Source organism: Pinus tabuliformis, chromosome J (assembly GCF_031772625.1).
Source record: "Pinus tabuliformis cultivar Carrire ecotype Pingquan chromosome J, CPIR1, whole genome shotgun sequence".
Lineage (NCBI taxonomy): Eukaryota > Viridiplantae > Streptophyta > Pinopsida > Pinales > Pinaceae > Pinus > Pinus tabuliformis.
The window spans coordinates 235,779,372-235,923,550 of record NC_142295.1 but is presented as its reverse complement, the minus strand read 5'-3'; positions in this window follow the sequence as shown (position 1 = coordinate 235,923,550).

Here is a 144,179-nt window from a genome sequence, read left to right as displayed (position 1 = left end):
GATAAGTCTCGAAAAAAAGGGTTCAATAATGGAGCACATTGAGGAGTTCCAAAAATTGAACATAAGGGTAAAAAATATTCCAGAGGAGCATAGGATTAATGTGTTCATAGGGACTTTAAAGGATAATATCCAACATGATGTTCACCTTTGGGAACCTAATTCATTAGAGAAGGCATTCAGGTTAGCAAGAAAAATGGAAAGCAAAATTATGGCAAGTAGGAAGCATACCACTCACAACTATAAAGATGGAAGTGTTGTTGCCCCTAGTCTTCCACAACCTATAAGGTTGACACCACAACAATTGGAAGAAAAAAGAGAAAAAGGGCTTTGTTACAGTTGTGATAGCAAATACACTAAAGGTCATAAGTGTGTTGAGAAGAAATTATTCTACATAGATTGTGAAGAGGAAGAAGAAAATGAGCAAGAAAGGTCAAAAGAAAAGGATATACTCTAGGAACAAAGCCTAGATAAAGAAAAAATGAATCCAACCATATCTTGTAATGCATTGGCTGGAATTACCACTCCTCAAACCATCAAGATAGAAGGACAAATCAAGAAGAAAAAGGTAATAGTGTTGATTGATTCAGGAAGTACCCACAATTTTATTCATTATAAGATAGCAAAAGAATTGAATTGCTTCCTTTATCCAGTACTAGAGTGTCAAGTGATGGTTGCAAATGGAGGAATGATAAATTTCTTTGGAAAGTGCCATAATATCAAGCTATCAATGGGAGAATATGTATTTACTAGCCCAATGCTTTCCATTCCAATGGGAGGTGTTGATGTTGTACTAGGAGTCCATTGGCTACAATCCTTGGGCACAATAGCTTTTAATTTTCAAGAACTTTTCATGAAATTATCTGCGGAAGGAAAGGAAGTTGAATTAAGGGGTATTGCAGGGAAACCGGGAAAGATAATAAGCTCTAACAGTATGACAAAGCTTCTAAAAAAGGAACAAAGAGGTGTAATTGCACAATTATGTTCACTAGATGTTTCCACATCGGAATCATCTATATCTCCAGATCTCCAAAAAGTATTGGACAATCATTCCAAGGTATTTGAGACTCCCAAAGGTCTCCCACCTATTTGTGATCATGATCATGCTATTCATCTGATTCCAGGAAGTGTTCCTCCAAACATCAGGCTGTACAAATATCCCTATGCCCAAAAGAGTGAAATTGAACGTATGGTTGCAGAAATGCTAGAGGCTGGTATAATTCAACCTAGTCAAAGTTCTTTCTCTGCTCCAGTAGTATTGGTGCACAAGAAGGATGGATCATGGCGCATGTGTCCAGATTATAGGGAGCTCAACAAGCTCACTATTAAGGATAAGTTTCCCATTCCGGTCATTGATGAATTATTGGATGAATTGCATGGATCAATTTACTTCACCAAGTTGGATCTTCATTCAGGATATCATCAAATCAGAATGAAGACTGAAGACATTCCGAAAACAACATTTAGAACTCATGAGGGTCATTATGAATTTTTGGTCATACCTTTTGGCCTTACCAATGCACATTCTACATTTCAAGGTTTGATGAATTCCATTTTCAAACCCTTAGAAATTTTGTGTTAGTATTTTTTGATGATATACTAATCTACATCAAGTCTTGGAGGGATCATGTTGAACATGTTGACAGGGTGCTACAACTATTGGAGGAGAAAAAATTATATGCAAAAATATCCAAATGTTACTTTGGAGTACAGGAGGTGGAATATCTGGGTCATATTGTATCTCATGAAGGAGTTAAGGTAGACCCTAGAAAAATTAAAGCCATTAAGGAATGGAAAATCCCCACATCCATAAAGCATATGCGAGGATTTCTTGGGTTGACAAGGTATTATCACAAGTTTGTTAATAATTATGGGAGAATAGCAGCACCTCTAACAACATTATTGAAGAAAGATGCATTTTCATGGACTCCAGAAGCAACAAAGGCCTTCGAACATCTTAAAGAGGCAATGTGCCAAGCATTGTCTTAGCTACACCGGACTTCACAAAAACCTTTATTGTGGAATGTGATGCTTCAGGAAATGGAATTGGTGTTGTTTTAATGCAAGATGAAAGACCCATTGCTTTTGAAAGTCGTCCAATCAAGGGAAAGTTTTTACACAAAGCTATTTATGAGAAGGAAATGTTGGCAATACTACATGCACTTAAGAAATGGCGACCCTACCTAATGGGAAGACACTTCAAGGTAAAAACGAATCATGATAGCCTTAAGTACTTTTTAGAACAAAGATTATCCTTTGAAGAGCAACAAAAGTGGGTCACAAAGATGTTGGGTTATGACTTTGAAATCATCCACAAAAAATTGAAGCAAAATGTGGTGGCAGATGTACTCTCAAGAAAGGATGAGGATGTGGAAGCATTGTTGTGCGCCATTTCTATTATCCAACCAGATTGGATAAACAGAGCAAGGGAGGAATGTGTTAGAAAATTATATATTACGGAGCAATGGAATACATAAAATATTGCAGAAATATAAACACAGAAAATGCACAAAACAAGAGAGACACAGATATACGTGGTTCACCCAGTTTGGGCTACGTGAACAGCCAGTCCTTCCTTTCTATTATCTAGCAAAATGAAGAGACATTGTAATATCCTCTGTGTCGTTTCTCGCTCACAGAATACACATGTATCACATAGCCTTACAATACCCTCATACATAAGTTCTACCGTCAGATCATCCGCCTAATGAACGGTCCAGATTGACTAGAAATTACTATACTTTTACAAGGCAATTTGATAGCTGTTTTTAGCTTCGGTTGGATGCAGCGAAGAATGATGAAGAAGTGTGGGCACTTATTCGAAAGTTACAACAAGATTCCAGTACATCTGATACATTTAGCTGACAAAATGATTCGTTATGGTACAAAGATTTCTTATACCTTTGTAATAATTCCCAACTCAAACAAAAGATTCTTATGGAATTGCATACTTCTCCCTTAGGAGGGCACTCGGGATTTTTAAAAACTTACCACGGGGTTAAGAAGGAATTTTTTTGGGATGGTCTTAAATCAGATATTCAAAAATTTGTGGCCGAATGTTTGGTTTGCCAAAAAATAAATTTGAAACAATTAAGACCCTGGGTCTATTACAACCCTTATCCATTCCAAGCCAACGTTGGGAGGAGGTTTCAATGGATTTTATCATAGGTTTACCCAACTCTGAGGGAAAGAGTGTGATCATGGTGGTAGTTGACAGACTTACCAAGTATGCACACTTTTGTGCATTATCACATCCATTTAAATCCAGTACAGTTTCTACTGCATTTATGGAAACAATTCAAAAGCTACATGGAAACCCAAAGATTATTGTAAGTGACAGAGATCCCATTTTCACTGGAAATTTTTGGACAGAATTGTTTTCTTGTCTTGGTACTCAGTTAGCTCATAGCTCATCTTATCATCCTCAATCTGATGGGCAAACTGAGATAGTAAACAAATGTTTGGAAGGATATCTTCCTTGCTTTGTATTTGATAAATAGACAAAATGGGTCAAATGGTTGCCTCTGGCTGAATGGTGGTATAACACTTACTTCCATACAGCAACAAAAATGACCCCATTTATGGCACTTTATGGATATCAGCCACCATCCATCGCATCATATTTAAGAGAAAATTCTAAGGTTCAAGCAGTGGAACATCACATCGAACATCAACAACAAGTCCTCCAACTCTTAAAGGATAACCTCATGTTGGCACAGAATAGAATGAAACAATAGGCATATCAACACTGCAGCGAAAGAAGTTTTGATGTAGGTGATTGGGTATTCCTATCGCTAAAACCATATAAACAAATGCCCTCAAGCAAGCTAAGAAGGATAATAAATTATCACCAAAGTATTATGGTCCGTACAAGGTGTTGCAAAATATTGGTACTATGGCATACAAATTGAGCTTCCGGCAGCTTCTCGAGTGCACCCAGTTTTCCATGTTTCATGTTTAAAGAAGGTTATATGCAACAAGCTCTCAGTTCAAACCATATTGCCAGAACTTGACGAGGAAGGAAAAATTATATTGGAACCGGAAGCAGTCACAGAAACAAGAACTCGACAGCTACAAAATGATCAATTTTCGAGTATCTCATCAAGTGGAAGAACTTATCCGCTGAAGATTCCACATGGGAGGATGAGAATTATACAGAAGCATCTAGAACTACTCAAGCATTGAGGACAACACTTTTTTGAAGGTGAGGGGCATGTTAGGTCCCTATAATACTAGTGATTACCCCATTAATATTGTATTTGTATCCCTTATTAATATTGTTGTGCCCCTATTGTCCCCATATTGTTATTACTGTGCCCCATAAAATCCCTCTATTGTTATTTTTGTGGCTTTATATTATTATTGTTAGGTCTGTTGGGTTATATTGTGACTCCTTAGACTCCTATATATAGAAGGGAGGTTTTGTCATTTGAATCATCCAAGAATTGTTCATTTATGTAATGTAAAGGAGGTTGCCCCTCGAAGAGGATGAATTCTAAGGCTTTGATCTATCTTTTCTATCTTTTTGTGAGCTAGTTTCATAATAGGGGAGCACATTTTAGTTAAAGAATTAGGAATAGTTGGTGAGGAAGAAGAAGTAGAACCTCACTCCCATATCCCATTAATAGAAGAACTAGAGGAGGAGAAAGTAACCTTGCTGGTTGAACACTATACTGATCCTGAAGAAACTATAATGGCAGTAGAAGGAGAGGATGGAGAATTTACAGTGTTTGGAGGAGGCGGTAGCGGAAGAGGTGGAGGAAATAATGGAGGAGGTAGAGGAAATAGGGAAATAGATAATTCTTTTGGATTGCCTATAGTGGATGAAGAAACAAATGCCACAATGAAAAATATCTCACCTTCTGTCCTCCCAAACTTCCATGGGTTCAAAAGTGAGGATCCTAAAACATTTTTATTTGAGTTTGAAGTCTTGTGCAGAACCTATGATTATTTAGAAGACTCTCAAAAACTTAAGTTGTTCCCTTCAACACTAAAAGGAGCTACTTTGAAGTGGTTCATGGGGTTAGTCACTCAGTCCATTCGAACAGGGAATGACATGAAAAAGGTGTTTTTGGATAGGTATTTGGATTATTGCATGCCTACCAATCACAAAGATGAAGTGTTCAAAATGATGCAAAGAGAGGATGAAAATTTATAGGATTTGATTGAGAGATTCAACTATAATTTGAAAAGAGCAAAGATGGACAATTTAGATGAAGATACCTTAAAAGTTCTTTTATTAAAATCCATTAGAGATGAGTGGATAGATATCCTTAACATGATGGGGAAGGGAGATATCTCTCAACTCCCATTAAATGATATAGGAGAATTATGTGTTCATCTCTCAAGAGGGAAATCCAAAACTGGGAAAGGTCCAAGAGATCCTTCTCTTGTTAGAGTAAATAAATCTACAAATGGATCAGTGTGTAGGGCAGAAATTGGTAATATGCTTGATGAATTCAAAACATATATTCTAGGGAGTCTTAGTGAGCAAATAGACACCCTTAAGTTGCAAAACAAGTAGAAAACCAAGGCTGATGCTTTAGCTATTTTCTGTCCAAAATACAGAAAAAACATGCTCTAAGAGAATGCCCTTTAGATGCAAAAATTATATAGACTTGTATGATTTGCTCAGAGAATTATGAAACCAAGGGTTGTCCTTCGATTCCAGGTCTTAAGGATGTTTTTCAAGAAGAAATAGTTCCAAATTCAGCAGAACCTCTTTGCTTTGTCTCTAGAAAACCTTGGTAGGGGCCACAAAATCAGGGATTTAATAATCAAATGTGTCTTCATCCCCCACCAAATTGGAATTCTTGGCAGCAACCTTGGCCTCAACCTCAATCTCAATCTCAACCTTGGGCACAAGGAGTATAGAATCCTTATGGGAGATTTTCTCAATATTATCAATATCCTCCATCATATCATAATTATCCTCCCCCACACATTCCACAAGAAAATCAACAACCACAACTTCAAAATCAGAACCCTCATTTTTCATTATTATTTCCACAACAAAATCTGCAACAACATTCACAACAAAAACAAAGTCCTCAACTCTTACTGCCATTTCAGTAGAGACCAATTTAGCTACCTGCCCAACCATTACCAAACCCCAACAATAAAAATCCTCAGAATACTTACATGGTGGAAGGACAACAATTTCCAACTTATATGATCACTTTTCTAGATCCCAATGATGTTCAACTAAGATATGGTAGGATATTAGAAAAGGAAATACCTTCTGTAGTTATTCAGGAACAAGACAATTTTGAGGAAGATTCTCTACAGCCTAATAAAAGTTTTGAGGGAACATCTCTCCGAAACCAAAATACTAAAAATGAAAAACAGAAAGAACTAGTGAACTCAACTCCTATCATTGAGCAGCCAGTATCTACTTCTACACCTCCTTTTCCTGAAAGATTACAAGTTGATAGAGGAGTAGAAAAGCAGATCATGTTGCCTAATTATGATTTTCTAGATGAATTAAAAAATGTCTGTATCAAAATTCCTTTGTTACAAGCCATTAAGGAGATTCCAATCCTAGCTAAAACAATAAAGGAGTTGAGCATAAAGAAACCAGGAAGAAAAGCAAAAGAAACAAAAAGAATTCACCTGGTAGGAAAAATAGTAGATATAATGATGGGAAAAATGGCCATACAAAAATATGTAGATCTAGGAAGTCCAATTGTGAAAACACATATCAATGGAGTTGAAATTCCAAATACATTGATTGATTTAGGGGCAGCAATAAAAATCATGAGCAAACAAACCATGGAACAACTCAAGATTCCTAATCTTCTTTACACCCCTACATTACTGCAATTAGCAGACAGATCTGTAATCAAACTAGATGGAGTGTTAGAAGATATTTCAGTATCCTTAGATTCTTGGGAATATCCTATTTATTTTATGATCTTAACCCCCAAGAACAATCTAGGAGGACATCCACTCATATTAGGAAGACCTCAGTTGGCCATAGATGATGATTTCATTAGCTGTAGATCTGGTGATATGTATATTTCTGATGGGAATTCAACAAATAAATTCACTCTATATCCTCCAGCAAGAACAATCACAGAAATAGATGACAAAGAATGGATTGATGATGAAAATGACATTCAGCCTCTCTTTACTATTTCAGATATTAGTGAAGATAGTCAAATCTTAAATACAATGGAAAATTTTGAATCATCTCAAGAATATGAACATGATCAATTTCAAGAAAAATCCAATATTGAATATTTGTCATCTAGGCAGATGTCTCTTTATTCTATGGAAGAATTTGGTAGCTCTACAATTGAAATCTTTCCAGGGAGAACATTGAACATAAATAATAACTTGGAGAAATTACAACATGAAAAGCTAATCAAGACATTACAACAACATTCTGCTGCATATGCATGGGAATATATTGACATGAAAGGAATTAGTCCTAAGACTTGTATACATCACATCTACATTGAGGAAAATTGTAGACCTATCAGACAACCTCAGAGAAGAATGAATCCAAATATTAGGGAAATTGTGAAAGAAGAATTGCAAAAACTGCTGAATGTAAACTTCATTTACCCAATTTCAGACAGCCAATGGGTTTCCCCTTTAGTAATTATGCCTAAAAAGAATGGTAAATTGAGGGTGTGCATCGATTACCGAGAATTGAATAAAGCTACCCTTAAAGATCATTTTTCTTTGCCATTTATAGATCAAGTGTTAGATACATTAGCAAGTAAGAAGTATTTCTCATTCTTGGATGGTTTTAGTGGTTATAATCAGATTCAGGTGGCACCTGAAGATCAAGATAAAACCACATTTACTTGTCCATGGGGAGCTTATGCCTACCGAGTACTTCCTTTTGGGTTATGTAATGCACCTGCAACATTCCAAAGAGCAGTACTAGGAATTTTTTCTGATCTAATACATGATTGTGTAGAGGTATATATGGATGATTTTACAGTCTATGGGAGTACATTTGAAGAAGCTTTGGAAAATTTGGAAAGAGTTCTTAAAATATGTAAGGAAGCAAACCTTTCACTAAGCCATGAAAAATTTTTTATGATGTTTACAGAAGGTATTGTTTTAGGACATCACATTTCAGGAGATGGGATTAAAGTTGATAAATCTAAGGTTGAAATCATCTCTAAATTATCAATTCCAAATTGCCAAAAGGATGTTCAAAGTTTTCTAGGATTCACAGGATACTATAGATGCTTTATAGAAAATTTCACTAAAATACCATCCCCACTCTTCAAATTACTCACCAATGATTGTGAATTCAATTCGAATCTTGACTGCCAGTTAGCATTTGAGACGTTAAAAACAAAAATTTCTGAACCACCCATCTTGAGAGGTCCAAATTGGAAACTACCTTTTCACATTTCAACAGATGCTTTAGATAGAGCTCTGGGAGCTGTATTAGGACAAAAGGACTTGATTCCCTATGCCATCTACTATATAAGTAAGAATTTGACTCCACTGAGTTGAACTATACTATAACTGAAAAGGAATTTTTAGTTGTTGTTCATGCAATCAACAAGTTCAGACATTACATAACAGGCTATGAAACCTTTGTTCATACAAATCACTCTGCAATTAGATATTTAATGAATAAACCTATTACTAATGGTAGAGTTACAAGATGGCTTTTACTCTTGCAAGAATTCAATATTACTGTGCTAGATAGACCTGAAAAACAAAACACAGTTGTTGATTTCTTGTCCAGAATTCAAAATATCAAAGATGACACTCTGGTTGAAGATAAGTTTCCTGATGAATATCTTTTTGCAGTGAATACTCAAACTCCTTGGTTTGCAGATATTGTTAATTACTTAGTCACAGAGAAATTGCCTTCACATTTGTCTCCTAGATAAAAAAGAAAATTCATTCAGATAAGTGCAAGATACTCATGGATCACTAATGAATTGTATAAAACAGGCCTAGATCTTATGATCAGAAGATGTGTTAGGGAAGATGAAATGCCTGAGATTCTTAAGGCATGTCATGATGAGCCGTGTGGTGGACACTTTGCTGACAAGAGGACAACCTATAAAATCCTTTCTTTAGGATATTATTGGCTATCCATCTTCAAAGATGCCAAAGAATATGTTAGGAGGTGTGACAGCTGCCAGAGGGTAGGGAAACCTACTCCTTCAAATGAAATGCCACTACAAATTCAGGTACTCACTGAACCTTTTGAAAAATGGGCCTTAGATTTTGTTGGGCCAATTAATCCTTCATCTAAGCAAAAGAAGTATATATTGGTATGCACTGATTATGTCACTAAATGGGTAGAGGCCAAAGCATTACCTTTTGCTAATGAAAAATCTGTAGTTAATTTTCTTTTTGAGGACATCTTCACTCATTTTGGTGTTCCAAGAGAAATTGTGATAGATCAGGATCTCAATTTACATCTAAAATGGTGAAGGGTCTTGTGGAAGATTATAAGATCAAACATAGGAAATCTACTCCCTATCATCCACAAGCAAATGGTAAAGTTGAATCTACAAATAAGGTGACTGAAGGAATTCTCACTAAGACTGTGCATCTACATAGAAGAGATTGGGCAGAAAGGCTTCTTGAAGCCTTATGGGCCTATAGAACTACATGGAGGAACACAATGGGACATACACCCTATGAACTTGTTTATGGGAAAAAAGCCCTGTTCCCTATAGAGTTTCAAATCAAAACCTTCAAGATGGCAGTCCAATTGATATTGGATTTATCAGAGGCACAGAAACATAGATTGGAGCAACTGAATGAACTTGATGAAATCAGACAAGATGCAGTCCAAAGAACCAGTATAGTCCAACAGCAGAGGGCTAAATAGCATGATACATATATTAAGGAGAAGAAATTTCAAGCAGGAGATTGGGCACTGTTGTTGGATTCAAAGTTCAAAGATTTTCAAGGGAAGTTTCAAACTCATTGGCTTGGGCCATATGAGACTGAAGAAGTCTTTAATAATAGAGCAGTAAAGATGAGGACAATATATGGAAGCAAAATACCTCTTCTTGTGAACGGTCATCGGTTGAAGATATATCAAAAACCTGTTTCAAGAGAGGAGTTCATTAAGATTTTCCAAGATAACTCTGAAATGAAGCTAGTGAAGAAGAATTCTTCTTCTCCACTAACTTAGTCTTTATTTTTCCTAAGAAAAAAAGAAAAAAAAATTGTATGAGGTTGAAAACCAATCATTGATTGGCATCCTTATACAGAAAATACAGGGTGAAAATCAGAGGTTTCTGACATTCTATATTTTCCATTTCCTTTCTGTAATAAGTAGTGAAAAAAGCTACATTCATTTACAGTTTAGAGTTTGCAAATTCATCATCTCATTCCATCTCATTCTGTCTTCATTTTTTTCTACAATTCCACTTCATCTCACTATCATATTTCATTTACATTTTATCTTCTTACAGTTTTACCCCATTTCATCCTATTTTTCATTTTATCTTACATCTCATTCCATTTCACTGTCATAACTCATTTCCATTTTACTTTTACATCCATATTTCACTTTTCCTTATTTTCACATTCTACAGCTGATTCCATTCCACAGCTAATCTGATTCTGCAGCTACAACTTACTTATCATCTCTAGCACAATTGTACAACTTACAAATAAATCATGAATGCAAGGAAATTGAAGAATCAAGTTTTGGAGATCAACCATGCTCAAAGTACCTACGGATCAACACCAAAAGAATTATCAAGAAAAAGGTTAAGTTCTAAAGGTAAAATGCAAATTTATTTCAAACAGCAAGTCATAAACATAAGTCATGTATAATATGAATGATCATATGTCTCCTTAACAAGTCATCATTTGATTTGACTACCACTTCATGATACCACATCTCCACCACATCTTCCACATTTGATACCAAACGGTCTATAATGATTTCATCATACCACACCTCCGTTACTCTATACTTAAATGGTCTCTAATAACTCCATCTGTTAACGGTCAAAACTATGATGTGACCAACGTCTTCACGTCTCTCCAAACCCTCACCGTCTACTTATTCCATAAAAATCCATAGTTATTTTTCACCATACCCACAGTCAGTCCTTTTCATAGACCAGGAGAGTAATTTTGAAGGTTAGAAAATTCTACGAAACAGAGACCATGGGACTCATTGTGAGGGCAGAGCCCGTAGGGGAAAAGTTTATGGAAGGGTACCCACAACTCAAGGAGATGCTACAGAAGACTGGATGGCTCAAATTCATTGAAAATTTTGATGGATATCACAAGGAGATCACAAAATATTTTGCTAGATCATTCGATGGTACAGAAGTAGAGATTGGAGACATTAAGTTTGTAGTAACAAAATCTTACATAGCAAAGGCTACAGAACTGCCAAGACTTGGTGAGAGATGGTTCAAAAAAAAGAATTTCACAGTGAATCATGGAAGGTAATCCTCAGGAACCCAAGTATGGAAGTCACTGTGTTTATAAAAGGAATTCCTATTTCACCACTTAAAAATAAATGGAGAAGCATGCTTTTGTTATTACAAAAATTTATTACCTGTGAGGGAAGATTCAGATGCATGTATGTTTATCATATACGTTTATTGATGAACTTTCTAGAAAATGGAAACATCAACCTCCCTTTCTTCCTTCTAAACAGTCTAAGGAGGATGGCTTCAAATGTACAGAAAAAAATAGGATCCCTGGAGGCAACCATGTACCATCATGGGTTGGTCAAAATACTAATTGAGTTTCATTTGAAAAACATAGGAGATACCTGGGAAAATTTTCTGATAAGAAACCATTTCCAAGAGGCACTAGAATCTCCTGAAGAAGATAATATCAGAAAGAGTAGGAGAAAGAAGACTAAGCTAACCATTCAAAGCAACCTTGAGCCCTCAGTACAAAAAAGTGATGAAGAACCAATCTTTGAAAAATTAATAGAGATCAGGGAGCAAATCAAGTAGAAGAGGAAGATAAAAAAGGAAGGTGGTGAAATTACTGAGAACAAACCTGAATCTTCATTACAACAAGATGATGAACAACTAATCTTTGAAAATTGACAGAGATTAGGAAACAAATCAAGAGGAAGGAAAAGATAGGAAAGGAGAAAAAGGGTACAAAGGAGGAGAACATAAACCCCCTACAACTTAGAAGGAACTCTAGACTCCGAGGTATGGTAAAGAAGGTATCATCAGAGGGAACAAAGTTCATAAATCTAGAAGAAGAAACCCCAATACCATCTCTTGAAAATTTTCCATTTACATGCATTCCTCAAAACTCTCCTAAATAGTATTTTGAAGGCAGCCCTAGCAGAGGATCCCCAAGCATAGAACTAGTGCAGCAACAAATTTATGATTACATAGAATCACTGGAAAAGAAAAGTGCCTGAATGGATCTAGGACCCTCAGCCAATCTAGAACAACCTGTCAATCCACAAGAACCTTTGACTAACTCTCTCAAACAAGAAATCTATGAGTTAGAGATATTGAACAAGCATATCAAGAAAGAAAATGAAACCCTGAAGGAACAAAGCAAATTGGATAAAGCCATTCATGATAATATAATATTGCACCTAGGGCTATGGTGCAAGAAGAATAGGAAGTTGAAGAGGAAGAATAGAAACTTGAACAAAACAGTCATCAACCTTAAATACAGGCTTCTCATGAAGAAACCTAGGATGGCAATCACTTCAAAGAGGAGCAAGAGAAGAAATTTAGATGTACTAGTAGAGGTATCTAAGCAGATGCAATAGGAAAGAAGAGTTCACAGTTTTGGAAAAATTTCATGGGGACATGCAATGATTTTGTAGTGAGGGTATGTTGGACCTCAGAATTACTCTCTCTTTGACAACTTTTCTCACTTATTTTTCTTGTTTTTCCATAAAAGACAGATCCCCATCACTGATAAATGATAGATTTTGTCTCAAGGAAGACATTAAATGATTGACATGTTATACTTTTATGTTTTTTCTATTTGAAATAAGTTTTTGCAAATTAGCTACGGAACGTAGCCTATTCTACAGCTAACCGTGTGTTCCGTAGCTACTTCCATGGTTGAATAGGGTACAAGTGTCAAACGAGGAAACCAGCCACATGGGCATCTCTAGAATCAACTCGACATGGATCCTATCCTAGTCACCCAACCCAGATCGACAAAAAAAGCTAGCTCAAGACCACAGTCAAAGGTGGAGTGAAATGAAGAAACCCGAGAGCAATAGGACTCTGTGTCCACTCTTCGTGGCTAATTAATAAATCCGACAGTTTTGTTGCAGCATTAACTCGAACTAGCCACCGATGATAATAGTTTCATGCAACCATCTTGCTGACCTAAAGTCACTTGTAGTTGATCAACCATTCACATAGATCTGTTGTAATACATGGAGACCACCTGTAGCTAAATTCTCTCAAAAGATAATTAGGAATGTTTCTTTAAATATCAGTTGTATAGAACTGAGAAGAGTTCAAATTTTTGTATGTATTAAGCTCAGACTTACAACTCTGTAATTTTGGAACTTATTTTCCTGTTAATAATATGAAGCCGTGTTTGACCAAGTGACTATTTGAAAGAGTATCTTTAGCTAGTTAGCAGCTCAACTCAGTCAGTTGTAGAGGGCCCCTGCACTGAAGTAGGTTTTTTATTTGTTTTTTTTGTTTATTGTTCAGTTTAGTTTCATTATTTACTTTTAGTAGTATTTGTAGTTTAGGTTGATTCCCTGTAGTTTGTTTTCTTTTAATTCTGTTCAGTAGCATAATGTTAGAATTCAATGGTGTAGTCTTGTTTCTCCTATCTATTTCATAAATGAAACTTGTTTTGTTTTAACAGGGTAAGGTGGAAAAGTAACAAGGATGCATTGTTGATTAGTTTACTTACTGTTTGTTTCCTCTGTTATTTATTTCCTAGTTCAGATTGCCAATGCACTATGTGAATAAATGTTTTTGGTCACCATTTCAAGCTGATATCCATCCTAAACTAAATGGTTAAACATTCACTTCACACGAGGATTGAAATCAATTAGTTACTCTCTGCATATTTGATTTAGTTCTTTAGACTATAAAGTACAGTAAGTTGCTTGTATGCCATCTCAAGAAAGTTATCTTTCAAAATTGAAGGCTTGGACAACTAAAAGTGCTTTAGTCAGTTTCATTCTCTGTAATTATTTCAATTTGCCTTACAACTTCACCTTTTAATTTTTGACTTAGGATTAAATGACAAGATAGGATAGATGCTTTGTTTTTCCTTCCTTTAACTTAGATTTTGATTAGTTCACCTTTAGGAAATTTAGACTCAGTTTCTCATAATTCAGACTGTACATCATTAGGAATCAAGGAAACCCCCAAAACAAAACAATATAAAAATAAAAAACAACGAAGTAAGAAGGGTTAACTAGCACATACAGTGCAATACACTTCATCAGCTTACGAGCCTCGGTTGATAATTTATGCAAAAAAATTTAGGAAACTAAATTGACTAAACACAGTGAACTCAACCCAACTTGGGAAAGAAAAACAGTGAACTCGACCACAATTGGGGAAAAAACAGGGTGAACAATGAACTCAACCCACCTAACTTATGAACAATGACATTATTGAGTTAAATTGATCATAAATGTGAGTGAATGGAGTGTAAAGAGGGACATCATTGGGTTAAATAAATCACAATGAAGTTTGGTCGGGAAAAATTCCATGCAAAGTTTTAAACCTCCACCATATCAATAATTTTGTGAAGGTTGAAACAATTTCAGTTTTCTTTTGGGAATAAACAAATGCAATTGTTTTCACCCTTATTTATCCCTTAACCTCTAAACAATATCGGTCAGCTATTTTCTAATTCTACCTATAAGATGAAGTGTAAAGTTTTTGTTTGGACTGCTCTATACATATGATCTCTTTTATCTCCAGACTTCTCAAATTATCTTCTCCAAAATTCAAATTTAATATCATTTGAGATACATATTTTTTATTTCTGTTTTGTTCGATGCATGAGTGATCTGAAATGGATAAGATTAGTAATGATGTGCTAATTCCCCATTCAGAATAAAACCCAAGATGCTTATAATTTGCTTATCAAGTGCTTAAGGATTCACCATTTTTGCCTAATTAACTGATTCCGATGAGAGTTTATTATGTAAATGTTATAAAAAAATTAACATAAAACATATGCTGAATAGCAGAAAAATAACGGTAAAGAACATCAAAATACAACACACAACAAAGAGGTTTAATGAGGAGTTCACCCCTCCTGGGCTACGTCTCCTTGGTCTAGCTTCTAATTCTTGGGCCTCTCTATTATGCTCAAAATTACAACAAAAGTGTGTTTACAATGCTCAAATGCCTTTGAAACTTGTCTCAATGAATTCATAATATTAAAAAATGTCTATCTAACCTCTTTTTGCAACTAATTTGGTGGAAACCTAAAGGAGTTATGACTTCTCCTAGTTTCTGCACTATTTGCTCCATAATTTGCCCCATTTCCGGCATGATCCTACAAATTAGCCCAAAAATCTGCTAACTGGGAGAATATTTTGCCACACGGTAGGCCATATTCTGTCAGCTAAATTGTAAATCGCAATCGGTGAAGTCTGTCAGGCTTAAGGTCTGTAAACACAACGACGATGTACGATTACAATATCGGCGGATCCGGCAGGATTATTAACCGGAACCTAAATTCCAATCACTTCTGGGATCCCTTTCGCATTTCACAATTGGTGGATAACCTGGTGTGGGTATTTGTTTTCCCTACGAGTTACGATTGTGATCTATGATCCATCACATCGCAACCCTGATCGATCCATTGCATCACAACTACGGGCCGATTACTGAAATACCTTCCCTTCACCGATTGTGATTATGATTTGTGATTGCCTTATCGCATCACAACCCTTCCCTCCTTGGGTCCAATTTTTTAACATGATTCACCTACAACTGTGATTTGTGATATGCGAGGGCTAATGGTGGCCTACCACTTGGCGCGTCCTCATTCACTGAAGAGCTTGCCACTTTATCCAATCCTACCATGTGGACAAATCAAACTTGAAATTTGACTTGCTCTACTACATACGAGCTCGGATTTGAGGGTCATTTCCATTGTTGGACTTAGAATTATGAGCTCTTCAATCTCAAACTAAGTTTAACAAAATTTTGACACTTATTTTTTTGAGCATAATTTTGAGCACCTGATGAGGTGGAGAGGAGTGATTTAGGAAAATAACCAAGATATGCCTCAAAAGGCGAAGTTAGAGTAAAAGAGTGTTTTGCTCGGTTGTAGGCATGTTGAATATAATGCAACTGTTCATCCCACAACTTAGGATGTTTGCTGCAATATCCTCTTAGCAAATGAATATCTGTGATGTTAACCACTTCAGTTTGACCATATGTTTGTGGATGGAAGGTTGTACTTTTCTTCAACTTGGTGAACATCAAGTTCCATAAATTTGACCAAAAATTCACAACAAATCGGGAATCATGATCACTGACAATAGAAGTAGGTAATCCAAAATGAATCCATACATTTTGAAAGAAAAGTTGAGCTATTTGTTTTTTACAAGGCATTAATATGAACATCTTGCTGAACCTATCCACAACTAAGTACAAATAATCATGACCTTTTCTTGATAAAGGAATACTTCCTACAAAATCCATAGAAACACTTCCCATGGACGTCAAGGAACTGGAAGTGGTGTGTACAATCCTACTTTCCTATTACTAGGCTTACTAGTTTCTAATAAAACGTGAAACACTTTCAAGCATACGAGACCAGTAATAGTACCTCTGAAGATTTTCCATTGTTTTACTTACACCGAAATGTCCAACAATAAGAGAAGTGTGCGCTTCCCTTGTGACATTTACTCTCTCTCCCTGTGGAACACAAAGTTTTCCCAAATGATACAATAGATTATCATGTACATGGTAGTTTAATTCCTTAACTTGATGGCCTTGACTCAAGTTTGAATATACCTCTTGAAAGTCAGCGTCATGTGTGTATTTTTCAACATAATGTTTAGGCAAAATATAATGCTTCTCGAGTAAAATGGCTACATTAACAACCAGTCTAGAAAGCATATTAAAAACTCTATTATAAATACCTTTCCTGTACCTGATTACCAAGTGGAATTGCTGTAAGAATCCCATCCAACAAAAGTGCCTTGATTGCCGCAATTTTGTTTGAGATTGCATATATTGCGAAGGTTGATGATCAATGTGAATACATTTTTATTTTCCCTTTAAGTAATGCTTCCATTTCTTCACACTTTGCACCAATGCATAAATCTCTTTATCATATGTAGGATAGTTAATAACAACACCATAAAAATACCACAATGAAATGAAATGCGCTTACCATGTTGTAAAAGAACTGCACCCATGGCGTAGTCACTTTCATTTGTTTGTATTTCAAATGGTTGTTTCAAATTCGGCAATGCTAAAACTGGGGCTGAACTGATATTTTGTTTTAAAGGATTGAATTCTTTTGGTAGTTTTCCTACCCAGTGGAAGACAACCTTCACGTTGTATAAAGCATGTAGTGGAGCTACTATGGAAGAGAAATTGGAAATGAACTTCCTTCAGTATTGCGTTGCTCTTAGAAAACTCCTTACTTCTGTGATTGATTTGGGTATTGGCCAATTCACAATGACCGAAACTTTAGAGGGGTCAATCTTCAGCTCACCTCCTCCAACTATGTGGCCCAAATACACTAAGGAAGTTTTCCCGAATTCACATTTAGACATATTCAGAAATAACTTTCTTTTTTCAGGACATCCAACACTTTCCTCACATGCTTGACATGCTCTTCTCGTGATTTTATGAATATCAAAATACAATCTAAATAGAAAATTACAAACTCATCAAGAAAGGATCTTAAAACACCATTCATAACTCTCATTAATGTTGCTGGAGTGTTGCAAAGATCGAAAGGCATAACCAGCCACTCAAACAATCCATGTTTGGTTTTAAACACAGTCTTCCAAATATCCTCCTCGGTTATTTTGGCTTGATGATATCTACTTCTCAAGTCTAATTTAGTGAAATATTTGCATTCTTCAACTGATCTAGTAAATCATCTATTCTGGGTAGTGGGTATCGATTCTTTATGGTAATTTTATTTCAATTTCGATAATCTACACACATGCGTCGGGTTCCATCTTTCTTGGGTACCAAAATAATTTGTTGACCACATGGCGAAGTAGAGGGACGAAATACACCTTTATCTAACAATTCTTGGACTTGTTTCTTAATTTCTAAACATTCCAAAATTGACATTCGATACATACAGATATTTTGGAGTGGACAGTCTTACTGTAACTAAATTTCATGTTGAATTCCCCTTTTTGGTGGCAATCCCTTTGGTTCTTGAAACACATATCCATATTGATTGACCACATCGACCAATTCAGGTTTCAGCTTCATGTCATGGCCTGTAAAGGATTCACGCTCCATGTCTTTCTTCTGCTTGATCATAAAGAGCACGAGATTCTTGTTGGAATTGACCAGTCGCTTCATTTGCCTTGTGCTTGATAAAGACAGATTAAGCTTTCTACGATGGGCTCTCAAAATATACTCCACTCCATCTTTGAACACATGATATTTTTTCTCAAATCTATGGAAAACAACTTTCCGGTCATACAAATATGGGCTTCCCAACACAATTCCAGAAATATGCAGTGGCACTACATCCAATTCGACTTCATCAATGAAGTTGGTAGTAATAAAAAACTTGAAAACGCATTTCCTTGTGACTTGAAGATTTGCATCCTTGGATATCCAAATTCAACTTCTTGACCAATTTTGTAGAAATTAAATTTGCCTGGGATCCACTGTCAAACATTGTATCAATCTTGGTGTGTTTTGAAATAACTCTGATATGGAACAAATCAATTATATTTTCTTCATTTGAAGCATTGTTGGAGTTATTTTTTTCACTTGTGCTTGCCACGACTTCCTCTTTTCTTTTTTTTACCATGACTTTTCCTTTAGTGATTGTGGCTGCAATCTTTGTTTCATCACCTGAGTCGGAACCCAAGTCTTATTGTACAACAACATTTGTCTTCTATTTCCATTTATTGTTAAATTTCATCAGTCCTAATTTAGGATGAAGATTCCAGCAATGCGCTTCATCATGGCCCTCTTTGGAATAATTCTTGCACATGGGTTTCTCCCCTTATTTCTTAATCGAAGCATTTTTCTTCTACTTTCCTTTAGATTTCTTTCCCTTTTTACCACTCTAGAATGGATTCTTCTTACCTTCTTTTTGTGAATTTTTCCCTCTTGCCTCGATGTGTGTATCTTGAACACAAACCTCATCAATATTCATGGGATTAAACATAACACTGGTGTGTCGAAGATAGCTATGCAAACCCCCTATGTATTTCAAAAAAATATCTTGTGACTGCAAGTCTATTACTAGCATAAGAGCTCTTCCCCTAAACTTAGGAGTATAATCTTGCACATTTTGACCTTTTAACTGTTTGATATTTTGCCAAATTCATGATAGCTTTTTTCATATGAGCTAAAGAGTAGAATTGTCTTTTTATAGTAGCAATGAAATCAGACCAAGTAATAGAGATCTTACCATGTTTTTTGATATCGTCTTCAGTCTTTGCTTCCCACCAAATGAGTGTTGCACCACCCATTCTCAACCAAGCCAACTAAATTTTGATATCATCCTCTTGAACGTTCTGAATTCTACAATACACCTCCAACTGACGAATCCAGTTATCCAACTTCTTTGCGTTCACTTCACCATTATACATGGGCAACTCGAGTTTAACATCTAGTTTAAGTAGAGGTGATTTTCTATCTTCTTTTGAGGAATGATGATGAGTATGAGTAAGGGTTGTATTAGTGGAAGAGTGTGAAGATGCTTGTGAAGAACCTCCCTTTTCCATTACCTCCTCTTGAAAAACCTTCTCCATTAGGAGGTTTGGAACTTTCTCCTTGCAATCTATTATTCCTCTCCTCATAGAGGACCTTCACTGTCTCTGTCATATCAAAGAAAGCTTTATGAAGGTCTTCTAATCTTCTGTCACGTTTGTAGGTTCTCCTTCATGAGACATGATCTCTAGAGTCTCAACTGCAAGTTGAGGCTGAACTGGTGTTGGAGATTGTGACAACCTTACTCTTCTTCCCCTTGACCCAACTTCAGGGTTTCCAACCAGCTTTCCTTCATATTTTTTGAGTTTTAACCATGTAAGCATGACATAAAGTTGCAAACAATTAAATCCTTCTTTACACAAGAAAATCTAGTAAGAAGAAACCAGTGCTTTGATACCAACTTGATCTGAAATGGAGCATATTAGTAATGTTGTACTCATTTCCCATTCAAAATAAAACCCAATATGCTTATTATTTGCTTATCAAGTGCTTAAGGATTCACCATTTTTCCTTAATTAACTGATTCCCATGAGAGTCTCTTATGTAAATGTTATAAACAATTTAACATAAAACATATGTTGAACAACAATAAAATAACAACAAAAAACATCAAAATACAACACACGACACAGAGGTTTAATGAGGAGTTCACCCCTCTTGGGCTACGTCTCCTTGGTCTAGCTTCTAATGTTTTGGCCTCTTTATTATGCTCAAATTTAGAACAAAAGTGTATTTACAATGTTCAGATGTCTCTGAACCCGTTTCAATGAGTTCAGAAAACTCAAAAATAGCTATATAGCCTCTTTTTGCAAAAAAATTGGTGGAAAATTGAAGGAGTTATGACTTCTCCTAGTTTCCCCACAATTCACTCCAAAATTTACCCCATATCTGGCATGTTCCTACAAATTAGCCCTAAAATCTGCTAACTGAGCCAAAATTTCGCCGCGTGGCGGGCCATATTTTGTCAGCCGAATCACAATTGCAATCCACAAACTCTGGCAAGATTAAGGTCTGTGAACACGGTGGTAATGTGTGATTACAATATTGGTGGACTCGATGAGAGTGTTAACCGAAACCTAAAGTCTAATTGCATCCGGGATTCCTTTCGCATTTCACAATTGGAAGATAACTTGATGCAGGTCTTTGTTTTTCCTGTGAATTGCTACCCATCGCATCACAACCCCAACCAATCCATCGCATCTCAACTCTAGGCTGATTACTGAAATGCCTTTCCTTCACTGACTGTGATTGTGATTTGCGATTGCCTTATCGCATCATAAGCCTTTGCTGCTTGGGGCCGATTTTTTAACACAATCCACCTGCGACTGCGATTTACGATATGCGAGGGCCAATGGTGGCCTACCACTTGGCACCTCCTCATTAGATGAAGACCTTGCCACATCATCCAATCCTGCCATGTGGACAAGTCAAACTTGAACTTTGACTTGCTCTAACTTCTGTATACGAGCTTAGATTTGAGTGTCGTTCACACTGTTGGATTCAGAATGACAAGCTCTTCGACCTGAAGCTAAGTTTAACAAAATTTTGATACTTTGATTTTTTTGAACATAATTTGAGCACCTGATCAATGAGATTAAAGCTAATTAGAGTGTTGGCATTGCTTTGTCATCTATTTTTGGTGTTTTAATTTTAATTTTATTGGGTTGAATTATTCTACCTTGATTTATCTCAAAGAACAATCTTGATGCTTCTTGGTAACATACTTTCCTTGTTTCTGTTGTTATATGTTCATTTATGTTTCCTTTTTCATTATGTGTAATTCACTTCACTTCTATATTTTCTGGGAACATCGGTCTTATTAGCTTCTTAATATGAGGCAAAAGACACTTAATTGAAGGTTCTTGTACTTTCTCTTTTCAAATAGTAGTTTCTTTTTGAGATACATCTTTTTCATTTCTATTTTGTTGGGTGCGTGAGATTGAAGCTAATTAGAGTGTTGGCATTGCTTTGTCATCTATTTTTGGTGTTGTAATTTTAATGTTATTGGATCGCTAATTAGAGTGTTGGCATTGCTGTTGTCATTTATTTTTGGTGTTTTAATTTTAATGTTATGTGGTTGACTTTTCTACCTAGATTTATCTCATAGAACAACCTTGATGATCTTGGTAACATACTTGCTTTTGTTGTTGTATGTTCATTTATGTTTCCTTTCTCATTATGTGAATTCAATTTTTTTCCCTATTTTCTTGGAAAATGAGTCTTATTATCTTCCTAATATGAGGCAAAATACACTTAATTAAATGTTCTTGTACTTGCTCTTTTCAAGTAGTAGTTTCTTTTTTAGATAGATCTCTTTTAATTCTATTTTTTTGGGTGCATGAGATTGAAGCTAATTAGAGTGTTGGCATTGCTTTGTCATCTGTTTTTTGTGTTTTAATTTTAATGTTATTGGATTGACTTATTCTACCTTGATTTATCTCATATAATTATAGTCCAAATGCACCAAAACAGTCCGAAGAGAAGCCCTATGATTATCAAGAGCCCCTACTTGATAAAAATGTTCTATCCTGAGAATATGGGAATATGATGTAGTGCCAAAGAACTAGAAATGATGCACCTATAATTAATGCTAGTATCATATCCCCATCTTCTCAGCACATAACATTATAATTGACAAAATGAAAATTTTGATCAACGAAGAGGACACCAACGAAAATGATGATGATATCATGGCCATTTAAGAACCTTGATGCTTCTTGGTAACATATTTTGGTTGTTATATGTTCATTTATGTTTTTTTTCATTGTGTAATTCACTTTGCTTCCCTATTTGCTTGGAACATGGGTCTTATTAACTTCCTAAGATGAGGCAGAATACACTTAATTGAAGGTTCTTGTAATTGCTCTTTTCAAGTAGTAGTTTCTTTTTGAGATACAAATTTTTCATTTCTATTTTGTTGAGTGCATGAGGTTGAAGCTAGTTAGAGTGTTGGTATTGCTTTGTCATCTATTTTTGGTGTTTTAATTATAATATTATTTGGTTTCTAATTAGAGTGTTGGCATTGCTTTGTCATCTATTTTTGGTGTTTTAATTTTAATGTTATTGGGTTGACTTGTTCTACCTTGATTTATCTCATAGAACAACCTTGATGCTTTTTGGTAACATACTTTCCTTGCTTTTGTTGTTATATGTTCATTTATGTTTCCTTTTTCATTATGTGTAATTCACTTTGCTTCCCTATTTGCTTGGAACATGGGTCTTATTAGCTTCCTAAGATGAGGCACAATACACTTGATTGAAGTTTCTTGTACTTTCTCTTTTCAAGTAGTAGTTTCTTTTTGTGATACATCTTTTTCATTTCTATTTTGTTGGGTGCATGATATTGAAGATAATTAGAGTGTTGGCATTACTTTGTCATATATTTTTGGTGTTTTAATTTTAATGTTATTTGGTTGCTAATTAGAGTGTTGGCATTTCTTTGTCATCTATTTTAGGTGTTTTAATTTTAATGTTATTGGGTGGACTTGTTCTACCTTGATTTATCTTGTAGAACAACCTTGATGCTTATTGGTAACATAGTTTCCTTGCTTCTGTTGTTATATGTTTATTTATATTTCTTTTTCCATTATGTGTAATTCACTTGAAGCTTCCCTATTTGCTTGGAACACGGGTATTATTAGCTTCCTAAGATGAGATAGAATAAACTTAAATGAAGGTTCTTGTACTTGCTATTTTCAAGTAGTAGTTTCCTTTTGAGATACATCTTTTTCATTTCTATTTTGTTGGGTGCATGAGATTGAAACTAATTAGAGTGTTGGCATTTCTTTGTCATCTATTTTTTGTTGTTTTAATTTTAATATTATTAGGTTGCTAATTAGAGTGTTAGCATTGCTTTGTCATCTATTTTTGGTGTTTTAATTTTAATGTTATTGGGTTGACTTGTTATACCTTGATTTATCTCGTAAAACAACCTTAATGCTTGTTGGTAACATACTTTCCTTTTTTTTTTGTATTGTGGTAAAACACAACCCCCCCCCCCCATTTTTTTATTTTATGTACTCAAATAATGGGGATCCTTTCTAGAAATTTTTGGCTAAAGAATCTTTTTTTATTTTCATTTAAGATTGTCTTACAATTTTATCATTTTTTATTTTCGTCGGACTTATGTTTTGATTTTTTCATTGATTTTGACTTTTCACAAGCTTTCCATCGATATTTGTTTCGACTCATTTGGTCAATCGGGTTGTAAACGACACTCCTTTGAAGTTTGATTGTTTTCTCGCCTTGACTAAAAAGTAAATAGTTGTAAAATATTTCAATTTTTGTAACTACTTAAGTTCAATAGTCACTCATTGTAAATATTGACTTTTAGTTAACTTTTATTAATTATTCTTTTTTCACTAATGGTCCTAAAAAATGACCCAGCTAAAACATACGACAGATGAAATCATGTTTCATAATCTTTGTAATTTACTCCAATTTATTATTTTAAAACAAATTGCCAAGACCGAATTCTCAAAATTGCAAAATGGCTATAATTCAATTTGCAAGAATGATAATTCACATGGGCCCCACTCATCCTCATTAATTTAATAACCCCCATATCGCAAAAATACATATCACAAAAAACATTGAAGTGCACATTTAAAATTTCCCAATCATGGTTTCTTGCAAAATGTGATAAGCCTTTTTTGCGATGATGTATAAAGTCCTCTCCTCCCTTTTCATATAATATTCAAGTAATAAATGAATGGTGAGTTATATGATTAATAAGCATCGAGAGTTATATAATGCATGGAATTTAAGTTATAATATACTTCTTAATATATAACTTTGAAACATTAAATATTAATAATTTAATTAAAATTTATATTATTTAATATAGTTAAATTAATTAATATATAATGTTTGATTAATTTAATTTCAATTAAAATTAATTGTATATTTTAATTAATTAGATTAATACTAATTATAAATTAGTTTTTAAATAATTAATTTAATTTATAGTTAGATTATAATTAATTATTAGATAATTAAAATTTAATTTAGGATTAGAATTTAATTAAAAATTTCTTATTTTTAGCCCAGTAACAGAAATTCTAGAATTTTCGCAGTTTTGACTTATCAATTTTGGAGGTTCATAGATTGAGTTTTACTTAACCAAATGAGGCCCACGATGGCTCATTGGAGAGATAAAATCATGGAGAACATTTCTGAGGAGGTCCCATTTATAGATTCGACCATTTATTGGGTTTAAAATCTAGAAGAAGATCAAGCTCCAAATTTAAAAAAATCAATTTTCTAAGTTTTATTTTCTGCATTCTTATTTGTCCATGCCTCTTCTAAATGCAAATCCATTTGTCAATGATATCCTTGGCCAATTAAATCATCACAGGAATCAATAGAAAGCTTAGATTTCTTTTTCAATTATTTGTTTAATTGAATTTGATTAGATTTGTTTTAATTTCAAATTTGGCATTTTGATTTTATTTTTGCATTTTAATTGTGTTTTGATTTGTTTTTCAGGAAAACAGTTGAAGAGATGAGAAAAATAAGATCTCAATCAATGAGAATACTCTAGCAGTTGAAGAATGGAACTTTGAGCAAACAAAAATTGATTGAACAGATTTCTTCTTCAACAAACTTTCTTACTTTGTAAATATTATAAATAACAAATTGCATAATGTAGTAGGGGCTTCTCTCCTCTCCAGTTCTGGAATTCTTAAGCATTTCTGTAATAGAGATTTAGAGTTGTAGGTGGGAGGAGAGGAATCTCAAATCTGGAGATTATTGAGATTTTTCTTTTACATTCTGAGTTATGTATAATAAACAGAGTTTGCACTATTGTAGCTCTGGTTTTGAAAACAAAAGCTTAGGCACTGTAAAACACTGTTGGAGACCAGAGCTAGAGAGTAGATTCAATAAAATTGGTATTTCAAATACTATTATTTTAAACACTTGTTTCATTTTATGATGACAGGAATGTGTCAATTTACTTCCATGTTTGTGCACTTTTGTCGATATGGGTAATTTGTCTCAATTTTATGTTATTACGTATCTCTATTTTTATGGATTAAATTCCGATTTCTGAGTAACTATTTACTTAGAATTCTATCTTATAAAACTGATTTATTGAATAGTGATATGTTGTGAACTTCTTCCTGAATTTTGTTGATTGATTATTTCAGTTAAGAGGTCCCAATAGGATGTGTTTCAGTATTCATAACATCAGTTAATTGAACTACTTCATTAACTTGATATTCATTATAAACCAGACATATTTAAGTCCCAATTATTTAAAATTATCCTGCTCTTAATTGGGTTAGAACTATATATGCTTAAGTGAGATAGGATTAAGATAGTCCTTTTTCTTGTATCTTAGAATAAGTTTGTATTGAGATTAATTTCTACATTCTTTTAAGTCCTCTTCCCAAAGAGGAAAAATTTAGTAGTGGCTTGGCTGAGCCCCAAATCAGCTTAAGGATCAATTTCTTGCCTGATCAGAAAGAGGGTTGATCTAATGTCTCTTCTCCATTGATTAATGAAAGTCATATTTTAAATCCATTAGAGATTGAGAGAAGGTAATTAGACCTAGTTGAACCAGTTGGAACCACAATTCCAAACAAAAAAGGAGTTGCTTTAAGGTCCAGACCGGGTGGTCATCCCCCATGTTGTTGCAATGAATTTCAAGGCTTAAACATTTTGGCGCTAGAAGGAGGGCATGAAACTTCTTGTCTTAGTGGAGTTTTTGTAGTCTAACATCTTATTATTTATCACGATGACTCTTATTAAACTTCCAATTTGGGGTTGTATCCATGGATGTGCATCTTCCAATACTCCACCCGAAGTGGTAAGACTCTTATCTTAGGTAAAGTTTAATGGTAAAAGAAATTCTTCTGATTTTAATCATACCTTTCAATTTATTAAAAAATTTTAAAATTATGATTTTCAAGGAATTGATAAAGGCATTTTATGCAGAATTTTTACTCTCACATCCTCGGAAAAAGCCAGAAATTGGTGTCGAACTCTTCCAGTTGCCTCAATTCATAGCTAGGATCAATTTGTTACAATTTTGATTTATAAATTTGACTGTTATGAATATGAACAGGTATGTGATGAAATTGAATATCTATGAATGTTTGAAAATGAGTTTGTCATTGATTTTAATATTCGTTTTCGTTTGAATTGTTTAAAATTTAAAGTCAAAGATAAACATCCGAAAGAAGAATCATTAGATTGGTTTGAACATATTTGTTCTCTTCCTCCCATTCATAATCGATATGAAATTAATTCAAGTTTTGTTCCATCCCCTTCCAACATAAATGAGAATTCCAATATGGATGTGCAAATAAATTATGATGAAGTGGTCTCACAAAGCCTGGAAAATATTTCTATCCAAATGGAAGAAGACAACAACAACAATTTTGGAGAAAGAGCTGCCTTGAAATCTGAAAATTATTGTGCATTGAATTCAAAAAATCAGATCACAAATCAACAAGTACAAGCAGCAACCAAAGTAACCAATAACACACAAACTGTTGTACAAATTTTTGAATTCTTTCATGTTGAGAAAATGCCAAAATCAGAGCAGCAAAGCAACCTTCTTCAAGAAAGCATGAGTACACAAAGGAATGATTTAGAATCTGAAATTTATAATGAACAGAATGCACAAAAGTTCTCAAACAGAGAAACCTTTAAGTTCATTATTTTTTATTCTCATTTTTCCCTTTATCCTAATATTTTTACTGATGGTAATTTTTTCCCACTTAGTATTAATGATATTTCAAAAAATATAGAGGCTAATCTAAATGAAATGCTAATTATTTTTTATCAAGATAGAGAAACAATAATCGATCATTCTTTTGGCATTAATAAACATGTACTTTATATTCCTTATTGTTTTGATATATTGAATGAGATCGAAGGGAATTTTAATAAATATCATGAAGTCATTTATGATAATTACTCTGACAATGAAAATGTTGATTTGTATTCTTCTCAAGTCAATCCTCATGAGAAAATTCAAAACACATATGAGGATGAAGAACACTTTAATTCAGAAATTATTCCAACTAATCATCATTCTCAAAAAGCAAATTATCTTCATGATTTCGATATCCAAGAAATCATTCCAATTTATGATTCATATCATGATCAAGCTCTCATCCCTATTCATGGTCATAATTCTCTTTCTAATTCATAGGTTGGAATTGACAATTATTTAAATTCCATTATTCTGGCCAAATCTTGTGAAAAAGAAATTATTTCAAAACAATTCCAATTGTGGTGTAACATTAGTTGTACCAATAGTGATTTTATTTTATTTTTGTTTCTTCACTTATTTTGTTTAAAATTAGATTTAACTTCTGATTTTATTTTTCAAATTTTTGATATTTTATGCTGGCATATTGAACATTTCACTATCAAACACTCAATTGATGCATTTCCCTATTGGGAAATTGAAGTTTCATATTATAATCATGAACATCAAAACCTATCAATATTTCAATTTCAATTGATGTTATTTTTTTTATCAAAAGCTTTTATTTTCGCAAAGGCAGTATCAACAAGAGAGTGTATTTTTACAATTTGACCAACAATCTAATTCAATTAATAATCTTCCATTGTATCTAACAAATTTCCATCCATTTCTCATTAACTCATTTGAAAAATATTTGGAAATTTTTCCTTCATGGAAGATTACTAATAGTTTAACACTTACACATAACACTAACAATTTTTTCAGCTCTGTGAATCTAAAAGCTCATATCCACAATTTGGCCTGTTACCTTTCTTTTTAATCGCTTCCAATCATTAATGGAAATCCACTTAGATTTCTATGATCCAATTGAAATCCAATTGGAAAGGGCATTTCAAAAGATGAATGTGTTAAATAAGTTGCTAACAATAACTGTATATTCTACTTTCATATTTAGCTTTCTTACTTTAATTAGATTTTTTATTTCTATTACTAATGTTTTAACTGTAAATATATGCCTGAATTAAAATAAGAGAGTGGTTACAATGGAAATGTGACTATACCTAGTCATTTTCATGTATATAGTTAGGATAGGAGTAAAATTAATGTAGTTAGTTTTCTTATATAGTTAATTTATTTTTAACAATTCTGTAGATAAAAATAAAGCAAGCAATCAACCTTTCTCATATCATATACATGTTCAGAGAAATATTTTCCTCTCATCGAAAACTTTTGGATTTTCGCTTCCCATCTTTAAATAAAAAATTTACTGCAGAAATACCTCTAGCCATGACTACATCTCTACCTATTTCGAATAATGTCTTGACTAAATTTAATTGAGTATGCACTTGGCACACATCACCTCAAAGCCACTTTTCTCTATTTCGACATTTCCTTCTAAGATTTTCTTCTTAGATTGTTATGTTGAAAATTTCGATGATGCAAAAGCTTCTTGATATCATTGTCCCATAAAATATATGATTGTCTAAGCTCGCAAGCTTAATGCCAATTCGATTATTATTAATTAGTCTTACTTTTTGTTTTAAACACATGAAGTTCATGTTATCTTCCTCAGAATTTGTTAAAATGACCTTAAGGGTGTCCATTTTGCTGTGTGCACAAATTCGAATATGTGTTGATATTCTTTCATAATTAGTGACTTTATTCTATTCTGATCTTTAGTTTATTATTTGATGTTGTAATATGCACCATATTTATTTACTAAAGACATTATTGAAAAACTACCTTAACAATACAGAATTCGGTTAAGATAATTTAGAATGAGCAAAGGTAATAATTACTATTGCAATTCATAGGGGATCATATTTTCGTTTACATTTATGGTGAATTCTATGAATTTCAAATTTCTTGAACATGAATAACTGATTTTATTTAAGCTGATTGCACACTCTAATTTAGAATAAATAATGAGATGATTTTGAACAAAATCGAAATTTTGAGAAATCCATGGAATAAATTGAAGATTCATGAGATAAAATTTACAGACAATTTTCTTCCAGGGATGCATTCACCAGTTCATTTTCATCTATTATTGGTTTTTCCTTTTCCTTAGTTTATTTATTATTCTTGTTCTACTCCATTTACAAGTTTTCTTTCATTTTCGAAACTTGAAGTAAGTAGCAAACCCATTTCAAATCCGCAAAAGGTTCAGGGAAATTTTATTTGTTGTTCATTAAAATTTGAGCATTCTTTAATTTTTCTTTCATTCATTAAAAAGCCCAATATGCCTTTAAAACATTATCGCAAAATTCATATTAGAATATTTAAACTTGACTTTCATATCATTGATACTATGATAAATATACATTTGTGATATTCCCTTCCAGCTCATCTTCGTCAATTCTTTCCTTTCAATATTACATCATCCATATCACAACTATTTGTATCGCAATATTCCCTCGAAAGCGATTCTTAGCATTTACTGATAAAAAAAATTTGCTAATACAAGACCTTTGATGTTCTTTTACACTCATTCTCTCGCAAAATTCCACATTTATCATATCGTATATTGCATTTCGGATTTCGCATATCCGATAGTTGACTTTGCCAATATTGTTATGTTCACACAATTCTAGACCTAAGATAAAATTTAAATCAAGTTCATTAAAAATATCATGTCCATTCAATCACAATAATGGTAGGGCATAGGTATAAAAGTCCTGAGCCGATACAATATTAAATTCACATAATAAATTTATCGAGTCGGTTCTTCATCGCACATAGGTGTATCAACAATGTTACATCATGTACTTAAATTTTCCGATTGTCGATTTCTTTTGAGATCCAAAGCCAGTCCCACTAATTTGCTATGTCATCCATCACATCCCCGTAGTCGTAGAATAATATCGGCATTTCCAACATGAGTATTTCCCAATGTCCCAATATGCCGATATCGCAATCGCTTCATCATAATTTTTATTATATATGCTTATATCACAATTCTGAATCTTCGATGTGCAATGTGCAAAGTGTGATGTGCAATGTGACTATTCCCCAATATAATGATTCTTCGATATTGCCATCGCCCCATCGCATCGCATATTTTCACATAGAATATGTCCATATCACAAATTTGTCGTTGCAACAAATATATCGCATCGCAAAACTCAAATAAAGCCTTATCTTAAGATTTTCTGATGCGATAGACTCTGATACATGCCCCTTTTCCATTAACATTCAATCATTATATCCCATATCGGCAAAGGTAAAAAACGTGGATTTAAATTTAAGTATGGCGAAGAAACTTGTGATGCGAAACATCCACTAAGGCATTGCATTGTATAAAATATTTTAAGGCAATCTTGGGTTGTTATGAAACCAGCTCACAAAAAGATAGAAAAGATAGATCAACACCTTAGAATTCAGCCTCTTCAAGGGGGCAACCTCTTTTACATTACACAAATGAATTATTCTTTTATGATTCAAATGACAAAACCTCCTTTATATATATAGGAGTCTAAGGAGTCACAATATAACCTAGCCGACGTAACAATAATAATATATAGCCACAAAAATAACAATAGAGGGATTTTATGGGGCATAGTAATAACAATATGGGCACAAATAGGGGCACAACAATATTAATGAAGGATACAACTACAATAGTAATGGGGTAATAACTAGTATTATAGGGACCTAACATGCCCCTCTCCTTCAAAAAAGTGTTCTCCTCAATGCTTGAGTAGTTCTGGATGCTTTTGTATAAAATTCTCATCCTCCCATGTGGAATCTTCAGCGGATAAGTTCTTCCACTTGATGAGATACTCCGAAATTGATCGATTTCATAGCTGTCGAGTTCTTGTTTCTGTGACTGCTTCCGGTTCCAATATAATTTTTCCTTCCTCATCAAGTTCTGGCAATATTGTTTGAACTGGGAACTTGTCACCTATAACCTTCTTTAAACATGAAACATGGAAAACTGGGTGCACTCGAGAAGCTGCAGGAAGCTCCAATTTGTATGCCATAGTACCAATCTTTTGCAACACCTTGTACGAACCATAATACTTTAGTGATAATTTATTATCCTTCTTAGCTTGCTTGAGGGACATTTGTTTATATGGTTGTAGTTGTAGGAATACCCAATCACCTACATCAAAACTTCTTTCGCTACGATGTTGATCAACCTGTTGTTTCATTCTATTCTGTGCCAACACAAGGTTATCCTTTAAGAGTTGGAGGACTTGTTGTTGATGTTCGATGTGATGTTCCACTGCTTGAACCTTAGAATTTTCTTGTAAATATGATGTGATGGATGGTGGCTGATATCCATAAAGTGCCATAAATGGGGTCATTTTTGTTGCTGTATGGAAGGAAGTGTTATATCACCATTCGGCCAAAGGGAACCATTTGACCCATTGTGTCTTTTTATCAGATACAAAGAAACAAAGATATCCTTCCAAACATTTGTTTACTATCTCAGTTTTCCCATCAGATTGAGGATGATAAGATGAGCTATGAGCTGACTGACTACCAAGACAGGAAAATAATTATGTCCAAAAATTTCTAGTGAAAATGGGATCTCTGTCACTTACAATAATCTTTGGGTTTCCATGTAGCTTTTGAATTGTTTCCATAAATACAGTAGAAACTGTACTGGCTTTAAATGGATGTGATAATGCACAAAAGTGTGCATACTTGGTAAGTCTGTCAACTACCACCATGATGACACTCTTTCCCTTAGACTTGGGTAAACCTGTGATAAAATCCATTGAAACCTCCTCCCAACATTGGCTTGGAATGGATAAAGGTTGTAATAGATCCGGGGTATTAATTGTTTGAAATTTATTTTGTTGGAAAACCAAACATTCCACCACAAACTTTTGAATATCCGATTTAAGGCCATCCCAAAAAAATTCCTTCTTAACCTTGTGGTAAGTTTTTAAAAATCCTGAGTGCCCTCCTAAAGGAGAAGCGTGCAATTCCATAAGAATCTTTTGTTTGAGTTGGGAATTCTTACAGAGGTATAAGCGATCTTTGTACCATAACGAATCATTTTGCCAACTAAATGTATCAGATGTACTGGAATCTTGTTGTAACTTTCGAATAGGTGCCCACACTTCTTCATCATTCTTCCATTCCTCCATTGCTTCGTTTATCCAATCTCGTTGGATAATAGAAATGGCGCACAATAATGCTTCCACATCCTCATCCTTTCTTGAGAGTGCATCTGTTACCACATTTTGCTTCCCTTTTTGTAGATGATTTCAAAGTCATAACCCAACATCTTTGTGACCCACTTTTGTTGCTCTTGGTCTTGTAATTTTGATATATCATGTAGCATTTCTTCCTCTTCTTCATGAGTCATGCTAGAGTTTTCAGGTTGCTTACTAGGTGTTTGAATTTTCTTTCCTTGGGGCATCAGTTACCGATAATAGTGCTCTACCATGCCCTTTGAATTCTTTCAAAATAATTTTTCAAACCAAGCTTAAGCAAAAATTTAAAAAAATCTACACACCTTTTTTCACTTTGTAGGAGCTCGATATTGCCTCTGATGTATCTATGTAATTATCATTCAATTCTAAAATTGCACTCTATGGTAGCCCTCTGTGTCCTCTTTCCAATGCCACAAGTCTGATCCAAATTGGATTCTCCAAGGAAGAGTTATGCCAAATCTCCCACAGTGACCTAATTATAGACTAGTTTAGTAGAGCAAACTTGTACGATGTTCCACGTGCCCCTGTTTCGACCTTTGGCTTTGAAAAATATATACAAGAAACTATAGTCTGTTCTCTTTCTGTAACTTCTTACGAAATTTCAATCTGATGCCCAAAGAGAAAGTTATGATGATTTTCCCCAGGTCACCTATTTGGAATGTAATTCTAGAGTCTGCAAAAAGACCAACTTCCTCAGATCATATCTCCATAAATATAGCACGAAAAGCTCTGAAATTTGGACCCGAGGTTCAGTGCACTTTTGTCTCAAATGGTTTTTTTTTCGCTTCTGAAATGTGGCAGAAAAAATGTTATAGTGAAAATTCTACGATGACCTATTTGGAGTAGCGAAACCCTAGAATCCAAAGGTTTGATACCAAATGTTATGAAACCAGCTCACAAAAATATAGAAAAGATAGATCAATGCCTTAGAATTCAGCTTCTTTTAGGGGGAAACCTCCTTTACATTACAAAAATGAATGATTCTTTAATGATTCAAATGACAAAACCTCCTTTCTATATATAGGAGTCTAAGGAGTCACAATATAACCCAGCTGACCTAACAATAATAATTTATAGCCATAAAAATAACAATAGAGGGATTCTATGGGGCATAGTAATAACAATATGGGGAAAAATAGGGGCACAACAATATTAATAAGGGATATAACTACAATAGTAATGGGGTAATCACTAGTATTATAGGGACCTAACATGGGTAATCACTATGGTATTAAACCAATTAATAGGAAATTTGCAACAAGGTTAGATCATTTCGATTTCTCTTATATTTTAGTTTTAGATATACCACTCCATATTTAATATGAAATTTAAGACCTTCCCATCTATACATATAAATTTCATTATCTTGGATTTGGTCTTAATTCTGGACAATTTATGGAAATGGAGTTGATATGAAACTTATAATATTATGAGAACATTCATCGTTGCACTTCATTAAGAAGCATAATTTCATTCTCATTTCTGATGGATTTGTTTTACTTTTGATTCCCTGAACACAAAGCATTATCTCCTTATAGTTTACTGCTTGCTTTGGTTTAAATAAAACCAATAATTATTTTGGGTTATAAGATTACGGTTAGCTCAACTTCTTCATGCTTTTGATTTTAATTAAAAGAAGAAGTTAGCTAGCATTGGAGAAGATGATACCTCACAGGTAAGATTAAATACAATTCTCCAATGGTAAGTTTCATATACCCACTTTCATTTATTTTCATTACTTTACTTTAGTTTCATTTTTGTTTTTAAATTCTGCTAATATAAAAATCTGTTTTCCAGCTCTTCATAAAAGTTTTCAATCCTCCACCATATCAGATTTTGAAGCCCTATACTATTTTCCTGGTTTGCTTTCAACAAGCAGCAACAATCTTCGTCAAAACAACTACACTAGAAAGTTTCTAAACCTTTATTTTGTTTCTTTAAGCATTCCTTTTATTAGAAAATGATTAAGATGATGCTTTGAAACAAAAAGATTGACACCAAACATAAATTTTTTCATTGTCGCTAAATTTTATCGTCACTGCTATCTGAAACCTAAAACGCTTATAACCCTGCAAGGTAAAATTTATCTGAATCTCGACATAAGAAGGAATGGTTACATGATTATTTTCTTTTACTTCATTTTGTTGAGACATTGGTATAAACATTCTTGTTGGAGTTTATCTTTAAAAAAAAAAACCTTGGATTTTCCTTTCTGCTCTTAGCTTTTTTATTTTTATTTTTGTTTGTTGATTTCTTTTATCAATTCAAATTAGGAATTCTTTTTCTTTTATTTTTCAGTTTTGATTTTGGTGACTCTGCCATAATTTATACGAAAGGCCTTTTTGTTACATAACAATGGTCGACATACGTAGAAAAAGAATGTTAATAGTCTACTATTGGCTTTTTCTTAAATCTCTTAATAAAGTTTGTTTTTCTTATTATAAAGGTAGACATACTTAGGGAAGAGATTACAAAACAAGAGAAGTTGACAAAGTATCATAAAATCTGAGAATTTTTTTCATCAAAATTGTAAATATTTTGAAGTTTCAATATTTTATTAAGATCTTTCAAAATTCTATGATCAGTCAAGAAAAGTTATTTTTAACCAAGTAAAGACACTTTACAGCAAATCACCCTTAACTCTGAAATTGTCATTTTAACTCTTAAGGAGTCAATAATTCTCCCTGTCCAAAAAGTCGTGTTTTTCTAGTGTAATCCAAAAATATATTTAAACTTAAAAGATAAGAGGTCTCATCATGAGCCTACTTAACATGATCATAGGGGAAAAATAAGCTGACATTACCAACACTGCTAAACAAACCAGGGTGATGGATTATAATTGCAAACAATTATACGACAAGAGGTCTCATCACGAGCCAACTTGTTCAGTCCAATTATAACCAATGAATGACATTGTCAACTATCTGGCTACCAAACTAGGACAATGGCTTTTAAGAACTCAAAAAACAACAAATAGAAAGAAAATAAACATATATAAATGGATTTATATCTAGGTCAATAATTCTTAAATATTTTGGATTGTGAATCGTTGATGATTAAAAGGTAACCCTGCAAGACTATAGATGTTTGCTGACAACAGTGGCTTTATCTATGACAAATGAGTATATTTTAAAAGCTAAGATGTAAAGTAACCCCATTTTTATCTCTACAACTAATTAAAGACTGATATAGACTTATGAGATATTTTGATTTATGAGGAATTTTAAGAAAAATTACAGTTAGATGATTCTTATTTTTATTCAGACTAATGAACCTAGTCAAACATTTCAAAAATAATTTTCTCTTCTTTAATTTTTTTTACTTTAATTTTAGGAAAATCTCATTCATATAAAACATAGATAACTGGTTCTTCTCCCGTGTGTCACCATTGTTGTGGTAAAACACAACCCCCCTTTTTTTTATTTTATGTACTCAAATAATGGGGACCCTTTCTATAAATTTTTGGCTAAAGAATCCTTTTTTATTTTTATTTAAGATTTCTTAAAATTCTATCATTTTTTTTTTATTTTTTCATCGGATTTATGTTTTGATTGTTTCATTGAATCTAACTTTTCACAATCTTTCCATCGATACTTTTTTCGACTCATTTGGTCAACCAGGTTGTAAATGACACTCCTTTGAAGTTTGATCGTTTCCTCGCCTAGACTAAAAATGTAAATAGCTTTAAAATATTTCAATTTTTGTAACTAATTAAGTTCAATAGTCATTCATTGTAAATATTGGTTTTTAGTTAACTTTTATTAATTTTTCATTTTTCACGAACGGTCCTACAAAATGACCCAGCTAAAACATACAAATGATGAAATCATGTTTTAGAATCTAGGTAACTTACTCCAATTTATTATTTTAAAACAAATTGCCAAGACCGGATCCTCAAAATTGCAAAATGGCTATAATTCAATTTGCAGTATTGATAATTCACATGGGCCCCACTCATCTTCATTAATTTAATAGCCCCCGAGACCAAGATCATAAAAAACTTGTTAAAAAAAAAACATTCTCACCAAAAAAAAATATCGCAAAAAACATTAAAGTGCACATTTAAAATTTCCCTATCATTGTTTCTTGCGAAATGTGATGAGCCTTTTTTGCGATGTTGTATAAAGTCCTCTCCTCCCTTTTCATATAATATTCAAGTAATAAACGAATGGTAAGGTATATGATTAATAGGCATCGAGAGTTATATAATGGATGGATTTTAAGTTATAATATACTTTTTAATATATAACTTTGAAACATTAAATATTAATAATTTAATTAAAATTTATTTTATTTAATATAGTTAAATTAATTAATATACAATGTTTGAATAATTTAAATTAAATTAAAATGAATTGTATATTTTAGTTAATTAGATTAATACTAATTATTAATTAGTTTGTAAATAATTAATTTAATTTACAGTTAGATTATAATTAATTATTAGATAATTAAAATCTAATTTAGAATTAGAATTTAATTAAAAATTTCTTATTTTTAGCCCAGCGAGAGAAATTCCAGAATTCTCGCAATTTTGACTCATCAAATTTGGAGGTTGATAGATTGAGTTTTACTTAGCCAAATGAGGCCCAAGACAGTTCATTGGAGAGATAAAATCATGGAGAACATTTCAAATGAGGTTTCATTTATAGATTTGACCATTTATTGAGTTTAAAATCTAGATGAATATCAAGCTCCGAATTTTTAACAAAATCAATTTTCTGAGTTTTATTTTTTGCATTCTTATTTGTCCATGCCTCTTCTAAATGCAAATCCATTAGTCAATGATATCCTTGACCAATTAAATCATCACAGGCATCAATAGAAAGCTTAGATTTTCTTTTCAATTATTTATTTAATTGAATTTGATTAGATTTGTTTTAATTCCAGATTTGGCATTTTGATTTTATTTTTGCATTTTAATTGTGTTTTGATTTGTTTTTCAAGAAAACAGTTGAAGAGATGAGAAGACCAATAGCTCAATCAATGAGAATACTCCAGCAATTGAAGAATGAAATTTTGACCAAATAAAAATTCATTGAACATATTTCTTCTTCAACAAACTTTCCTACTTTGTAAATATTATAAATAACAGATTGCAGAATGTAATAGGGGCTTCTCTCCTCTCCAATTCTGGAATTCTAAAAGCACTTCTGTAATAGGGATTTAGAGTTGTAGGTGGGAGGAGAGGAATCTTAGTTCTAGAGATTATTGAGATTTTTCTTTTACATTCTGAGTTATGTATAATGAACAGAGTTTTCACTATTGTAGATCTGGTTTTGAAAGCAGAAGTTCAGGGACTGTAAAACATTGTTGGAGACCGGAGCTAGAGAATGGATTCAATCAAATTTGTATTTTGAATACTATTATTTTAAGTACTTGTTTGTTTTTATGATGATAGGAATGTGTCAATTTACTTCCATGTTTGTGCACTTTTGTCGATATGGGTAATTTGTCTCAATTTTATATTATTATGTATCTCTACTCTTATGGATTAAATTATGATTTCTGAGTAACTATTTACTCATAAATCTATCTTATAAAAATGATTTATTGAATAGTGATATGTTGTGAACTTCTTCCACATATTATTATTTAATTATTCAAGTTACTGATTAAATGATCAATATCATTTTGTGAACTTCTTCCTGAGTATTGTTGATTGATTATTTTAGTTAAGAGGTCTCAATAGGATGTGTTTCGGTATTCGTAACACCAGTTAATTGAACTACTTCATTAACTTGATATTCCTTATAAACCAAACATATTTAAGTTCCAATTATTTAAAATTATCTTGCTCTTAATTGGGTTAGATCTATATCTTCCTAATTGAGATAGGATTAAGATAGTTCCTTTTGCTTGCGTCTTAGAATAAGTTTTTATTTAGATTAATTTCTACATTCTTTTAAGTCCTCTTCCCAAAGAGGCAAACTTTAGTAGTGGCTTGGTTAAGCCCCAAATCAACTTAAGGATCAATTTCTTGCCCAATCAACAAGAGGGTTGATTTGATGTCTCTTCTCCATTGATGAATGAAAGTCATATTTTAAATCCATTAGAGATTGAGAGAAGGTAACTGGATCTAGTTGAACCAATTAGAACTACCATTCCAAATGGAAAATGAGCTGCTTTAAGGTCCAGACCGGGTGGTCATACCCCATGTTGTTGCAACAAATTTTGAGGCTTCAACATGTTGTTATATGTTCATTTATGTTTCCTTTTTAATTATGTGTAATTCAATTTGCTTCCCTATTATCTTGGAACATGGGTCTTATTAGCTTCCTAAGATGAGGCAAAATACATTTAATTGAAGGTTTTTGTACTTGTCCTTTTCAAAAAGTAGTTTCGTTTTGAGATACATCTTTTTCATTTGTATTTTGTTATGTGTGTTGTAACATGCATTTTTGTTGCTTGTAGTATTCATTTTTCATTCAAGAACTTGAAAATAATTGAAAATATAGATAAAAGAAAGAGGAAGAAGTGATAATGGTATATAGGAAATTGCTAAAGAAACAAGTAAGAATTAAAAAATCGGTCCCGGTATAGCCAAGGATCAAACCAAATCATAATATAAATGGTTATATATGTGTGTGTGTGTGTGTATGTTAGCGATGCGATTAAATCGCAATCGCAAATCATAGTGGGCAGTTATAACATAGCACCTCAGCTTTGGCCGATTGCGATTCAAGATAGTTGGACCCGAAACACATATATATTATGTTTTAAAACCCCGAAACCAAAAAATACTGAAGGAATGGTGCAAAGTCAAAGTGAGTGGACAGATAAAGAATGAATGCACATGAAATGTTGGATCTTGGAGATCAATAGATGAGGTCAAAGGGAATGAACAATCCAGACTTAATCATGTAGATTGGAATCAAGGAATGAATGGCGGAGATTAACCAAAAGCGCTGGTGGAAGAGAAATGCTGCCATCGAGGGTCGAAGATCTACGGTCATTGAGCGCGAACAAGTTTGGGCATTAACCAAGACAAAGGGCTGATTTAAAGCTATAAGCGGGATTTCGAGCGGATGCAAAGTGGTAAATGATATTTAGAGGAAAGCGCCTGATTCCATTCAATGGTTGACATGTAGCACTAGAGGAGAGAGAAAAACCGCCCATTTCGGGCAGGTAACTCTCATGCAAGTAGTCCACTCGAAATTGATATCAGCCGTCGGATCCTGGGGTTGAAATCTACGATGGAGAATGGCCGGACCCGAAAATATATGCATTATGTTTTAAACTCTCTGCGTGTCTGTTATATTCCATATTGTTAAGTTTTGTAGTGATATATCATTTGAAAAGGCCAATTGCGATTTGCAATGGGAAGTCAATGGAGCGCTGAAAAAGCGGAACCGATGGGTTTATGCAACAGATTTAATTATTTTTTAGTTCCGTGGTAAACCAAAGGTTTGTGTTAATTTCATTGTATAAAGGAAAAATCAGTGTTAAAGCCGAGTCCAAAGAAAAGGCAGTTGGGCATGTTTTCTTTGTGTCTTGGCTAATATAAGCACACCTGATATATACATAAGCCCCAGTCTATGCATAGGTCAAAGTCTAATGTAGTTAATTATGGTTTAAGTGGAGAGGAACTCAAGAGCAGATTAACAGAGCCGAAAAGCCAACAGTCATTGTCATCTTCTAAGTTCAGTTATTTCCTATTATTTCATGTTATTTGAGGTGTCTTTTACCTTTTGTGTAATTTTTTGTAATATTTTTTACTTCAGATAGTTAGGGAAACAGTTTAGTAGTTTGACAACTTCAAAAATTAGAAACTGTTTCACAAATGTATAAAAGGAGGAAGATTTATAGAGAAGGGGTTCGAATTTTAGAGAACCCGGAGACTAGGCGACTGTATTCCTGATATAACGATTGATTAATGAAAGAATCAAAAGTTTCCATGAATTGTTGGGTATAATTTTGTAACTTCTATATCATGTGTCATCTTATGTTTTCTTCTTTCAGGTATAGTAATGAAGTTGCAGGTCTTTATATGTTTATGTAGATAAAGTTGAAATTCCTTAAAAGAGTGCTCCTATACTTGAAGTTTTCACCTTCATTTCTAAGTTATAGATAATAGTTTTTGTGTAAGGCAGCATATTATCTTTAACTTCTCCAAGGGTCACAGATAGTAGTTTCTGTGTTAAGCAGCATATTATCTTTAATTTCTTGTTCAAGCTTTCTTCATTCATCATTTATATTTAGCAACAAATGGCATTCTGATATTTTCTGATCACATATGTATTAAGGGTTAAAGGCCAAGTTTTCTAGGTCCTTCATTTGAGAATACAACAAACAATAATTATTAATGTCTTAAGCATAATTTCTCTACAGCCATGAAATTGGTTTCTTAAGGTACAATAGGGTGCATGAGATTGAAGCTAATTAGAGTGTTGGAATTGATTTGTCATCTATTTTTGGTGCTTTAATTTTAACGTTATTGGGTTGCTAATTAGAGTGTTGGCATTGCTTTGTCATCTATTTTTGGTGTTTTCATTTTAATGTTATTGGGTTGACTTGTTCTACCTTTATTTATCTCGTAGAACAACCTTGATGCTTGTTGGTAACATACTTTCCTTGCTTCTGTTGTTATATGTCCATTTATGTTTCCTTTTTCATTATATTTAACTCACTTTACCTCCCTATTTGCTTGTAACATGGGTCTTATTAGCTTCCTAAGATGAGGCTGAATACACTTAATTGAAGGTTCCTGTACTTGCTCTTTTCAAGTAGTAGTTTATTTTTGAGATACATATTTTTCACTTCTATTTTGTTGGGTGCATGAGATTGAAGCTCATTAGAGTGTTGGCATTGCTTTGTCATATATTTTTGGTGTTTTACTTTTAATGTTAGTGTTTTAATTTTAAGAAGGAAAGATATATATTAAATTTACTAGAATAAAACTGGGTCTATCATTTTTCATTTTAATTTTTTCCTCTTTCTTAACTATATTTGAAAGAAGCATATATAAATTGACCCATTTAGGCCATATAAATAAACATGTATTATAGTTTTAGTAATAAAATTTTATAACAAGGTAATATAAGTGTTAGATCTACTAGAATAAAACTAGTCTATAATTCTCCATTTTTCATTTTTCTTTTCCTTTGTTAACTATAGTTTTTAAAGAAGGAAATAAATAGAACCATGTATGGCATATAAATAAACATGTATTATAGCTTTAATAAACAAATTTTATAACAAGGCAGAATAAGTGTTAAATTTCCAACAATGAAAATAAAAATAAATTAAGAAATACTTTCAAACTTGGGTGATTTGAAGCTAAGTTAAATTAGAAATATTTGTATCTGTGGAATGAATATACAAATAAATTAGTAAATAATTTCAACCTTCAGTTGAGTTGAAGTTAAGTTGAATGAATTAGAGATTTGTAGCTGAGTTGAATTAGAGATCTCTAGTTGTTTTCTTCTTGAAATTCTCCAACCATCCAACGAAGTAGAAACAACCTTTCTTGCTACCTAGCCTTTTGACATATTTGTCTAAGCAGTGATATTTTTCACAACCTAACAATACCTGTATAAATATCTTAAATTCATTTTATTGAATTTGTTTTTCATAGGATCAGAAAACCCATTAAACATGGTTGAAAAATGTACATTATGTATAGAAGTTTCTTGTTATCCTAATCCAGGGCAAGCAGTTATTACTTATGTGCTATGCAATATTGTGACGAACAAAGTCCTCCGAAGGAAAATGAATGTACCTAGAAGAAAAACAAACAATGAAGCATACTATATTGCAATGATAGAAGGCTTAGGAACAAATAGGGAGTATGGATCCAATGGAATTGTAGTCTTCACCAATTCCGAACTTGTGTGCAACTAGATGAAAAGCGTGTACCAAGTTAAAAAAGAGAGGTTAAAAAAACTGCATGGAGAAGAAAAAAATATTGTTAGTCAATGTCAATCATTTAGTATAAGACATTGTGCAAATGTTAATAAGATGTTTAGTGATCTATTGTATGGGGAAATTCCAATTCAAGATTTGTGTGTGAAAGATGAATGAGTGTTAAAAAGTTCTCCATCAATCTTTATTGATGGACATTGTAAGATATATTTTATATGTGTGTGTTTTTTAGTTATAAATGTGTCATTTAAAATGACCATGTGTTTTTTTTTAATTCTATACCAAGTGTGCCCCCACTATGTAAGTAAGTACAACTTGGTGAAATTTACATGTTTTAGAAAATTTTGTATTTAATTTTCAAAATGTGTGTGCTTCAACATTTGTGTTTTTAGTCTTAAGTATATTTTAAATGAAGAGCTTTAGATTGTTACGTTAACTTTTTGAATTCTTTCAATTTTTTTAAATAACAATTTTAAGATATTAAAATGCATGATGTAGTTTCAAGGGTTACATCAATTAAATACAAATTAAATGCATGAGGTAACTTCAAGGGTTATATCAATTTTCTTAATTTTCTTAATGTTTTTAAATAGAAATTTCAATATTTTTAAATGCTTGAGGTAACTTCAAGGGTTACAACAATTTTATGAATTCTTGATCTTTTTAGATAGAAATTTAAAAAAAAATTGTAAATGCATGAGGTAACTTTTTAAATATCATGCATTTATATATCTATAGATATCCATATCATGGATGAGAATTTGTGACATGATCCTTTGAGGCAAGCATCAATAGAGTCTTGTGCATTTACTAGAGGGGGAGTTCAAGGTAATGGATCAAACATAATATCAAATGAATCGGGGAGGTCGATCGTTCACATCGTGGTATTTATTATATATATGTTTATGTGCATTTACTTACATGATAAATAAGTAGAATCATATGTATGTAAACATATATATTGAATTGATTTTCTATTTTTTTTAGATGCTTCACTCACTATGTCGTCACATCACAATGGTCAACATTGTCCAGGTGGTGATCAATCTTAGGGTGGTCAACATTCTCCGGGTGGTCATCAATCTTAGGGTGGTCAACATTTTCCAGGTGGTCATCAATCTCAAAGTGGTCAACACTTTCTGGGTGGTCATCAATCTCAATCGAAAAATCATGACCAACATCATTTTGGTAAATTATATAAAAAAGAAATATGTTAAAACAAATTTGTACATGTAAATGAATTGTGTGTACATATGCATGTACATGTCTATCTTGCATACATGTATGAATATATTTTTGCACATGTTTGTATATTTATGTATTTTTATATATTGATCCATAGGGTGAAAATGTTCATCCAAGTAGACATAAGCAAAGCCGAACAGTTCAAGAAGAAGGCCATACACCAACTACAACTTATCCATCTAATATTCCTGATGAGCTTCCTTGGGAGACAAACCTCCAACAATGTACATTACAAAGGTGAAAAACTCATTATTCAAAATTGAGGAAAGATCTTGGGAGTTTGGAGCTCCCTGCAGAGAGTCGAGAAAGCTTAGAAATAAGTATGCACTCTCTAAGCTTATTTCTTGATAATTACGAGAAGCTTGGTCCAACCACAAATTCATTTATAGATATGATGAGGCGTAGAAAGGAAGCAATGATGGGTCCTGATAAATGGGTTGAGGTTAGTAAAATGGTTACAAAAGAAAATGCAAAATTTATGTTTAATTTCAAATAAGGGTTGAAAATAAAGATGCTCAAGGTGCAATACCCTAATATAGCCAACCATTTGTATGATAGGTTTCTTGCAGTGTATGGAAAGCTTCCATGGCATGACGAGGTTCCAATTTATTTTGCAAAATTATTTTATGAAAAAATCTTTTTGGGTATGAAACCTGATTATAATGACCTTTCATCTAAATATTATGGTACCGGGAGAGGTTGATTATATGATCATAAGGGTGCATTACGTGATACTGAATTGCCTCACCCTCAGCCACCTTTGGTACACTAACCTCTGCATCTGGTAACTTTGCAGTCAGAGATGGATGCCACTTCTCAAATAGGTTGAGAACGAAGGGATGCCATTATAGACAACATATAGAGTGCATTGACTGGAATTGATATTGGTTTAAATCGGCAAAGAGCATGAGCTAATGCATGTGCCAGTTTTGTATATAAAATAGATGAGGAGATAAATAATATGAATACTTAGGAGCTTAAAGCATATGCAAGTGCTTGTCGTAATGGTTGGAAAGACCTAATTGTTCATGAAGAAGAGGGTGTGGGATTGGTATGTGTTAATGGTTAGAGTGGATATTTTAATGTAATTTGTAGTGTATGTGTTAATGTCAATTCACATAAATGTTGTTATTTTTTTCAGATATAATCTAAGACAAATGTATCATATGTTCACCATTTGCAGTTAACTCATTTGCTGAACAAAAATTTTGATAATTTCACAGTTCCAGCTTAAGGTTCCAATGAAGATATTTTGAGAGATGTTAGTATTTTTTTAAGAGATTATGTTGATACAATTATTATTCTACTTTGATTATATTGGTATTGTGAAGACATATTTTTTAAATAAATAATTACGTATATATAATTATATGTTAACAAATTCTGATTCTGACTGATATTTTGGATATAGCGTCACCCTCTTCCTCCCTATTAGGATATGTGCCACAAGTATTGAATATTTCACTTATGTTTTGTTATAAATTGAAGTGCAAGTTTCATTAAAAAATGAGATAGATTTATCTTATAGTTTTAAAATTTTGGAATTTTAGGTTTGTGGAGACGATTTCCATTCTCCAGGGTCTTTAGCGATGGAGTCAACAATGGGGTTAATATTATCTAAATAATTTGAAAAATTTGCGTAACATGTTTTTTAATATTACGAATTTATGCATTTTTATGTTCACTTTCAAATTTTTAATATATACATGTACATGTATTGTACAGGGCATCCAGGAGGGCGTAATGCATGGCAAACACCACAAGGGCATAATGGAGGGGGAACACCATGAGGTATTGCATGGAATTTTAAACTTTTTACAATTTTGTTTTGATGATTACAATATCATTTAATTTTAAAAGATTAAAATTTAATTTTAAGGTACATGATCTTATGTATATATGCAATTACACATGTTGTGCAGGGCACCCATGATTCAGATGAGAGCACGAGTGGTGAGCTCCAGTATTGTAGCAATAATGCTACAACTCCTGGGGCTTCCTGTCTCTTAATTTTATCAACCCGATAGTTCGTACAAACTTGGAAGCGACGGTGCTGTATGCACAAGTACTAGCCCTTGTCGCAGCTGTCACTTGGTCAGCTAGCACAAGTCCGCTAGGGCTTAAGCCAACTTCTATAGGCTCACAGAAGAAGCTTTATCAATGATGGACGAAAGCTAACTCAAAGGAAGGCTACTCTACTTGACAAACTGAATCAAAAGCAATTTAAAGCATGTAAATCTATGAAACCCTAATTTAACTAGTCTATCCTCTATAATGCAAAGAATGTGGATGCAACTCTTATGAATGCTGTCATTACCTCTAACAAGTGTAAATGCATGGGTCTAAGCTACTTGCATCATGAGAAATGTGTTTTTGTGTTTTTCCTTTAGGTGTGTGGAATGAGTGTGAACTTGGCCTAATTAGGGTTGATTGTGCAGGTGGGATGGAGAAGGAAGGAAAGTGTGGGACAGGTTGGGGAGGCTAGGAAAGGTCCCTAGGGATCCTTAGCACCCATCCACAGAGGTCCCTCACGTTCAGAAGCTCGGCAACGAAGTGAATGGCCTCCTACAGGAAGGCTGCAGGGGATCCTACAGGATACTCTGTTTTCTACAGGATGGCTGTGCACGTCTACAGGATGGTTGGCCGTGGAGGTTTTTAGGAGTTGATGGAGTGTTGGAGTGGTGTGGGAGGCTAAGGGAGATGGAGATGGACCTAATGATGTCTTAGGAGATGGAAAGTCAGACGAAGGAAGGGTGCATGCAATGGGTTGATGTTTTGGAAAGGTGGAATCAACGAGAGTGCAGGAGATGGAGCTGTACGTGAAATGAGAGAGTTGGAGGGCAAGTGAGTGAGATAGAAGGTGAATAGAACTTGCAGGTGGATGGAGAAAACGACGAAGGAAGTGGCTTGAGAAAGAGCAGTGTAAATGAAACAAATGACCTGTGCATCAAAACAAGAAATTCATTAACCTATTATGCCATGAGACCTATAAATCAGAAATGGAAAACAAGAAATGAAACTAATGCGTGAGAGTGCAGTATGGATCAATGTCGAGAATTTATGAATGGATCTTCAATAAAAACGTTCATGTGGCAGCTTGCGTGGAGATGAAACGACTGCTGTTCTTTTTGGTGGCTGATCATGGTCTACACCCAAATCCCAAACAGTGAGATGGCAGTGAACCTTTACAACCTGTTTTTGTTGGAGCTCCAAGAGATTTATTCTACCAACCTATCAAACTTGAATACTGAAAGCAAAGCATCATACCAGTCCTATCTATGCTAATGAAAACAATTAAACTAACAAGCTGGAAATCCGAATTGCATAGGAAACTAAACAAACTCAAGTGCTGGAACTAATGGTAAATGCATTACAACACTGAGGAGGTCTATGGCTCTCAGGTTGGGCCCTAACCTGAGAGCTATAGCTCCTTGAGAAAACTCAGAACTAACTCAAAAGTGGCCTTCTTTATTCATGATCTGATAACATGCCAAATTGGCTTACAAAAGAGAACGAAACTTGAGCTGTGCTCCAAAATTACAATAGTAATACGAGAGTTTCAACAACCTAACCAAGGCTAAGGCCTCTATACTTATACAAAACGATGCTCCAACAAGTATCCATGATTCTAGGAGCTCGGCTGTTCAATCTATAGTTTAACTGCTGATCCTGTAGGATGATCATAAATGCTGTTTCCTGTAGAGCAGTTTTGAACTGTTGTTCCTGTAGAACAGCTGGCCGTGTATTAAGCTCGGAGGGAGGATGGAGTGGGGCTCGGAGTTCTTGGTAAGGATCACGAGGAATGTCCCCCAAGACCGTGGACAACCTCTCCTTACGTCAGCAATGCCAACTCGTTGTCTCCTTGCCACCTTTTCGTTGTCTTTTGCTCCCTTTTAATTCCAAAACCTGGAATCACAATGCATTAGCTACGTAGATAAAGTGCCTATCCTTTCTCCTACAAACAACATGAATAAACTAGGAAGTGTATGCATAAACAATAAAAATGAATGGTTTGAGCAAGCAAAATAGGCCAAAAATGAGCCCAAATTGTACCAAAATTGGGGCTCATCATCACCCCCCAGCTGAACCATTTGCTCATCCTTGAGCAACCTTGCTCCTGCTTCTCGTCCTTGGCTGAGGACTCGGGACCGGAACAGGCTCTTTCTTTTCTGCTTTTGATGGCCCTGCCTTCTCTGCCCCTGGTGGTGATGAAGGTGACGCTTCCTTCCCCTTTTCCATTTCCTTGAGTCGGGCTTCGGAAGGTGACTGGCCTATCTTTCGAGTCCAGGAGGTTATTTTTGGGCTCCCCTTTTCTGGGGTGGCTGATGTTTTAAAGGGGGTCCTTGGACTGGGTGAAGTAGGTACATCCCCTGAAGTGGTTTGGCTGCTGGGTGGAGGCTGTGGCTTGCCCGTGGTCATCCTTTTGCTCCTCCTGACTTCAGGTGGTAGAGGGGTCTCCCTCTCCCTTTTCTCTTTCGGTTTTGGAGGTGTGCTGAGGGCAGCCAGTGCCACTGCTGCCTCCTTCTCAAGAATTCCAGCCTTCTCTTTCTTGCGATTTGCTCTCTCGGAGCTCCTTGTAGAAGGCCTCTCCTTTTTAGATTTCGGGCTTCTTGTGGAAGACCCTGCTTTGCCTGCTTCCGGGCTTCCTGTAGAAGACTCTTTCTTTGTCTTCGGACTCTCTATAGGAGGCTGTTTCTCAATGACCTTCGGGCTTCTTGTAGAAGCCCCTCTTTCCAATCTTGGGCTTCTTGTAGAAGCCCCTGTCTCTGTCTTCGGGCTTCCTGTAGAAACCCGAGGTTGCACTTTCGGGCTTCCTGTAGAAGCCTCTTTCTCCGTTTTTGGGCCTCCTGTAGAAGCCTGTCCTCCAATGATTTTCGGGCTTCCTGTAGAAGCCTTGGTTGTTGCTCTTGGGCTTCCCGTAGAAGCCTTTGTCTCTGTTTTCGGGCTTCCTGTAGAAGCCTGTTTTTGTGTTTTCGGGCTTCCTGTAGAAGCCTGCGCTTGCGTTCCTGTAGATGCAACTTCCGCCACCTTTTCTTTCTTGGCTGCATGGATTTTGCTTTTGGTTTTGCCTGCAGGAGCTGACGAGGTGCTTGGGCTGGCAGGGACCACCTTAGTTTTGACTGCCCTGCTTTTCAACCTTTGTTCCCTTGCTGACAGGATGGGGGTGTCTTCTTTTGCTTTGTCATCCTCTCCCTCCTCCTTCTCTTTTCGTTCTTTCTTCTGTGATGGAGTCGGGGCCTTTTTGCTTTTCCCTTTCTTACTCTTGGTTACGGGCTCTTCTTCTTCACCGCTAGAGGACCCTGTCTCTCCAAGCAACATTTTTATGTCCCCTTCTCTTGTTAAGTTCCTAAATGATTCCCATGCGAGGGGGACTTTATATGAGCGGAGAGCATCCTCCACGAGCAATTTTATCAGCCCATGATGGGCTATCTGATCAGGGATTCCGTCCTTGAGCTTTGTAGAGCACTCTATCAAGGACTGTAGTAAAAAGTAAGGAATGATCAGCCTCTGTGCTGCAGGGAGGTCAATCTGGTGTCGTAGTTCGTTGAGCAGCCTGAAGTGATACGCATATATGATGCTGTAACGACCCTCACAGGTGATATATTTCATAATTTGAAAACTGACTTCGTGCCATGGTGGTGACAGGCTGGTCCTTTTCACCCCATTCTTGTCCTCTGTGAATGATTCTTCAGGCGGGAAGAACTCCTTCTTTGCTTTCTGGCTCATCTTCTGCTCTTCTTTGTCCCACGGCAGACCCATGGGCAGCTCTGTAATCCGACTGATATGCTCTGGGGTGAGTTCGAGGCTGAGACCTCTGAAGGTTACCGTGGCCAATGTCTGTGATTTAGGCTGTAGAGCCTGCAAAAATTCCTCGGCTACTTCATCATCGTAGCCCTGTAGTTTATCACATAAAGGCATCCATTGTGCTCTAGTGAAGAGCTCAACCACTGCCGGGTTTCTCCTTAATGCATTTGAATTAGTGGGCTCTCGCTTGATAAACCCGCCAGGCATGATGAACACAGTGGTTTATACCAGAGGTGGTGGATACACAGGAAATTCGGTCTAAAGACAGAACATGCAATGAATTTTCAGACCACAGTTGATTATACAGCTATCCTGTAGGAGCGATAGTATAGGCACGGCAATCCAATTTTTTTATGACCACACTGTGACTAATGGCCTTGCCACCTTTAAAAAACAATCGCGGAAGGAGTTTTTGGGTTACCTCTTTTCTGCCACCTTTTTTACGTGAAGACTTCACCTTCCTGTAGAGCCGCGTTCCTGTAGGAACTGCTTCCTGTAGGACGGCGTTCCTGTAGAAACTGTTCCTGTAGGAGCAGTGCGCAGGCTTCGGGAAGAGCTTTAGTTGGCTGGCGGTCGAGAGGTGCTTTACCAGCGTTCAGGTAGCCGAGAGCTCGGCGTATCAATATGCAGAGGTAAGCAGGGGATCTACTCGAGTTTTGAAGTGAGGTTGATGGAGATACACGCTTAATCAAGCTGATTAGATTTTGAATCGGCGCAGCTCGTGGCGCGGGGGTGAGCTGTCCCCGTCGGACCGTTAGGTGACGTCACCCATCATCCGCCTGCACATTCGTTTGTTGCCGCATTCATTCCCACAGATCTGCCGCCGCCCTTTTCGGTTAAACTTCACTTCTCGGTTGACGGGACTGATCTTCACGTGCTTGCTGCGTGTTTCTTTCGTCGTGGCTGCCACCTCGTCCTCTGATTATCCCTTTACTAACCGACGTGGCCAATCACTGGCCTTTAGGCCGCTCAACCATTCACCTTTATGCCATGCAAAACAAATCAAAGTAATAATCATGCAGTTTGATGGAGAGAAGGATTAGAACACTTACCTGCTCGCGGCTGCACATGATTTCCAGTTTTTTGAGCGATGGATCTACCTGCCGCATGTGGCTGCACATTCCTGTAGGCTCGTGATTACAGGATGCTGGCGATGGAGTGAATGGTTCTGCGTTCATGCGCCCGTGTTTGATCTCAGATGGCGGTGCTGTGAACGGTCTTCACTTGAGCAGGTTGAACTGTTACAGGATCGCCGTGAGGGGTCTTGTCACCGTTCTTTCTCCTCGGGTGTATGCTGCATGCTGGCGGTTCTGGCTTCTCGGTCACGATCCCAGCGCTTCTGATGTATCAACGTGGATGTGGTATGGTTCTCGGTGCCTAGTTTTTCTTTGACAGATGCTTTCTCACGAGAACTGATTACTTTGTTGTGCTGCTGCAGGGATCTTGGTTGCATGGCGACGAGGATGGTGGAGGACGATAATGGCGAGTTTCAGGGGTGCCATTAGTGGCATGCATGCATTCAATCCACTCCTCAGTCGCTAGATCTTCATTTGAAACATATTTCGGCCGTCGCAACCTTCTACAAGAAGTTTCCTGTAGAACACAGGGCTTCCTGTAGAAATTTTGAACTTTCCTATAGAAGATCTGCGTCTTCCTGTAGGAAGACTGTCTGTTCCTGTAGAAAAACTGTATCCTCCTGTAGAAGATCCAAAGCATGATAATAATTGCACATACCTTAAAAAACATTGCTGTTCTTGGAGGTGGTGCTGATGACATCCTTTGCTAGCATGATGAAGGCCCCTGGCTTGGAGTGGAGAGGCTTTTTCTCCTCCATAGAACATCTGCATGCAAACCTTTTATGGTGCTGATTGCTTTTTCCTTTTTTCTTTTTTTTTCTCTTTTTTTTTTTTTTTTTTTAGAAAGACAAGAGGAGCGCCTCAATGAGGTTTTCACCCCTACTGCCTGCCTTGGGCACCTCAGAGAGGTTTTCACCCAAGGATCTTTATTTTTCTCTCTTTTCTTTTTCGAAAGACAATAGGAGCGCCTCAATGAGGTTTTCACCCCTACTACCTGCCTTGGGCGCCTCAGAGAGGTTTTCACCCAAGGATCTTTATTTTTCTCTTTTTTTTTTTTTTTTTTTTTTTGTGTTTTAGATCCTTCAGGGTATGCCCAAAGTGGAGGCAGAACCCTTCTCTATGACCAAAACAGATTTCTCCATAGTGCTGATAAACTCTTGTCTTGAGAGAGGTCTTCTATAGATCTTCAATCGGTGCCCATTGACAAGCATGGGAATGGATTCCTCATCAATGGTTCGAATGAGGACAGATCCATTGTCATGGCACTGTTCCACCACATAAGGTCCTAGCCATCTGGTTCTCAACTTCCCCTTGAAATCTTTGAATCTGGAGTCATACAACAAGGCCCAATCTCCCGGCTGAAATTGCTTGTCATGGAGATGTCGGTCATGCCACACCTTCCTCTGAAGTTGAACCAATTCTGAGTGAAGGAGGGCCTGCATGCGGTGTTCATCCAGTCCATTCAGCTGCAATAACCTTTCTTGCTGTGCATGGCTGAGATCTAGGTCCAGTTGAGCTGCCAACCTCAAAGTGTTATACTCAAACTCAATGGACAACAAAGCTTTCTTCCCATAGACCAGCTCATAAGGTGTGAAGCCGGTGGTGGTCTTCCAAGTGGTGTTGTAAGCCCATGTGGCCTCAACTAGGCGATCTGCCTAGTCTTTTCTGCTGTTGCTCACCACTTTGGTCAAGATCCCTTCTAATGCTTTATTGGTGACTTCCACCTGCCCATTTGCTTGAGGATGATAGGGGGTGGAAGTCCTATGCTTGATCTTGTGATGAGCTAGTAGATCTTCAACCAAGTTGGATGTGAACTGGCTCCCTTGATCGGTCACCAGCTCTCTTGGGTAGCCAAACTTGTAGAAGATGTTCTCTCTTAAGAACTCGACCACCTTTTCTTCAGTTGCTGCTTTGATTGCTTTAGTCTCTGCCCACTTTGTCAAGTAGTCAGTACACACTATGATGTAGGATCTCTGCCTCGAAGAGGGATTGATTGGGCCCACAAAGTCCATGCCCCACTTCTCAAATGGCTCGAGAGTCACTTGAGGTTGGAGAGGCATCTCATCCATTTGGGTCGGTTTCCCCATTCTTTGGCATTGGTCACACTGGCTAACATATCTCCTGACATCTTGATGAAGTGTGGGCCAATAGTAGCCTGCCTGCAGGATCTTGAAGGCAATTCTATTTGCTGCAAAATGTCCTCCACAAGGCCCATCATGACAGGTGAGGAGAATGTCAAAGACTTCCTCCTCCCTTACACAACGCCTTAAGATCTGATCGGGGCCAAGCTTGAACAGGTTGCCCCCAATCCATGTAAATGAGGCACTCTTTCTGATGATTTTTCTCTTCTCTTTTGAAGAGAGGTGCAGAGGAAACTGAGCTGAAACAAGGTAGTTTGCTATATCAGCAAACCATGGAGAGAGTACCGAGATAGCAAACAGATGCTCATCAGGCATCTGGTCATCCACCGTCCCATCTTCATCTGCAGACAAATCCAATCTAGACAAGAAGTCAGCAACAACATTTTCTTTTCCTGGTTTATCAACAATGGTTAGATCAAACTGCTGCAATAAAAGTAACCATCTAATAATACGAGCATTCACATCTGGTTTATTCATCAAATATCTAATAGCAGCATGGTCAGTATGTACAAATGTTTGATATCCGGTAATGTAATGACGGAACTTGTTTAGTGCATGGACTACAGCTAAGAACTCTTTCTCGGTTATAGTGTAATTCAGCTCAGCTTTGGACAAGTTCTTACTAACGAAGTAAATGGCATATGGAAGTTTTTCCTCAATTTGTCCTAAAGCTGCCCCTATGGCTTTGTTTGAGGCATCAGTGTGGATGTGGAAAGGTAGGGCCCAGTTTGGACCTCTCAAGATTGGTGCTGACACCAGCTTGTCCTTTAACTCATTCAAACTCTTCTGACAAGCGTCAGTCCACTTAAACTCCACATCTTTTGCCAACAAGCCAAACAATGGCGAGGCGAGCTTGCTGAAGTCCTTAATGAATCTCCTGTAGTATCCTGCTAATCCCAAAAAACTCCTAACATCCCTTACCTTTTGTGGAGGTGGAACCTTCTTGATTAGAGCAATTTTGTTAGGATCCACCTGTAATCCTTGGCTAGAGATGGTGTGGCCTAGCACGGTCCCTTCAGTCATCAGGAATTCACATTTTTCGGGACTGAGGGACAGGTTCATCTCAATGCATTTGGTGAGGACTTTTCCCAAATTGGACAATGCTTCCTGGAAGTTGGCCCCATAAGGAGTAAAGTCATCCATATAGATTTCCACTGTATCATGGACCAGCTCCGAGAAGATGCTTAGGACAGCTCTCTGGAAAGTAGCAGGAGCATTGCATAGCCCAAAGGGAAGGACTCGGTAGGCAAAGGTACCCCAAGGGCAAGTGAAGGTGGTCTTATCTTGGTCTTCTGGGCTGATTTGGATTTGATTGTACCCGCTAAACCCATCCAGGAAAGAGAAGAACTTCTTTCCTGCTAGTCCATCCAACACTTGATCTATGAAAGGTAGAGGGAAATGGTCTTTCTTGGTAGCTTTGTTCAGCTCCCGGTAATCTACACAGATCCTCCACTTCCCATTCTTCTTGGGAACCAACACTAGAGGGGACACCCATTTACTATCTGAGATGGGGTAGATGAATCCGGCATCTAACAGTTTTTGCAATTCTTCCTTGACAATGTCTTTAAGGGCTGGATTCATTCTCCTCTGCGGTTGCCTAACCGGTTTACAGTCCTCTTTGATGTATATATGATGAGTACAGACCGAGGGATGGACTCCTTTCATCTCCTTATAGCTCCAAGCAAAAGCATCTAAGTGGCTGGCCAACAGGTTGCACAGCTCCTTTTCCTGAGAAGGAGATAGGGAGGAGCTGATTTTCAATGCTCTCTCAGGGCCGAACTCAACACTTTTGACTCTGGGAGTGACAGGGCTGGTTGTACAAAGGTCCACTAAGGTGCTAGCTTGGGCATCCTCCACCAACTTCTCTAAAGATAGTGCACTGGAAGGTGGATTCTGGATCAAGTTCTCGATCAAATCATCCTCAGTTGGGGGATTTCTTCTATTGGTTTCTATGGTACATAGAGGTGCTGAATACACCTCGTCTTCTTCTCCTTCTTCCAACCAGAGTGGTAAGTCATGCTCTAAATAGGGTTGGGTAGGAGGGTATAGGACAAGTTGCTTGGACATAGGACCATTTTTGATGGTCATATTTCCGGCACGACAACTGATATAGGCATCTGCAGTGGCTAACCAAGGCCTTCCCAAAATGAGGGGATATCCAGTAAGCTTTGCCTTTGGTTGCAGAACCAGGAAGTCTGCAAGATACTCCCAAGAGTCAATAGAGACCAAGACATCCTCCACAATTCCTTCGGGAGTCACAGTGGAGCGATCTGCTAATTGCAGTACTGTCGAGGTCTTCCTCAAGGAACCTTGAAGATTGAGCTTGCACATGGTATCCCTGGTCATTACATTAATGGCAGCCCCCAGATCAATCAGGGTGTGGGGTATGATGGTGCCATTGATGTGGACATCTACTACAGGACTTCCAGGATCTAAGTACTTTGGGCAGATGACTTGTCCTAGCATAAGGTCAGACAGTTGTCCTATGACATTGATAGTTGAAGCATCTTTCTTCCGTCTGCCTGGATGTTTGAAACACTTCTCCTTAACCAGCTTGTTATAGATTGGCACATCCTTGATGGCCTGGAGAAGGGGTATCTTCACACACAACTGCTTGAGCTCTCCCAGAAGCTCATCTTCCTCCGGGTTGGGTTGTGTGGTGGCTGTAAGTCTCTCAGGAAAGGGTGGAATAGGTTTTGGTTCACTCTCCTGATGGTTTTCCTCTTCCTCTGGGGGAGGAGGTTGGCGATCTGGAAGAGTCTTTCCAGATCTAAGATTGATCTCCTGGATCTCCACAGCATAGGTAGGGCATGAGGTCTCCCCAGTATATACCTGCTGAGCCTGTCTATTGTTGGGGTTCGGGTTTGGTTGAGCAGGCATTTGAGGTTGCCTTGGAGGAGCAGGAGGTAATGGTTGTGGCTGAACTGGAGGTGGAGGCAGAATGGCGGGAGGATTGTTGTACTGGGGCCTCCACCCCGACTGAGGTGCACTCCACTGAGGCTGTGACTGAGCATGTGAGTGATATGAATGAGTAGTGGGTTGAGTAGGATACTGGGGTGGATAAGACCATGGCGGAGGCATGGACCAAGAAGGATGAGCAGGGGGACCCCAGGAAGGCATAGGAATCGATTGGTTGGGGTTGTAATAGGCTTGTGGTGCCCCTTGCATTCCATGCTGATAGGGTCTAGATCCTTGTGGCCTCCTTTGGTTGATGAAGTAGAGAGGTTCAGAGGGGGCTTCAGTCCCTTGGTACATGGCTTTAAACCCAGGTAAGGTGGGACACTGATTTGTAGGATGGTCCTCCTCACAAACAAAACACACTTCAACTGAATGCAATGGGCATTCGTTCTTAGGATGTCTTCTTGTGCACCTAGGGCAGAAGACAGCCAGGGCTCTCTCAGCTTCTTCTTTCTTTTGTTGGATCCTGAATGTGTCCAGCTGCATGGCGATGGTATGTCTCACCTCACTCTTAAGATCTTCTAATTGGTTTGTAAACTCATGTTTGGAGAAAGGGACACCAGTGGAGAGGAGGTTTCCTCTACCTCGTTTCCTAGCTGCCCTAGAATGATTTCTAAACACAGTTTTGATGTCCTCATAAGGCAGTCGGTAAATGTCCCCCCCAGCTAACATGTGAAGGGTATCTAAGAGATCTTCAGGTACTCCTCGGAGCAGAACCAACTTAAGGGATTCAGGGTCAAGTGTGCACCTGGCCCGCTTGTAACTAAGTTGGAACCTTTCCTCATAGTCCTCTAAAGATTCATCGTTTCCCATGGTCATCCGAAAGATTTCCCCCTTTGTTTCCTTGGACCTACAATAATCCCGGTACTTGGTGTTGAAGGCTTGCTGCATCTGAGCCCATGTGGTGATACTATTCCCAGGCAAACCCATGAACCAGCGTAGTGCTGCATCCTTGAGAGTAGAAGGGAAAAGTTTTAGCTTTTGTTCATCCTCAGTATAGTCATAGGTCCTACAGAGGACAACAAACTCAAATAGGAAGGTATTAGGATCCTCAGTGGTCATTCCATGGAAGTGAGGCAAAGCAGAGGGGCTAATGTTTTTCATTTTCATCTCACCATTGGTCTCTCGGATGGGGAAAGCTCCTTCTATCCTCTCATCCTCTCTATTGTCAGCCATAGCTTTAGGTGGAGTGGTCTCTAACTCTTCTTCTTCTATAGGATTTCGGTATGTCTTGGGATGTTCACCTATAGTTTCCTCTGAATCACTGTCACCACCGAAGAGTGAAGGGTGACTAAGTGATGTGGTGGGGGTGTTTGGTAGGAATTTGCCTGATCTATCTCGGTTCCTACGAGGCATGAAAGGGAAAGGACTCTTCTCTGTTTTTAGTGCTTTTGTTTTTTTTTCTTGTACCTGCAAAACTGAAACAAAGTGATCTATAACTAACTAGATTACTCAAATGAAATTTGCGAAATTGGAAATATTAATCTAGGAAAGCAGGAAATATTAATCTAGGAAAGCAGGAAAGATTAATCTAGGAAAGCAGGAAATATTAATCTAAGAAAGCAGGAAAGATTAATCTAGGAAAGCAGGAAATACTAATCTAAGAAAGCAGGAAAGATTAGTTTAGGAAAGCAGGAAATATTAATCTAGGAAAGCAGGAAAGATTAATCTAGGAAAGCAGGAAATACTAATCTAAGAAAGCAGGAAAGATTAGTCTAGGAAAGCAGGAAAGTCTATGCTACTTTTGCAGAATGGAAATGAAGCAAACTACTTAGCAGAAGTAAGAGTACGAAAGTAGAAGAAAAGCAACAATTACTAATACTCTGACGCTTCCCCGGCAATGGCGCCAAAAAGATGGTGAGCTCCAGTATTGTAGCAATAATGCTACAACTCATGGGGCTTCCTGTCTCTTAATTTTATCAACCCGGTAGTTCGTACAAACTTGGAAGCGACGGTGCTGTATGCACAAGTACTAGCCCTTGTCGCAGCTGTCACTTGGTCAGCTGGCACAAGTCCGTTAGGGCTTAAGCCAACTTCTATAGGCTCACAGAAGAAGCTTTATCAATGATGGACGAAAGCTAACTCAAAGGAAGGCTACTCTACTTGACAAACTGAATCAAAAGCAATTTAAAGCATGTAAATCTATGAAACCCTAATTTAACTAGTCTATCCTCTATAATGCAAAGAATGTGGATGCAACTCTTATGAATGCTGTCATTACCTCTAACAAGTGTAAATGCATGGGTCTAAGCTACTTGCATCATGAGAAATGTGTTTTTGTGTTTTTCCTTTAGGTGTGTGGAATGAGTGTGAACTTGGCCTAATTAGGGTTGATTGTGCAAGTGGGATGGAGAAAGAAGGAAAGTGTGGGACAGGTTGGGGAGGCTAGGAAAGGTCCCTAGGGATCCTTAGCACCCATCCACAGAGGTCCCTCACGTTCAGAAGCTCGGCAACGAAGTGAATTGCCTCCTACAGGAAGGCTACAGGGGATCCTACAGGATACTCTGTTTTCTACAGGATGGCTGTGCACGTCTACAGGATGGTTGGCCGTGGAGGTTTTTAGGAGTTGATGGAGTGTTGGAGTGGTGTGGGAGGCTAAGGGAGATGGAGATGGACCTAATGATGTCTTAGGAGATGGAAAGTCAGACGAAGGAAGGGTGCATGCAATGGGTTGATGTTTTGGAAAGGTGGAATCAACGAGAGTGCAGGAGATGGAGCTGTACGTGAAATGAGAGAGTTGGAGGGCAAGTGAGTGAGATAGAAGGTGAATAGAACTTGCAGGTGGATGGAGAAAACGACGAAGGAAGTGGCTTGAGAAAGAGCAGTGTAAATGAAACAAATGACATGTGCATCAAAACAAGAAATTCATTAACCTATTATGCCATGAGACCTATAAATCCGAAATGGAAAACAAGAAATGAAACTAATGCGTGAGAGTGCAGTATGGATCAATGTCGAGAATGTATGAATGGATCTTCAATAAAAACGTTCATGTGGCAGCTTGCGTGGAGATGAAACGACTGCTGTTCTTTTTGGTGGCTGATCATGGTCTACACCCCAATCCCAAACAGTGAGATGGCAGTGAACCTTTACAACCTGTTTTTGTTGGAGCTCCAAGAGATTTATTCTACCAACCTATCAAACTTGAATACTGAAAGCAAAGAATCATACCAGTCCTATCTATGCTAATGAAAACAATTAAACTAACAAGCTGGAAATCCGAATTGCATAGGAAACTAAACAAACTCAAGTGCTGGAACTAATGGTAAATGCATTACAACACTGAGGAGGTCTATGGCTCTCAGGTTGGGCCCTAACCTGAGAGCTATAGCTCCTTGAGAAAACTCAGAACTAACTCAAAAGTGGCCTTCTTTATTCATGATCTGATAACATGCCAAATTGGCTTACAAAAGAGAACGAAACTTGAGCTGTGCTCCAAAATTACAATAGTAATACGAGAGTTTCAACAACCTAACCAAGGCTAAGGCCTCTATACTTATACAAAACGATGCTCCAACAAGTATCCATGATTCTAGGAGCTCGGCTGTTCAATCTATAGTTTAACTGCTGATCCTGTAGGATGATCATAAATGTTGTTTCCTGTAGAGCAGTTTTGAACTGCTGTTCCTGTAGAACAGCTGGCCGTGTATTAAGCTCGAAGGGAGGATGGAGTGGGGCTCGGAGTTCTTGGTGAGGATCACGAGGAATGTCCCCCAAGACCGTGGACAACCTCTCCTTACGTCAGCAATGCCAACTCGTTGTCTCCTTGCCACCTTTTCGTTGTCTTTTGCTCCCTTTTAATGCCAAAACCTAGAATCACAATGCATTAGCTACGTAGATAAAGTGCCTATCCTTTCTCCTACAAACAACATGAATAAACTAGGAAGTGTATGCATAAACAATAAAAATGAATGGTTTGAGCAAGCAAAATAGGCCAAAAATGAGCCCAAATTGTACCAAAATTGGGGCTCATCAACGAGGAGGTTGATAGATCATATATTTCAGCGAGATTCTCTACATTAATGCAACTGTTTATTTGTCAGTCTTTTAATGTTATATTTACTTTATCATGATATAAATTTTGGACATATTTAAAATAAAACTCTTTATTATGAATCAATGCATCTTATTATCTGACAACGTTTCATTATATATTTACTTTTATAATGATATAAATTTTGGATGTATTTTAAATCTTGAACTCTTTATTATGATTTAATACATGTTAATTTTGGAGTTTATGTACATTTTGCATGGTACAATTTGCATGATGTACGGTTTGATGCTTAAAACTTGGTTTTACATATTTAAGTTCATGAATTTGTAGCAATGAAAGTAAATTTGCATTTAGTTGGTACATTTTGCACTCAATCATTCCTATAATGTTAGTAGATGATTATTAGGTTTTGTTTAAAGTTGTTTTGTCAAGTTATTTAAAATGAATCTCTTAAAATTGCAAATTACAAAATGTGACCTACATTTTTCATTTGAATGAATCTTATAATTTGGTGTAGATGTCTAAAACAATGATAACTTAAAATTGCATTATAAAATATGGTATGTACATTTTGCATTCATGTATAGAAAGACTACTATAGATGTCGGTTGATAGTTAACTTCTGATATAAAGTTGTTTGAATGCACAAACATAAGTTAGATAAAATTGCATTATAAAACATGGCCCACAATTTTCATGATGCATGCATGGTCTGATGCTTTTAAAGGTTTTACATATAATTTAAGTTCATGAATAAGTAGCAATGAAAGTAAATTTGCATTTAGTTGGTACATTTTGCATTCAATTATTCCTTCAATGTTAGTAGATGATTCTTAGGTTTTGTTTAGCTATTTTTTCAAGTTATTTTAAATGAATCTATTAAAATTTCAAATTAAAAAATGTGACCTACATTTTGTATTTGAATGAATCTTATAATTCAGTGTAGATGTCTAAAACAATGATAACTTAAAACTGCATTATAAAATATGGTATGTACATTTTTCATTCATGTATAGAAAGGTTACTATGGATGTCAATTGATAGTTAACTTTTAATATAAATTTGTTTGAACGCACAAACATAAGTTAGATAAAATTTTAATATAAAACACATCCCACAATTTGCATGATGAATGCATGATTTGATGCTTTTAAAGATTTTACATATTTGCATTTAGTTGGTTCATTTTGCACTCAATCATTCCTATAATGTTAGTAGATGATTCTTAGGTTTTGTTTAAAATTGTTTTGTCTTGAGTTATTTAAAATGAGTCTACTAAAATCGCAAATTACAAAACATGACCTACATTTTGCATTTGAATGAATCTCATAATTCGGTGTAGATGTCTAAAACAATGATAACTTAAAATTGCAATATAAAATATGGTATGTACATTTTGAATTTATGTATAGAAAGTCTACTATGGATGTCAGTTGATAGTTAACTTTTAATATAAAGTTGTTTGAATACATAAACATAAGTTAGATAAAATTGCATTATAAAACATGGCCCACAATTTGCATTCAATCATTTCTATAGTGTTATTAGATGATTCTTAGGTTTTTTTTAAGTTCTTTGGTCAATGTATTTAAAATGAATCTAGTAAAATTGCAAATTACAAAACATGGCATACATTTTGCATTTGAATGAATCTTATAATTTGTTGTAGATGTAAAAAACAATCACAACTTAAAGTACATTATAAAATATGTATGTACATTAAATTGCATTAATGTGTAGAAAGGCTAATACATTTTGCATTCATGTATGAAATTGTTATAGACCGGAGAATTTATGTACATATAAATTACTTGCCATGCATGCAAACATAATATCAGTAGCATCAAATCCTCAATGCAGGTCTACATAACAGGTAGTATACATATAAATTTGTAACTGAATACAAGACCCAATCATTACGGAAATTTTGAGGTCTAAAATGGGCCTCCTAAGGAAATTATAAAATAATAGTGGAAATAATAAAATAAGATTAGATTACATCATCAAATTTTAGAGGGAAAAAAAATTATATTTTCAACTCATGTTTTCAATTTATCTCCCTATGGGTTTGCTCAAATTTCAAGCGGAAACACTCATCGGATGAAAATTTTGATTCCTCATCCAAGGAGTACCCATGTTGCATACTTTCGATGGACCCTACTACATGAAAAACGTATTGCAATCAAGTTTTTTCATGTATTTCTCAATTTTCATGTAACAAGGTCCATATAAAATATGAAAAATGGGTACTCCTTGGATGAGGAATTAAATTTTGCATCCAAAGAGTACTCCCGCTTGAAATTTGAGTAAAACCTTAGGGAGATAAGTTGAAAATACAAGTTGAAAAAATAGTTTTATTATTTTATTTTTTTTATCTTTTTATTTTTTTTATTCCAAAAATGGTGAATCATCCCCCATTGTTGACATCATCATCTTGAATCCTATTGGTTCTTATAAAGTTTATTTTGGTTATACATTTTTCTTAGGAGGCCCATTTTGGACCTCAAAATTCCCCTAATGAAGTATTGCTTTCACATCATCATATTCTTAAGAATGTACAACTTAAGAGTGCACAACAAAAAAATGCTAGCAATGTACTTGAACTTTAAGTTCTCAAAGATGAATCCAAGTAGAAGAAATTGTTGGGCAGTTCAATTAAAATAATTCTAATGGAATTCCATCCTCCATGATCCATTCATGGATAGCTTTTGACATTCTCCATTTTTTAACTTTCAATTGTTTTTTTTATTGAACTTCTATAAAATTTATGCGCGCTCCACACACCAAGTGATTATATTGACAACTTATGACATCGGGTTGATAGTATTGAAAGTAAACATTACTCTCAGTTTGTTGAGTTTCTTGAAAAAAATAACCTTTCAGTATAATGGACCCTCTTTCATATATAAAACCGTTATCATCATAGTCTTCCAATAACTTCATGTTTTGTTTGGTGCACCACATTAAATAATTCTTGACATTTTCTATGTTTTTAATGGGTGCAACTAGAGTAAAAACATCTCCTGCACAATTAAACAAGTGTAAGTTCATATCATAATTAACATGAAATTAACTTTATCAACATGGATTTGATTTTATTATCTATTTCTAGATCTCTATATTTTAACTATTATCTAGATACTTATACACATTGATTTTAAAAACATAAAACACACACACACACACACACACACATATCCTTTGAGAGCAATTGAAAAGTTACATTCTCTAACAAGACCGGAAACTCGATCACATTCAAATGATACTATAGTCTCCTCTGATTCCATCTCTTCAAAGCTTGAAACTAACATTTTCCCCTTTGTATTTAGTTATGTATGTTGCAAATATTGTTTTCACAAACATCATTGGATTGTGTGTCCTCTATGCAAACAGGACAAAAACAAGAATATTTTATTCTACCAAATGTAAATACATTTCAATAATCCTTTGTTTTAATTGAATGCAATTTTCGAGTCCCTTTTACTATTTTAGCTTCATATGTAATCTATTTATCTATGTCTTCGACTCCAATATGCCAAAAAATCCTATAGTAAATTGAAACAAGAATTTAAATATGTTATTTAAAAATACAATTTATATATCAGAGATAATCATCCTCATACTATTTAAACTATATAATTTTAAAATTTTTAAAATTAGAAAATTAATAAAAATTATCATATGATAAAACTATATATAAGTTAATTTATATATATGTACATACCTCCATACCACCCTTGATGGGTTAGTCTGATGGCTTAGTGCAACATTGCACCATTGAACAACTTGTTCAACTGAGACAATTCTGTTTACAGAGTGGTCCATTTGATATCTTTGAAGTGCTTGTTTATACATGCCCCTACACCATCATGTTCTCCCTTTCCATGACCAGTCTCAAAGAAATTCCAACAATGTTTAATGTGGGTTTTCTTATGAAGACAACACAACCAAAATAATGATCTTTAAGATTTGAATTGACGTGTGCATCCATCTTACCATATCCAATTTTCATTAAATTTTATTCCACGACCTTTCAATTAATCATAAATCTTATCAAAACAATGTTTTACAAAATGTGCATCATGTGTATGATCATCGCTGATATAAAAGTGATATTCTTTAATAACATGTCGATTCTCACTAGTGCTTTCTATATCATCAACATTTTGTTCATCATGTCTATATAAAATATGGACAAGCATAGAGACTTGGTAAGAATGATAATATTCACTCTGTATTTAATTTTATGCAAGAAATGTGTAATTCTCTGCAAAATCAACTACTGACAAAATGGTCCCTAGTGGAAAAAATTCACTAGATGTTTTGAATTGCAGGTCCTACCATCGATCTCTATGTGAATGCTTGGTGTACTTATAAATTTCTATCTCAAATTTCTTCAAAAACGCTATCACTAAAATTTCTTCTTCTTGTAAATCAATCCTTCTAGCACTTGTACTATTATTTGAACTAATCGATGTATGGATATATTCATATCTCTTCCATTTCACTTTTAGGTTAGACAATGATTGATCATTTATATCAATAGAATATTTGTTGTGAAATAAAGTCAAATTTCCACAATGATCACATTTTTTACCACCAACACATTTCTTTTGGTAAAATGTTCAATAAGTTCATAGAAGAGAATCATGGAATTAATGTCTCAATCAGTACTTTTGTGCAACAAAAACCATCATATGTTAAACCTATCATTGTAGGCGAAACATGTTGTTAACAAGTGTCGCCTACAATGATAGGTTTAACATACCATGGTTTTTGTTGCACAAAAGTACTGATTGAGACATTAATTCCATGATTCTCTTCTATGAACTTATTGAACAACTCTATCTGAGTGGTGTCCAAGATATGTTTTGCATGTTCTTCATACGAATTTCATGTTATTCTTCACTGCATCACATCCCTTTCTTTTGGTGAAACCCGTGATTTTTTCATCCAATATTCATATATATATATATATATATATATATATATATATATATATATATATATATATATATCTTCTCCAAGTCTATCTTTGTATGGTTTCCTACAAATAACTGCCCAACGAGCGAGCTCATCATTTACATCTATTTGCAGTCAAAATTTCTTATGCTTGTGCAATGCTTTTCGTGAGGTCCTTAATTTTTTTTCCATAGATTTCACCAAACGATTTCTTTAGTACTTGATGAAACAAGTGCCATTTGTATTTTTCTACATACAGCTACATCATTTTTCTTTCTAGATCTTCCAATTGTTTTTAGAGAACTATTTATATTTTGAATCACCTTTTCCTTCACTTTTTTATCTTTTGTTGATTTTTGAATACACAACAGAGTTGTAGCGTCTTTTAATTTCTTTTATGTTAAGAGACCTCTCAAAGTTTGAGCTTGAAATGTCACACTTTCATCTTTTAAGAACCTCTAAATGATGACCTTAACACAATATCGTATAACATGGTCATCTTTTTTATCTCCATATATGTCAGTGTCAACATTTTCTAACATCTCATGATAAATATTGATTTCATCTATACATATGAAAATCAAATGTAAATGGGTATAAATGTTCGTTAAATAACTAAATTAAAAATAGAGTTTGAATGAAATTGAAATTAATAAATATATATAATTTCAATAATACACATGACATATATATATATATATATATATATATATATATATATATATATATATACATACTTGATGGTGATTCAACTTCTTCACTTAAATCTCTTTCAACATCTTCAACAACATCATCAATCATTGGTTCATTATCTTTTTCACTTTGTCTTTCAACATTTTCAATCTCACCATCAATGTTATGAGGAATATCTCTCTCTGTTTACATTGCGAAAGATTTTTCAAATTAGTTCATCAAATAAAAATTAAATTTCACAATACACTAGTTAAATTTTAAATATCATTTATAATATTTACATTTATATACCTGCTTCAACTTCCAGGTGAGATTTATTTTCCCCTTCAACGTTTACACGCTCTTCCTTCTTTATTTTGTAATAGTTTCTCCAGTATTCTCTATGAGCCTCAATGTCTCTTGTTCATTCATGTTTTTTCTTGCAATTTCTTTGATTTCCCATGATAATTAAATCTATGTAGATTTTTAAAATCTAACCCAAAAAAGTCAATTTCAAAATCTAGACCAAAAAACTGAATTTAAAAATTAACACAAAAGACTTACTTTAAAAAAAAATCACTTTAAAAATTCAACCAAAATTTTACTTTAAAAAAAACTCACCTTAAAAATTTAGCACATAAAATTCACTTTAAAAATTCAGCCCAAAAGACTTACTTTAAAAATTATGCCCTAGAAACTCACTTTAAAAATTCAGCACAAAATACTTACTTTAAAAATTAAGCTAAAAAAAATCTCACTTTAAAAATTCAGCCCAAAAGACTTACTTTAAAATTTAAGTCCAAAAAATTCCTTTAAAATTTCAGCCTAAAAAATTTAGTTTAAAAGTTCGCTCCAAGTGAGGAAAGAGTACAAAAATAATGTTTCGGCTCCATTTATTTATATCGTTCAATATATATATATATATATATAGAATTGCAAAGGCTCTTCCCTTTGACACTTGCACAGTTCAACTACCCCTCCTAAAATTACATGGAATTCAAACCCATCCCAAGTAATACAACACTATATAGAAAAAATACATGCTTTTGTACATACAATTCCATAGTATAGGCCCTCCATTACAAGTCCTTTTAATGTCAGAATTTAATTAGACAATAAATATTTGCATGTCTCTTATACCCTGGTAATTAAATTGAGTTCAAAATCATTAATAAGCACAATAATTATCCATTCTTACCAATTGCATAGAAACCACCATTTCCCATTATTCCTACAAGAATTAATTTAACCTTTCCTTATCAAATCACGTAGAATGGAATTCTTCATTATTCACACAGGAAGTAAAGATTCCTCATCATCAGTTTATGCATTTTAATAATATGGAAATCATTTATATGACGTTTATATAAGGCTCACATGCACATGGATTCAAATAAGCCTTTAAACATATTTTTGACAACACAATTGTCATTTACACAACAATCACATGCACAGAGATTTAGATGTGCACTTATCTTATAATGTGAAGCCTGACAACTGATATTGGGACCTTAAATCTCTTCCCAACCTTTAATTAAATATACTTTGGGCTTTCTTACAGTTAATCACCCCCGAGCCAAATTTCAGACCTTGAGGAAGAGTGGTCCAAGGAAAACTACTCACACAATCAACACCACTGGGAGTCCAAAGATGCACCCATCTCCACCCAACAACCAAATACCCCTGGGAACCTTGAGATCAACCATCTCCACCTTGTAGCCATACTATGAAAGCCTAGTACCTCCACCCTAGACTAGAGACCTATAGGCCACTAGAACATTGCAAACCAACATTCTAGCCCTGAAATACATAGAGAAACCCACCTTATAATAACCAAGAATCCAAAGGGAGTCAATGCCTCCACCCAAACTAAGAATTATGAGTTACTTAATTTCCTTCCTCTAAAATAATTTCTTTCATTTTTTAATCAATACAACAAGCTTGTTCCAACCAATTTGTGCTGCCACAATTCTTATCTCCTCATTATGCCTTTGTGCACACTCCCTTAAGGCTGAGATCTCTCTCTATGTGCACATTCCACTTCTTTTTTACCACTTGTAGTGTGCTCTTGGCCCAAGCTTGTGGAAATTTTCTTGCTTCTGTTGCTATGCAAACACCTCCCCATCACCACAACACTCTATTCCTTGATTTTCTCTACGTATGTGTTCCACTGTGTTTTCCCACACAATGTTATTCTCTTCTTGCTTCCACACACAAAATTTGTTCTTCCTTCAAATGCATTTTCTATGTTTTCCTTCCTCCTTTTGCACAAAGTATCATATATTTTTTACTCTATGTGTTCTCTTTCTCTATTCACCTACCCTCATTCCATTATGGTTATAGGTGTTTGTGGGCATCTTTTCATGCCTGCTCCACTTATTTTAATTTTTTTGTCTTTTTTTGCTTGTGGAATTTCCAAAAGGAGTATGGGCTCGTCCTCTCTTCCTCCTACTCCATATATGTGCATTCAGGTCATTTAAAGTCCCACCATTCAAACCATGAATGGAATTAAATAACCACTTCCTCCAATTTCCCAAGAAACCTCCTCCCCAAGCTCTAATATTTGTTCCCATCTCGTAGCTAGTTTAAATATGCTTTTATTTTCCATGATTTCATTGCAACAATGGTTACAAATATTTACAAGAGGGGATTAACTGAAAGGGGATGTCACAAACCCCACCCCCTTGGATGGACGTCATCCTCAGTGTTCTAATCCCAAACACAATACAAACACATGCTTAACCCAAGCATACATCATTGTGAGATTCATGAGTGCATCTCAGTTACAATCATATTTTGCATACACAATTTCTTTCCCAACAACTCAATGGCTCATTAAATCACCCATTTTTCAGTGGTTCTACCTTGTCTAGCTTAATAGCTAGCCTTCCGGATTTCTTCTTGCATCCATATCCAACGTTGTTGTCCACCACACTTAGTGCCTCTTTTGTGAATATTTTTGGATCATTTCTACATGGGACACACCCAATGCTTCCTTAATCCCAGTCTGTCATTACCCATGACTCTTTTAAAACCAATTTGTGTCCTGATATCCCCTTCTTTGATTCTAAGTCCCTCTGGAAATTTGATTCCTCTTCCATGCAATCACTCCCCTTCCATGTTCATGCACCCCCTTCCCTTGGAAATGTTTCCTCCGATTGGAAGAGTTTGATAACTGAGGCATTTACTTGCCACAACACAAGTCATATGCGTCATGGAATGCTTCATGGAAAACAATGGTTAATATTGGGTTCTAGTGTTGCCAGAACGTCCCTATTCACTACTACACTCTCTGTCATCTTCAATATGTCGTTGTTTAACTTTTTCATCCAACTTCATTCACCCAAACTGGGTAGTCAAATGTCCTTCCACATTAGCAGATTTGTGCATGAGATGGAACCTACAATTTTATTTTACTTCCTATCATAGAAAATATTATTAGTCCATAATCCAAATCATCATAATCAGAACTTTAAATAAAATTAAATCATGGAAATAATTTATAAATCCATTAAATCAAAAGAAATAACTTATACTTATCTTTTGTTTTATCTTGCTTCTTTGATCCACATGTACTAAGTGATTTTCCAAGCCCGTCTACCACTCAGTTATGCTCACATAGCTCCATGAAGTCTTCTACTCTTACACACTAAAATGGTTACCAAACTCAGCAACATCCAATGGTGGACATGCCCCCTGTAGTATTTAGTCTTAGACCCACACACACTAGATTGGTTGCTAAACCCAATAAGCATCATGTCGTAGATATGCTCCATGTGATCTTCAGTCTTTGACTCACATGCACGAGGTCGATTTTCAAAACCACCAAGAACCCAGTGATGAATATGATCCACATGATCTTCAGTATTTGACTCACACATACTTGATCTCTTTCCAAACCTGACAAGCACCCAATGGTGTATATTCTCCAAATAAGCACATTCGCTTCACCATGAGTATGGGAACTATCATTCCCAATAGCCTTATGTCGACAAGAATATTATCACAAGCCTAGAAAGCCCCCAATCTTAGGTGTCCTACCTATTCTAATATCATCATAGGCTTAGGTAGTCCCATACCTTCCTATCCCAATAATTGTTAGTAGTTAGTATGCATGTTTATTCCACAATCAACTTTTCATTATCATAATATGAACATGGGCACCTGATATCATAAATAATAATGATAATCAAGAAGAATTCACACTTTCTCAATAGATGCCTCCCACAACTGAGAATTCAACATGTCATCCATTCATGCATTGAATTCCTAAACACGATTAATCACTCTTTCATGAAAATGATTTTTAAACAACAAACTTGTCAATTTCAATGGCATTTTTTTATGCATTAATTTAACCATTACCATGTTCATGAATATAATACTCGTATTCACATATATCAATAATATAAAAGAAATGATAACTCCCTGCGTTTATGTGAAAATGATCCATAAACTATCCTGAATATTCCACTAGACAAATCGTCACAATAGACCTGATAATATTATATTTAAAATCTGAGATTCTACAGTATTACAATTTTATTCAATTTCTAGATTTGTAAAATTAACTGTAATTAGTGCATGCATGTAAAATTAAATCAAGAAGAAAAGTAGAGAATGAAAAAATAAGCTCACGCACACATAATACACAAGATATGCTCTCTGGGAAACCCTTTCGAGGGAAAACCCAGCTAGAAGATGAGGTCGCTTCGCTCTCTTTCTCTGTTTGGAAATATGGCTGCAGATACATCCCTAAGATTATAAGCACCGGATTGGATTAGTTGATCCCTTACCCCAGTCACGACTTTGGTAGGTGGGCTAACCACATGTTCCACACATTCTAGTTACCCAATAACTAGCCCTTCCCTTAGAGATAGACCAAGTGCTTACGATTCTTAGTAGCAGCTATCGCCATATTCCCTTGTAAGGATCCCATTTAGCTTAGAGCTCAACGCATAGTAGTGCCCGCGGCCCATGGGTTAAAAAAGTGCATAGATTCTCTCTGTGTGCTCTACTTCCTATCTCTCCTAGCTATCTTTGCTCACCTATGGAACAAAATTCTCTCGAAAGAATGGAATGCCTCTTCCTCCTAGTGGCCCGGTTATAACATAGCCCAATAGCATACTAGTGGTTAAGTTTGACTACATAAAATCTTAACTAGAGTTAAAAAATAGACTATTATCGAGTATTTTGCATCACAAACATGTGGCTAGAGCCTTTTCCATGAATAATGGGGGCTGATGCAGCATCCTCTTGAACTATAGGTGTTGAAACAAGAATGTCAACTTTGGAGTGGCATAACTTTTGCATACGGACTCTGATTGACATGATTCTTATATCGTTGGAAATATTTTTATGTGTAGAATAGCATGAAAAGGTGGTGCTTTATAGCAACAAAGTTTTACCCCCAAAACATTTTGTTTGATGCCTCAAAACTCTCCTAGAAGGTTTAAGATCCTGTTTCACCAAACTAGGTCCCACTGGTAAAAATGGTCCAGTGATCTGATTCCTCCACTTTTTCCACTCCAAATGCATCGAGATAGATGAAAAACAATATAATGATCTAATTCAGATCACATTTTATTGAATTAGGCGAGGAAATTTTTCCTCCACCTTCTCTCTGGTGTACCATTTAGCTTTGCATGGAAGTTGTCCCTTCAACCCAATCTGCCAAAGTTCTTGTTGCCCTTGTCTTGTAGTTCTAGACTGCTTCTATGAACTCTGCCTCAGCGTCTAGTGAAAAATCCTCCACAAAAGGTAGGACATGTTCCTCTTCCTAATGTAGCATGGAAGGCTCATAGAGTTTCAAATTATCTACATTTACAACTGAGTAAATGCGCATATATGGTGGTAAACTGAGTCGATAGGCATTATCACCCACCTTTTCCAGTATCTCAAAGGTACCATACCTTAGAGACTTTATTTTATTACCAAGCCCCTGTAGCCTCTCCTAGTTCAACTATAGCCATACTATGTCTCCTACGTTGAATGATTTCTCTGTTATGTGTTGATCATGCCTGGCCTTATACTTCACCTGCGACTTCTACAGTGTTTCCTGTACTTGTAGATGGATCTGTCTGATCTTCTCTATAATTTTTTCAGCCCTCAAAGAATCTCCTGTAAGGTATTCCTTCACTCCTCCTTGCTTCCCATATGAAATATCCAAAGGTGAAGGTGGAAAATATCCAAAAAAAGTTTCAAATGGGGAATTTCCTGTAGAAGTGTGGACTACTCTATTATACGAATGTTGTATATATACCAAATTTTCATCCTAGGTCTTCAGATGCCTCTGGTTGTAACCCCTTAGAATTTGCACAAAATTCCTATTGACTACTTCTTTTTTGCCATCTGTCTGTGGATGGAATGTTGTATATCTCTTCAAATTCATGTCCATCTTCTCCCACAATGTAGTCCAGAATGCACTGAGAAATCTTGTTTCCCTGTTTGAAATGATGCATTTTGGCATCCCAAAGTGTACACAGACCTGTCCAAAGAACAATTTTGTTGATTCTTGTTTGTTGATTGTTTTTTTACATGGCATTAGAACACACATCTTGTTGGACCTGTTAACTACCACGAACAGGTAGTCTTGTCTCTTATTGGTTGTCGGTAAACCTCCCACAAAGTACATGGAAATTCTTTCCGAAGGATGAGTAGGTACAGGTAAGGGATGATATAGACCCTGTTTCCTGTTGCTAGGATTGATGGTACAACAAAGCATGCATCCTCTTATGAACCTAGCCACCTGCTCTTACATCTTGAGCCAATACACATACCTCTACAAGTTAGCCATGGTCTTCCCTACTCCAAAGTGCCCTTCAACCTTGGAGGGGTGAGCATCTCTAATCAACTGCAAACACTCAACCTTAGGAACACATAGATTATCCAGCATGTAGAGTAACCAATCCTAGATAAGGTAGTCAATGGTGTTGTTGCCATCGTGCACATGACTCTGAATATGCAACTATTGATACACCTCCTTGAAGTCCTCATCTTTTGAATATGCCTCTATGTATGCATCATGGCTAAATGGATCCATGTGCATAAGAGTCCCTAAAGCTATAACCTTTGATGTGGGTGGCCTTGAAAGCATATCGTCAAACTTGTTTGTGTTTCCCTTCTTAGACTTGATCATCAAATGAAACTTTTGTTAAAACCCCCCTCCATTTGTAGTGCCTGGTCTATTGCAGCTTATTTTGGGCCTACAGGTATTGTAACGACTAGTGATCTTTGTGGATTATTCTCTCCTTTCCTAGTAGATAGTGGTTCCACTTCTTCACAGATTGCACCATGGCATAGAGCTCCTTGTTGTAGGTAGGGTATTCAAGAACTGTCCCATGAAATACTTCAGAATGGTAGCGAACGGGCCTTCCTCCTTGCATCAAGACAACTCCCATAACATATCCACCTGCATTTGTCTCCACTTCAAAGGGTCATTGCAAGTTTGGTAATGCTAGAATTGGTGCTTGACTGATCTTCTTCTTTAACTCATTGAAAGCCTTATGCCGCCCTTTTCCCCAGTGAAAACTCTTGCCACTTGCTGTTATGACGTGGAGTGGTGCTACTATCGCTGAAAATGAGGCTATGAATTTCCTTAGGTACTATGCTACTCCAATGAAACTCCTAACCTCAGTAACATTAGTAGGCACTGGCTATTTCATGATTGTCTCCATCTTGGAAGGATCTATCTTCAATTCTCCTCCACCAATCACATATCCGAAACACACCAAGGATTGTTGTGCAAACTCACTCTTCTTGAGATTTGCTAGCAGTTGGTCATTAGGGAAATTTTGAGGTCTAAAATGGGCCTCCTAAGAAAAATGTGTAACCAAAATAAACTTTATAATAATCAATAGGATTCAAGATGATGATGTCAACTATGGGGGATGATTCACCTTTTACAAAGTAAAAAAGTAAAAAGATTAAAAATAATAAAACTACTTTTTCACCTCATATTTTCAACATATCTCCCTAAGGTTTTACTCAAATTTTGAGTAGGATTACTCGTTGGATGAAAAATTTAATTCCTCATCCAAGGAGTACCCATTTTTCATACTTTGAATGGACCTTGCTACACGAAAAATGAGAAATACATGAAAAAACGTGATTGCAATAATGTTTTTTGTGTATTTCTCATTTTTCATGTAGTAGGGTCCATTGAAGGTATGCAACACGAGTACTCCTTGGATGATGAATAAATTTTTTCATCCAATGAGTGTTGTGGTTCGAAATTTTAGTAAACCCATAGGGAGATAAGTTGATTATATGAGTTGAGAAAATAGTTTTTTCTTTTTTCCCTCTAAAATTTGATGATGTAATCTATTACTATTTTATTATTTCCACTATTATTTTATTATTTCTTTAGGAGACCCATTTTAGACCTCAATATTACCCTAACGTATTCTTTAATGTTTCGAGCACTTGTGTAAAATGTGAAATATGATCCTCCCAGGTAGAACTATATACCAGTATATCATCCAAATAGACAATAACAAATGAATCTATAAAAGGGCGTAGTACACCATTCATTAATCTCATAAATGTAGTTGGTGCATTACAAAAGCCAAATGGCATAACTGGCCACTCATACAAACCTTGTCTGGTTTTGAAGGCGGCCTTCCATGTATCTTTTTCTTTGACTCGAACATGGTGATATCTAGACTTCAATTCTAGCTTGGTGAAATACGTTGCTTGCTGCAACTAATATAGAAGACCGTTTATCCTGGGTAGGGGATATCTCTTCATGAGCGTGATTTTATTCAATGCCCTGTAATCTATTCACATCTGCCAATTCCCATCCTTCTTTGGCATAATGATGGTGGGTGACCCACATGGTGATGTACTCAGTTGAATGACACTCTATTCCAGCAACTATTGCAATTTTTTCTTCACCTCACTTTCATCTATAATAGACTCCCTGTGCAACCTAATATTTGGCAATGGGGAGTCTGGCAATAGCTAGATCTCGTGCTCCACTTCTCTCTTAGGGGTAACCCTTTAGGCTCTCGGAACACATCCTTGTATTCATGTAACAAATCCTCCAATTGTTGTTTTTGTTTCTTAGCACACCCATCTAGGGATGCCTTGCCTCTTATTCACTCCTCTATGGACTAACCTTCTCTTAAAAACAATAAAACATACTTCTTGCTAGAACTGATCAATTTCTTGACCTAGTTGGCACTTACTAGTGAAATTTTTGACTTGCCTTTGTGCACGTTGCTGATGAATGGTTTTCGATCCTTGATGAGTCGGTACTCGTTATCTCTCCTCATGAATATTACATCACACATGTCCATGTATGGACTCCCAAGCACGACTCCACATACATCAAGGGGAACCATATCCAAATCTACTTCATCAATAAAATCAAAACTAATAGTAAATCTAATTTTGCACTATTTTGTTAACTTCAGCTCTGCATCCTTATGTACCCACCCCAATGGATATGGGTTTGGATGATCACGAACTTCCAGCCCCAACTTCTTGACTAGATCTGTTGCAATGAGATTTTCTTGTGTTCATGAGTCAAACAGAGCATCAATCTTCATCTTTTTGACCTGTATCTTTACATGGAAGAGTTTGGTCATTTCTTTCTCTTCATGTTGTTGAAGGCTACTCAGATTCACCTCCTTCTGCACTGATGTACAAATGATCTTCTCATCCACGTCCGAGCTTCTTTCAACTTGGTTGCTCGAATCAATGGCCATGTGATTCTTCTTCTTGTTCTTTAGGTTTACCTTTGGATGCAACTTCCAACACTTCTCCTCTGTATGGCCATCATTGTTGCATTGGTGTACACTAGTTGTCATATTTTTATCTTTTCCCCCTTTTTTCTTCTTCTTCCCCTCCTTAAAAGCCTCTTGTTTCTCCTTTTGCTTCAATCCACTTGATTGCACTATTTTCAGGCCAATGTTATCCAGGTATTGTGTCTGTATACAAGCCTCATCCACCGTTTTGTGCTTGAACAACATCAATTTCTCACAAAGATGGTCATGCAGACCTCCCAAATACTTTAGGAGTACATATAGGTTCTTTGGAGAGATACCCAACATTATAAACATCTTTCTGAATTCTGTGGTGTACTCCTACACACTTTGGCCCGACTTTTGCCTAAAGTAATGCCACTAGATCCATTGGTCTTCCACATACCCAATGGTATAAAACTGTGAATTATTGAGGGTTTTGAAATCCTCCCACTTAGTCACTGGAGGTTATCCCTCCAACCTCAGGGTTTCTGTGTGGTTCTCCCACCAAGTCAGTGCATGGCCCTTCAGTTTCAGTCACGCGAATGAAATCTTCTGCCCTTTCTTGATCTGATGGACACTGAAATAAACTTCCAATTGTTGCAACCATTGGCTCAGGTTTAGAGCGTCGATCTCACCATGGTATGGCTTAATATAGACTTTTTATTCCACTTTAAACAAGGATTGGTTCATGACACTCAAACTGGGTTGATCTTTTTTGGGTTCTTTCTTCAGCTAGTTATCTGTGTCTTCCTGATCTCCCGACCCCCCTTTTGATTTTTCCTTTGCATTCAAACCCCCTACTTTACCAAATATCCCAAAATTATTGCTTAGGGCCACCATGAGGAGGTTGACATTGGGGTTTATATCCACAACTTATTATTCAAGCCATGAAAACCTCATGTCTGCAATATCACGAGGTTCATTTATAGATTTGTTGCCCATGATTAGTGTTTTACGATTTTTGGCCTCTCTGATCTAGATCCATGAAATATCCACAAAATACCCAAATAAACTTTCTCTGATACCGAATGATCTATAAAATGTCTTGGATATTCCACTGGACAACTCGTCACAATAAATCCGATAATATTATATTTAAAATATGAGATTCTACATTGTTACAGTTTTATTTAATTTCTAGATCTATAAAATTAACTGTAATTAGTGGATGCATGTAAAAATTAATCAAGTAGAAAATAGAGAATGAAAAAAATAAGCTCACACACACGTAATACACAAGATATGCTCTCTGGGAAACCCTTTCAGAGGAAAACCTAGATGGAAGGTGAGGTCTCTTTGTTGTCTTTCTCTGTCTGGAAATATGGTTGAAGATACAAAGAAGTAACGTCTATGGCCCATGGGCTACTACAGTGCACAGTTCCTCTCTGTGTTTTCTACCTCCTATCTCTCCTAGCTATATTTTCTTAGCTACGGAACAAAATTCTCTCCAAAGAATGGAATGCCTCTTCCTCCTATTGGCATAGTTATAGCATCGCTCGATAGCCTATTAGTGGTTAAGTTTGACTACATAAACTCTTAACTAGAGTTATAAAATAGACTTTTCTAGAGCCTCTTACATCAAAATACATGGCTAGCCCCTTTTCCATGAATAATGGGGGACAACGCGGCATCCTCCTAAACTATAGGTGTGAAAATAGGAAGGTAAACTTTTGAGTGGCATAACTTTTGCATACAGACTCCAATTGATGTGATTCTTGCGTCGTTGGAAATATTTCTGTGTATATAATAGCATGAAAAGGTTCTGCACCAACCATTCATAGGAAATACACTTTTGAGATAGCCGAGTTAGCTAAGGGAGCAGAAGAGGCTTGTTTGGGACCATGTTTGGGTTAATTTGTTCCTCACAAGGTGAAAGGTTCAATAGCAAGCAACCACATTAATAAAGGAATATTTAAGGTGGTGTTTTGGTAAGACTTTGAGGACAATTTCCTTCTCATAATAGGCCGCAGCCCTAACTGTGGTTTGAAGGCATTCCGCAGACCTAGATGACCCTAAACAAGGGTTGTGTGCATCATAAATAGGCCCCAAAAATTGTTGACATAGAAGGATAGGTCGTGAGGAATCATGCAAGGATGGAAATAACCTAGAACAATGATTAAGGTGGGCAAACTCATTTTAAAGGAGGCCGAAGTAGCAGCTTGACTACAAGCCCTAACCGGAGTACCAGACTTGCAAAGATAAACACCAGTCCTTGGGAATGCATTTCGTGATCAATTGTTGGTATATTTGTGTTGAATTGGGTGCTAGTGGATCATTCCTATTGTGAGTACATATGCAGCCTGTGGAAGCCATGTATTGGAGTTGACTTGGGTGTCTAAAAGACTTCAATTAGGAGAATATTATGCAATGGAGGATTTAGCATCATTGGTCTCATGTAGGGCAGCGTGTTGATAGCCCAAAGTATCCCTAGGAAAGATAGCTTGATGTGACAAATATGAGCTGAAGGTTGGTGAAGTTTGGTGCCGAAGTGCAACACCTTGATGGACTAAGGTGACTCTAGCCTAAAAATTTGGAGCTCGGGATTAGAGCTACCCAAAGAGTATATTAGATCAGCTCATTTGCATGCTACTGAAGTTATGTACAACAATGTTATGTGGAAGCCCTCCTGGAGTCTTGATGTGTTGTCCTTTGAAGGACTAAGGTGTAGCTAGTGAGAATTACAAAAGAGAAGGACTGACAAGACAAGATACGACATCGAGTCTACGCAACATGTTTTTCATTGTATGTTGTATACAATTTACTGTTGTATTATTTAAATTTGGTTTAATATAATGTGTTAGAGTGTAGATCGACCTCAAGTTGAAGGGAAGCAATCTTAGGATAACCACAAACCAAGCTTAACCTGGTAGCTAGCCCTACCAAGTCGGGAGAGGGCTCTCTCCTTGTCAATCTCAGTTGAGATGACTAAATTAAATATGTATTTTAGGCTAGGTATAGTAGCTCTAGGGTTTTTGGTTGATTTTGAAGGTTTTTTTTGCTGGATCAAATGGAGCAGGAAGCTTTGGGTCCGGGAAATCAAGTCTGAATTGCAGGGTGTTTTGTGGGGTGAGGTAGGTAGGTGTTTTGGCACTTGGAATTGAGTGAGATGGTAGATCTAAGGCTGGTGAGGAGCTGAGGAGTGCATGCAAGGATCATGAGTCCTCTTCAGACAGTTGAAAACATCAAAAACTAAATGTATTCCCAAGGCAAAGCACTGTTACTAATGTATTCTACCTATCTATCTTGATTTCATTTAGTTAAGAAGAATTAAATAGATTTTGGCACATATAAAACATGAGAAAAACTAATGACAAAAGGGGAAACAATGAAAAAACACATTACCACAATAATCCCACAAAAATAGCTGCAAATCCTGGTTTATTTCCTTGCCAAACTGCTGTAGAGATGTACAATGTAGCTCGAAGCATCCACAAGATTCCAACCTTTGCTAATGACTGAAAAAATACATAATATAGACATCAAACCATATATGCTAGCACCACTGTTCCTATGCATAGCGCCACTTCAGACCCAGTTTTGGAGGCCTTCCCCTTGAACAAATTGAGCCCAAGATAGCTCGTTGGAAATGTATTTCTGTCTAGCTTCTGGAACATCTTGAATTTTTTCATTTGGAGGTCATTTTCCACCTCAAAAGTGGAATCGTCCAGGCTTGCTTCCTGTGTGTCTAAAAAGAGGCGGAGAAGTCATTTTGTGATGGTTTTTTGACCTTAGGTGACCAAGATTTTCTCCAAATTTGCTGAAACTTTCAAGGATTGATGTTTTCATCATGTTGAATCTGAATATATTTCTCCAAAAAGTGTCCTATTCAAAAGCGCAGCGCAACTTATGCCAAATTCTTATGTTGCAAAATTTAAATTTTGAAAATTGCAAAATCTTACCAAAATTTTCCCAAAATTGGCACAAGGAACCCTGATCCACTGCTTTGATGAGCTAATGAGGCATTAGCTAGGATTTCGAACTTGTCTTGTTCCTTTTTGCTTCTCAAGGCCTTCCTCAACCTTGCCTTAAGCTTCCTCATCCTTATATTGCATATTTTGTTCTGGGTCATATAGTGATAGGCCATGTGACAAAACATCTTCTTTTCTTTATTAGCCTTCTCAAGTAGCTTTTCAAGATGTATGTTGACCCTTTCAAGCCAAGTTTCCCAGTCATTCTCAATCTCTTGCTCAATGGAGGTCATCTTGACCTTTGCCTTTTTTTCCTTTTGCTGGTTCTCCGTGATCATTTGTAACTCCAAGAGGACTTGCTTGTCGGTCAATTGCTTGTTTTCTTGCTCAAGATAGTTGATGATCCACTTTTCCCTCTCTAAATTGATTAAAAAGGCTTTTATATCAATCTCTTGCTCTTTGATGATCATGTCTTTAGTTATCTTTGTACCTTAAGTCTCCAAATCAATGACATCAACTCTTTGTGTCTCCTCATGATCAACTAGGTCAAAGTCCCTCTCTTACCCATCACTAGGATCCTTCTCATGCATTTTTCCCTTGCCTTTACCGTTGCCCTTGCTATGCTGCCCAACTTGTACCTATTTAGTTGAAGATGAAGGCAAAGCCCCTTCCACTCCTTGTGGAGATAGAATTTGCTTGTGGCCTGAAGATGAAGGCGAGAGCCCTTCCACACCTTGTGGAGATAATACTCGCCTAGAAGCTGCAAAAATTTTCCTAGTGCCTCTCTCATAGGTCACAAACACTGACACTCCAACAGTTTCAGTTTCTTTGACTTGTTCATGTCCTGAAGGTCCACCTTCCTCCTGATGCACTGATGAAAAGATTTGTGGGCCTTTGAACATCTCATGAGAAATGAAAGTCTCCCATGGCATGTTGATAAGGTTCAGTTGATGTAGAACAATGATTTTAATCAAATAATAATGAAAGATGTTGTTTAACTGTTGGGGATATGGCTTCTTCTTGACATAAAGTGCCATCTTCTCAATATTTCGGAACATGAAGTAAGGAATATTCATCATCCTCACTCTAGTAAAATGCATCAACAATCTAATGTGGTAGGCATACAACTGAGAAAACCTACCTTCACAAGTAAAGTATTTGATGATGATCTTCATGAGTGGAGCAAACTTGTCCTCCAAGAATTTGAAGGGGAACACTCTCTTCAATTTGCCATGGTATTTAGCCTTGATGTAAGCCTCATAGTACTCCCTCTCAATATGTTGTCCTTTGTTCCATTTTTCATCTATATTTGGAATGCTTGTAGCCTCTGAAATAATAGTAGGTGGCAAAGTGAATGTAACTCCAGCAAGTTTTACTTCATTGTTGTCCAGATGTGTCACAAACAACCTTGCTAATTCATGATGAAACTTAACCCTCTCCACCATTTCATAGAAACCAAAACATGACTGATGTTTGAAACATGAGATGGCAAGTGGACAAGCAAGCAATTCCCTCAAACTAATGGGCTCCTCCCTGATTATCTTTCCCCCTTTGTGAGGCTTCCTCTGCTACAAATTTCTTTCCCTAGAACTGTCACTATGGGTATCTTCCTCCATTTCATACTCACTGTCCCTCTCCATTATTGTACAGTTGTTTCCCTTGTGATGAATGAAGTATGGTGAATGAATGTAAGATGAGTATGAAGAGATTTTGATAGATGAATGGGTGATAGTGAATAAGGGTGTGAATAGGATTTAGTGAGTGAGTAGGGTTTAGGAATAGTGTAGGGTTTGGGAATAGTGTATGAAGTGGGGAAAATATAGAGGGAATGATGTTTAGGGAATCTTGTATGGGGAATAGGTTTTAGGGAACAACAACTAGATGAGGAAAGATAGCAATAAAACAGTGGGCTTTTGAATTTATGAGATATTTTGGTGACAACTAGGGTTTACTTTCTTAAGAGACAAACTCACCAAAAACTGATTGCAAAAATTCTTTTGAGCAAGAATAGCAATGATACTTACTTGCAATGGAGGAAATTGGGAGATTTGAGGCGATTTAATGCAATTTGGAACAATTTGGCACGTTTTGGAGCTTGGCTACCAGGTGCACAACGCCTCTTCTATGTGCAGCGCACGTTCAGTTTTGCACTGTGTGAATTCCCCAGGTGTGCAGCACCCCTTCTATGCGCAGCACTAGCTGCCAAGTGTGCAGCGCCCTCAAATTTCTCCAAAAATGCTATGACTTCCTCCCTTTGCTCAATAACAACTCAAGATCGCATTTTTGGCTCTCCTTAGCACTTGAAACTTTCAACAATGAAATGACATAAGATATGGATGACCTTTATATAGCTTTCAACTTTTGATTTTTCATTCTTCAAAACCCACTTTATAATGTCTATTTGTTTTCTTCAAATACTCTGTTTTTCAGATATTTGACTTTTTGGCTTTTGATAGGTGGACTGATGTTTCATTGTTTGTCTGTTTGCAGTGGCATGTACTTGGAAAATGTCACCAAGTGACCAAGAGCAACATAGAAATATTTATTACATATAGGATCAATAAAATTACATGAAAGTTACAAATAAAATACCGATGCTTTGTTTTCACATCAAAACTTGTTTTGAGGTGAAAACTTATTAATTTAAGAGATTAAAACTTTTTTGATGATTATTGTCATCCTCATGTGTCTTCTAACCCTAGATTGATGATTATTAGCAATAGTCATTGAAATTTGACCATGGTAAAACCCTAATGCTTAATGAGACTGAAACCATAGACCTAAAACCAAAATGATGAAATGAACTGAAAATATACAGGAATCATGGACTGAAAAGTATGAAAGGAGATCAGCAGATATATGCCATGAGGAAAAAAAAAACTGAAATGAATCCTACCATCAATTGATCCATGACCTAATGGAATGCAACTCATTGTGAATGGGACTCCTAATATGAGTACAAAAAAGTAAATTTTGATCACTGATGGCAGTGTGAAGACACTAACACTAACATAATGAAGATTAGGTTGTACATTATTGTACAAAAACTCCGTATACTTGTGCATATGTGAATTACTGCTTTATATTTTCTATTGTGCAAAGTAGTTCTTCTTGAGATTCTTGGTTTGGTAGTGTCAGAGATTTTAAGATCTAACATAGAACCAAGGTCATGGAAATTCAACATGGTATCAGAGCGTGTGTGAGCTACTTTGAATGTAAGTAAATAAGCAGTGTGTGTAGAAAAGTACAAAGGGAGAGGGAGTTGGTCACATTGTAAGTGAAGGGCGCACTACAATGTCAAAGTTGCAGGAAGGTCTCTGGTATGAGGACAATTTGGAGGGGTTGTCCAACTATACTCCTTGGAAGGAAATGATCAAGTTGGTCTTGCAGGTCAACAAGATCTGGGAGTTTGTTGAGAAAGAGATCAAGAAGCCAAGCGACCCTAAGGAGCTGGAAATATATGAAGAGTTGGATGTGAGGGCAAGATTGATCATCCCAGATGGTGTGAAGGATTCCCTAATACCTCATTTGTCTGGGAAGAAAAATGCACATGAGATGTGGATGGATCTTCAAAATTTGTTCCAAAATAAGAAAAATACCAGGTACTGGTATTGGAGGATAATTTTAATTCCACCAAGATGATAAAGGGTGAAAGCATGACCTCGTATTTGACGATATTGTCGTAGGTAAAAGATGATCTTGCTACCATCTATCTGACTATCTCAGATGGCGATATGGTAAGGATTTCCTTGAAAGTGTTCACCGAGGAATGGAAGCCCTTCATCAAAGGGATTGTTGCCAGGGAGAAGCTTCTAGACTAGGATAGGATTTGGGATGAATTCATTCAGGAAGAGTTGCGAGACAAGGATCTTCATCCAAAGAAGAAGGCTTTAAATGATGACGTGACACTTGTGTTGGAAATAATACTGAGAGGGGGGGGTGAATCATTATTAGCAAGTCAGACAATTTTTCATTTCCATAATCAGATTCATATATGCTACTTCAGTTAATGGAACTCGCGTGTATACGCAACTGTGTTTAAGGAAACTAGCGTATATCCTGAAAACTTATGATTTAGTTAATTCATCATATGTTGAACTTTAATCAGTGCATCAGAACCACATAAACAGTAACCAGGTGCAGTAAAAACAGACAATCACACACATGAACACAAGATATAAGGTGGAAACCCAATGTGGGTGAAAACCACCTGATGCAATCATCTCTATCTTCTTTTAATAATAAGAAACTTCTTTTTACAATTTTTGTACTAGTGTAGACTTATACCAGTATGCAGGCTTCTACCTATAGAAGGCTACAACCTTCTCTCATTCTCTAGCTTCTTCTGGAAGGGAGATACTACCCCCTATCTCTTGTACTAGCTGATATGTTTACTAGTACGTAGTTGTCAGCCTACAGAAGGCTACAACCTTATCTTTTCTTCTAAGGACCATGTTTCATAAATTTTCAGAATGGATCCATCAATAACATGATTCAATAATAAAATATATCTGCATCAACCAATCTCCTTTACACCAACCACAACTGAATCAATCAATCACTTTGACACCCCTTTAATCTGATCTTTCAGAATGCTGTAACCAAAATATAGTAACCAGAACCCAGAACACTGCAACAGCAAACAGAACTAGCTAAAACATATTTTATAAGGTATACGCTACTTCCATGTGTCAAACCTGTGTGCATACGCTCTTTTCTCAACGCGAACCTGCGTACGGATCTGTAAATGATGATTTAAACATTACAACAATTCCAGACTTTAGTTATAAATAGATCATCATATTTACAGACTACAACATGCGCTAGTTATTCAGATAAATGATCAAACAACATAAAGATACTTCACTTCAAGACTTAAGATCTTGACCCATCATTAGATTGTATCCTTCATCAAGCGCTAAGGTTCATCCTTGATTATATCCAGCTATGCACCATAACCAAATAACCTGTACATTAGATCTTTCTCTTCATCAGATATTCAATGCTTGAGTACTCTGGCCTAATGATCTTCCCCTCTTTTTATAGTCTTAGGCCTTACTCAATACCATGTGTTATCACTTAGGTTGTTCCCCAAAAGCTGTGAGTAAAGGGAATACGGCAGAGGTAACCACTAACCAGTCTTTTAGATGAAGATTCTAGCCCATCTACAGCCAGAGAGGGCTCTCTCTTTATGATTTAGCTTTGTTTTGCTATATGTTAGGCTAGTTATGAAATACAACTATTTGTTTGATTTCTCTATGGTGACATTCAATAGAACAGGGGTGCAAAGTATGAGAAGTTTAGACCATTGGGTTAATGGAGTCAATGAAAATGAACCTCTGGGTATGGGTTCTTTGACAAAGGAGTAACTACAGAGCAAGATAATTAATCATGGAACAACCTTCAAGTTGGAATCAGGTGAAATGGATTCAAGGAATGAAAGGCAATTAAGAATCTTTCATCATAGTGACAGAGGGAACGTGTATGAATATTACCAAGGAGCAGTTAAGAATTCCTTGGTTATATTCAAAGTGTAAGAACCAGCGAAACAGGAGCAGTTAAGAATTCCTACCTATGCTAGTCCTGAAGAAAACATGGAAAATTATAGGAATTGAACACAGAGTATAGTTAAGCAAGTTCTAGGTTATTCATTTTCCCTGTAGTTTATAACATGATATATAAATGATACATAAAACACAAAAACAGTAAAACAGGAGTTAAAAAGACTTATTGATCCATGAGGTAATTCGAAAATTCTGTAGCATATTCTTCTACCATCAATTCCATAACCAAAGAGTTCATCAGCAAAGCATTCCAGCAATATTTATTCAGAAAGTTCTCAAATTTACAGTGCAGATCCATAATGATATTCACCAACCCCTAATACTTAGATTGGGGAGGTATTTGTACAAAATGTTTACAAAATATCTCCATGGAGATAATATCTTGCAATAACTTATTTCACCTACTCTACAGAAGGAGTAAATGCTCTTGGGAACAGAGAGAAGTGAATGCAGAAGTAAGAAAATGCTGTGCTGGCCGTTTTGTTGGTGAAATGCATTGATTACTTCCTCAACGAGTCAGCCGATGGATACTTAGTGAATCCCGCACTGCTGGCGTTGCTTTCCTGGGTGATTTTTCCTGCGCTTCAATTAACTGCTGTCCAGTGTGATGCTTTATCTACTCCTTTCTTCACTTTATGGAATTTGTTATGTTTTTGGAAGAATAAACAAACTTTGAAATCCCCTTACAGAATTTCCAGCATACTCTGCCACCATTGGTTATCTAGTAATTGGTGCCTGCGCATTTTAATTAGAGTTTCATATGCATATACATACCTGAAAAAAGTGGGCTGGACTGTGAAAAGATGCCTCACTTCATGTTCAATAAAAAACAAATTCTCCAAATTGTCATATAGGCTCTGTCCAGATGGGAGTGCCTTCTCTCCTACAGAACTTGATGATGTTGTGGCTTGGCTATCAACATATGTATTTAATCTGTGTACATAGGCTGCATGTGACACTAGTATGTAGTCATCAGTTAACAGACTAGGCAGACCCTTTTCCTGCAAAGCTGTAAACTTTTGTGTGAAAGCATTTATTTCCATTTGCATTCCCTGGCACTTCCTTTCTAGATTTTGTATGAAATTCCTCATGGTCAGAACCCTTTTAATTATTAAAATAGTGCTTGTTATGTCCCTGATATCGAATTTTTCTAGATCTTCTTTGGTGTCAGTGTTCAAGAAATGTATTAGCCTATTGGCCTGTTCGGGCATGTTTCCCAATGAATCCCTAGCCTTTTGAATTTCTTCTCAAGCTGCTGCCACCAAATCAATCTGCTCATGAATTATTTGTATTGATTTCCACATATCAGTGATGGATTGGCCAATCTTGGCCCACAAAATGCTCCTAATTTCTGCCAAAGGTTTGTCTAATAAGAGGTCCTTTTCCAATGCCTTAACTTTGTTTTCCAATGCTTTTACCTCCCTTGTCTTTTCTGCTATATTCATCTTGGATTTATCATAACTTATTTCTAATTTTGCCAATTGCTCCTTGGTACCTTTTAACTCTGACACTTGCAGTCTTAAATCCTCCATGGCCTTTATCGGTTCTTCAGTAGTCATGGTACTGTTGCTGCTTGCTGCTATTGTTGTTGAAGTGTTTGGTGTTGTTGATGCCGAGACAGTAGGAGAGACTGCTGTTGTGACTGTAGAAGGTGCAGCTGTAATTGTTGGAGCTGTAGGAGGTGGCTAGGAGGTTGACACTCCCTGTTTTTCATGTAATGCTTTCTCCAAAACTTTCTCGGTTTCATTTAGCCTTTGATTCAATTTCATTAGCAGGTCCATTGTATCTTCCTGTGATTTTTGTTCAACAATCTTTGTAGTTGTGGGATGCATGGTAATGGGCAGCTTGAGCTGTTTCCTGAGAGCTGCAACATCATCTTCCTTCTTTTTTATTAATGCTTGGATACCTTTGGGATCCTTGGGATCATGTCCCAGCTCTATAATAATCTCTTCTAAGGACTTAATTATGTTATCCTTAGCCAAAGAGGAAGCCTTTTCCAATTCCAATTAGGCAGAAGTATTTTTTTAAGAATTCTCAAATTTGTGGGCCAGCAATGCCTTATTTGCCAATGTGGAGTATACCATTTCCCCAGTTTGCTTATGTAATTCAATTTGGTCCATTGGTTGGATATCCTTGGCTAATACTTCTAGATTGGTCCTGATGTAATCAGCAGCTGACTGTGGCTGCAGCATTTTGGGCTTGAAGTGACTCAGGATCATCTTTCCTTCTTGGATGTCATACGCTGACATTAACCTTTGTTGATTTGTGGGTGCCATCTTCAGCAAGTGATTGTAAAGTTGAATTCTTATTGGCTCATTTTTTGCCTTTATTTCAGTGAATATTCTCTTCCTTGCTTGCCTTGTGACTTGGTAGAAGAACATTTCACACTATGTTGTCTTCCAATCTCCTGCCTATGTGAACTGGCTGATGTTTCTGTGACTGGAGATGTATCCTGGCCGACCATTCTTTCTTCCCTTGGACTATCTGTGATCTCCTGAATGAATTCCTCCTCTAATAGGGGGTTCAATCTCTGCCTTTTCTCCCCTAGTTTCTCTTCAGGACCGCTGATCGGTGTGTCTTCTTGTCTGTCCCTTTTCTTGCCTCTCTCCTCATTTAGAGGAGTTTGTAGTATAGGGATTTCTGGTGCTTTTGTTTGAGCTGGAGGAGCCTGCCCTTGACCTTGTTCCTTTGATGTAGCTAGCTGGTCTGTCATTATAACCTATTCTAAACCTATTACCTCTTTGCCTTTTGCTGACCCTGTGATGGCTTTTTGTGTGGGCTGCTGAGAAGTCCCTGCAAAAGATGTATCACCTCCTATGTGTTGGGGTAGTTTGAAGGATATCTGTCCAAAAGAGTCCAAGTCAAGTGTTTTTTCAAGCTCTTTCATGGATTTTTCTAATCTCTTCTACTAATGTGCCTTCTACCCATTCTTGTTGGTTAGCATATTGTTGAATTTTAGGGATTTTGTGGTGAACATATGTTGTAAGCTTGTTTTTCACTTTTCTATAACTTATGAAATGTTCAGGGTCATATGGTGCCAAATAAAAGCTCTATTTCAGCATAAGCTGCTCCCCTTTTATTAAAGATAAAAGGGCACAATTGATTTCTTATCTTGAGTTGTACCTTTTTCCTAGCACCATAGAAATGAGTCAAATCTGAGCTAATAAATTGCCTGACGTATTCCAGGGCAAACAACCTCATAGTTATATACTTTGGTTGTTTATAGGGAGACAATTCACAGTCGTAAATCCTGATCTCTGTGTGATTCTGGTAAAAGTACCAATCACCTATACTGTAGTCTTTTGGGAGATGTAAAATTTTCTGCATTTCAGCAGAGAGCCTGGGAGGAGGAGTTGTCATCAACAAAGAAGTGGCTGGATGTATGAATAGATCAATGAACTCACAATATGTATAAGGAGAGTTATGGACTTCATGGAATACTAAGGTCTAGAATATCACAGACCTCCTTTCTCCTTTGAGGTCCAACTTTCTAAGAGGAATTTGAAAACTATCAGGTTGATAGTATAAAAACAAATGATATATGTATGATGTGTATTTGAACACTCTTTCTCTATCTATGCTCATGAATTTCTCATGGATTTTATTAGCTATGAAGGTGGCATAATCATATTGGACAACAGGGGGCTGTCTTGGAGTAAATATGGACATCAAAACTAAGATAGTCTCATCAATATACTCACTGGTTTTAAACCCCAAGATATAGGAAATCATGTCAATAATGAATGTTCCAGCTTCATTGATCAAGACCTGATTAAAAGGAGGTGGCTGCTTGGACTGGCGATTTGGTTTCATGAACAATTGGGCTATTCTGGTTATTTCTGAACTGGGCAGTTTAGCACCTTGATCCAGCAAGAATCCCATGGAGAGAGGGGCCAGAGGCTGAGTTGCCTTGAAGTTTGGCATCTCATTTATGGATTGAGGGGTAAAATAGAAGAGGATAGTCCCAGATGGAGCCATAACTGCTCTTTTAGTGGGGTCATAATTGGCACAACATAAGTGAATGAGATCAGGAAGCACATTTACTGAAGGGAGGTAGTAGATGGGCATGTTGGACTCCAAAATTCCATAGACATCAGCATTGCTAAGGTAGCTATTCCTAATTTCACAAAAAGCTTGAAGGTGAGGCTTGTCACCAATCATATCCTTAATTTGGAAATCTCTGTCAGCAAGAGGCATCCATTCCAATCCTTTGTGTGGTGCATTCAAGGGGGCGACATTCAGGGCCACTGGAGCCTCCATTATACATTCTTTGGTGATTTTTGAATTTGAATTGTGGGTTTTATGCAGCAGCAACAGGTAAAATATTAGTTTTGGGTCCTTCCTGCGGAAATTGCAGGCGGAATCAAGCTTAAATTTAGCTTAATGGGCGAATTTGCAGAGGGAAATAGAGTTCACAGGATTTCTTTGGAAAAAATGGGTAAAACAGTGGCTATGATGCAGAGGTTTGAAGGCAGCACCGTGATTTCAATTCGGATTTTGGTTCTCAGGGCAATTTTACAGAGAAAGCTAGAAAAATAGGGTTTATGAGCAGGATTCGGGTAAATAGCTATTTAATGGACGCCCTGTGTAAAACGTGGGTGGCAGACCGAGTTGAGGGGCCGCACTGTGGAGTCAATTTCTCTGGGTGGCGGACTGTGCAGTAGAAATGGCACTTTGAACGTAAAAAACCATGCAGAGGTTGTGCAAAATAAACAAAAGAAAAATGACAAAAAAACGATATTTTGTGCATTTTTAATGAAAATTTGATTTTGGCAAGCTTTTGGTGCACTTTGGTCGGGTGACGTCAGCATGACGTAATCTTTGTTGGGTAGTGGGGGTACGGAAGCTGACTAGCCGCTGACGTGGTGGACACGGCGGATGATACAGTGGTGAGGTGGCAGAGGACATGGGTGCTGCCGTGGGCGACGACGTCAGCAGTGGGAAGTGGGGGCGGTATATGGTATTATCGCACCGCTTTGACGGTTTTGGGCGGAGGGGATGCAATAAAACAAGGCAGTGACGCGTGGATTGTGTACGGCAGCGAAACCGTCGTTTTCCCGGAGGCTATTGCTCAGTCATCGGAGGGTTTGCAATATTCATATGGGTTGTTGGATCTACGTGCGATGATCCGAAGGATGGCGGAAAACAAAACAGGCGGAGGGCTAGAGTATGGGACCCACGCGATAATATTTATTGTTTTTTTTAAGTTTTTGCGGGGTTTTCAATATATTTATACTTTAAGTTTGGGCGGGTATGGCTATTTATTCAACCAGATGTTAAATAAAACCCAGTGTTATATGCGCTTGCGAGGAAGGGTTGTCCACAAGTTTTCGGGTAAACCTTGGACCCCTCAAAACATTAACATATGGCTTTAATCAAGCCTGGGGCGGAGTATTAAAACTTTGGGGTTTTGTATATTTTATATATAATAGGGGCGGGGAAAACTTTACATAGGAGTTATATACTAGAGTTAGGATGTTAATATGAAAAATGTTTTCCAACAAAGTACTAAGAAAAAGGTAAAACTTAGGCTTAGGTAATAAAGGGATCTAGGTCATGAACTTGGAGAACTTAGCAGAATGGATGAAAAATATTTTTACACAAGAAATGTGGCTTAGTTCTCTTAAGTAAAAGCAGAGTTTCACTTGGTCTTTTCTATGAAATGAAGTGAATTAGGTGCACTGAGCAGATCTCAGTGTCCTTGAGGGGTTGTTAGTAAATGTTCTTGAAGAAATAGGAGGGGAAATTAGTCATGCTTCAATTGTTCTACAGCCACCTTGCCAAGGTACCTGTGATATCCATGAGATAGATCATATTCGAAAAACAAATTGCTCATAAGCCTACTTCTGCAACATCAAAACTGCCTACCTAGCCTAATACACCTAACATTTTTTCTTCCTTTTTGCTTGGGTGCATTTGAACTAGCAAACCCTTTCTCCCTTATTTTCTTTTAACTGCCCTCCAATCTAAGTCTACCCTTATCTCTTCCAAGGGCTTAGATTTAGCTATTGAGAACCCTTGCTTCTCTACCTAACTGTTGATCTGCCAAGCTTAAACTGTTTGAACAGACCATATTCTCTATTTCTAAAACAAGAAATTTAAACATGGAGAGGCCAAGATTGAGCTTTTGGGCCACCCATGAAGTATGATAGAAGTCACTGATTGCACAATTTGAACTTTTTTTCAAAAAATAGGATAGTAGTGGCATTTTGACTAGCACACTTTCCTGGTCTTTTCTTTGGGGTTCATTTTCTTTCTTTCTTGACCAATTCATTCTTTTTTCCCTTTGATTTTTCTTTTAGGGCACACCCTCTTTTAATTTTTTTAATTTTTTTGATTTTTGGAAAATATGGAACCTTTGCAACATGTAAAGGATGAACATATTTGGCATTTCAACAGTCAATCATGAAATATGACACCTATTGGTATAGGAACCTAACAGTGGCTCCACTTGGGGATGGCTTTTCTAGGTGAAAATCCAAGAACATCAGGTCAGATGGCCTTACATTCAACTCTTGTTGCAATCTGAAACTTTTTCTTTGCTGTAAATAAACAAAGCTGTATCTCTGTAACACATATGCCTTTCCCTTGAGCTGGTTTGAACAATTACTACTCTGTCTCTGATAGTTTGTCTGAATATTGTCATCATATTTATAGCTCCCAAGTCTTCTTCCTCAAGTCTTTTGATAAAGTCAAAATGTAATGCAAAAAGGTGGCACAATTCCTTTCTTTTTCCTCAAAATTTGTTGCATCTTATTCCCTATCTTATTATTGTAATAAAGTACAGAAAATAGACATTATTATGTACAAAATACAGTCCTGATTTATCAACAAATAGGATCAAAATAATTCTTGAGCATCCACCCATTGACTGGCCCATCTTCTGCTTCTGTACCATCCAAGCTTCTCAAAAAGTAGGTGATGTTTCCTTGTACAGCCTGAATAGCAAAAGGACCCTTCCATAGGAAATCAAATTTCCCATGTTTTCCTTTGTCTTCCCTCCTTGAATCCCATTTCAACACTTCGTCTCCTATGAAAAAATCTTCTGCCTTTGTCCTTTTGTCAAAAATCCTCTTAAGTTTCTCTTGTAGAATCTGAGTTCTTTCATACACTTCTTCTCTAGTCTGCTGTAAATGAATTGTTTGATTGATTCTCCTCTGAATGTCATTGGGTTCTGCTTGTATTTCTTGCAGCAATTTTATCACAGGGATTCCCAAAGGAGAAGGGAATACTGCCTCCATGCCATAAACCAACTCATAGGGGCTTGTTCCAATGGATCTTTTTGTAGTCAACCTACCTGCCCAAAGTGCATTGACAAGCTTTTTGTGCCCATTCTTCTTGTTTTCCTGTTACACTAAAAAATGTCACCTTGACTACTTACAGTTAGTATGGCTCCAATCAACAAGTCATGCTACCCTCTTAGGCAAGTCTCATGCCTCTGTTATCCATCTCAAACTCAAAGAAGAGAGAAAGTCTTGTAAAAATCATGTTTATCTCTGGGGTCGCAGGTTCTCTCTAGCCTTACCTGCGGGGACGCTGACCATGTTCACAAAATCCGCGTCCATAGACGCTCTGTATGTTAAGGGACAGGTGCGTCCCTCTGTAAAAGGCAAAATGCGCGAGTTTTATCTTGAAAAAGTTACTTGTGGTTACTTCTAGAACATTCTAGAGGTCGGTTTGATGAAATGGATGCGCCTCCAGTTGGTTCATGTATCTCTATTAAGGGGGAACTTATCCCATCAATAAGGGAGCTATCCCACCCATAGAGGGGGATGATCCCATTGATAGTGGACCTGAATAACCTCTTTACAGCACTATAAATGAAGGCATTGAGCCAGAAGGAGAGGAGGTTGGAGCTATACATTTTCTTTGGGTAAATGCTGCAGGATTTAGGTCTTCCATTAGAGCCTTTGTGAGGAGAGATTGTCTTCACTTGATTCTACTTGGGAGAGGGTGAGCTTTGTCAAAGTAGAGGAAAACCCTTGATGGACCCTGGGAGGAATTTGCACAACACCAAGGCCAGGTTGTAAGAGTTTCTTTGTTTCGTTATTAATACAAACTGGTTTATTTTTCTCAATAGCTTGTGTTAATGAGTTATTTCATGTGTTCCTTGGTCTGCATGTTGAATATATGTTTTATTATATGAAATGCAAGTGCTTGGTAATTGTTTGATTGTTTGTGGTTGCAGGAATTGACTTGAAGGAGGAGCTCATCCGGATCGTCAAGAACGGACTTCAACAACAGCGTTTTGGAATAAGGTAAGCCTAAACACTTGTAGTTTTCATGTTGTAAAAGGTGTATTTAGAGAAAGATCACTCCATTTTGTCTTGTTTGTCATTAGAATGTCTTAGACTTCTAGGAAGGTCAGTCGTGTCCGCACCCTTGACAGATTCCGTGTGACAAATTGGCGACTCCACTGGGGAATCCATTAATGAGAGAGTCTTTTCCTTTATATGAACTTTGCTTTGAGAAAATCATTTTTATTTTCTGGTTTTTGACTGTGAGAATTAGTATTTGGGTGGCTTAGCTGTAGCTTTAGTTGGCTTTAGTTTTTCTTCTTTTTTCCAGAAAGACGCAGTCTCTGTGTGCTGCACAGTGCGTCCTTGGACGCGCTGTTGTCGACTGCACAGTGCGGGGCCGCACCTGTGAAAACGGCTGGCCTGCGTCTTCCTGTAAAAGTTAAGAAAATTCCATTTTTGCCTTAAATTACTTTTAGATTTTGTTTTTTCTTAGTGTTTTCCGCCCAGATCCTTTAGTACCCTGTCAAGAATTCTCACCTGAACTCGTTTTGTGAGCTTTGAGTGTTTTAGTGGTTTTCAACGAAGTTTAGACCTAGGGTTTGATTTTTGGAAAGGCTTTGTAGTGACTTTGAGCTTAGAAAGTTGTCCAGCCTTAGATATCTCTGGTTAGTCAACCTTCTTAGAAGTTGAGCCTGCCGTAAAGTCTCCTTGTTTGAGCAACTTGTCATTTGAGTTGTTTTGGGTCAAATTTCGAATTGCTTGTTTTTAAAGTATTGATTTCCATTTTCAAAAAGGACAAAAAGATTAGAATTTTGTTTTGACTAGTTTTTGGTTCTGCAATAAGCTAGTCCTTGATTTGATTGTGATCAAGTAAAACACCTTAGAAATAATCATTGTTAGTTTTGGCCTCGTTAAGATTGCTTAGAGTAAATTTGCCTTTAGTTTGCTTATGAGTGCATTTTCATAGATTTTAAGAGTTGTTAAGATTGATTTTTGGTTATATTAGATTTATTTGCTTTATTAAAAGAAAAATACAAAAACATCTTCTTAAAAAGTCTTGTTTCAAGTAGCTTTTTGTTTTCAAAAGAAGAAAAGAGTTTTTTCGTGCATGTAAAGAGAAGTTATGTTTTTATGCTTGGAAAAGAAAAACGAATTGTTTCTTTGATTGTCTTCAATTAAGAAGTTGCTTTTATAAGGATTGCATTCTCTCAACTTTTTAGTTAAGCAATTCATCGAAAAAGTAAAGTAGTGGATAAATCATTTTAGGTGCATTTTGTAGTGGTTTCGAGTCGAGTCAACATACCACTAGTTTCACTTCCATCACCTTTTGACTTAAGAAACAACCTTAAAAGTAACGCTTAAATTAAAATCAATCTAGTAATCTTTATTTTTCTAGGGCTCTGAAGCACCAACATAGCTTAGGCTAGGGTCTTGGAGTAGGTGAGTACTTAACTCTCCAAGACTACAAAACCAAACAGATAGTCTATCTTGAGTAGAACAAATCCAATTGTTTCAGTTACATTCTGGGAAAGCTCCTCTTAAAGGAGAAACACGAGCTCGTGTCCGAACCAGTGAGGGGATCATTCCTCCCTCGTTGGGAACGACGCCAGGCAGTACGTATTACAAACGGTAAACCTCGGATTAACCATTGTCGAGGAGCCAGGGGTCACTTATCGGTAAACCTTGGATTGTTGTCAAGGAGCCGGTAAGGGGATTGGAGCTTGCTACTCTGCCCTTGCGTGCTGTCGGAGTTTAGACTGTTCCCCCAGGTGTAATTGTTGTGATTGGTAACCTTAGTGGCCATAATATCTAGGATTCTACCCAAGGTGACGGTGGAGGGAAGGTCCCACTGTACCTGGAGCAGACGTCGGTTATACTCACTTGGATTTTCTGGGGGGTTCGCTTCACTTCGAGACGGTTAAAGTGGAGGAACTTGGTCCAGTCTATTCATTAAGCAGGTTGCCGGGGTAACTGTTCCACCCACTATTTCTGTACTGAATCCTGCGAGGTTGGGCCTAATCACCAACTAGCGCTTTTGGTCCGGAAGACTACTGTTTGTGTGTGGTTTGACGCTCTAGATTATTTAGGCGTGTGCTTCAAATTTGATTGGTTCTTTAGAAGACTTTAGGTGGTTTGATTTGAAATTTTTTACTTTGATTTCGTGTGTTGTAGTTAAAATCTTTAATTGTGGCGGAATTACCGAGACAGTCCCGTAGACTTCGGGGCAAGTCTCCTGAGATTGTTACCGGGATAGATTTGTTAAGAAAACTCCGTAAATCGCGGGGTGAATCTCCTGAAAACATTCCGGGTCATTTAGAAGGGTTAAAGGTCCTTGTAACTCCTCCTAGTGGCAGTAGAGTAGGTTCACCTGAAGAAGGAGAATCTTCTTTGGTAGTCCATCCAGATTACCAAAGATTAGAAACAGGTTACAATCCCGAAGCTGTTACAGTTTCCGAGCTTGCTGGTAGTTTTTCATCTGCCAGTGAAACAGGCGAAGAACCTGAAATTTCAGAACCTGTTACTCCAACTCCTAGTGTTCCTGATTCACCAAGAATAGAAAGAATTATCACCGAAAATCTTCCTGTTGGATTAATTGCTATAGAAGAACTTGTTCCAGAGGAAGAAATAGGCGTTTCTGATTCTGAAGATCTAATTACCCTTGATCTAAGGGAGCGTGAATCCATCTTTTACAGTCCTCCTAGAAGTGAGTCTTGGTACCTTGCATTAACCAATTTTTTAGACAACTCAGTAGGTTTTTCTACACCTCGTACTCCGGTTCCACCTAGAGGAATTCATTCTCCTGTAAATATGTCTGGTCAGTCGTCTGTGTTTTCGCAAAGTCCTGAATCATTTTTACATGGCGGTCCTTCTGTTCCTACTGGGTATCAGTCACTTTCTGGTACCTTTGCGGGAGCATCTCCTCAACCTGTTGATCATGGGTTATTAGTTGGAAACAGTGGTAATGTACCATTGAGTATAGGTGAAGTTTATATGATGTCAGGTTCAACTCCCATTAACCAACCTCAAGGTGGCCAATTACCGCCTGGGGGGCAACCTTCGTTAATGCCTGGGGGGCAACCTCAAGGTACTTCATTTGTGACTGGGGGGCAACCTCAAGGGTATCAACCCCAAGGGTATCAACCCCAGCCTCAATACGTACCCCAAAGTCAACCTCAGTATCAGTATCAACCTCAAGGATGGCAACCTCAAGGATGGCAACCCCAAGGGTATCAACCCCAAGGGTATCAACCTCAAGGATACCAACCTCAAGGTCAAGGTCAACCCCAGTATTCGTATTTACCTCAAGGTTATCAACCTACGGGTCAATACCCTGGTCAAGGTTATCAACCACCTCAAGGGCAATCATATGGGACTACACCTTACAGTTATCAACCCTATCCTCAATACGGCTATGGATCTCAGTATCCTCAACCTGTTACGAGTCAATACCCTGGAATGTTAACATGGGATCCGTCACAGGGTCAACAGATGTCGCAACCAAGTATACAGTCGGTACCTCAAGCAGGACAACCTGCAGTTCCTGGTCCACCCCAGCAACCGCAACCTGTCCAGTCAAGTGTTCAGACCCCTGTAACTTCTGTAGTTACTCAGCCGCCAATTGCACCGAGTACTCCACCTCACACGGCTGCAGCAACTACCGCTTCATCTACCATGCTTACATCTGGAGTATCGGCAGCTCCGGTTTCTACTGTCCCTGTAACCGTTCCTCAGACATCTGTACCGTTGTCTGGACCCACGGTTCAAACCACAGTCCAGATGCCTGCAGGTCAACCTGGTACAAGTACGGTTGTTACTACTCAACCTCAATTTGTTCAACCTCCGTACCAGGGACAGTATCAACCTGGGCAAGCTGCCCAACAACCGGTTTACCAGTATCAACCGTATCCTGGGTACAATTATCAACCACCTCAACAACCCCAGTACGGTCCGGTTAATCCTGGTTTTCCAGGAGGATATAATATCCCCAATGCGAATCCTGTTCCTAGTTATCCTGGATATCCTCCTCCTGGGGCTGGTATTGTGACTCAGAGTTTTAGAGATCCTAACCGGCAGTTACCATTTATTGCGACTTTAGATTTACCCGACTTGACGCGCCTAACGAACGATCCAATTCAATATCTTCCGTTCTGGCCGCCAATGCCAAATAAGTTGCCCAGCGATATACCCAAGTTCGAAGGTAAGTCTGGAGAGGATCCGTCTAATCACGTGATGACTTACCACCTCTGGTGTGCATCAAATTCCATCTCAGATGATTCTATCCGCTTACGTCTTTTCCAGCGTACACTCATTGGTCTCGCAGCCAAGTGGTACATTGAGTTGCCACGGGCTTCTTTTTACAACTTTAGCCAGTTAGCTACTTCATTCTTAACTCATTTTCAGTTACCAGTCAGATACGATAATGGTACGGAATTATTAACTTCGCTAAAACAATCGACATCCACGTACATTTCTGATCACATCCATGAGTGGAGACGTCGAAGGAGATTAGTGAAAGTTTTTATCCCGGACCAAATTTTAGCTGAATGGTTTGTAAAATCATTATTACCAAGAATTACTGAAGATGTAGCTAAGGCCGGCGTAGTTACTGAGGAGCAAGTCATTGCTCAGGCACAATACCTTGACTTAGTTTACACTCAGTCGGGTACGTTACACGAGAAAATTCCGGATCTTCCAAAGTCAAACCAAATCGCTGCTGCTCCTTCGGGATCTCATGCCGCTGATGGTATGATCGGTATCGTGACTACGAAGAGTAAGAAGAAGTCTTCCAAGACCTCCAATACTCCAATTATCACTTTGCCTGATTCTCCGACAGGAGAGTCTTCTCCTCCTGAACTTACCGCCGACATTCACGCTGTAGAGTCATCTACGGCCAAATCCAAAAACGGTGGAAAGAAGAAAGGAAAGAAGAAGGCTAAAGCAGACAAGGCTCCAAAGGAGAAAACGGAAAAGTCGGAAACTAATGACGAAAAGCGCAAACCTCGTTATCCTTGTCTCATTTGTGAAGAAGATCATTTTACGAGAGACTGCCCTCATCGGGCCGAGGTAGTGAAAATAGTTAAAGGTTCTCCGACTCCTGCTGTGTTAAAGAATCCATTCCCCGAGCAGGAAAATAAGATGATAGGTTCTTCTTCGAATGCCAGTGAAGAACCCATTTTGATGATGTCTCATGTCAGGATTGCGACTCGATCGCAAGATTATGGTAGTAAGGCTCCTGTTGATGGTAAAGAAGCAGAATCTTCTAACTCTAACCCATCAACCTCAGCTCCTGGTTCCGATCCACTACAGATCGAAAAACCTAACCCAGACTTAGTGATTAAGCCGCCCGCCAAGGGTGTACTTCGAAGGTCTGCTTTCAATCCACATGCGAGAGCAGCCCAGAATTACAACATTGTTGAAGACTTAGCTGTTTCACCTTCAGCAATGTCGGCACTCGAAGTGCTGCAATCATGTCCAGCGCAACGAAAATTGCTTTTGTCGGCTATTGGAGCTGTCGATGTTCAGGACCCGAACCTAATGATCTTTGATCTAGAAAGTAGTACACCGCGTCTCCCCCATCAAATGGCTTTCCAAATTCCAGTGATAGTCAAAAACAGGCCTATTCATCGGACTGTGATTGATGAGGGAGCTTCTACGTGTATTATGTCGATTCAATGTTGGAGATCGCTTGGTTCTCCTTCGTTGAACCAATCCCCCACCATCCTTAAGGCCTTTGATGGCCGTGGGTTCCGTCCGTTTGGTATTCTACAAGAATTGCCTATAGGGGTCGAAGGTAAAACCGTTAGTCTGGATGTGGAAGTGGTTGATGCCCCTCTAGACTACAACCTTCTTTTGGGTCGAAGTTGGTCATATGCTATGACAGCGGTCGTTTCATCGGTCTTCAGAGTCATTAAGTTTCCACATAACGGTAAGATCGTGACTATTGATCAGCTGACATACTTTTCATCCGACCCAACCTCTTTAGAAACTATCCAGCATGTTGGTAAAACGACAATCCCTTATAGGGACATTGGTGTAGGTTTAGTTAAGGATTCCGGTTTACTGGGAACTTTTCCTCTCCCTCCACTCAATGCAGACCCTTCGTTCGCAACAATTCATATGATCACGTCAGAAAACATTATTTATGATGATCCTTGGTATGTTCCCTCTGACTCTGAGCTAGACTCACTCGGTGATGTTATGCCGTTGAGTCCGTATGAGATTGCTTATGAAGCTCTTATGTCTTTTACCGACTTTCATTCAACCGACCAAATGAATGTGGTCAGTGAAGAGTCACTTTTCACCTCACCCTTAGAACGGATAACGTTTCCCGAAGAAGTGTCATCTGACGAACAACTTCGCGAAATCCTAAGTGTAGATGATCTACCATGGGACGATCTCCATCACAGATCTTCGTTTTTACCTAAGGATGATGCTTTGAAAATGATTTTTCATCTATCTTTACCGCTGAATATGTCAAAGACGCTCAGGATCCAACGAAACATTCTGATTCAGAGCTGAATTTAGGGAATATTTCTCGTACTATTCCCATTGATATTTCAGTGAAGCCCGGAATCAAGGAGAACATTCATATAGGTGCCGCATGTACTGACGAAGAAATTGAAACTTACAAGGCCCTATTCCAAGAATTCCGCGACGTGTTTGCCTGGTCCTACGAAGAAATGCCAGGAATCGATCCTGCCATTGTTGTTCATGAAATCAAAACCTACCCGGATGCTAAACCCATTCGGCAACGGTTGCGTCAGATTCACCCTCGAAAAGCAGCTGCAATCAAAGCCGAAGTCGAAAAGCTGTTGAAAGCAGGTTTCATTTATCCGATCCCGTTAACGGATTGGGTATCGAATATTGTTCCCGTCAATAAAAAACAAGGAACAATAAGAATCTGTATCGATTATAGGGATATCAATCGAGCTTGTCCAAAAGACAACTATCCTACGCCTTATATCGATCAAATTATTGATGATTGTGCCGGAAGTGAGATGTTTTCCTTCATGGATGGTTTCTCAGGGTATAATCAAATCAATATTCTACCTGCCGATCAACCAAAAACGGCATTCATTTGTCCATGGGGGACATTTGCTTATTGCAAATTACCTTTTGGCCTTAAGAATGCCGGTGCTACTTTTCAACGGGCCATGTCTTATGCATTTCATGACATCAAGCACATTGTGCAACCCTATCTCGATGATTTGCCTGCTCATTCTTTACACCGAGCTGATCACCTTGTCCATTTACGAGCAATCTTTATGAGGTGTAGGCATTATCGAATTCGGTTGAATCCCCACAAGTGTGTTTTCTGTATAGAAACAGGTCGATTGCTGGGATTTGTTGTTTCCAAAACCGGCATTCGCGTCGATCCCTCGAAAGTCGAGGCTATCATCCAATTGCCTCCTCCTTCGAGTTTGCGCCAACTCCAAAGTTTGCAAGGGAAAGCGAACTTTTTACGCCGATTCATCCCTAACTACGCCGAGGTCACTAAAGGTTTTACACGGTTGTTGAAACAGAACGTACAATTCTTTTGGGACGAGATTGCTCAACAATCTTTTGATGCACTGAAACACGCGTTGACCCATGCACCGTTATTGCATCCTCCCAACTACAACCAGGACTACTTCTTATACCTCGCAGCTTCGCATTCCACCATTGGAATGGTGTTAGTTCAAGAAGATGAATTCAAGGCAGAGCATGTGATATATTACCTTAGCAGAACCTTAAATCCAACTGAGTTAAAATATTCGCATGTGGAGAAATTGGCCCTGGCAGCCGTTCAAGCTGTCCAGCGTTTTCGTCACTACATTCTTCTCCGCAAAACTACTGTTATTTCGGATTGCAACCCTATGATTTATATCTTGACAAAACAACTGCTAGGGGGCAAGTACTCTAAATGGATCGTCATCCTGCAAGAGTTCGACTTGGAGTTTGAGAAGTCCAAGTCTAAGAAATCTTTAGTCTTCGCGGAATTGATGTGTGATTTCCCGAGTGCTGACACAGAGACTGTGGCAGAGGAGTCCATTGCGGACGAATCTTTGTTTCTTATTAGCACTGTAGATCCGTGGTATGGGGATATAATCATCTATCTCCAAACCCAAACCTTTCGGCCTGAAACTTCCAAGGAAAACCGTCGAAAAATTCGGTTTCAATCCCAGCAATACAGAATTATTGGAGATACACTTTATCGCCTGGGGGCAGACTTAGTTTTTCGACGTTGTTTAACTCACGATGAGGCTGAGAGAGTTTTGAATGATTGTCACTCTGGAGCATGTGGCGGTCATATGTCTGGGTATGCCACAGCTCAGAAGGTGTTGCGCGCTGGCTATTTCTGGCCGTCTATGTTTAAAGATTGTATCCTTGCCGTCAGAAAATGCCACAACTGTCAAGTGTTTGATCGCAAGATGCGCGCTCCACCTGCTCCTCTCCACCCTATAATTGCCGCTGGTCCATTCGCCAAATGGGGCATTGACTTTATTACTTGTAACCCTCACTCGGCCGGGGGGCATGCGTATATCATCCTTGCGGTTGATTATTTTACTAAGTGGGCCGAGGCGATGCCTACATTCGACGCAAGCGGCAAGACAGCTGCACTTTTCGTATTCAATCATATCATAACTAGGTTTGGTGTCCCACAAGCAATCATTACGGACCATGGAAGCCATTTTCGAAATGTCATGATGACTGAACTTACAAGCCAGCTTGGTTTGCGCCACGATAGCTCTACACCTTATTATCCGCAAGCCAACGGTTTGGTTGAGTCAATCAACAAAGTTCTAGTCGTCATGATTCGACGGATCATTGGTATCCATCGAACGAATTGGCATAACATGTTATTTTCGGCACTATGGGCATATCGAACTTCAGTGAAAAATTCAACAGGTTTCACCCCTTTTCAGCTAGTTTATGGCTTAGAAGCTGTGTTACCTATTGAGTGCGAAATCCCATCACTTCAAATGGCTGTCGAATTACTTCCAGCTACTTCCGAAGAGGAGAAACGGTTGTTATACTTAGCTAAATTAGATGAGACTCGACGTGACGCTACTTTAGCTATCGAGACTCACGCGAAACGAATGAAAGCTCAGTACGATAAAAATGTAACCCCTCGAAGTTTTTCGGAAGGAGACCTAGTACTATTATATGATCAAGCAAACGATAAGCTAGGTGCTGGAAAATTCGTTCCCATGTGGCATGGGCCCTACATTGTAAAGCGAAAGCTAGCAAAAGGGGCTTATGAGTTAGTTGATTTTGATGGGGACTCTTTGGGCAAACCCAGAAATGGACTTTACCTAAAGAGGTATTATGCTTAAAATGGTGGATGGAGAAATTTTTAGATAGGTTAGATTTCCTTTCTAGCTAGCAAGTGTGTTAGTTTAGTCAGTGTGCTTAGCTTAGCAAGTGTGGTTTTTCGTCATTATTTTGGCTCATCTTGGTTTTACTCTTGATATTGTAGATGTCGACGCCTCTCCAAACATACATTGGATTTGCTGATGGTGCTTGTCGTAGTACACGGAATATCTCTTCCGCAGCTTGGGTTATCTATTCGCCCTCTGACGAGTTAGTTTCTATGCATGGGGTAAGCCTCGGTCAAACAACGAATAACATTGCAGAATACAGTGCAGTGGTTGAATTATTATCCGAATCTATTTCATTTGGAATTCGACGTTTGATAGTGAGGTTAGATTCTGAACTTGTTGTATTACAGCTTAATAGAGTTTATGCCATTAGAAATCCTGTGTTATTAAGGTTGTTTTTGAGAGTGCGTCTCTTGGAACGTGAATTTGATTACATTGAATATCAACATATTCCAAGGTCTTTGAATACATTAGCAGATGCAATTGCTTCTCAAGTGTTGGACAGACATTTATAATAATCATGCAAGTAAATTTAAAGACATTTCATCATACATGTTAAACAAGATAAGCCGATAATAGTGATATATATAGATATAGATAGAAGTGTGTCCAAAATATATACATCGTCTTCGATCATAGGTTTAACACACCTTATGATCGGCAAAATGATAGTGCAAAAAGTCAAAAATGTCACATGTGACTACAAAAGTGACTAGTCAATCACTGGTGGTGCTCTCTGTACGACACCACTGCGCGGGCTATCTTGCGCAGAAATCTCCTAAACGGTCCAGGGACTGCAACCACGAAGCGCTGAAGCCTCATTGGAATGTCATCCATAGTAGTCTCAGGTATATCTGCCGTGAGACGCTCTAGATCATGCTCCAAATCGGCTAGTACTTCTGCTGTCGCATCCTGTAAGGCCGGTGCCGGTGCAGCTGGATGTCGTCTGTCGTAAGGCCGGAGATTGGCTGGACGCTGTGGTCCAACATCTGCATTTTTAAAATTTTACTGTTACTTTGAGACGATATATATGAAAAATAAAAAATACATAATTAGAAAACTTGTGAAAATGAAAGTACCTCTGTCATCCCATTGTTCTCCCTGTGGAAGAACCATGTCCGGATCACCTCTGAAATCCATTCCGGCATATGGAAAGTCTTGTATCACAAAAAGCTGGCCCTCTAGCCAGTCGAAGTAACTGTCAGAGAATCGAACCACTGCAGCACCCTCGTCAGGATGCCGGGCCATCACCGCAACCCATCGAACAAGCTTTGGCTCCCGAGGACCCAAGTCATCAACTGTGAGTTGCTGAGGGATCAGCATAGGAACTCTCTCCAAGGCAAAGCTCACGACTAGAGGCCCATATCCAAAAGTCTTTAGTCGTCCGTTCTTTGCCTTGGTTAGTTGGCTCTTCATATGAGCCGACACAGCTTCGCACCAGTTGAAGATGGTGCCTTGGTAACAGTCAACTGCCATCCGCATTTGGGATCCGGAAGCAATGTGCAAGGCGGCCGCGCCACAAATCCTAGTGACCGTAAATGCAATAACTCTAAGTTCCGCCAGAGCGATGTGCTTTATCTCCACGCCCTTTTTATGGCGAGTCCCTGGTCTGCACCACTCCTCGCGGAGATCATCAAGGGATTGGCCACCCGGCCTGGTCCCCGCAAGGTTGAGTTGCTCACCTCTGTTTGGCAAGCCAGTGAGAAAGTATACATCCGAGGGCTCTATCTCGAGCTGGTGCCCTCCAATGTAAAAGCATTGATCTTGAACGTTCCATCGCTCAACTAGCCATTCCAAAAATCTTACCTGGCCCCTCATGCCCGGTATGGTCCAATATTTGTACAATCCACATGTTCTTAAGGCATCCAGAGAGGGTTGGTGGTTAATCGCAGCTTCATCGTCTTCTACGTGCTCTCTCTCTCTCCAGTCTAACATGTTTTGGGCCCTGCACATCAAAAGAGTCAATTAGAAATTAATTTGAGAAAATTTGGTGGTTTTTTGAGAGAGTTAGGGTTTTGAAATGCGCCCTTTGCGGAAGACGCACCCCGGCTTTTTAGCACAGGGCGTCCGGACGCAGCTCGCCTGAAGGCGGACTGCGTCCCCAGACCTTTTTCCCGTGTGAGAAAAAGTCGGGGGACGCGGCTCACCCGAAGGGCACCTGCGTCCGCCGAGGGGCGCATTTTGAACCCAAAACCCCCCCAAAAAATGAAACAGAGACCAAAAACAAAAAACTAAACGGATAAAAATGAAGAGTGGGATGTGTAAAATACCTTGGTGAAGCGGCGTTCGATTCCGACGGTCAGATTTTCCGCAGCAACCACGGGAAGTTTCTTGTCAAAAGCTCCTTTTTCAACCTCAACAGTGAAACGGTAAAAATGACATGGTAAAAGGTCTTTTTATAGGTTTTTTGGATGAATTAGTTCATTTTTTACCATGAAAAGATGTTTTCAAATGTATTTTTGCCTATTTTAAACAGGTATGAGTAATGTGTCGCTTTTGTGCAGGACGAAGGGATTTCAAGGGAAATTGTAATTTTTCACAAACAAAATTTCAGAGTCATCTTTTAAGCCCTTTTCTGACTCCTAAAACATGAAAAGATCGCCGAGTGTTTCTTTTTCACTCGTTAAAACGGAATTAAAAGACGGTCCCCTTTTAGCTCTTTTCTGACCGTAAAATCAGGAAAAGATTGCCGGGTTTTTGTCGTTTCAAACTCGATAAGGAAATAAAACGACGTGTCTTTGATCGCTTTTTACTTTTCAGGTCAACGATACTATTATGAAAGTACTCCTTGGTCGCAAGATCAAGCGGTTCCCCCAGGTATTATTTTATACTTTTTCGGGCTTGAGGGACACAAATATACGAAAAAGTTCAACGTGGAGTTTCCTTAAGTTTTTCAGACTCTCTAAAATTGAAAAACGCCGAGTTTCTCCTATACTGGGCTCGTTAAACTTTTACAGTAAAGGACCTGTTCAATTACAAACAGGAACGAACCACTCCTTCCTAGGGTTCGCATTTAAACTAGGTTGGACTCGTCCGAAGGATGAGCTTATAATCAAGCATATGTTATCCTCCTCAAGCTTGTTAAAAATAAAGAGGTACTTGCCAGAAATGGTGGGGGAAAAAAGAGAAGAATGAACCTATTTGTCACCTTTTGCCTCAGAAGAAACTTTATTACCGCTCTTGAACACGACACTTTTCATTCACCTGGGTTGGGAAATCTTTTACCTCACAGTTGACTAAATCACTTTGAAAATCTTTAACCGGGTTCAGGGATCAACTTTGAGTTATTCGTCACCAAACCATCTGTTGTGTCGTTATGTGTTCAAGAGGTCTGCAAGCAAAACTTTCATCTGCAAAATACTTGTCATCCATTGACCATCCCTGAGTCAGTCCTTACAGCAACATTTCTTCAACTTGAACAATGATTTCGTGTTGCAGGCTTGCCTGCAACGGGTCGCTTTCTATCGACATCGACACATTATCTAGAAAGATGACTTAGGAATCGACAGTACCTTGAAGTCTGCATGCATCAATGGCAGGTTTCTCGCCTTTGACGTCAGTTTACATCATTGACTTTCGATCAGAGGATTCCGTGAAGTGTTCGACATCAAAACATCTATTCACATTTCACGGGTTGTGCTTGGTACTTTGAGAACCATTGACATTACTGGTGGTTTCTCTCACGCTTGTTAACAGTTTACATCATTGACTGGTAATCAAGTGGTTTCTACCATGTTCGACATCGAATCATTTAATCACATGGCTAGAATCGTACCAATTCGGGAAGTAGAAGTGAAGACCCTGGATCTAGTTTCTACCATCCAGGCTGCGAGGAGTTTTGTATTCATTATCTATGTAGACTAATCATAAACAGATGGCTGCGTCCATACTGTGTCTACAAAAGTCTATAAAAATGATGTACTGCAAGATCATTCCTGTATCAGAATAGTTAGTCCATTAGTTAAAGTTTTGAATCTGAGTATGGGAATGCCTACCTCAGTGATGATGTAATCTTATCCATGTATTTTGTGTTGAAAATTGCAGGTTCCAACCAGGCCATCCACAAGGCAATCCTTGAAATGATAAAGCGCTTCACCCTTCCTAGAATTACAAAACCCTATTCTATTCCAGGCTTCGCACTTTAGGGGGCAATCTGTTACACTAAAAAATGTCACCTTGACTACTTACAGTTAGTATGGCTCCAATCAACAAGTCATGCTACCCTCTTAGGCAAGTCTCATGCCTCTGTTATCCATCTCAAACTCAAAGAAGAGAGAAAGTCTTGTAAAAATCATGTTTATCTCTGGGGTCGCAGGTTCTCTCTAGCCTTACCTGCGGGGACGCTGACCATGTTCACAAAATCCGCGTCCATAGACGCTCTGTATGTTAAGGGACAGGTGCGTCCCTCTGTAAAAGGCAAAATGCGCGAGTTTTATCTTGAAAAAGTTACTTGTGGTTACTTCTAGAACATTCTAGAGGTCGGTTTGATGAAATGGATGCGCCTCCAGTTGGTTCATGTATCTCTATTAAGGGGGAACTTATCCCATCAATAAGGGAGCTATCCCACCCATAGAGGGGGATGATCCCATTGATAGTGGACCTGAATAACCTCTTTACAGCACTATAAATGAAGGCATTGAGCCAGAAGGAGAGGAGGTTGGAGCTATACATTTTCTTTGGGTAAATGCTGCAGGATTTAGGTCTTCCATTAGAGCCTTTGTGAGGAGAGATTGTCTTCACTTGATTCTACTTGGGAGAGGGTGAGCTTTGTCAAAGTAGAGGAAAACCCTTGATGGACCCTGGGAGGAATTTGCACAACACCAAGGCCAGGTTGTAAGAGTTTCTTTGTTTCGTTATTAATACAAACTGGTTTATTTTTCTCAATAGCTTGTGTTAATGAGTTATTTCATGTGTTCCTTGGTCTGCATGTTGAATATATGTTTTATTATATGAAATGCAAGTGCTTGGTAATTGTTTGATTGTTTGTGGTTGCAGGAATTGACTTGAAGGAGGAGCTCATCCGGATCGTCAAGAACGGACTTCAACAACAGCGTTTTGGAATAAGGTAAGCCTAAACACTTGTAGTTTTCATGTTGTAAAAGGTGTATTTAGAGAAAGATCACTCCATTTTGTCTTGTTTGTCATTAGAATGTCTTAGACTTCTAGGAAGGTCAGTCGTGTCCGCACCCTTGACAGATTCCGTGTGACATTTCCTCCAATAATTTCTTTATGATATTGATCAAGCTTTTATTGGATGACTCAGCTAGACCATTACCTTGAGGGTAATAGGCTATGGAATGGCCTAAGGTAATGTGGTATTTGTGGCAAAAATTGATCATTCTTTTGGATTTAAAGGCAACAACATTGTCAGTTATTATCTTTTTTGGACAGCCAAATCTGGACAGGATATTGGTTTCTAGGAATTGTATGATTATTGAGTCATTGTCTTGCCTACAAGGGATGGCCTCTATCCATTTGGTGAAGTAGTCTGTGGTCGTCAAAATCCACTTATGCTGGCTAGAAGAGGGAGGGTGAATTTCCCCAATGAAATCTAAACCCCATTGTTGAAAAGGTCTTTCAGTGGAAATTGACTTTAGGGGTAAAGGTAACTGTTTTCTCTTGCCTTCAAAGATTTGACATTTATGGCAAGAAAGTACAAATTTCTTTACATCAGCAAATAGGGTAGGCCAATAAAAACTAGCTCATAAGATCTTATCAATAGTTGATTTCCAATATAAATGTCCACCACAGTCCCTTGCATGAAATTCTTTGAGCACTTTGTCAGTTTCATCTTTTGTTAGGCAATTCAACAAAATGCCTTCATGATTTTTCCAAAATAAAACATTGTCTAGAATACAAAACTTTGAAGCTTTCATTTTAAGAAATCTCTTTTTAGTTCTGGACAACCCTGGAGGAGCTTGCAGATTTAACAATATATAGACTATATCAACATACCAAGGTGATTGTAAAAAGGCTTGAGTGATGTGTGGAGTCGCCATCTCCTGTTCGTTATCCAGTTCATTGATGTCAAGGGCTTGAAAATTGGTTTCAGTCATTAATTTAGCTAATCCTTGTCCTTTTATCAGCTTTGTTGGTTTAATTTCAATATCATATTCCAAAATGCTAGCTATCCATTTGCCTCTCTTGCCTTCAATTTCTTCTTGAGTTAGAATGTCCTTGACCACAACATTTGGGACATAAGCTATTACATGAGAGTACACGATATAAACTCTGAAATCCTTGATAGCTTTTACAAGGGCATAAGCTTGTTTCTCCATGATTTGATATTTTAAAGGTGCATCTCTAAGTGCTTTGCTGAAAAAAGCAATGGGCTTTTCACATCCTTGATCATCTTTTTGTAATAGGACAACAACAATAGTATGTTCTGATGCAAAGGAAAAGATTATAAAATCTCTATCAAACTTCGGGCTTGTGAGGACCAGTGTTTTGGTTAAAGCTATTTTGATTTTCTCAAAGGCTTGTTTAGCTTCTATTGTCCACTTTACTTTGGAATCTTTCTTCAGCATGTTATTCAATAATCTTATTAGTTCAGCCAAGTTGGGTATGAATCTTCTTAGAAAATTGATCTTTCCTAGAAAAGCTTGCAATTCTTTGATATTTCTTGGGTGAGGAACTTGGAGAATGGCTTGTATTCTATCTGGGTCAATTCTAATACCATCTTTTGAGATTATGTGACCTAACAGTTTGCCTTCTTCTAGGCCAAACAATGATTTCTTTGGGTTCAATGATATGCCACATTTTCTGCAAATTAGGAACACATGTCTTAGATGTTCTAAATGTTCTTGATCTGATTTAGAAAAAGCAGTGAGGTCATCAAGATATATGACTAAAAAATCATGGATCTCTTTTGTAAAGGCTATGTCCATTGCTCGTTGAAATGTTGCCCCTGCATTCTTAAGTCCAAAGGGCATTTTTACATACTTGAAAGTTCCCCAAGGCATTGTAAAGGCAGTTTTATCTTGATCATCAGGGTGAACTAGGATCTGATTAAAACTTGAGAATCCATCTAACAGTGAAATTCTAGAGGCTCCCACTACCCTTTGTAAAATGTGATCCATCTTAGGTAAGGGGTAATGATCTTTGATAGAAACTTTATTCAGATTTCTTAGGTCAACACACAGCCTTATCTCTCCTATTTTCTTCCTAGTGGGAACTAGATTTGAGATCCATTCTGAGAACCTGATGGGTGCAATTATTCCAGCTTGGTACATTCTTTTGACTTCCTTTTCAATGAGAGGAAGGAGGACTGGATTCACCCTTCTAAGCTTTTGTCTAAAAGGCTTTTGATTTTCTTTTAAGGGTATTGTACGTTGGATCACAGAAGTATCATACGACTTGAGGTCCTCATAGCTCCACACAAAAACATCTTGAAATTCTTTAAACAGCTCAATGTATTTGAGTTTTTGGTCGAGAGGCAAGACTTTGAACAATTTTATCATTTTAGGCTTCTGTTCAGTGCCTATATTACAGTCCTCAATTTCTGCATTCAATGGCTGCATTTTTGGCTTTCTTGGAATATCGTTTGAATCAAAAACATCCTCGAGAGGAGTCAGGCCTGTGGGCAAAAAGTTATCCTTTAACTCAATTACTTCCGACTCTCCTTTAGCAATTTCATCGAAGTCCATTTGCTTCAGCTCTTGTAAATTTTTGCTGGTAAAAATTGTTGGGTGTAAAATCTGATCTGCTGTTTTAGCTAATATATGTTTTTAAATTTTGTCTATTTGTTGTTCTTCACAAATGGTGCTTGTATCTATTTTTGTGCTTGAAAATTCCTCTTTCGAAGTCAAGAAATTATTGATTTGAGTGTCATTTTCAAACACCTGCCAGTTTTTAACGTTGTCTGGAACATCAGGTCTATGTTTAATTTCAACAGTAAAATGATGGTTAGGCCCAAATGGCAGCTTACAAGTGCTGGCAAATGTTGCCAAACTGTGAGCATGTAAATTGTGGTTTCTTGAGATTTTGGTGAGCTGTGATTCTAGAAAGGTATTAAGTATTTCAATTGTTTCCCCTCTATAAGCCCTTAGCTTGAGATCATTTGTAACAAATTTTCCCTTCATCTGTTGAATAATCAGATCCGAGTCTCCCAAAATTGAAATCCTCGCTGCCCCTAGACTTTTAATCAATTTGAGACCTAGCAAAAGGGCCTCATATTCAGCTATGTCATTTGTACATCTAAAACTCAGCCTATATGCATGTCCTTCAGCATGATCATTTTGCATATTGTGTACCCAAATCCCTGCCCCTGCTCCGAATTTATTCACTGACCCATCAAATTCTAAGCACCATAGGATTTCTTGATTACAACTAGCATTAGGAGTTTTGGAAACTTGCTTAGTGGCCAGATTTGGATTTTGTAACTCATATGGTTTTCCTTGTGTGTGTGTTACATCAATCACTTCAACAATTTCTAAATCTTGAGCAGTAGATTCTTCATTAATGCTTCTTGCTTGTGCTGATTCTAGAAGCTTGTGATCAGTTTTGGGACACATTTTAGCATTATATAAGATGAACGAATCCATATCATAATGCATGGAATAAATGGGGAAAATTTGGGGTTTCTCTTGACTGCTGACCACATATTTCATCAATGTTTCCTGGTACAATCTCTTTGGCTGGCCAAAGACTAAAATGGTAGCATAAGACATGTCTAACTGCAAAGATCCTTGGAGCTTTGCACCCCAATATCTGGACAAAAGCATTCCATATTTAGGTGGGATATTAGCTACCACTACATCCATTAAAATTGTCTTGGTAGGGTATTGCACTAGGGATACACATAAATCTTTGATTAGGCCTAGACACCTGACCTGGCTAGAATCAAATGAAAATAAGTCTTTATATGGACTTGTGATATCCAAGTCCAATCTTTCCATCACAAACTTAGGCATCAGATTATGGGAAGCTCCCGAATCAAACATTGCATTATGTAGTACTTTGTCATGAATGTTTAGGCTTACATAGAATGGAGGGACTCCTCCATCTACTGTTTTACCATTTACTTCAAGGCCAAAAATCAATTCTAGTTGGTCATCTAAGACATTCACTGCGTCTCTGTTCTCTGATATTTGAAGTGACCTGCTGATTTGTTCTCTATAAACCTCATGTTTAGACAATTCATACAGTGGAATGGCTATTTTTAACTTGCCAATTTAGGTTTCTAGGTTGAAAGGTTTTTCCACTTGGATTTTTGCATTCCGAGCAGCAAGATTTTCCTTTTCTGCTGTGTTTTCAGTGGTTTTTTCTCTATTAGGAGTGCTGTTATGAACTGCATCTACTTTGAAGTCAATTCCAGGAGATCTGTTTGCATTTTCTTTTGGAGGAGAGGAGGTAAATGGCTGATTGTTTAATGGTTGTAAGTCTGATATGTCCTCGACCGTGGGCTCTTCAGGGTTGAGGTTTTTTTTAGCAGGGAGTTTTGCAGGGAAAGTTTTTTCCTTTGCTTTTTTAGGTTGTTTGGTATCTTTCTGCTTGCTGGGTTCAGGAACATCTATTGTTCTGCTTCTTAATTTGTATTGTTTATGAACCTCATAGACAGCTGCATCATATCCTTCTCTGAAATCAAATGATTCTCTAGATTTGGTTTGAAATTGATTGAAATTATGAGCCTCTTGGTCATCTTGGGTTAAAAAGATTTTTTGTTCACTGTTTAGACCCATTAGGTTGATTTGAGTATCCTCTGTTGACACACTAGAGGTTGAAGCTTCAACATAGTTCTCTTGAAATGGAGGTCTGATGTTCTGGTCAGGACCAACCTTTCCGGTATTAGGATTTTGATTCTTCCTAAAGTTTGGATTTCTTGTGGTGTTACTTCGTTAACCTTCCCAAGAGGATTTCCTTTCAATGATTTCCACTCTATCACCCAATATATCCATTCCTTTGATGATTGCATCTATTTTTTTCTCAAATGCAGAAGGCTCTTCTTTGAAGGGAGTCCTTCTTTCAACTCTAGCTCAAGCTCTTTTAGAGATCAAATTGGCCTCTACACTAACAGTTATGCTCTGCATGTCTTCTAAACTTCGAGGAGGTCTTTCCCTTAGCTGATATGCCATGTCAGAATCAAATCCATCAGGGAACTTGATCAAGGCTAAGTCAAGTGGAGGTCTAAGGTTTTGAGGAATAGCATTGTACACATTATTGAATCTAGCGCAATAGTCTTGGACAGTTTCTTGTGGTCCCCTTTTCAGGCTTTCATATTCAGATAGGATATGTAATGGGTCCTTCTTCTTTTCTCATCTGTTCAAAAAGGTTTGATATAGAGCATCTGGATCAGCAATTGTGTTTACAGGAAGTGCCCTAAACCAGGTCCTTACATCACTGGTTAAGATTTGGACAAAAATTTTCATTATGACATCATTATCATCAATTTCATAGTTCTCAAAATAATCCATCATTTTCTTAGTATGTTGTTGTGCTGTGTAGGTTCCAATACCATCAAAATAGGTGATTTTGCTTTGATAATCTTGAGGCATAGAGCCTGGATTTGTAGGAAACTGTAGAGGAGCATATCGGTTTGCCATATTTGAACTTATAAATGAGACAGCTGGAAGCACAAGGATAACAACTGAGATAAGTGCTATGGATGGGGGAGTAGAACAGATGTTTTGAAGTGATGATGGTGAACTAGAAGAAGCTGCAGCAACAGTAGAAAGGACTGCTGCTTTTCCGTGAGTAAGCTCAGATTAGGTAAGGTTTTGCTTAAGTGTATGAAGGTTTAAATCAACAAAATTTCCTAGACTTTATTGTCTTCTAAGATTTTTAGAGATCAAGTTAGGATTTTCAAAAACAACTGGAGGATTCGGATCTAGATTCGATCTAGTGTAACGGGTTTTCTTTTTTGGAGTCAGCTTCTAAATCTGTTTTTGGGTTTTTTTTTTTTTTCTAGAAGTTTTTGAAGAATACAAGTTTTGAAGATATCTTTCTAGGAAATTATGAATTATGAGAAATTTGAAATTTCTTGAAGATCTTTTGAAGTCAAAGGAAACTGATCAAATTTTTGAGATAGCTGTTTAAAGCCTAAAACTAGACTGGAGATAGACTAAAGCAACTTTTATTTACTCCTGTAATTGCACAGCAAAAATAGTTTCAAAGGCTACCTGGCTAACTTCAGGCTCCATCTGTAGCTTTAGAAAATAGACAGCAGTAACAAACAGTCATTCAGATCCCTAGTGGAGTCGCCAATGATGTTATCACTCAGGTTGTTCCCCAAAAGCTGTGAGAAAAGGGAATACGGCCGAGGTAACCACTAACCAGTCTTTTAGATGCAGATTCTAGCCCATCTGCAGCCAGATAGGGCTCTCTCTTTATGATTTAGCTTTGTTTTGCTATATGTTAGGCTAGTTATGAAATAAAAGTATTTGTTTGATTTCTGGATGGTGACATTCAATAGAACAGGGGTGCAAAGTATGAGAAGTTCAGAACATTAGGTTAATGGAGTCAATGAAAATGAACTTCTGGGTATGGCTTCTTTGACAAAGGAGTAACTACAGAGCAAGATAATTAATCATGGAACAACCTTCAAGCTGGAATCAGGTGAAATGGAGTCAAGGAATGAAAGGCATTTAAGAATCTTTCATCATAGTGACAAAGGGAACATGTATGAATATTACCAGGGAGCAGTTAAGAATTCCTTGGTTATATTCAAAGTTTAAGAACCAGGGAAACAGGAGCAGTTGAGAATTCCTGCCTATGCTAGTCCTGAAAAAAACATGGAAAATTATAGGAATTGAACACAGAGTACAGTTAAGCAAGTTCTGGGTTATTCATTTTCCCTGTAGTTTAGAACATGATATATAAATGATACATAAAACACAGAAACAATAAAACAGGAGTTAAAAAGACTTATTGATCCATGAGGTAATTCGAGAATTCTGTAGCATATTCTTCTGCCATCAATTCCATAACCAAAGAGTTCATCAGCAAAGAATTCCAGCAATCTTTATTCAGAAAGTTCTCAAATTTACAGCACAGTTCCAGAATGATATTCACCAATCCATAATACTTAGATTGGGGAGGTATTTGTACAAAATGTTTACAAAATATCTCCAAGGAGATAATATCTTGCAATAACTTCTTTCACCTACTCTACAGAAGGAGTAAATGCTCTTGGGAACAGAGAGAAGTGAATGCAGAAGTAAGAAAATGTTGTGCTGGCCATTTTGTTGGTGAAATGCATTGATTACTTCCTCAGCGAGTCGGCTGATGGATACTTAGTGAAATCCCGCACTGCTGGCGTTGCTTTCCTGGGTGCTTTTTCCTGTGCTTCAATTAACTGCTGTCCAGTGCGATGCTTTATCTACTCCTTTCTTCACTTTATGGCATTTGTTATGTTTTTGGAAGAATAAACAAACTTTGAAATCTGCTTACAGAATTTCCAGCATAATCTGCCACCATTGGTTATCTAGTAATTGGTGCCTACGCATTTTAATTAGAGTTTCATCTGCATCTGTGTACCTGAAAAAAGTGGTTTGGACTGTGAAAAGATGCCTCACTTCATGTTCAATAAAAAACAAATTCTCCAAATTGTCATATAGGCTTTGTCCAGATGGGAGTGCCTTCTCTCCTGCAGAACTTGATGATGTTGTGGCTTGGCTATCCACATACGTATTTAATCTGTGTACATAGGCTACATGTGACATTAGTCTGTAGTCATCAGTTAACAGACTAGGTAGACCCCTTTCCTGCAAAGCTGTAAACTTCTGTGTGAAAACATTTATTTCCATTTGCATTCCCTGGCACTTCCTTTCTAGATTTTGTACGAAATTCCTCATGGTCAGAATCCTTTTAATTATTAAAATAGTGCTTGTTCTATCCCTGATATCCAATTTTGCCAAATCTTCTTTGGTGTGGCTGTTCAGGAGATGTATTAGCCTATTGGCCTATTCGGGCATGTTTCCCAATGAATCCCTGGCATTTTGAATTTCTTCTCGAGCTGCTGCCACCAAATCAATCTACTCATGAATTATTTGTATTGATTTCCACATATCGGTGATGGATTGGCCAATGTTGACCCATAAAATGCTCCTAATTTGTGCCAAAGGTTTGTCAAATAAGAGGCCCTTTTCCAATGGCTTAACTTTGTTTTCCAATGCTTTTACCTCCCTTGTTTCTTCTGCTACAGTCATCTTGGATTTATCATAACTTATTTCTAATTTTGCCAATTGCTCCTTGGTAGTTTTTTAACTCTGACACTTGCAGTCTTAAATCCTCCATGGCCTTTATCAGTTCTTCAGTAGTCATGGTAGTGCTGCTGCCTACTGCTATTTTTGTTGAAGTGCTTGGTGTTGTTGATGCCGGGACAGTAGGAGAGACTGTTGTTGTGACTATAGAAGGAGCAGCTGTAACTGTTGGAGCTGTAGGAGGTGGTTGGGAGGTTGACATTCCCTGTTTTTCCTGTAATGCTTTCTCCAAAGCCTGCTCGGTTTCATTTAGCCCTTGATTCATTTTCATCAGCAGGTCCATTGTATCTTCCTGTGATTTTTGTTCAACAATTTCTGTAGTTGTGGGATGCAAGGTAATGGGCAGCTTGAGCTGTTTCCTCAAAGCTGCAATATCATCTTCCTTCTTTTTTATTAATGCTTGGATACCTTTGGGATACTTGGGATCATGTCCCAGCCCTATAATAATCTCTTCTAAGGACTTAATTCTGTTATCCTTAGCTACAGAGGAAGCCTTTTCCAATTCCAATTGGGCAGAAGTATTATTTAAAGAATTCTCGAATTTGTGGGCCAGCAATGCCTTATTTGCCAATGTGGAGTATACCATTTCCCCGGTTTTCTTATGTAATTCAATTTGGTCCATTGGCTGGATATCCTTGGCTAATACTTCTAGATTGGTCCTGATGTAATCAGCAGCTGACTGTGGCTGCAGCATTTTGGGCTTGAAGTGACTCAGGATCATCTTTCCTTCTTGGATGTCATACGCTGACATTAACCTTTGTTGATTTGTGGGTGCCATCTTCAGAAAGTGATTGTAAAGTTGAATTCTTATTGGCTCATTTTTTGCCTTTATTTTAGTGAATGTTCTCTTAAGGTCTGAGCCTTTCTTGCCTTGTGACTTGGTAGAAGAAAATTCCACACTATGTTGTCTTCCAATCTCCTGCCTATGTGAACTAGCCGATGTTTCTGTGACTGGATATGTATCCTGGCTGACCACTCTTTCTTCCCTTGGACTTTCTATGATCTCCTAAATGAATTCCTCCTCTGATAGGGGGTTCAATCTCTACCTTTTCTCCCCTGGTTGCTCTTCAGGACCGCTAATCGGTGTGTCTTCTTGCCTGTCCCCTTTCTTGCCTCTCTCCTCATCTAGAGGAGTTTGTAGTATAGGGATTTCTGGTGCTTTTGTTTGAGCTGGAGGAGCGTGCCCTTGACCTTGTTCCTTTGATGTAGCTGGTTGGTCTGTCATTAATACCTGTTTTGAACATATTACCTCTTTGCCTTTTGCTGACCCCGTGCTGGCTTTTTGTGTGGGCTACTGAGAAGTCCCTACAAAAGATGTATCACCTCCTGTGTGCTGGGGCAGTTTGAAGGATATCTGTCCAAAAGAGTCTTGGTCAAGCATTTTTTCAAGCTCTTTCATGGCTTTTCCCAATCTCTCTTCCCCAGTAATCTCTTCTACTAATTCTCCTTCTACCCGTTCTTGTTGGTTAGCATATTGTTGAATTTCAGGGATTTTGTGGTGAACATATGCTGTAATCTTGTCTTTCACTTTTCTATAACTTATGAAATGTTCGGGGTCATATGGTGCCCAATAAAAGCTCTGTTTCAGCATAAGTTGCTCCCCTAAAATCTTATCTGCCTCTTCCCAGGTTTCCCTTTTATTAAAAATAAAAGGGCCCATTTGATTTCTTATCTTGAGTTGTGCATTTTTCGTACCACCTTAGAAATGTGTCAAATCTGAGCTAATAAATTGCCTGAAGTATTCCAGGGAAAACAACCTCATAGGTATATACTTTGGCAGCTTATAGGGAGACAATTCACAGCCGTAAATCCTGATCTCTGTGTGATTCTGGTAAAAGTACCAGTCACCTATATTGTAGTCTTTTGAGAGATGTAAAATTTTTTGCATTTCAGCAGAGGGCCTGGGAGGAGGAGTTGTCATCATCAAAGAAGTGGATGGATGTATGAACAGGTCAATGAACTCACAATATGTATAAGGAGAGTTATGGACTTCATGGAATACTGAGGTCTAGAATATCACAGACCTCCTTTCTCCTTTGAGGTCCAACTTTCTAAGAGGAATTTTAAACCTATCAGGTTGATAGTACAGCAGCAAATGATATATGTATGATGTGTATTTGAGCACTCTTTCTCTGTCCAGGCTCATGAACTTCTCATGGATTTTATTAGCTATGAAGGTGGCATAATCATACTGGATAGCAGGGGGCTGTCCTGGAGTAAATATGGACATCAAAACTAAGATAGTCTCATCAATATACTCACTGGTTTTAAACCCCAAGATATAGGAAATCATGTCAGTAATTAATGTTCCAGCTTCATTGAACCAGACCTGATTAAAAGGAGGTGGCTGCCTGGGCTGGCGATCTGGTTTCGTGAACAATTGGGCTATTTTGGTTATTTCTAAACTGGGCAGTTTGGCACCTTGATCCAACAAGAATCCCATGGAGAGAGGGGCCAGAGGCTGAGTTGGCTTGATGTTTAGCATCTCATTTATGGATTGAGGGGTAATATAGAAGAGGACAGTCCCAGATGGAGCCATAACTACTCTTTTAGTGGGGTCATAATTGGCACAACATAAGTGAATGAAATCAGGAAGCACATTTACTGAAGGGAGGTAGTAGATGGGCATGTTGGACTCCCAAATTCCATAGACATCAGCATTGCTAAGGTAGCTATTCCTAATTTCACAAAAAGCTTGAAGGTGAGGCTTGTCACCAATCATATACTTAATTTGGAAATCTCTGTCAGCAAGAGGCATCCATTCCAATTCTTTGTGTGGTGCATTCAAGGGGGCAACATTCAAGGCCACTGGAGCCTCCATTATACAGTATTTGGTGATTTTTGAATTTGAATTGTGGGTTTTATGCAGCAGCAGCAGGTAAAATAGTAGATTTGGGTCCTTTCTGAGGAAATTGCAGGCGGACTCAAGCTTAAATTCAGCTTAATGGGCGAATTTGCAGAGGGAAACAAAGTTCACGGGATTTCTTTGGAAAAAATGGGTAAAATAGTGGCTATGATGCAGAGGTTTGAAGGCAACACCGTGATTTCAATTCGGATTTTGGTTCTCAGGTCAATTTTACATAGAAAGCTAGAAAAACAGGGTTTATGAGCAAGATTCGGGTAAATACTTGTTTAATGGATGCCCTGTGTAAAATGTGGGTGGCAGACCGAGTTGAGGAGCCACGCTGTGGAGTCAATTTCTCTGGGTGGCGGACTGTGTAGTAGAAATGGCACTTTGAACATAAAAAACCAAGCAGAGGTTGCACAGAAGAAACAAAAGAAAAATGACAAAAAAAACGATATTTTGCGCATTTTTAACGAAAATTTGATTTTGGCGGGCTTTTGGCGCACTTTCGTTGGGTGATGTTAGCATGACGTAATCTTTGTCGGGTAGTGGGGGTACGGAAGCTGACTAGGTGCTGACGTGGTGGACACGGCGGATGACACAGTGGTGAGGTGGCAAAGGACGTGGGCGCTGACGTGGGCGACGACGTCAGCGGTGGGAAGTGAGGGCGGTATATGGTATTATCGCACCGCTTTTTGGACAACGGCAGTTTTGGGTGGAGGGGACGCGATAAGATGAGGCGGTGACACGTGGATTGTGTACGGTAGCAAAACCACAGTTTTCCCGGAGGCTATCGTTCGGTCATCGGAGGGGTCGCGATATTCATATGGGTCGTTGGATCTACGTGTGATGATCCGACAAATGGCGGAAAACAAAATAGGCGGAGGGCTAGAGTATGGGACCTGCATGATAATATTTATCATTTTGTAATGTTTTTGCGGGGTTTGCAATATATTTAGACTTTAGGTTTGGGCGGGTATGGCTATTTATTCAACCGGATGTTAAATAAAACCCAGTGTTATATGCGCGCGCGGGGAAGGGTTGTCCACAAGGTTTCGGGTAAACCTTGGACCCCTCAAAACATTAACATATGTCTTTAATCAAGCCCGGGGCGGAGTATTAAAACTTTGGGGTTTTGTGTATTTTATATATAATAGGGGCGGGGAAAACTTTACATAGGAGTTATATAATAGAGTTAGGATGTTAATATGAGAAATGTTTTCCAACAAAGTACTAAGCAAAAGGTAAAACTTAGGCTTAGGGAATAAAGGGATCCAAGTCATGAACTTGGAGAACTTAGCAGAATGGATGAAAAATATTTTTACACAAGAAATGTGGCTTAGTTCTCTTAAGTAAAACCATAGTTTCACTTGGTCTTTTCTATGAAATGAAGTGAATTAGGTGCACTGAGCAGATCTCAGTGTCCTTGATGGGATGTTAATAAATGTTCTTGAAGAAATAGGAGGGGAAATTATTCATGCTTCAACTGTTCTACAACCACCTTGCCAGGGTACCTGTGATATCCATGAGATAGATCATATTCAAAAAACAAATTGCTCATAAGCCTGCTTATGTAACATCAAAACTGCCTACCTAGCCTAATACACCTAACATTTTTTCTTCCTTTTTTCTTGGGTGCATTTGAACTAGAAAACCCTTTCTCTCTTGTTTTCTTTTAACTACCCTCCAATCTAAGTCTACCCTTATCTCTTCCAGGGGCTCAGATTTAGCTGTTGAGCACCCTTGCTTCTCTACCTAACTGTTGATCTACCAAGCTTAAACTGTTTGAACAGATCTTATTCTCTATTTCTAAAACAAGAAATTTAAACATGGAGAGGCCAAGATTGAGCTTTTGGGCCACCCATGAAGTATGACAGAAGTCACTAATTGCATAATTTGAACTTCTTTGCAAAAAATAGGATAGTAGTGGCATTTTGACTAGCACACTTTCCTGGTCTTTTCTTTGGGGTTCATTTTCTTTCTTTCTTGACCAATTCATTCTGTTTGCCCTTTAATTTTTCTTTTAGGGCATACCCTCTTTTTATTTTTTTATTTTTTTTTATTTTTGGAAAATATGGAACCTTTGCAACATGGAAAGGATGAACATATTTGGCATTTTAACAGTCAATCATGAAATATGACACCTATTGGTATAGGAACCTAACACCATGGACCAAAACCACTTAGGACCAATACCTTGGACCCAATACCTAGGGTCAATACCTCAGACTAGATACCTTGGACCAATACCACGGATTGAAATACCATGGACCAAATACCTTGGACCAAAACTTAGTTTTCCAAGATATATGCACCTTGAATTCTGTGAAAATGTGTGTGTAGATATACGCGTCTTGTATATAGTGAACCTAAGTGTATACGCAACTTGGCTAATGGTGAACCTCTATATACCTCTCTTTCTTCATTCTGATCTGAACTTTGTGCTATTAACCTGCTGAACTATGATCTGTCATTTGAGTGAATTGCCATCAAGGACAACATCTGTGTCATAATGCCAACAATCTCCCCCTTTGGACTTGATGGCAACCCCAAGTCACTCTCCCCCTTTTTCATCAAGGGCAAAGGGTTATGCTCCCCCTAAGTACATGCTGAATTTTTTGATATGCTGAAGAGTGCTGATTGAGCTCCATGATCGAGTCCATGCTCCCCCTGAATATAAGCAAGGTTTGCAAAAAGATGTTCTAAAAGAAGAACATGACTCTATACATACATCATAAATGACCTTCCTATCACCAATGACTCATACATACATCCATCTCCCAACCAAGTGGGGATATACCAATTGTTTATACATGTCAAAACAAGAAACATTACATCATCCATCCCATGCATAGTGGGGTAACAAATTAGGTCATTTCATGACCTTTTCATTAAAAAATATACATGACATATATAACAGAGACCAAATATCTTAAACAAGACCATGATAGTCATCAACAACTATCATTAGCAGCATCTGTCAATTAGCATCCAGACCAACAACCATGTTCTCCCCCTGAACCTGTTCCACTTGAATCAAAAACAACTGTGTGAATCTGTACCAAGATCTTCTAAGATAATGCCCACAATGCATTATTAGAAGCATATGCTCCCCCTGAACCTGTGCCAGATGATCACTGTCAGATTTGATCATTTCATATAATAGAAGAGTTATCAAGGCATCATTATCAATCAGATATACATCAAGTTATCAACAACTTATGAGAGCCAACATATTTCCACATGTCATCCACAGACTGTAACCATCATCAAGCAGAGTAGATAATTCACTGAACCATATCAGACCCCTTTCTTCCTGAGTCTAGCCCACTTCTTTTCTTCAAACCAACATATACACGACTGTACCCACAAAAACCAGTGTATGTACGCGACTACGCTTCATGAAACTCACATATAACCACCTAGATAGGATTTAATAGCAGGATGATGTATCAACTACTCCTAGCTTCTGTCTAAGATATTCAAATGTCTCTCTGGGTAGTGGTTTGGTGAATATATCAACAACCTGTTTTTTGGAGGGAACATACTCCAATTTGACCTTTTGTTCAAGCACTTGTTCACGTAGAAAATGATATTTGATGGGTATGTGATTGGTCTTGGAATGCATGACAAGATTCTTTGAAATACTGATGGCACTTGTATTATCACATAGAATGGAGATGGGTGGATTACATGTGATCTGAATGTCTTGCAATGTTTGCATCATCCAAAGGAGTTGTGTGCAGCAAGATGTAGCAGCCACATATTCTGCTTTAGCTGTAGATAATGCAATTGAACTATGTTTCTTGCTGAACCAGGACACTAATCTGGAACCCATATAGAATGTACCACCACTAGTGCTTTTTCTGTCATCAGCGCTTCTTTCCCAATCTACATCTGTATATAGGTTTGTATCTCTAGGATACCATAAACTAAAATTCTGTGTTCCTTGAAGATATTTGAAAATCCTTTTGACTGCCTGAAGCTGTGATTCCTTTGGATTTGCTTGGAATCTTCCAACTATTCCTACTGCATGCATGATGTCTAGTCGGGTACCTGTTAGATAAAGCAGACTGACAATCATAGATCTGTAAGTTGGTTGATGTACTGCTGCTGATTCATCATTTGAGCTGAGACTGCATCCTATTACCATTGGGGTACATATTGGTTTAGAATCTTCCATGCCGTATTTTTTCAAGATCTGTTTGAGATATTTGGTTTGTGACAGAAAAATACCATCTTTATTTTGTTGAACTTGTAGACCAAGAAAATATGTAAGCTCACCAAGCAGGGACATTTCAAATTCTTGCTGCATTACCGAAGCAAAATTCCAACTCATGGCTTCTTCATTGCTACCAAAAATGATATCATCAACATACACAACAAGTATTAGCAATTTATTATTGTCAATATTTGTATATAGATTGCTATCAGTTGATCCCTTTGAAAAACCTTGTTGATGGAGATATTTTTCAAGATGGTAATACCAAGCCCTTGGAGCATGTTTTAGACCATAGAGAGACTTTCTAAGTCTGCATACAAGTTTTGCATCATTTCCAAGAATGAATCCGTCTGGTTGCTCAATATAAACTTTTTCTTCTAAGTCTCCATTAAGAAAGGCAGATTTTACATCCATTTGGTATACTTTAAATTTCTGAAAACTAGAAAGAGCAAGGAACATTCTTATGGCTTCAATTCTAGCAACAGGTGCAAAAATTTCCTCAAAATCTATACCTTCTTGTTGAGCATATCCTTTACAAACAAGTCTAGCCTTGTTTCTAATAACTTCTCCATTTTCATTTAGCTTGTTTTCGAATATCCATTTAGCTTCTATGATATTCTTATCATGAGGTCGAGGAACTAATTCCCAAGTATTATTCTTTTCAATTTTCTCAAGTTCTTCATTCATCGCCTTGACCCAACATTCATCTTTGCATGCTTCATTTATATTTTGAGGTTCGGTGGAGGATAGCAATGCTAGATAGCTTGAAGCTTCTGTAGTAGTTCTTCTTGTCTGCACACCTGCCTCTTTCTGTCCCAAAATTTGAGTCTTTGGATGATTTTTCTTAACAAACCTGGATGGAGTCTTTTCTTCTACTATTATCTCTTCTTCTAGTGCTTCGTTGGTTTCTTCTTCAAAATTAGTCTAATTTGATGTGGGAGGATAATCCTCATCTTCTTTATAATCTTCGGTTTTTATTTGTTTTGTATTTTTGCATGCTTCATAAACCACAACATCAATACTTTCAATAATTTTCCCAAGTCTTTTATTATAACATTTATATCCTTTACTTCGGGAAGAGTAACCAAGGAGAATACCTTCATCTGCTCTGGGTTCAAACTTACCAAGTTTTTCATCAGTCCTTTTGACATAACATTTGCTCCCAAAACCTTTGAAGTATTTTACAGTAGGGGTCTTACCATACCAAATTTCATGTGGAGTTTGAGTGTTGTTTACCCAAACATTTGCTTGGTTGAGAATAGTGACGGCAGCGAATGCAGCTTCACCCAGAAGGTTGCAGGAGTTCCAGACTCAGCTAGCATAGCACGAGCCATTTGTTGAATAGTTATGTTCATCCTTTCTACCACTCCATTTTGCTGAGGATTCCTTGCGGTGGAGAATTGCCATTTTATTCCATGTTCTTCACAAAAGTCAAAGAATTCATCCGAGGTAAATTCCCCTCCTCAATCAGATCTGAGGCATTTGATTTTGCGATCTGATTCATTTTCAACCAAAGCTTTGAAGGCTTTGAACTTTTCAAATGCTTCATCTTTATGCTTTAGAAGTCCTATCCAACACATTCTGGAAAAATCATCAATGAACAATATAAAGTATTCTTCTCCACGAGGTGACCTTTTCCTTGATGGTCCACATAAATCAGTATGAACAAGTTCAAGAGGCTTACTAGCTGATCCTTCCTTTTCAGGGAAGTGCGATCTGGTTTGCTTACCAAATTGACATGATTTGCATATTTTATTTTTTGGAATGCTAATATCAGGAAGATCACGAACAACTCGGAATCTGCATGCTTTTCTTATTTGAGAGAAGCTTAGATGCCCCAATCTTCTGTGCCATAGCCAGTGTTCATCATTTTTTCTTAGATAACACTGTTTTTGTCCTCCCTGGAGTATGTATAAGTTGTTTGGAGTTCTTATACCTTTGATCACAGTTTCTCCTGTATCGAGCTCACAAACAACACATCCATTTGATCGAAATACTACTTCATTTCCTTGATCGCACATTTGACTGACACTCAATAGGTTATGCTTTAGACCATCAACATACATTACATTCCCAGCTTTAACTTTTTCTTTTAAGAGAATAGAGCCTTTACCTTTTATGACAGCAGGAGTGTCACTTCCAAATGAGACCTTCTTTTCCTTTCCTAAGGCATTATATGAATGAAGTTTTTCTTTGTCACCTGTCATGTGTTTTGAGCATCCATTGTCGATGTACCACTGATTTTCTTATCCTTCTGCATACAAGGCTATACCACATCTTTCTATTTGTGGTTCTTTCTTTTTCCATATTTTGGGACTTAATGGAGTTTTCTCCTTCTGAGATGTTTGCTGAAATTTACTCCTACATTCAGATTCTTCATGACCAAAGTTGTTGCAAATAGAGAATTATGTTTCATTTTCAAGGAGATAAAAGTTATTGTAGTACCTTTTCATGATCCTTGTCACATTCCTTCGTGCTTCTCTAGTCATGATGGTCTTGTAAGCAACACACTGAGTAGCTTTGTGTCCAAAGTTATGACATGAAAAACATTGGCCATTAAAGAAGTTCCTGTGATTATCGAATCTACTAACCTGGTGATTGTAGTTTCTATTGATATTCATTCTTGAAGTAGATTGAGTATGATTTACTTGAGGTTGGTTGTAGCTTTTTTTCATCCTTGAAGTAAATTGAGCCTTATTTACCTGGTGATCTTCTTTATTCATATGCTGACGATTGTCAAACTGTTCACTGCTCTTTGCTGCATCAAGATAGCTTTTAGTGGAGGTTGATGGCTTCTGTGCTTGAGATGCTTCTTTAGTATATCCAAGACCTGTCTTTATCAGAGGAGAACGATGCACTTTGATAATTTCATTTAAGGTTTCCGATCCTTTAGCAAATCTAAGATTGAGAGCTTTTGTTTTCTCAATATCCTTTCTTAGACCCACAATTTCACATTCTAGTTTTTCATTGTGTTTTTCTCTTTCAGCAAGTTAGAATGTCAATGTATCTATAATCATATTCTTTTCTTCTAAACAGATTTTGAGTTTAGAGATTTCTTCATAAAGATCATCTTCATCTAAAGCATCCAAGAAATCATCATCTTCAAAAGCCATCAGAAGTGTATAGTCATTATTATTTTCATCTTCATCACTAATTGATAAACCATCACTATCTTCATGCGTATAGTATCTCTTCTTACATACACTTTGTTTTCTATTCCATTTTGCAGATTCCTTACCTTTATCAAACTTATCTTTATGAGAACATTTGGTAGCATAATGACTGACTCTTCCACAAGCAAAACATTTGAAAGGTAGTTTACCTCTGAATCTTTTGGGACCTTGTTGAAGGTTCTTGACAAAGTTTGCTTCTTCTTCTCCTTCTGAAATATGTCTTGATTCATTGAGTTCTTCTTTCCTGAAGCTTTAAATGTAGCTTCTCTCATATCTGATGGACCTCCTTTTCTCATCTAGAAAGCACTTAAGATTCGATGTAGATGTGTCATAGTAATAGTCTGAAGATCCTCCTTTTCTTCTATGGCAGATACTTTTGATTCAAACTTAGCAGACAAGGATCTTGAAACCTTTTCAACTAAAGTAACTTCTTTTATCTCTTCACCCAAATTCTTTATGCAATTAACAATCTCATATATACGTAAGAAGTAACTAGCTATACTTTCATCATTGTGCATTTTGAGAGTTTCATATTGAATTTTGAGAGTTTGCAGTTTTGCACGTTTTACCTGAGAGTCTCCTTCATAGCTTAGAATGATTTTGTCTCATATTTCTTTGGCGGATTTGAGCTGCATAACTTTGACAAATTCTGATTGTGACAGACTTCCCAATAATGTATTGACAACTTTGGTATTGGTTTCATATTGCTTTTTACCTGCCGCATCTGTACGAATTGCTGATGGAAATGTATATCCTCCTTCCACGATTTCCCAGACATCTATTACAAGAGATTGAAGATAGGCTGTGGTTCTTACCTTCAAACAAACGAATTTGATTCCATCAAAGATTAATGGTCTGATGGATCCCTCTCTTTCTTGATTACTCATGATGATGGATCTTCCTTCAAGCGATCAAGCTTCTTTTGAAGGACCTTCTCTGATACCAATCGTTGGAAATAATACTGAGACGGGGGGTGAATTAGTATCAGCAAGACAGACAATTTTTCATTTCCATAATCAAATTCATATACGCTACTTCAATTAATGTAACTCGCCTGTATATGCAACTATGTTTAAGGCAACTAGCGTATATCCTGCAAACTTATGATTCAATTAATTCATCATATGTTGAACTTTAATAAGTGCATCAGAACCACATAAACAATAACTAGGTGCAATAAAAATAGACAATTACACACTTGAACACAAAATATAAGGTGGAAACCCAATGTGGGTGAAAACCACCTGCTGAAATCGTCTCTATATTCTTTTAATAATAAGAAACTTCTTTTTACAATTTTTGTACTGGTGTAGACTTATACCAGTACACAAGCTTCTACCTACAGAAGGCTACAACCTTCTCTTGTCCTCCAGCTTATTCTAGAAGGGAGCTACTACCCCCTATCTCTTGCACTAGCTTATATGTTTACTAGTACGTAGCAACTGGCCTACAGAAGGCTACAACCTTCTCTTTTCTTCTAGGGACCACGTTTCATAAATTTTCAGACTGGATCCATCAATAACATCATTGAATCATCAAATATATCTACATCAACCAATCTCCTTTGCACCAACCACAACTGAATCAATCAATCACTTTGACAACCCTTCAATCTGATCTTTCAGAATGTTGTAACCAGAATATAATAACCAGAACCCAAGCTAGAACCCAGAACACTGCAACAGCAAACAGAAGCAGCTAAAACATATTTTATAAGGTATATGCTACTTCCATGTGTCGAACCTGTGTGCATATGCTCTTTTCTCAAGGTGAACCTGCGTACAGATCTATAAATGATGATTTAAACATTACAACAATTCCAGACTTCAGTTATACCCAGATCATCATATTTACATACTACAACATGTGCCAGTTATTCAGATAAATGATCAAACCACATAAAGATACTTCACTTCAAGCCTTAAGATCTTGACCCATCATTAGATCTTATTCTTCATCAAGCGCTAAGGTTCATCCTTGGTTCAGATCCAGCTATGCACCATAACCCAATAACCTGTACACTAGATCTTTCTCTTCTTCAGATATTCAATGCTTGAGTACTTTGACCTAATGATCTTCCCCTCCTTTTATAGTCTTAGGCCTTACTCAATACCATGGACCAAAACACTTGGGACCAATACCTTGGACCCAATACCTGGGGTCAATACCTCGGACCAGATACCTTGGACCAATACCATGGATCAAAATACCATGGACCAAATACCTTGGACCTGTTATCTCAAAATCAGGCCTTGGAAGGCTGCAGACCAGGAAGACTTCAAGTAACTGTTTCAAACCAATCTTTTAGCTAAGGCTTAGCCTCCTTAGCCTGAGAGGGCTCTCTCAAAGGATTAAAGGTTTTGTGATTATGATTAAGATGGAAAACTCTTTGTGAAACAAATAGGAATGAGGCTGGTGAAATCAAAATTAACAAGCATCCATTGGGCTTATGGAGTCATATGTCATTTAGCATTAACAGTAGAATTGGCTTTGCAATAAAATCAAGGCATATAGATTTCAATATAAACAGAGTACATCCAACACAAAAGGACAATCTATGAGTATATGAAGGAAATTAGAACACTGCAAGTGATTTCTAAGTAATCAAGTACTCATGATACTATAGACAACATGAAAAGACAACAAGAGGAATTCATACATTGAAGTCTCTATGATTCTTGAGTAGCAGAAGCCAATACTGTATTACCAAAAGAAATAGAGTCTTTACATAAGCTTAACGACATAACTTTTTTACATAAACTTCCAACCCCTGTTACATTTCCCTTTCTCCTATATATAGAGTTCTTCTACCTGACTGAGATTCCTCCTTAGACATTAGGGGAACTCAAAATCTACTTCTAATGACACCTGTTTAACTTTTAACTACCTATTTAATGTAACAAACTGCAACTAGACTTTCTAGAGATCTAAATCAAGCAGGATTCTAATTCAATATTATGCTAATAATAGCCTTGATTACAATCATTCTCATCCTTTGACATCTGGTCCCTTTTTAGTTTTGCTGTGGCAGATGTTCAAGGCTCCATGTTGGTCTTCAATGTCACATATTTTCCATTGCCCTGAAATATAGGAAACTACCCCTGTTTATCGGTCTTTGGTTTGCCTCAAAATGTTCGAATCCAAGGAAGCATGTCCTTTATCTTTGATTATCCAAAATATAACAGATTGCCATGTCCTTGATGTGTTGTCCACCTTTTTTCATGTGTGAAGGCAAACGTTATTCCAAGCTGTTTGATATATCTTGAACTGTGGTAAATGTGCTCACTTTATGACAAAAATTTAAAGTTGGATTCGAATACATGTTTTCTCCACCTGTCTTGACCTTGTTGAAAGCTGATGGCTTCAGATGATCTCTTGTAGATATTCCCTTTACAAAATTTCCGCTTGTATTTCAAAACCGGTTGACTGATATTAGATTGTTTAGCTTCAGCAGTTTCGTAGCGCGCTACAAAACTACTGAGCTTTAGTCATCACCTTCAGCAGTTTCGTAGCGCGCTACGAAACTGCTGAGTTGTTTCAAAAATCACAGTTTCAACCCAAAATTTTGCTATTTGAGCCCTTTGCTATTTAAACATTCTTTCAACTGTTCCACAGCCTTCCAAAACTGAATGGAAATGTAGAATTCTTCAAGAAAGATTATACCAAGAAAAATCATCAAAAATTGAAACATAGCCTTACTTGAAGTGGGATTACTTTAAGGAGATTCCTTCAGCTAGCTTAACTGTATTTTTAAATCTTCAATTTGTTTCTTCATGACCTTGATTCTAGATCTGAGGTTTGTATTAACCTTTCTGAAAAATTGAGCTTCCTTTATTGCAGGAGTAGTCCAGCTACGGAATTGAACACTAAAATCAACCACCTCGAGAATTTGAAATGTTTGGTCCTCCCACCAAGCTTGCATTTGGTTAAAATAAGCCTCCTTAACTGCAAATTTCTTGGCAACTTTCTTCAATCTAGAAATTTCAAAGTTCGCAGATTCCAATCTCCTTTTCAAGTCTTCCACACTATCTTCTTCTTGAATGGCAACTGCTTTGCCTTTATCCTTTCTTTCATGATGCCGTGTCACTTCCCTTGTTTCATTTGCTCTTGGCAATACCTCCTGTACTTGTTTAAACTTCCTTGTTATGGGTCTCCTGGGCTTAAAAACGAATTGCTCAACCTGATCATCAAACTTTAGTTTTTTCGAGGCTTTGACCCTCCTAGCCTTCTCTTTTCTTGACTGTATCAAATCAGCTTGAACTAGTGAGGACTCTTCAATGTCAATTGCTTGGAACAAATCATTTAAGTCTCCCTTTGAAACAGGGCTTTCTTCAATACTCACTGACTTACCTTTTTCTTTAGCGACCTGGCTCCTAGTCCTTCTTCTTTGAACTCCTTCACCTGCGCTTGCTTCATGTGCAGTTTCTTTGACCTGAGTTTTCTCTTTAATGGACTGCTGGGGTGTATCCTAAATTGTCAGTGGCCTGGTAGATTCTTTTACTTGTTTCCTTTCCTTTAACTTTGAAAACCTCTTGGATCTTGTTTCTGCCTGAGGACTGGTTGTTGTTAAAAGACCTTTTGCGGCTTGAGGGCTGAGACCGGTCTTGCTCCTGAAACCAGACATGAATATCAATGTGTCCCAGTCTCTGCCTACCCTCTGGAGTTCATGCAGAACAATCAATTTAATCAAGCCATGGTGGAACAACGAAGTCTCACAGGCTTCTTTTCTTAGTTGTACCTTGTCACACATTTTACTTAAGCTACGGAAAAAGTAAAAAGGTAGATCAATAGATGTCTTCCCTGTGAAATGCAACAGAAGTTTAAAATAGTATGAATACACTTTGTTATATCTCCCTTCACAGGTCAGATACTTCTGTATATAGGTATGAAAATGGGCATATGATTCTTTGACATAACTTCTAGGAACAGACTTGCTTAGATCTGAATTAATGAACTCCTGCTTTAGAAATTCTTTGCATGGGTTCATATCAAATTTGAAATTCTTGAACCAACTTTCTTGCACTCTTGAAATCTCCGTAACTGTGGATATCATGTCTGGTGAGACCTGCAATTCCAGCATACCAACCTTTGAGTTTAGTCCTGTAAAATTCAGGGCAAATTCCTTAGTAACTTGTGCATGACCTCCCTGGAGCTTCTTGCAAAAATTCCAACATCCAGCTTGTTTAAATGCCTGCTCAACTTCTCTGTTCTTCAAGGTTATGTCTAAACCTTAAGGCTCATTTCTCAAACATTTGCCTAATATGTGGTCTTTCCTTTCTGCCGATCCCTCCATGAAGATTTAGTGTAATGGAGGCTGGAAATGCTAGCGCTGCTCAAACTCCAAACTCTGCCTTGCTTGAATGGCTACCTCGCTTGATAGCTGCCTCGCTTGATGACAATGTTTTCAAATTGAAATCTTGTATACTTGTTTCTCATGCAAGACGTACAATCATCATTAAGACTGTGCATACCTGGCTTTTCTTGGAACTTGTATTCCATGTGTACCAACATACCTAGTGGTTGTAATAATGGAGATAAGTGGTTGGACATGATATGTGGAGTGCATAAACTGACAATGAATGATGCAACCATAGATTAACTTGACAGATTTGACAGTTGGGAAAGATTCGCTGCGGAATGCATGAATCTCCGATTTCGCAGCGCGGTCACTGTAAATTTTGAATTATGCGCTGCGAAATCAACTAAAGGACCTTTGCGCTGCAAAACTGCTAAAAGGATTTATGCGCTACGAAATCACCTAAAAGGCTTTGTGGCACATAGTAATTTTTAAACCAAACTAACACATGGCTATGAGACCGGTGATGAATGAGAATGCATACTTGACTCAAGACCCCCTAAGACTCAGACTCTAAGGAAAAACAAAATCAAACTTAGACTAGCACCGACCTTTATCATCAAGCTAGTATGAGAAATTTTGGCATTAGAATTCTTAAGTGATAACAGTGGCTCCACTTGGGATAGTGTGCTCCTGTAGTGCACTAAGAACTCGCAGGTCCAGTGCTTTGTCCATTTTATGAAAAACATAGATTTGCTTGACGAGAATTTCTGTCCAGCTTCTTGGGCCTTCACCTCACACTTGAGCTTTCTGTTCAGCTTGTCATTATTTGCAACAAAAGAAAAACTGATAAAACGGGTATTTACAATGTGGTGACAAACTGGCAGAATTTTGATCAATAATAATGCTTTAAGAACCTGCCATTGATAGGTCCTCCAGCATATGGTTTTCCATCAATCTCTTGCAGAATGTAAGTATTATTTCCATGAAAAGCAGAAATTTGATATGGCCCTTTCCACAAATTTTCAAATTTACCATGTTTACCTTTTTCTTCAATTCTAGCTTCCCATTTCAACACTCTATCATGTATCTGAAAAGTAACTTCTTTGATATTTTTATCAAATCTTCTCTTGATTCTAATTTTTATTCCTCCTTTAGGTCTTTTAATTAACTAATTTTCCTTTTAATTTGGAATTAAATTAGAATTTTTAATTATTAACTTTTATTCTTAATACTTGTAAATTATAATTTATTTATATTTTAACTAATTATTAATTAACTTATAGTTTTTAATTTTTAGGTCTCCTACCATTTACCTTAATTTATTTATTTTTACGAATTAAAATATTATATTAATTTTGACCCTTGTCCTTAAGTCAAACTAGCCATTAGATATGCTAGCCGTTGGAGGCTCTGCTCAGACTATTTAACACGAGGAGCTAGATCTGTTTCTTCATCTTGTCCTGACGATGAACCACACTAGTTGGTTCGAAAAATGTCGACAAATGAGATTCCATGTGATTTTCGCTAAAATCTTTCTCTAACTTTGTTGATGACTGTCAAACACCTCATTTCTTTTCTCCTGCAAGGCTATCAGCTGATTAATTCTTCTTTGTACATCATCTGGTTCCTCCTCTAATCCTTGAATCAGCTTCGTCACAGGCACTGTTATAGACATTTTTGTGCCTTACAGCATTGAGCATGAAATGTCCATAATCTAAGGGATCCAAAGTCCCTAAACATGTTGTTCCTACCCCTAGAGGAACAAGGCTAACAAACCACAGCAATTCACAGAAGTTCTCCACCTGAAACTGCTCAAAAACAAGTCAATTCAGGATCATGTCAACTACTCCACTGACCATCTGCGCTGAATGTCAGTGGCTCCACTGTCTATCTGCGTTGAATGTCAACTCCAACACTAGCTACCTGCGCTAAGCGAGTTTGGACATGTGGCAGACTCATTCCTCAAGGTGTCAGAGCCCAGGAAGCTTCCAAAATGACACTTGCCTCAGGGAATTCGACTGGTGATGAGTAAGAGGTTCCAAATCTCCAAGTGGAAGCAAGAACCTCCAAGTGGACTCAAGAACTAACAGAGGGAGAGGACACTAGTCAAATCTCAAGCTGACTCATCCTCTCTCCAAACATCTATATATGGATCTCTCCTCCATGAGATCCAGAGGCTGGAATTTTGTTATTGCAAAGAATTGCTGTTGGTTTGAGACTGGAATCATTAGGTGCTTAATGCTTTGAAGGGAGGTGAAGATAGGAATTCCATTCTGCTGGGAAGGAGATGCTGGATTGGAGCCCTCTGGGTTGTATCTCTTCCTGAACCTTGTTATTTATCAATAAAGCTATCTTGGTTTTCTCCTATATACTGATGTATCTTTGATGTATGATTGCATTAGTGTATTTGATTTATTTCTAATCCTGAATCATTTATGAATATGAATATCTGCCTTTGTTTTGTGTTCTTCTCTTGTCTCAAGTAGCTGTTCTCTTGTCGCAAGTAGCTGTTCTCTTGTGATCTCGCAGGAATCAAGTAGCTGTTCTCTTGGACGAGCGAGGAGGCAAGTAGCTGTGAACACCCAAAGGAGAAGAGGATCTAGATCGAGGGACAAACAGAAGACACCGGTAAGTCCATTGATCTCTCTTCTTTCACATTTCATAAAGGAAGAAACCAGAATAGCTGTCTCTGTTTGTTGCTAAGGCACTGTCACACCTTAGGTGGATAGGATCGTCCTGCATAGGCATTTTTCCCCACAACAAATTGGCGACTCCACTAGGGAGATTTGTTTTAGTCATTTTATTTGTGTTTCTATCATTGTTTACCTCATAGACTCAACAGCAACAATCGAACTGCTTCTGCTATTCTCAGTTGCAAAGTAGACAGTTGCTGCCTTGATCCTTCACTGGATTTGTCTATGATCTGAACAATGGATTCATAAATGATTTGATGATCCTTTGTGATAGATCTTAGTACCCCCTCAAAGCATCCCTTTGATTGTACCTTGCTTGTGTTTCTGATTTGGCCTGAAACCGTTGATTATTGAGCAATCTGTGACCCAGAACCCAGTGAGAAACGAGAGTTTCTCCTTCAGCGCAACTGCTGTGAAGACATTCTGCATTTCAACGTAGGTCCCGTGAAGGCTACCTGTGCTGAATGTCAAAACCACAGTGTTGAGGTTGCGCTGAACCAGTCTTGCCTTGTGTAGCTGGGGTTCTCTGCTCTCTGTTGCCCTGTTTTGATCTCTGTTTTTTGCAGCCTGTAACCAGCATAGGTACCAGTCTGATAACTCCTTTTCTCTGCTTAAATTCCACCTCCTTTTGTACAAGAAGAATGTGAGTGTTTTTATGTGTTTGTGGCATCACTTACAGTTTTCCTTTGCATGAGTGAAATAATCATCCTGTAGCCCTTGATTCAGATCTGTTGATTGTGATCTTAGGAGAGAGTTCATTGGCTGTTTACAGTTGATTATACATTTACTTTTGCTTTTTGGTTTGAGTTTGTCTCTTTTAAGTGTCGAAACAAGTGTCCATTTCGAAAGTCGTAAAGTGTTGTATTCTCTTCTACCCTTTCTGATTTCGAAAAAGTAAAACTTGTTTGTATTTGTCATTTAAAAGCAAATTCAAAGTTGTACAAAAAGCTTTCTTTGTAGGCATCAATGCTAAGAAAGCAGAAAACAAACACATGCATTGTGCATTTGCATCTTGATAGTTTGCATGCTTGATTTAGGAAAAGTGCATTAGAGTGTGCTGATTGCTCTTTGAGAAAAGATGGTGTCTTTCTTTTCCCTTTGTAGCTAGGATTTTCAAAGTTGAAAAGATATAAAGCTTGCTTATCATCTTTAGACTACATTTAGGAATTGTATCATACATCTCGTGGTGATCCAGAAAGGCAAACTTCTAAAAAGATCAACCTAAAATAAATTGAATGAACTTAACAACGCTTTGCAACATAAAGCACAACATAGAGGTCTAGGCTAGAGACGTGTTCCGGCGTCGTAAAGCCTGGTGACTGTCGATCTCGTTGAAGGTGGGTGATTCCTCCTGAGGGACGATAGCGCCAGTACGGATTGTGCTCCCACGTACCGTCACGTATATATTGGGAGACCCCTATAGGCATAAAACCTTTATCCTTAGGAAGCCGTGTTAGCCGCCCTACTGATCGCAATGCACTGAACACAGCATTCAGGAAGATTGACCTCCCGTACCCTAAAAAGTATTCTGCGGTTTTGCGAAAAGTTTGGCACACCCTCTGCCTAGAACTCCAAAGCAGTTTCTTTTGGCCTTTTTCAGACTCTATAACAGAAAAAGTCCATCCGATCATTTGTCACTTCGGGCTCGTTAAAACATCGAAGGAGACTAGAGTCATCTTTAGCTTTTTCTCGACTCTTTAAAATTGAAAAAGCAAGTTGTGTCTAAGCGTCGTTAAAAATTTATTTTAAACGGAATAATCATCACCATTCCCTCGTTGATCTTCGAAGTTAGTCCCTTTTCATCGTAAGTTCTTGTAGAATCGCTAGAAAATCTTTTGGATAGACTAGATATGTCTGAACAACCGTCGACATCCAAGACTGTGTCATCCGACACAGCAGCGACAGAACCTCCTGCTGCTACTCCAACGATGTTCGCTGGTATACCATCTGTCCCGGCAAGTTATCAACAACAAGCCAGAGTCCCATCAGGGACTGCTTCGACGACATGGTTAGTTCCTATTTCTTCATCCAGATTATCATCTGGTATTTCTTATGTTGAAACTCAACAAATTGATCCAATGTGTCTTCAAAGGCCAATCTGCCCTTTAAGTACTGGATTGCCACCATATGGAGGGCAGTATGCCTTTTCATTGTTCCCTCCCGAAGAACAACCATATGGGAGTTTACAACAAAGTTCAGGTCAAACTGGAATTACATCCAGCAGTTGGGTACCAATACTGCCTCAGCAACCAAGGGTTGTATATTCAACGCAACCAGTCCACCCTGTGTCGAATATTCCCGCTATACCTGCTATGGTGACTGCGTCGCAAGTACAAGCGCTACCTGTTGTATGTCAACCCCAAGTTTCTCAGGTTGCGATACAACAGCCTCTTGTCTCAACGACTCAATCACAACCTCAAGATAGTGACTCCTTATCTGGAGCCACTCAGGCTCAAACAAGTACTATGACTCCTCATCTTGGTCAATCATCTAGTATTGGACAACAGCAAATGGTCCAACAACCAGGGCTGGTTCGATCTCAACAACTGCCGTTCCAGGAATCATATCAAGGACCTGAGCAACAAGTCTTTGTAAGTAATGGGCAACCATATTATAATGGTTATGCCCATCAACCTTGTCAAAGTTGCTAGCATCAAATACATTATGCTGGTATGCAAAGGCCCACTGCTCAGGTGATTCCATCTTATCCTGGGTATGCTTCGCCTAACCTGAATCAACAGTTGCCCTTTGTAGCAACTCTAGAATTACCAGATCTAAACCGGCTGATGAATGATCCAATTGCTTATGCCCCTTGGTGGCCAGCGATTCCGCATAAACTTCTGTCAGATATTCCTAAATTTAATGGAAATCCGGGTGAAGATCCATCGAATCATGTGATGACATTTCATCTGTGGTGTTCATCAAACACCCTAAACGATGATTCGATTAGGCTTCGCCTTTTTCAGAGGACGTTAACTAGTCCAGCGGCAAAATGGTATATTGAATTTCCTAGAGCTTCGTTCAACAACTTCAGTACCTTATCCACGACTTTCTTAACCCATTTTCAATTACCGATAAGGTATGAAACGGGAACGGAACTCCTAACCAACTTCAAACAGACAACGGCCACTCACATATCTGATCATATACATGAGTGGTGACGTCGTCGTAGGATGGTGAAAACGTACGTTCCCGATCAGCTATTAGCTGAATGGTTTATCAAATCCTTACTTCCTACAATCACGGAAGATGTGGCAAAAGGGGGAGTCGTAACAGAAGAGCAAGTCATCGCTCGTGCGCAATATCTGGACTTGGTCTATACTCAGTCTAGCACGCTCTACGACAAAATACCTGACGCCCCTAGACCGGAATTCTCAATTCCTCCTCCTCCTAAATCAAACAATGACTCTCACGCCGGTGATGGCGTGATTGGAAAAACAGATACGAAATCGACAAAGGCTACATCTAAAAAGGCCTGTAAGATTTCTAGTCAAAATGCAAATGAGGAACTTCTTGCCTCGGAAGTAAATGCCATGTCGACCGACAAGGGCAAACAACTGAAGCAACCAGGGGGCAAGAAGAAAAAGAAAGGGAGAAAAAGGAAACCCCCTGCGGGGTGTCATATATGCAATGAGGATCATTGGACGAGAGATTGTACACATATAGCTGAAGTTAAGAAACTCTTTAAGAGTTCAAGAACCCCAGCAGTATTGACTGATCCGTTTCCAAACCCGGAAACCAAACTGGTTGCTAATCAAAATGCTTCCCGATCCCAAGTGCTTATGTTGTCTACCTCAAAGCAGCAGAATGATGCTTTGACAAGGAATAAAGATTACGGGAATCCACAGCTGTCGAATAACAAGGCTAATGAACAACCTAGTAGTTCGACGACAACTTTGACCGAAGTTGTGCCACCCATCATTCCTGAACCAATGATAAAGTCGCCAAAGGGAGTAGTACACAAATCGACATTTAATCCTCGTGCCAAAGTAGCACAAAATTATAATATAGTAGAGGACCTGGCCCAATCACCATCCGCTATGTCGACACTTGAGGTACCGCAAAATTGCCCCTCCCAAGAGCAAGCTTTATTATCAGCAATAGGTGGGATTGACCCAATGGATTCCAATCTGGTGGCCTTTGATCATAAAGGATATGACCCTCAGTTACCAACTCAACTAGCTTTCCTTATTCAAGTGAAAGCCCTCAACAAAACTGTTCATCGAACAATTATTGATGAGGGGGCATCTACATGTATTATGTCGATGAGTTGCTGGAAAAATTTAGGATCACCACCCTTGTCGAGATCGTCAACGACGTTAAAAGCATTTGATGGACGATCATACACTCCATGCGGGATTTTAAGTAACTTGCAAGTTGAACTAGGGGGAAAAATAGTAGAAATTGATGTTGAAGTAATTGTTGGAAAACTCGATTACAACATCCTACTGGGAAGGCCCTGGATATATGCCATGGCCACAGTTGTGTCGACCTACTTCAAGAAGATTGCATTTCCCTTTCAAGGAGGAATTACAGTCGTCGACCAACAAACTTTCCTCCCCAATAGTTCACAAGTTACTGGAAGCATTCCAATGATCCATGGAAGCAATCATTCGCTTCAAAATATTGGAGTAGGTCTCCTAAAAGACCCTCCCTTAATGGGTACTTTTGCACTACCGCCTGCGAGTAATCTGGCGGAAGTAGCCACAGTGGAAACCTACAATATGAAATCTTCTATATCTAATGGATTCGGAAGATTCCTAAACGTTTTGTCAGCATGGATCATCACCCTAATAGAAATACTGTAAATACAGTGGGCTCTGAGGACGGTTCTAATCTCGTGTCAACCTCGTTAAAAAATGAAACAAGGAGTCATGAGGATAGTTCTTTTACTGTGTCAACCTCATTAAAAAATGAAACAATCTCCTTTCCAAATCTCAAAGGTAAACCTTCATTCCAACCACCAAGTTGAATGCAATAAAGCTTGGGGGGCATGCACCTCGATTTGCATTGTTATGCTGGGGGCATGCAAACTTATCATCGAGCAGTTTTAGCACAAAGTTCATGCTCGTTAAAAAATAAACGCAAGATCCGAGCAGTTTTAACGCGGAATTCATGCTCGTTAAAAAATAAACATAAGTGCCACCCGGTAAATAACTACTGTGAATGTAATATCATCAGCCATCAAAGCCTTGGTCGTGTTTGCACCATCACCTCCACTTTTCATTAGGCCGATCATTCACCTCCATATGATTGTTTACCCATTTTGAGGAACAGCTGCGAAGAGTGATTTCACCTAGCCATCCTTGTGACACTGCCGTGATTGGAAAATTCCAACCTATACCTGGAATCAGCTACTAACCCTGTTTATCACTCGTTCCTCAAAAGACGAGTCTTCTTTAAGCTCTTTTCAACTGACTCGTAAAATATGAAAAGATTGCCGAGTTTTGGCCTTCCAGCTCGTTAAAGCGACCGGAAGTGCTATCCCTCCTCTAGATTTTAATCTTTTTGGACCTGAGGGATTATTGCACAAAAAGATCGAGCGCTTGTTTTGTTCGGCTTATTAAAACTATCGAAAACTCATCCCTTCTGTATTGTTTTATACTTTTTTGGACTTAAGGGATTAGATGACGAAAAAGGACTTTTGGAGTTAACTTTATGTACCTTTTCAGACTCTCTAAAAATGAAAAGGACCGAGTTATCTTTGTCGTTAGACTCGTTAAAATCACTAAATAGCGACAAACTTGTCTTTAGACGAGAACGAGTTTCACTATCGCTAGGCTCGTTAAAACATAGTAATGGGCTTGCCCGAAGGGCAGGTTATAGAACAAGCATATGTTATCCTCCTCAAGCTTGACAAAAATAAAGAGGTACTGGTCAGCAATGACTGGGGAAAAATTGGGAAAAACTAAAGAAAACTTTGATGGTAGCAAGTCGCTCTTGAACATGACACTTTTCCTCCGTACCACAATCGGGTTGGGTTGTTTCATTCACCGGTCACACCACCATGGTCTCGCCATACCATCCATAATTGGGGTAATGCTACCGATCCATCGCATCAGTGTCGCCATACGTTCAAGAGAAGTCGTTCAGAAAGAGTCAACCGGGTCCCATCCACTGCCACACATTATCCTTCATCCATTCATGACCGCCACCCTGAATCATATGTCACAGATCATTTTCACCTCCATCAAAATCATTAGCTCCGTTCCGTGTCACTGATGTGGGATTCATTAAGGCCCTACTTTGACTGATCGCTTCTTGTCGACATCAGCTCATTATCCAAGAAGTTGATCTAGGAACAACCCCTTCAGTACTTTGAAGCTTGCATGCCTCAATGGCAAGTTTCTCACTTCCGGCGATAGGTATACATCAATGACCTTCGACCAGAAGATTTTGCGTGGTGTTCGACGCCAAGTCCTTTTTTCACACCACATGAATTGTACTGCAGCGCCTTGAGGGTCATTATCATTATCGGTGATTCCTCTCGCGCTTGTTAACGGTTTACCTCATTGACTGGTAATCAAGTGATGTCTTTCCATGTTCGACTTCAGAACAATTCTCACATGGATTGACTAGAGTGAAGATTGAACGAGTTTGAAGACCCCGGATCTAGTTTCATCCATCCGGGCTGCGATATATATTCAGGAAAGATAAAGACATTTAACATGTACATCATTGCAGCAAACGATCATCCTACTCAAAGGATGATAATTTCCTCAAAATTATCAGTCTACCATCAGACGATTGTCTGTTCTATGTACAGAAAATGAATTTATAAAGCTGAGCATGGGAATGCCCGCCTCAGCTAGATCATGAAAGCAGTATGAAAAATAATGTATTGTATTGTATCTTATTACAGGTCTCCTCCCAGCAATTGGATGAACTTCGGACCCTCCTGGATAAAGCATTTCACCCGATAAACGGCCTCATACTTTAGGGGGCAACTGTTATAGACATTTTTGTGCCTTACAACATTGAGCATGAAATGTCCATAATCTAAGGGATCCAAAGTCCCTAAACATGTTGTTCCTACCCCTAGAGGAACAAGGCTAACAAACCATAGCAATTCACAGAAGTTCTCCACCTGAAACTGCTCAAAAACAAGTCAATTCAAGATCATGTCAACTGCTCCACTGACCATCTGTGCTGAATGTCAGTGGCTCCACTGTCTACCTGCGTTGAATGTCAACTCCAACACTAGCTACCTGCGCTGAGCGAGTTTGGACATGTGGCAGACTCATTCCTCAAGGTGTCAGAGCCCAGGAAGCTTCCAAAATGACACTTGCCTCAGGGAATTCGACTGGTGATGAGTAAGAGGTTCCAAATCTCCAAGTGGAAGCAAGAACCTCCAAGTGGACTCAAGAACTAACAGAGGGAGAGGACACTAGTCAGATCTCAAGCTGACTCATCCTCTCTCCAAACATCTATATATGGATCTCTCCTCCATGAGATCCAGAGGCTGGAATTTTGTTATTGCAAAGAATTGTTGTTGGTTTGAGACTGGAATCATTGGGTGCTTAATGCTTTGAAGGGAGGTGAAGATAGGAATTCCATTCTGCTGGGAAGGAGATGCTGGATTGGAGCCCTCTGGGTTGTATCTCTTCCTGAACCTTGTTATTTATCAAAAAAGCTATCTTGGTTTTCTCCTATATACTGATGTATCTTTGATGTATGATTGCATTAGTGTATTTGATTTATTTCTAATCCTGAATCATTTATGAATATGAATATTTGCCTTTGTGTTGTGTTCTTCTCTTGTCTCAAGTAGCTGTTCTCTTTTCGCAAGTAGCTGTTCTCTTGTGATCTCGCAGGAATCAAGTAGCTGTTCTCTTGGACAAGCGAGGAGGCAAGTAGCTGTGAACACCCAAAGGAGAAGAGGATCTAGATCGAGGGACAAACGGAAGACACTGGTAAGTCCATTGATCTCTCTTCTTTCACATTTCATAAAGGAAGAAACCAGAATAGCTGTCTTTGTTTGTTGCTAAGGCACTGTCACACCTTAGGTGGATAGGATCGTCCTGCATAGGCATTTTTCCCCACAACAGGCACTCCAAGGGATATTGGAAATATGGCTTCAGCACCGTATACTAACTCATATGGCGATGTTCCAATGGATCTCTTTGTACAAATCCGGTTAGCCCACAAGGCATACTTTAATTTCAAATGCCAAGGTTTCTTATTTTGTTGCAACAGCTTCTTGATGATTCTTACAAGGCTCTTGTTTGATGATTCAACAAGGCCATTTCCTTGCAGATAATAAGCGGTGGAATGCCCAAGAGAAATGTGATACTGATGGCAAAAATTAATAATCTTCTTGGACTTAAAAGCTTGAGCATTGTTAGTTATAATCTTCATTGGACAACCAAATCTTGATAATATATTATTTTCTAAGAAAGAGATAATCATTGAATCATTTGCTTTCCTTGTTGGGACCGCTTCTATCCATTTGGTAAAGTAATCAGTGGCTGTGAGAATCCAGCGATGCTGACCTGATGAAGGAGGATGGATTTCCCTTATAAAATCTAATCCCCATTTTTGGAAAGGTGCTTCAACATATATGGGAACCAAAGGCAGTGGCATAAGCTTCCTCTTTCCTTCAAACACTTGACATTCATGACATGTAGCAATCTTTTTATAGATATCTCTGAACATAGTTGGCCAAAAATAGCCAGCCCTCAAGATCTTGTTTGCAGTAGCTTTCCAATAGTGATGTCCTCCAAAATCTCCCTTATGGAATTCATCAATTACTTTATCAACTTCTTCTTCAATGAGGCAATTTAACAATATCCCTCCTACATCTTTCCAAAACAAATTTTGGTCATACACAAAATATTTTAAAGATTTCAACTTGACAAACCGGGCTTTAGATTTTGAAAGATTAGCAGGGGCTCTATTATGCTGCAAAACAAATGCTACATCCTTGTACCATTTTGAAATCAAGAATTTTTCATTTATTTGGACCAATTCCTCTTCATTTTCAGCAATTTCTGAGATCTCTGCACTCAAGTTAATATCAAGATAGTCCAAATTTGATTGTGTCAGCAGCTTGGCTAAGCCTTAACCCTTTACCAACTTTGTGGGTTTAATCTCAATGTCATACTCTAACAATTTTGCTATCCACTTGCCCCTTTTTCCATCTGGATCAGCCTGTGTTAGAATATCCTTTATAACAGCATTTGGAACGTAGGCAACAATGTGAGAATGCAAAACATAAATTCTGAAATCCTTTATTGCTTTCACCAAGGCATAGGCTTGCTTCTCTAGGATGTTATATTTCAGTTCAGCATTTGCTAATGTCTTGCTAAAGAAAGAAATAGGTTGTTCAGTACCTTGACTTCCCTTTTGCAGCAGAACTCTAGCAATTGTGTCCTCAGAAGCAAATGTAAAAATAAGGAATTCCTTGGTAAAATCTGGGCTGATAAGTACTGGTGCTTGTGTGAGTGCCTTCTTGATCTCCTCAAATGATTTCTTTGCTTCAGCTATCCACTTGAAATCCACTCCCTTTTTTAACATCTTTGTTATACTCCTGACAACTTCAGCAAAGTTAGGAATGAATCTTCTAACAAAGTTAACTTTTCCAAGGAAGGATTGAATCTCTTTCCTACTTCTTGGCAAATCTAGCTTTTGAATTGCACTAACTCTATTAGGATCAATCCTAATTCCTTCTTCAGAAATAATATGACCAAGAAGTTTGCTAGAGGTTAAAGCAAAAATACTTTTGGTTGGATTAAGAGAAATACCAAACCTTCTACACTTCAGCAGAACTCTTTCAAGGTGCTTCAAATGATCTTCTTCTCTCTTTGAAAAAACTGTGATGTCATCAAGATAAACCACCACTGATTTGTCCTTTTCTTCAACAAAAACAATATCCATTGCTCTTTGGAAATTGGATCCTGCATTCATGAGACCAAAAGGCATCTTGGCGTACATGAATGTTCCCCATGGCGTTGTGAAGGCTGTTTTCTCTTGATCATCTGGATGAACAAGAATCTGATTGTACCCTAAAAAACCATCAAGTATAGACATCCTTTGTGAACCAACAATGTTTTGCAAAATCAAATCCATCTTGGGAAGAGGATAATTATCTTTCAATGAAGCTTTATTCAGATTTCTGAAGTCTATACAAATCCTAATCTCTCCATTCTTTTTCCTAACTGGGACCAAATTAGCAAGCCAATTTGAGAATCTGATTGGAACAATAATCTTAGCATCAAAGAGTTTTTTCACTTCCTTTTCAATCAATGGCATAAGAAGAGGATT